The 105,173-nt window shown below is 38.0% G+C and overlaps 1 protein-coding gene and 1 non-coding gene across 5 annotated transcripts; one reads left to right on the plus strand and one right to left on the minus strand.

The window, feature by feature from the left end:
• Positions 1-556: 556 nt before the first annotated feature.
• CAMSAP2 (calmodulin regulated spectrin associated protein family member 2) lies at positions 557-101,565 on the minus strand. 4 transcript variants are annotated; one of them, XM_073217185.1, is made up of 18 exons: positions 100,677-101,565; positions 82,827-83,086; positions 44,535-44,696; positions 36,511-36,594; positions 28,762-28,794; positions 25,771-25,912; positions 25,308-25,447; positions 19,223-19,316; positions 17,437-17,530; positions 14,532-14,614; positions 14,182-14,251; positions 11,665-13,861; positions 8,725-8,861; positions 7,913-8,133; positions 6,230-6,329; positions 5,400-5,515; positions 3,856-3,974; positions 557-3,482 (listed from the first exon to the last, which is right to left on the minus strand). In XM_073217185.1, exons 1-18 carry the CDS (start codon positions 100,813-100,815, stop codon positions 3,177-3,179), a joined length of 4,497 nt encoding a protein of 1,498 aa, XP_073073286.1. In that variant the 5' UTR covers positions 100,816-101,565; the 3' UTR covers positions 557-3,176. The 4 variants fall into 4 exon arrangements, with proteins under 4 accessions (XP_073073286.1, XP_073073288.1, XP_073073289.1 ...); XM_073217187.1 differs by having other exon boundaries at positions 6,230-6,302; positions 100,677-101,564; XM_073217188.1 differs by lacking the exon at positions 28,762-28,794.
• LOC118969837 (U6 spliceosomal RNA) lies at positions 72,013-72,119 on the plus strand. The gene has a single exon (XR_005057681.1). It is a non-coding gene; the product is annotated as a U6 spliceosomal RNA (small nuclear RNA).
• Positions 101,566-105,173: the final 3,608 nt, after the last annotated feature.

Below are 105,173 nucleotides of genomic sequence, written 5' to 3' on the forward strand. Positions count from 1 at the left end.
TGATGTATCAGAAAATACTGCAGCAGAGCTCTGTTCTGCAGCCTGCCAGTCCACCACAGGATGCAGCGGTGGAGAACCGCCCTTCTGCTTAGCAACTGCACACAGCTCTTCAGGTGCAGAATTAGGAAGATTTTTGGGGTTCTTCTATTATACCTTTTTTTCTTAATTGCTCTGATCTGAATGAGTAGAATCAGCAAAATCCTAGTGAAACTTACAGAGTAACAGTCAGGAATGGGCTTCCCATGGCTTCAACTGCAAAAGTATAGGGTGTTAATTCTGGCAACTTATTCAACAAAAGAAAGTGAATTAATATGGACAAAGTTAATGTACGATGAACACATTCATACACCACTATGTAGATTGAGCTAAGCGCAGAAATTTACATTTTAACATTGCGTTAAGTCAGTATTCAGTGTCTAATATTATTAAAAGTTGCCTCTTATGATTATACAAATCATTGAATTTATAGGTTAAGAGATTGCAAAACTATAAGATAACTCTGCCCAAGTTTGAATAATATTACAAAACCCACATATTATTCAAGAAACAAAAGGAGTCACTTGGTGCCATGCTTTTATTCAAATGAAGGGGAAAAACTACACTGTACCAGGAAATAGCAGACGTGACAGCATTTTACAGCACGCGTCATAAAACCCGCAGCAACGCTCTTGGGTGGACAGGCAAACACACCACACGCCGTACGCCGCCCAACAGTGTCTGTGAAACCTTCATTACAAAGCTCACTTTGGCTTTAAACAGCCAGATACAAATGTAACAGTCATTCTGAAACAAAATCGAAAAGCCGAGAGGAATTGAAAGTTTTCCAAAGCTGTGTCAAACAGCGGAACCTGGCAGGCTGCACTGGAAGCCATGATGAGTGTTTGGCAAACTTAACTAAATAATTGTTGTAATGATTTGACCTCCAATGATGAAAAGCACCAGTGTCTTTCAATATGGTTGATGAAAATCTCGAGTTTATGAAATGGCATAATTTTCATTTGTATAATTGTTAAAACATAATTTTAAAAAAGCTGCACTGTAATAAAAAATCTGCAGACTTAAAGAAATAAATCCATATTCCTGCTGTGTTAATAAAGTAAATTATACTGAGGGCAGTGAATTTTTGTGGCAATATTCACATTCTACCTTTAGACATTACTGACATTCATTGTTGGACACACATAAATTTAAGAATAAAGGGTGGTCCTGTTTAAATAGTTCCCCCATTGTCTTCCATCCAATTTTTAAAAATCCAGTGGCCAAGTAATACTGTGAGAAAGATTGCTCAGATAAGGGGAATTTGACTGACTGAAAAGAACATATTTAGTAATGTAAAATGGTTATTAATTCTGTGACTATTATTTACCATGTTTTGATTACACCCATTTACTATTTTTTTAATTAGGCTTAATCTAAAATGTGTATTTGACAATCATTTCCTTCTAACCATAATAGAAACTGTTGCCTGAAAGGTAAAATGTGCAATTCCCCATTTTTAATACTCATATATTATATACACAATATGTATGCACTTAAAATAGAAGAGTTACATAATCTGGTCTCTTACATGCAAACAGTAGATCACAAATAGTTTTAAGCTACACATTTATCTTGCACAGGTATTGGAAAAAAATCTGTAAAATTTTTTTACAGTTTTAACAAATATACATAAATATAAGAACATAAATTACAGTAAAATATTGACAGCATTTGAGAAAATGTTGACAACCCAGATGCACTGATGCCTACAGGCCTTATAATATAGAAAAGTACAGTTCAGGGATATCTCATTCCTATTCTTTTTTTAAAATAAGTAAATACATCATATGAGATATTAGTTATTTCTCTAAACAACTCAATTAGAGAAATGTATATATTTTAGCCTCTACTTCCCATAATGAAAACAAACTACACATCTCATTTAGGATACGATACTGTCTCTCCCCCCTAGTTTACACACTTGTCACAACACTGAAACATAACAGGGTCACAGGATCATTCAAGTCTTTTCCTGAGAATGAAGTTTTTCCCCAGCTAACCCTCTGGTACACTGATAAAGGAACAAAGATCACGTGGAGGATTTCAAGTGTGTACTCACTCTAAGCTGTTCCACTTGAAAAGGGTAAAAAAGAAGAAAAACTCAATGTAAGTAAAATAATGTGAAGATATTTTAAAACTAAAATGTAGCCCTTTGTACATGTTTAAAAATTCTAAATATAATTTTTATATCAGTTATAAATATACTACTGTAAAGACCTCTTGAGAACTTGGGGCAGGAAGTCTAACATCTTCAGATGGAAAGACCCCTCGCAAAGTGTCGTTCACTTCTGCCAGCTTACAAAGTGACTTACTCTAAATGAGATAGAAAGCCTTTTTGTTAAAAGAACAATCTAAATCACTCTGAATTGGACAGAAGTGGTGTAAAAATAGCACTGATTTAATCAGCAACTTCTTGCAACATATTCTTGGTTAAGCTCGCGTGGTTTAAAGTGAACTTACTAGCAGCTCTTTACAAATCTCCTTTTACTTAACAGAGAAACGTTAATACTTGAGTGAATAATAAATACAGAACTGTAAATACTTAGCAGAATAATTCTTGCAAATGCTCTAACACCATTAAAACATGAGGGTTACTGTAAAACGAAACGCTAGTGTTTCTCTTAGCATCCTAAGAAAGGTGCAAGTTTCTGAAGGCAGACTTCCTGCTCTTGTGATCTCCACATGAAACAAAATACAAAAGGAATCTTAAAATAAACCCCAGGAGAAAAAAATAACAAAATAAACCATCTGAAGACAAGCACGCACATTAAAAAAACAACAACAACAACAACAACTAAAACACATAATTTGTAATCTCAGCCATGTTCAGCCATGAGCCCACCTCTGTCCAGAGAATTCAGTGCTTCCATGTACCAAGCACCAAGCAGCTGGACCCAATGACATGCTTCTCCGTCTGTGAATCAAAACATTTCCTCATCGCTTGGACTTACCAACTAAGTGCGAATCTTCTGCACTCCAAAATACTGTGGTTTACATTCAGTTGTCTATGACAACAGAGCTCAATGATCAGTTTCAATTAATGAAAGTCTTGTTGGCAATTAGAAACATTTTCTATAGGCAGGAAAGATGAAGTGCAAATTTACCACAGATATTCTGAAGCACATATTTCCCATCTCCTATGCTTTAGTGGGCAAAAGTTTCTTGGGTGTAACTGGTCTCTTGGTCTGCCATAAATGGCTATGAATGGTGATGGCGTCAACACTGGCAGATAAAGTTTTAGCAGGTATGTGGCTAAACTGTTTCCTGTCAGAATTATATTTGTAAAGTCCCTCAATCATTTTTTTAGTGATAGATTTAGGGCCTATCCCCGTCAGTTTATTAATTTCTTCAGTTTCTGGGCAATAAGTGTACAAAGACCTGAACTGGCAGCCTGAATCCCGGAACAAGATTAAGAAGTTGTTGGCATCTGACTTCTCCATTTCCTTTAGAATAGAAAACAAAACAAAACAGAAAGAATAAAAACCCTTAAACATTTTGATGAATAAAATTTATATAACTCTTACATTTCTTGGTCAAATTTTATGACAATTTAAAATATAAGTAAGATGCCTATTATAAAGAAGCAGCACTTTAATTAGAAATGTATGCAAACACCTCACTATGAGGTCCTGTTAGTTTCATGTGGCTGTTACCAGCCTGTAGGAAACTTCCAGAGCTATAAAATATTGGCTAAATCTTGATCTTACTCAAACTGTCTCTAGCATCAACAGCCAGGCACTGACTGTCTCCTTTGCAATATAGCTTCATTTAAAAAAAGGAAAATTATGTTCTCTACATTTATGAAACATGGCTCACCTCCAGTATTTTTTTCTTCTGACCTTCATTCACTTTTCCAGCCAAGCAGCAATGAGCTAAAGCATTTTGTATTATGTGCTTGTTGGATTTCGCGCTGGGTTCTTTGTAGAGCTTTGGTCCTATATTAAAAATTTAAAAAACAATAATATAATAAAAATAACATTCCTAAATCAGAAATACTGCTTTGCTGAAATGAGAGCATTGTTGCTTGAAGTACAGCCAGCTTCTGGCAGTACCCCACTCAGAACACTGTCTGACCCCCACAGGGACACGTCTTGAGGGTGCTCCTTGGGCCTCCTTAGGCGGCCCTGGGGGTGTAGTACTGGAAATCAGGTACTGCTCTCACCATGCTATTTCCTAAATCGGGAAGCACAGAGTACAACGTCCTGCCTACTTCCCAGTAACTAGACTGTCCTGGAAGGCAAGGACTGTGCCGGCTCAGCAGGTGCTAAGAAACTGGTTTTTTGGGAAGAAAAAACATTAGCCCTGATTTGCAGCATTTACCTATAGTGTGGTACAAATCACTCCTACCATGGCTGATTCTAAGCTACCAATGGTTCTACAAGGGCACAACTCCTGAGAATTCAGTCAAGGGCTGAAGAGCCAGTAGGGCTGGTCCAGCAGAACACTGCAGTTCCGTAGTTTAGGGCTGGAACAGTGCCTGGCAAAAGATTGTTAGACTGAGCGAACGCAGAGAAGCAGAGGGAGAGACAAGGAAGCACTGCCCAACCCCAGGCCCTGAAGGCTGTCAGACCGGCTGTATTAAAAGCCAGAGAACAGAGAGGGGAAAGCAAGCCAGTGCGGCACACACAGGGCAGCCACCAGCTCTGACCTTGCAGCTTTCTCGGGCTCCCTCTCCCAGGGGGTCAGCAGGGCAGGAGGCGGCAGCCGCCCGCCGCTCTTCCGGCTCCCTTCTTCCTGCGCTTTTCCACTCCCCTTTCAAGGCCGCTCGCACATCCCCTCCTGTCCCCTCCTGCACCTCCTTTTCACGTACATTCTGGTCTTCAGTTCGCTCTTATTCAAATTGCTGTGCCCACGCAAGGGCTAGAAGGGCCTGCAGGGCACGTGAGGCTAGAGGCCCTCCTAAAGTCACTGCATTCTTATCTTCTGAAGCCTCCTAATGCCTTTTAAAGACACAGCATTCTGGATGCCTGAAGCTCCGGGACCAGAGGGGCGACGTTGATCCCAGCTTTCCTCGGGCTCAGGACCTGTTCACTGCCGGCAGGGCCTCCCTAACACTCCTTCAAACCCAAACTAGAACAGAAATGGCCAGTGTTTTAAGAGAGAAGTAGAGGTGTGAGGTGTACCTGGTACTGCTCACGCGTTTAGAAATGCATCCCAGTTCATCTGGGCCGTCACCAAGTGCAACTGTGTCACCGAGACTGACCGCCTGGGAGAGACCACCTGACTCCCCTGTTTTTGATCACACTCTCCTGTGTTTAGACCAAGAGATGAGCCAGTGAAGCTTTCTTTAGCACAGCCTCTATCTATTCTCACTTTGGTGTTAAATTAAAATGTTTCCCTAAAAATGCAGAGACACCAACCTGTGTATTCTGTCCCAGAAGCCACTGAAGAAGTCGTGGATGCATTCTCCCAGTCTTTTTCTCCATTCCGACTGCCACATCGACTTGGAGATAAGAAGCCTTCTACAGACTCTGATCTAAAGAGTAAATAAAATATCTTTTTATGTCTCAAACAGAGAAGGAATATCTGGGAGTTGGGTATGTTTAAGAGTACCAACCAAGATCAACCTAGAGCTAGCTTAAAAATAAAAGGATGGCGCTGACTTTTCTTTCTCAGATGTATGAATTTAAATGTGAAATATGTGAAAGTTGGTAAGGTAGCAAGTGATAAAAAGATTAGAGCTCAGGGCTGATGACTGTCACTAGAAACATCTTTTTAATGCTGGTATTATACATAAGGTAATAAAATACTGACTCTTATTAGTTTCTAATCTCTATCTTAGACATAGAGTACAAAAGAGATCTTTCCTAAGTCATAGGCAACCTACCTAGGAATTATTCTAATGGGGAGAGAAACTTTACATTTTGGTGGGAAATAAGCTGGCGAGGATGGCAGTACACAGATGATATACTTTCTATTTCTACAGACTATGATTCTATCACAACTGTACTAGCAATTACTGTTAAATTTTATACTGTGTCATAATGTCAGTAATTCTAAAATTCTAAAAGATTAAAAACAGTGCAAGATGAATTGACCTCTTTATATATAAATTTCTTTTAACAGAAACCCAAACCATCCTAATTAGAAAACTTAGAAACAATTGTGATGATTCAATCATTATGAAATACAAAGTGACTGCAGGGACCAATATCCTTTTCTATGAAACATGTGCATATTACAGATTTACCTTGGGGTCCTCTTGCCTGAATGCACACTCTCGTTATCGCCTGTGTTCAGTGATGCCAAAGAAAGGCTAGAGACTGAAAAAACACGATAAATTCGTGATCCTGAATAAAAACAAAATTAGAAATTTAAAAGGAGCAACTAGAAGAGAGTCTGTTCATCAGGCAACACCAGCATATGAAGACCGAGCTGTCATCTCTCTTCTTTTTGTTTTCACTCTCAATCTACACACATGATATGCTTGCATGCATATATGCACAATTTATTTAAATGTAGCAATGAACCTACTGTTAAGAAATAATACTGTTAAGAATAAAATTAACTGCTGTTAGGATTTATTCCAAAATGAAAGTGGTAGTATGAGACATGATACTGAGATCATGAGAAAGTTAACAGAAATAAAATTAACAGGAGAAATTAAAGAAGAAAATATATTTAGGCATATCTAATTCCTAGGTGGAAAATTAATTTACTAATTTCAGCCAATGCTGGGTATCGAAAAATTTCACTGACTAAAAAGGCAGAGTTCTCTTGAAACATTCAGGGTTATCTTATTTTTCCTCAGTTTTAGAGTAACTATGGAATTCTCTAAAATGTATCCATGGTGTTAACTTTCAATAAAATAAAAATTTTTTTAAATGAGTTTGCGTTTTGAATTTTAAAAAATGGGGGATCTCTCACTGGGGATCAACAGAGGTGAGGCTTAGAACCTCACCCCCCCTGTTTTGAGAGAAATCTTCTGCATCCGTGGATGTTTTGCTGCCCTTGTCTAGCCTGGATTAGCACATAGTCTACAGGCTCACACCTGATCATCTACATCTGCCCTCTTACAGCACTAAATTATGTTCCCTACCTTTATCTTGCATCTACCTACCACTTCAGCATTTTATTAAAAATAATAATAATAATAAGGGAGAAATGTGGGATTCACATATAAATCAAGTATAAAAATCAAACGAATAATCATATCTGACTTGATTATTTATAGTTCATGGTGTGTGATCAAAACCGAAAGTTTCTGTGATGACTGCCCTTGCACTGTTCACCATGTAAGAACTTACTCACTATGTAAGAATTGTTCACCATCTAAGAACTTGTTCGTTATGCTTCAGAAGATTGGAGACTGACGAGAATTGGGCTTGGGGTTGATTAATGATTGTGCATTGAGTCCCCTATACAGAATTTTATTGTTGTTAACAACCATTTGATCAATAAATATGAGAGATGCCCTCTCAAAAAAAAAAAAAGTATTCTCTCAACTCCAAAAAATAATAAATTTGGATTTCTGAACATTTCGCCCTTAAAGGAGGGTCTCAAACTCTTGATCTTCACCAGTGTATTTCTTACACACTTCATATGTATGTTTATCTTTAAATTATGAATTTTCAAGTATGGAAAGGGTAGTTAATAATTCAGGGAGATGATATCTGAGGGCTGAATTCCCTAATAGGTTAGTACTTAAGTTGGATTTCTTAGCATTCACTTTTGTTCTACTGAATATATGCATGCACACATAACTCACTTCAGTCAAAAAAAACTACATTTGCTCATTTTGGTTTTCCAAATAAAAAGCATGCATAATCTCAAGTGGTGTATCCAATTTAGCATACCAGAGCACAGTCTGTTAGCATGACAAACCGGGCTGGTGTTTTTTTATGAACAGACTCTTCATAATAAGCTGTGTTACCTGGAGGACCTTTTACTGGAGTTTTGGGGGATTCAATATGATCTCTGTGAATAGATTTTGGGCGCTGTTTTTTCTGCTTTGCTATCTGAGGACGGGGTTTAATCACTGTATCCATGTCTTCCATTAGTTTCAGCTGTTTTCGCCTCATATATTCTTGCCTAATAAATTCTCTGCGTGCTCTCTCATCTTCTTTCTTCTGACGTTCTTCCTCAGTTTTACGCCTAGGAAACCAAATGGTTAAATGTCTCATTCTGCGTACTGAAGAAAACTGACATTTGGAGAGTATGCATTTGAAGTGAGAAGGCAGAATTATTGTATTTCAGCACCTTGGGAAAAAACAGTTCATTTAAAATATACCGGAGGTAATTTAGGTCATTAAAATGTATATAAATATACCATTAATAAATAGGTACGTTAAAAAATTATGTGTTAGTGCAAAACCCAGTGAGGTCATTTTAAATTAATACTGTTGGAGAACTTTCCTTTGAAATGCCTCAAACTTAGGATAAAAAAATAGAATCACAAAATATTTTGGGAACATAAATCAACTTCTAAAAAGAACCAAAGTCAGCCTTAATTCAGTTGTCTATTTATATACCACTAATGTCTGAAAAACCCATTAATAAAAAAGTTGTGATGGTGATGGGGGGAGTCTAGTAAACATAATGTTCCTCATGTAAGTGTAGATTAATGATACCAAAATAAAAAAAAATAAAAAAAATAAAGTTCTGAGAAACTGCCTCCTTGCTGAGTTTCCCACACACGCCTGCTCCTCATGAGTGGGGAGGCGGGGAGGCCTGGGGACCCTGTACCTCGTCTCCTCTTTCCTGTGCTCCATCTCTGCCTCCAGCTGCTGCTTCCGCAGTTGAGTCTCTTTTTCCCGCCTTAGCCGTTTCTCCAACAAAGCGGCCCGTTTCATCGCCATATCATTCTCTGCTTTTTGATCATCCTAAGAATGATTTCATTGAAAGAGATGAAATGTGTTAGATAACAATATTCTCATTTCCAGTTATTGTAGTCATGCTATATAGACTACCCTTACAACTGAAAATGTGAAGTATCTATTCAACCTTATTCCGACCCCATCACATATAGAAACTATAAAGGGAGAAATGAATTACAGTGGTAACAATTCCATCAAATAACAAAGGGCACTTAAATTTATTTGTTTTCAGCTCTTAGGAAATTAGCAAACAACAACCATAAAAAGGGGAAAAAAGCACAGCTTTTTTTTAGCTCTACTAAATACAATTTAGATATAATTTGAGAAATTGAAATTATTTAAAATATGTTAAGTACAATTTAGCATAGAAGAGACAGTATACATCTGTACCTTCATTTCCATTCCATTCCATACCTTCCCATACACTCATTCCCATTCCATTCTATATTAAATTGTATTTAACATAAATGATCAATGAAAACTCAAGTAAAGTCACCAAAAAATTTGTTCCCCAAAGTTATATCACATAAATGAAACCACTACTATAGTTTTCGTAAGTTGAGGTTCTGACACTTTGCTTGGTGGGCTCTGAACTACACCGAAATTTTTCCTTGGAAGAGACGTTGGCCGTAATATCTCCTAAAGTTCTTTCAATCTAACATGCAGTTCATGAACCTGCTTTAGTTTCTACCTGAACCCTTACGGACAGCCCTAGTTCTCAGAGAGCTTCCAAAATCCTTCAGAATTCAGGTACTTAACAAGCTGTAGAAGTGGTTCATTGTCTTAACGATTCCTTGCAATATACTTAATTCAAAAAGCATTTCCTGGTTGTCTAATATATTCATGACACAGTGCCAGGCATACAGACAGTAGAATATGAAAGATATAGCACCTTACATTAAGGAGCTTAAAGATCACATGGGGAAGAGGTACGAACAAGGTGCTTTACACAGAAACCTCAGAGAGATTAACTCTGAATGGAGAACGTCCAAAGATACCATTCAATCAGTCCAAACATGCACCTCTGGATCTGACCAACTACATACACTTTGCAATCTGCGGGCACTTTACTATGCTCTGGGGACAAAAAGGTGTAGTACCTCTAGGGCTTTATAGTCTAAGACAGAAATCACAACATAAGCAAATCATAACAAAACAGTTGAAAACTCTGGGTCACAGGTACTACTGTGAGTTTGCTTGGGATATGAGAGACACAAATGAGAAAATACTTAACTTCTACTAAAGAGATTACGGAAAGCTGGAGCAAACAGATGCAACTTGAAGTTATTCTTAAAGAACAGTCAAAAGTAGAAGTTATGGGAAAAAGGATAGACAAATAGGCTTGGGTTAGTCTGTGAAAGTCCCCAATATTATGCCAAGGGGTTTGAACTTTATTCAAAAGGCAACTCTAAGATTTCTGACTAGAAAAGGACCCAACTGGAATTAAGCTCTTGAAACACTGATCTCAAGTAGCAGAATGAAGGATGGAATGGCATGAGCAGAGGGAGGAAGCCCAGTTAAGAAGCTATAGCCACTATAAGGGTTATCCTTTATATAGCACTGGGGCAGGGAAGCTACGGAATGGATGGGAATGAAGATACAGATGTATACTGTCTGTTCTATGCTAAGGGATTTTTCTCCTGTTTTCCTTTCTCTGCGAGGTACAATGAGGTAACAAGGGTTTCTCAAATTAAACAGTAAACTATACTGTGTCCATAGTAGCATACTATTTCTTTTTTAATGGTAGTTTTACATGGTCAAGAGACAAAACATGACTCACATTCAAATTTCTAAACATTAGGAATGTCCTAAAGGGCAATCACCCTAAGATCAACTTCAAAATAAATTACAAATTTCCAATATTAAATGATCAAAAGTAAAACTAGCAGTTGCGATCACTTCAGTATTCTGGGTTCTTACTCCTGTAGGACTGCTGTGTATTTCAATTTAAAATCTTAAATTATAAATCGTTGCTCTTGAGGGTTGCCTTTTCTACCTTTATGCGAAACTGCGGAGCTATACAGATCCAAGATGATCTACTATAGTCCCGTAATTTAAAAAAGAAACATGAATAACACCTACATATGTTTCTGGTTATTAAAAAAACACATATTCTTCCCTATAGGTAATTTGGAAAATATAAATAGAAAGATTGAGAAAATGGGTGATAATTAGGAGAAAATTTAAAAAATACTACTAGGCTTTTCTTGTTTTCCTAGTATCTTCGTCATCAAGAGGTGATACTGTTCAATTTTTGTGTTTGTTGGCAACAGTATTGCTTAAATATTACAGCCACTACCAATACTGAGATTAGAAGACATGCGCTAGATGGAGACCTTCAGCCAGCACTTCTAAAGCTAATCCAGTGACAACGGTTCCAACTATGTATGTTTTTAAATGTTCTACCTTGTAAGATTCTGTCTGGCCAGGTATTAAAAAATATTTTAAAAAAACAAAGCATACAAGGGAAGGTGTTCAAGATTATTAAAAAAACTAAAATATAGTTACACACAATGCCAAGTATGAGCTCTTTACAAATGGGCAACTGAGTAACTCTGAAGAAGTCTGAACAGCTTAACTTTTACAAGGCTTTTGAGAAAGTGAGAGGTACAGGAGCAAAAACAGCATCTCTAAACATGTACCATGACTGTGATGGAAGGAGGACTGTTCTGGAAATCACAATGTGCCAAATATATACTTTAGGATTAACGGCAGACTTGTAACAAAAAAGACTGACCAGAAGCAGCCTATCACCTAAAAAGCAAACCCAACTAACAGAGATGCCTAAAACTATGCCAACGAGTGTTACCTTAAAAAAGAATCCACAGCATACTTTCTGGTCATCATCTAATTGTTCTTTATCACTTTCTCCATCATATTTTTCAGCAGATACATCAGCCTTTTCAGGGGGTTTCAAATCTGAGAGGGAAACTTCAATCAGATTCACGTTTTTAGGAGCAGTCGGTGGGAAAACAAGCTTAGGAGGTTCTGTGGGTTGGCTCAACTGGTCCTCATTTGGTGTCAGACATACAGTCTCTGTGACCGGCTGTGACAGGACTTCAGAAACTGTGGACTCGAGAGGCTTGACCCCCTTTTCTTCTGGATTATGTATATGCTGTTCCAAAGCCCCTTTGGGTTCTAATTCCTCCTTTCTAGCTTCCTCCTTCGGCTTGGGTTCCTTTGACTGAAGTTCCCCATCATCCCCAAAACATACAAATGACCTTGTCTGAATGGGAACCTGACTGGGTGAAAACCTCCGTAGCCGAGGAAGACTATCCACAGACCGAGGGGGTGTCAGTGTTCGATTCAACGGTGTTATTTTTAATTCATTTGGCCTGGGAGTCCTTTGATTTTTAACAGAAAAAGATGTGCTCTTCCTGTTCAAAGACTGTGGGGAAGGGTGAGCAGGACGAGGGGAGTCCGATGAGAAGGGTGCAAGGGCCGGTGACGGGCCCGCCTGCCTAGGCCTAAAATCTCGAATCTGCTTCTGGGGAGAGGGCTGGGGTGGTGAGATCACCCAGGACTGCTGCTCTCGCATCTGCATTAACATCTCCTGCTGAAGGGACAAGCGCTGCATTTCTTGCTGTAGGAAATGCAGAGACGAATTCAGCTTTTCAATGGATTTTGTGTACTCTAAAATCTCCCCTTCATTTAGAGTTTCTTCTGAGGGGCTTGTGAGGTGCCACTGCTTCTCAGGGTCAGCAGGCGCTGCTGGGGACTTCAGCCACCTGGCCTGAGGACTCTCCACGCTCTCTTTCAGATCTGCCAGAGACTGGCTCCTCTGTCCGTTAGCTTTCTGTGACTCCTTTTCTTTTGCCCGTTCAGTGTATACTTTCTCATCTTCTGCACCAGCTGCTTCCTCTCGAAGAGGGGAAATCCCATCCCCTTTCTTTTTCACGACAGTAAGGAATGCTGTCCTTCCCATCTTCTGCCTCTGCTTAGTAAAAGCAGCTTCCATTTTCTTTTTCTGGGCTTCAATAGCACGCCTCTTTTCTTCCAGTTTCATCCTAAGATGGACCATCTCTGAGGCCAACAGCTGGGTCGTGTCCCGTCCTTGTGGAAGGCCTGTTTCTTCTGGAATTTGGGCCCAGGACACCATGTGAGGAATATTAAGTTCAGAGCCCTCTGGTGTAGTTTTCTGAGAGCTGCTTCCACTGCTCTTTCCATCAGTATGATTCAGTTTCCTGAATTTCTGTTCGGCAAAGCTGGTCATCTTAACCCCAGAACTAGAGGACGCACTGCTACCCGGCTGAGACTTGGTGCTCACAGTGCTGGGACAGGGGCTCAAAGCCTCCCTGGGGTTGGTGCTATGCAGATCGTAATCCGGAAGAAACTTGGATGCATCGTCCATGTCAGAGTCCAAGCTTACAGTATAATCTCTCAAAGAAGAATCTTCATCCATAGTTTCAGGAATATCTTCTGAAGGAACGTGAATTCCAGTGTCTACTTCAGTGTTGTCAGTGATGGGACTCAAGGCACCTTTTGTATCAGTCATGTTATCAGGACTAGCTTGATTTAGCTTGATATTTGAATTCAGGATACTCATTTCCTGGCTATGAAGAAAGAAGCCATTAGCCATTGGGTCTAGCTGGGGTGTATGGGGAGATTTTTCGGTATCATGAATTATCTGCAATGCTTCTTCAATGCTGGGTGTCTCGATCTGATTGCCAAACTCATCCAGAAACACCCTGTTTTGTAAAGCTCCATTGGGAAGCTTGTAATGAGTATTCGCATTAGAGTTCAGTTCGTTCGTATTCAGGGGCACATAGGGTCTGAAGTCGCCGCGAGAGCCCACAGTCAGCTCCTCCTCGATGCCTTCTGCTTCCTCTTCTCCATTTACTGGTTTGAAGGACAGATTTTTCCGAATGTTTTTAGATACACAATTGTTGTTCAGAGTGAGTCCTTCATTGCTAATAGAACGAGTGATTCCTCGGTTTGGCATGGGTTTCTGTACAGTATTTTCTTTATCAAAAGAAATATCAAATGAAACTCCATGAACTGATGATCTAAAAAAAATTTAAAGAGAAAATCCTTAAATAATCCCAGAAAGGAAACTTTTTATATTACTGAACAATTCCAGTATATTTGAGATCATACTTCCTTGCTTCCTCCATTTCTCACGACCACGCTGCCCTCCAGGGACGGCCGGGCTCTCAGTCTGCCTTTTACATCTGGCTCCTTTGACCTGACATCTGCCTATGTTTCCCTATTCAAATCTAGGTACTACCTGAAAGTCTATTGTAAGCTGGCTGACAATTAAAATAAAGAAAGAGAAAATGAGCATTGTTTGATAATGTGAATATATTGAAAGTAACTCTCTGTTTACCTTTTCTCTTTGGGCCATGTCCCTATGAAGCCATCAACATAAGACATAGATGAAGACCGTCTAATTCCACCTTCAAATTCAAAAAAGAAGTCAATCCATGTAAAAAATTTAACATAGCAATTTAACAGATTTTACAGATTTGAGGATTCATTAACTACACTAAAGAGTAAGTAGGTACATATGGAGAAACAGATTATTTTAAGAAAAGCAAGCACAGAAAAACAGATTTAGTATGTATGTAACAATTTCAGAAAAAGGATTGGATAGTTTTCTTTACTTGTAATTATTCTCAATCATTTCCCAGTTAACCTATTTAAATAGCATTTCCTAAGCTTTTTCAAATATATTACCTGAGGCTGAAGAATGAACCTGGGGACGTGAATGTCTAGAAGGCAAATGATGATGAGTGTGTGTAAATATGGCTCCTTCCCCACTGCAATGTAAAAAAAATATATATATATATTGTTATGTTTTAGCTCTTTAATATAAATTTTACACAGAATGGCTGAAATCAGAAACAACACTATCACCTCTGATTTTCCATCTTAATAAAAAAAAAGAGAGCATAAAATATTGTTTAACCAAAGAGCAGCTATGATTATATAGATATCTATGTACTTGATGTCTTCTAGCCAAAAAGCCTGAAATACTTTCATATACGTCTCAATGTCCTTGCAAGAGCAAGATACGGCACATTTTTTCATTTTACAAAGAGAAAAACTGAGAAACAAAGAAGTTAAATGCAAGTTGTCAGTTTGACATATTTTGGTCAAACTGAAATCTCTAAAAACCACCGGTGTAATAAAAACCTTGTTAGAAGATGCTGGCAGCCTTGCTCTTTGTGGACATCTGTCTGTACATCTCTTAACAGTTGCACTAAGATTAATACAGTGAGCTATACCTGGGAGATGCCCGTGAGATATGAAACTTTCCTCTCATTTAACTCCACCCTATTCCAATTAATGCAGGAGATTAGATAGTCTGTTTTTCAAATTCTAATGACATTTGGCCAGAATTTGATTTCTCTGTGTGGGGTTGGGCCTCATGGCCTGCCGTGTAGCCAAGTGAAGAAGCTAAGCATCCCCGCCCGCGGTGGGCTGAGAGCAACTTGGGCAGCGGGATGCGCGTAGCAGCCCCTTCAGCTCTGTCAACGACAGTACCTTTCAGTCAATGTAAACTGAGACAATGAGCCAGTCAACCAAAGAATTCACAGTAAACACTGATGATGCATTCGATGGAACGAAAGCTTAATTAGTGAGCTTTTCTAAAAGCAACATCCCTGAAAAAACTGTGGCTGTGCTCTGTCCAAGAAAATGCTGTCTGCTTTTGCGTGCCCTTCCCCCTGAACTGCACATGGAACCTCCCCCCACTGCATCTGCGGTCATTTGTCAGAGGGCTCACACTGCTCCCCATCATGTGCGCTTCTATTATCCCTCCTTCTAAACCCATTTCCAGTCTTCACTTCCCTCACACCTGTGACAGGAGGGTAATCCTGAATACATGCAGGTTAGTCATTAAAATATATTCACATTCTTCTTCTTCCCAGATAATGGCTAGTGTTGTGAATTCCTCCTGATCGCTTTACTCCCATGTCTGCACAGAGGGCTGCGGCCTGGGGTGACGCCCGAGTAGGCCAGGAGGCTTGTGTCCGGAGGCTTTGCTTCTTCCCCTCATAAGGTCATTATTCAGGTGTAACATCACCGGTAGGTGTGACTGCGTTATTCTCAGGAGAAGCAGAAATTCCTGACTCCTACCTTAAAAGTCCTACAATGGGAGAACCACCATGCGCCACACAGATGCCTATGGGAATGAGAGGACCACTGGGGTCCCAGGACTGGTGGCTGCACAAGGAAAAGAGTTTAGAGATCCACCTGGGTTACAGAAATTGTTCTACTAGGAAAAATGGGAAAAGGTAGCCATTCAGGTGTCTGAGAGACAGAGAAGAGTCTCCCAAAGGACTTCACAACATTTTCCAGTGTCAGAAATGTGGAAGATTGTCCACTCAGGTTCCTAGAAGTAAGAATTACAGAATAATCTACATTTCAAGTAGACAGTTTCAGAGTTTTTAGTGGTTTGACAGTGTAAGAGTTACAGCCCAGAACACTGGGTGTTTCCTAAATTTTCAAGGAAGTAAATGTCATTATGTAGACAACTCAGGAAAGTGCTGAGGAAGTAAATAGAAAAAAGTTTCCCATGAGAGAAACAGAGAGAAGCTCCTAGATCAGTAATATTCTAAATTAATCTCTCTGTGCTTATGGAATAGAAAATTTACCAGAAGTAGTAAGAAAATGCATAGCAGCAAATCAGAGGGTAAGGAAAGGAAATGCTCCACAGACACCAGGAATTGCCAAGGGGAGCCGGATGGCAGTGAGAGCACCACCAGGCGTGTCACCCCCGGTTTCATGCTCCTTAGCAAGTGCTTGAAAGAGAAGCTTCCTAAATGTGAGGAGTGGGGGACACCTCAGCCCAAGTTCACATTTTCATGTAAAGTCAAGAACTCACAGCAAGTACTTTCAATTTCTTACTCATTTTTAATGGATCTGCTTGAACTTCTAAAAAAACCACAAAATACATCGATTTTAAACTTGAAGAAATCAGATTAGGGAGTCCAAAATCAATATAAATTTTAGATTCTAATAAATACACATGAAAAACTACAGGATCTGCTGGAAAACATTTTTAAACTAATGTCTCTATTGTATACTTGGGTCAGGGTTATCTTGATATTAAATTTTTACTTTGTTTTAAATTCAGTTCCTGATATTAAGAACTAAAGCCTTAGAGATTCAGTATCACCATAAATATCCTATTGAGATTACTCTATAGTTAAAGTAACCAACAAACAAAATAGCAGGGAAAATTGCCTCAAAGATTTAAAAAATCCTACGAAAAATTAAAAATCCAAGTAGAATTTAAATATCTCCCCCCTGAGGCCTAAGAGTTACCTATTACCTAAGCAGTTCTCAACTGTAAACAAGTTATGCAACAAGTTCGAGCTTAGGCTGGTTTTTTAGACCCTAGAATATTCTTCCACTTCTCAGTGTGATTCATAAAATCCTATTATGAAACATGAATTTCAGTATAAATTTCCATTATATTTAAGTTAAAATAGACTTTAACAGGGTAAGTTAGTTAAAACTTACTTAGTCCGAAGTCCAACTGAAATTTTAATAAGTCTAATACAATACAATTTTCTCTTGATTTCATTAGTAAACAGAAAGGACACAGTGAAAATGGAGCCACTCTGGAATCTACCTTGAAGTGAAGTCAGGACTACAGGAACTGTCAAGCACGTTTGTTGTGGCAGCATTCGAGACAGGAACTGAAGGCATATCGTCCACAGATTCAGCTACAATAAAAGATAAAAACCTAAGAATTACATATCTAGCATGTTTCCAACACTATTTCAAGAATTCTGGACTATAAACAGATGCTTAAATTTGATCCCAATTTCCTTTATTACTCATAGAAAAAAAAATCACAGCATATTTAAAGTTTTCTTTCGAAATGATTTTCAAAAGGTAAAATTTTCTTTACACTCTTCTTGAACAAGAATGTTCTGGTTTAAAAACTCGATTAAGGCTCACTGGAGGGGGCAGGGGGGAAGGCCTGACATAAACTAAATACAGATATTAAAAATAAATATGTCTAATTTCACCAAAGCTTTCATATAACTTATGTTACATATGGCTATCTTCACTTCTTTATGAAACAGTTAGTATTTTGGTAATCAAAGACAGAATTTAATTCATAACTAAAACCACTGCTTAGTTTACATATTTGTAAATAACGCTGGGGGAAGACTCAATTTACTTTGTGGCTCTGAGGCCTAATGTAACATCTGTTGAATAATTCTGGGTAGTGGCTTTCACAGATGAAATCACAGAAAATAGTACATGTGAAAATTTTATATTAATTGTAAAAGTTGTGCAAATATTGGTTATGATAATTACTAAAGACATATGCCTTTACTTAATGGTTTTAGGGAAAAATCTCAACTTCTTTATTGCTATTCTTTGTTATATAATGGCTCAATATTCAATATTTCAGAATATGCCTTAAGCACTTTAGAGATGGAACAGATTTAAATACTCATTACCGCATATTCTACGGAATTTTGCCTGAGATGCAGTGGGCCCAGGTAGGCTCATTCTACTCATGGAAGTGTATGCCTCCCTTCACTCTGTATTTTTTCTTCCTGTCTGATCTCTTTCTCTTCTTCAGTTTTTTTGGGGGGGGAAGAACAGTAGGGATGGAGAGAAATAAGGGTAATAGTGAGGAAACCAGCAAGATTTGGAACCAACAGGAGCAGCTAAGTAGTTGGGATGCACAATACTCCTGTTTCCACTGGGCAGGGTGGCCACAGGCAGCAGGAAGGACTGGTCCCACAGTTATGCAGGAAGAATATTCTTCAGTGGGACTAAGCTTAAAATTTAGGATCATTTTCCCTACAGAAATAAACCTCAGGATTTATAAAGGAAGCCAATGGAAATTTGTTTTGCTTTAGAGAAAATGCAGGAAAGTTTTTTGTTCTTTATTTCTAGGGCTCTTTTTAGTAACCTCTTTATTTCTTACTAGTTTTCTCATGTGCAATCAATAATATATCATGATATTGTAATATTATCACCAAGCCCACTAGGCTTAGAAATATATACAAACCTTTTTATGGCTAATTCAAATTACAGATTAAAGCTGTGTCACCATAATTTGAGTGGATTCTGGGTAACAGTGTTAGGAACTCAGAATCTAACAGGGAGTAACAGTAGGGACAGGGGAAAGGTGCAAAGAGAAGAGAGTGGGCAGTTAAAGCTCAAAGTTCCACAACATAAGGCTTCAAATACAGTTTTTCTCCATTTTCTTTTTCTCTACATCATCTGTCACACATAGAGAATTTAGTGGCTTTAAATATTAAAAAATTCAGAATTTATGAAGGCTAATATCTGGACACGAAACAATAGGCTTCCTTCCAAGAGAATAACCAGGTGAGGTTATACGGACTCGTTTTGTTTACAGAACACTCAAAATTAAAAAGACTGGTTACCGCCTTGTGGATGCACGACTCGAGGCTGTACAAATGATGGCTTTACAACTTCAAACCACCAGAACAGTTCTGCCATGAGGACCAAGTAATTACTCTACACAAGGGAGTGAAGAAAATTGAAAGAAAAATTAGGGAAGATTTGACCAGAAAATAATGATAAACAGAATGTTATTTATTTAACTACTAATATATAGGTTTCCATCTCATTCATTTATCACCGGAGTGCATCTACTATAGACTATTAGATCTGGAATAAAATATCAGCACTCGTAGGTACAATTATAACAACTGTTCAAAGCTTCCTCGCTGAATAGCTCTGCAGTCCCAGAATAGTAGTTCGATTTACTCTGTGCAGAACTGTGAGAATCATAAACTACTCTTCCTTCTTAAATCAATACAAACAACTCAAACTGCCTTCGACACTCTTAAGAGGGGTTATCATTTATAAAAAATTTTTATGCTATCTCTCGATCACTAAAAATTTCTCCAAAATCTAATTAGGCAGCTAATTAAAAAAATATCGCATGTGTGTGATTGATAATGCTGAATTCAACAATAATCCAGGTGGCTAAATAACACCAAGACTCCAGATTATTATTAAGGCTAATTCTTGATAATTTATAAAGGTACAAAACATGATTTATACAACTAATAGCACTACTTAATTTTTGTAATTATTAATATGGATAAATCAACAATGTCATTTGCCTTTTATTATTTTGAACTTTTAAATTCTTGTGACGTATTTTATAACTGGAAGTTTGTACCTCTTAATCCCTTGTTTTTTATTATTTTTATTTGAAAATGTAAATAATTTTTAAAATGGCTAAAAATTTAAAGTATTAAAGAGGGTCCTCAAAAGCACATTTCTGCTGCAAGCTTGTATTTTAAGATGCATATATCATAAAAGCTATAAACATGAATTATTTTAACTGGCATTTGTTAAGTTTTAAAAGAGAGCACTTCATAAAATCTGTTTTTATAATCATTTAAAATAAATCATGCCTTTTTAAATTCTGGTATTTGGCATTTAATAATGTTACTATCAAACTGATTAGTATTTGATGGCTCAGGTCTTATTTCATATTAAATTTCAGTTTTCAAAGTTACCACTGGAAATGTTTTCTAATGCCTTGCCTTCCTCCTGTTAATTATGAGTAATCATCAAGGCTCTATCTACACACCCTCTTAGAGTTCATCTACTCTCTTTGTTTTCTAATGCTTAAGCTGGTGACTTCCAAATACTCATCTCTTACTGGCGGTTCAGGAAGGCTGCCATATGTACAGGAAGTAAGGGAGAGACAAGAACCAAGGGTGACTCGGGTTCTGCCTCCATCGACCGACAGCGCCACGTAACGAAATGGGAATGATTGGGACAAGAGTGGAATGAACCGTGAGTCACCAGCTCTGAGTTGCTGATTAGACGAGTAAGTGGACTTAGTGTGTAGGGGGCTCAATGTACTGGGGTGCTACAGAGGACAATGCATGGCGGCGAGCAGAATTTGGTAGGTTTCCTACTTTCAGCATTTGCTTTTAACTATAAATTCACAGAATATTCAAACATTTACATATTAATATACATACTATTTTAAGTAGTCATTAAAATCTGAGATTTTTTTTTTAAAAAGAAATGAAAATGTTTACAATCTCTAAGACTGTGTGTTGGATCCCATCCCTGTACCTTCTCAGAAGCTTTACATTCTTAATTATATTTCTTTCTCCTATATATTTTTTCTTCCCTAACTTAATCCCTCCTCCTTGGCTTTTAAACATGCTCAAATCTCTCTATTAAATACAAAACGAAGCCTTCACTCAGTACCCATCACCTTCCCGTGTCTCCTCGCCCGCTCTCCTCTCCACAAGCCCCGCTGTGCACAGGCTGACTGACCACCTCCGTTCACCCCCTCCCGCTCTAACCCACTCCGGTCTCTGGCATACAGGTCGTCGTTCCTCTCGAACAGCATGTGCTCGAGTGACTTTACCTATGTTGTTACATCAAGAAGATTTTTCAGTCTTCATCTTACTGGCCTTTCAGCAGCATCTGATAGCATAGGGCCAAGAGAGCATTTTCTCGTGCATATATTTCAAAGGCACTTCAAACGTCCGGGATTCAACTAATTATCTTCCCTACCAATCCGATCTGCCTCCAGTGTTACCTCAGTGAGAGACACCATTACCCCAGTGTGCAAACCAGGAATCTCAGTCATCCCTGCTGTCTCCTTCTCCCTCCCTCCCGTATCCAATTTACCACCGAAGCCTGCAGGTTTTACACCCTATACATTTCTGGGATTCACTCACTTCTCTCCCTTCTGATGAAAACTACTCTGATTCAAACTGTTTTCATCTCTTGTTTAGATACATCTTTCTTTTTTTCTTTTTGGTTCATTAAGCCAAATTTTTCAAGATACCACACCCCTTCTCCCACTTGCCATTGCTCTTGGGAAACGACTTTGGGCTGCAAGAAGGCACTTGATCACATTTCTTTTTAATTTCTCCATCTAATCTCCATCTAAATGTAATACATTTAATTTCTCATCTAACACCACATTCTCCTTATCTTACCCATCAGAATGTAAGGTCTAGAAGGACAAAGCTTTGGTTCATCATTATATCTGTTTATAAAACAATACTTGGTATGTAATAGACGGTCAATAAATATTTATTGAATGAATGTATAAATGAATGAACATGTAACAAAAATGACCAGTTAGCAAAAGACCAAATTGCTGATGGGGAAAATCTCTGGTAATATGTTCGCTGTGATTTATAATTGTTTCTTTATACTTATCTCTATAGTACACTCTAAAGTTAAAGCATAAAACACTATTTAAGGTATTGGTGCTAGGTTCACTCCACTAGTATAGTTAAGTGAAGGTCATCTATAGCTTTTGGAAAAACACTGCTTAAGTGCTCAATTGTCTGTTGAAAGGAAACTATTTTAAAGACCTTTGTGCTCAACATCACTAATCATTAAAGAAATACAAATCAGTATCACAATGAGATACCACTGCACACCTGCTAGAATGGCTAGCATAAAAAACACAAGAATAACAAGTGTTGGTAAGGATGTGGAGAAAAGGGGACACTGTACATTGTCGGTGGGAATGTAAACTGGTGCAGCCACTATGGAGAACAGTTGGAGGATCTTTAAAAAATAAAAAATAGAAATACCATATGACCCAGCAATCCTATTTCTGGGTATATGTCCAAAGAAAATGAAGACAGGATTCAAAGAGATGTCTGCACTCCCATGCTCACTGCAGCATTATTCACAATAGCCAAGCTATGGAGACAACCTAAGGGTGTGTCAACAGATGAATGGATGAACACATGGTATATACATAAAATGCAGAATTTTACAGTCATGAGAAAGAGGGAAACCCTGCCATTTGCGACAGTATGGATGGACCTTGAGGACATTGTTCTAAGTGCAATAAGTCAAACAGAGAAAGACAATTTGGGTATGAAATAATCCACTATGTGGGGTCTAAGCCAAACTCTCATAAATAGTAGGGTGGTGGCTACCAGGGACTGGGCAACAGGGGAAATACAGAGATGTGGGTGATAAGATGAGTAAGTTCTGGGAATCTAATGTTTACAGTTATTGACACTTGAAAGTTGCTCTAAGCGTTAGGTCTTAAATGTTCTCACCACAAAAAAGAAATAATAATTATGTGGCATGGTTGAGTTATTAGCTAATGCTATGATGGTAATCACTGTGCAGACCTTAAACTTACACAATGTTATATGTCACTTAATCTCAAAAAATATTTTAAGCACCTTGGTAAGGTAAACTGTCCTAATAACATAACTGTATTGTGTTTGGCCACAAGATGTCAGCATAATAAGAAATAATTTTTCCAGTTACTAAAGCTTATGAAGATAATTTCTTTCTGAATGTGTGATGATTAACCAACAATAAATCTGTTACCATATTCCAGGAATGATACCAAATCAGTTTCACTTAAAAGCTTTTCTTTCCTTTTTTTTGTTAAGATAGTCATGGAGCTATATATTAACATTCTTAAACAATGCAAACAATATAGAAGAACAGAGACCCATAGAACACAGAATAAAAAGGAAAAGTATGTTTTAACCCCTGGCCCCCAAATCCTACTACCACCCTCAGAAGAAACCACTGCTAACAGTTTTCTGTGTATCTTCCTACACATCTTTTCCCATGCATCTATGTATGTGTACAGATTCGCATATAAATAGAAAAAGTTTTTTAAAAAGTATGTTACATCATGCTACCTATGTTTGCTATGTACTTTTTTCACTTAATAATGTCTTGGAGTGCTTTCTGAATCAGTAAAATACCTCTACCTTCTTCCTTTAAATAGCTCAGCTATACTACAAAACATTTTAATTGCGTCCCTAAGATAAATTGTTTCCAACTATTCACCACCATGAACAATCCTTATACATACCTTCTATGCATTCTGAATTTGATTACATAGTATCAAATTACCCTCTAAAAAGACCATAACAGTTAATACTTCTACCAAGAGGGGAAGAAAGCCTTCATTCCCTACATCCTTATAAACACTTGTTATTAACAGTGACAATGAGGGTGCCTAGCACCAGGCACCACCCAACCTCTCAAAGAATGGAAGTCTTAAAATATTTAATGGATGTTAGAACTGTGGTTCTAATAGTTTGGCAGAGAATACAGAAGGTGACCAATTCTCAGTAGACAATTATTTTTAATATATATGCCTCATTTAAGAAAACATCTATCTGGATCATGCCAAGACTAAGAAGATCTAAATAAACAACAAGGTTATATATTATTTATTGGAAGTCCAAGGTACACTTAAACAAATGCAACTGATCTTACATCTCAATGTATTTTATTGAGATGATTTTTTCTTTGAGATTTCAGGAACAATATTTAAATTTTTTAACAGGAAAGTGCCGAAAAGGCATTAACAAGATAGATATGGAAATAATATTTTCTAACTTCCATTTTGATGAAAATGGCAGGTATCAACCTTCAAAATTAATCAAGGTGGAAAGCAGGCACTATTTTGAGTCAGTAGGAGTAGTGGCTTATTTCAGAAAGGCTCTATCTTCCGCCTTGTAGTAATCCAGAAAGAGCTGAAGGAAAATGGTTTGGAGAATAAGGATGTAAAGAGTCACAAGAATTACTCTGAGAGGGGTTTGTTAGCAATCTGTTTTCAGGCTGGCACTGGAATCATGATTTGGACCAATATAAAGCTGTTCCTCTCAGTAAGACTTTTCAAAAACCTATTATAAGATTATTTTTTCCTAACATGACACGAAGAGGTAAACTTTAGGCAGGTATGTAAGAGACATACAGGAATTTTGTAGTGATGGGCTGCTGGGAATAACAAGCTATTGCTTTGTATCATGAAATTCTGGGACATGCAGCTGCTTTTAACTTGCACCTCAATAACAGCTTTGCCTGGGACATGTCACCACTAGAAAGCTGGTTCAAAGGACAGGGATATTTGTTTTCTTCAGTTACGTATCACCACCACCCAGAACAATATGAGGAGCTCGATAAATATTTCTTTAAAGAATGCTAGTAAGTTGTGGCCTAAAGCTAACAGACCTGACAGTTTGAAGTAAGGGACAAATGGAATGGCTAATAAAATTCTATTAATTTTTAAAAGATTCATTTCCAGACTATTTTAATATTTCCTTTCTTTCACTAGGTTTTGTCTCAAGTTCTGAGACCCGAGGACTGCTTTCTTGCCAGACATTTCACAGTTCTGTTCAATGCTGACAGTGGTCAGTACTTCCTTCACGCTCCCACTATACTGTTAGCATCTAGCTAAGTAAAATTCAGAAACATTTACTAGCCTTGTATATTTTGCTAGTATTAGGCCAACAGATCAATTTTGTACTATGACTTTAAGTTTAGCTTTGTTCTGTGAAAGAAACCTGTAGCTAATAGTGTATTAAAAAAAATACAAAAGGGAAATCAAACAAAAAATATTTTTCAAAAACACTTTTGACTGATATTATAACTAATATGTAAACTTAAAGTGGCAAAGCCATTTAGATGTATATATGTTTCCAACAAACTTAGAGTAAAGGAAAGAGTTATTTAATTTACCTTTATGGATGAAGCAGCATAGAGCATATCTTCCAGGGTGAAATGGCAACACTGGTTCAAATATTCTTGGCAAAATTCCTGAATCAGCTGCAGATTATACAGGCTATCAGCCAAAGACATAGTTTCTTTCAAACAAATATCTTCGAATGGGAAAAAGCAAGGTGATACTTTGGGTTAATTTGATAATGTATGTTTCATATCTATTTCAGAATCAGTGACTTAATACAAACACACAATTATGTGGAATCTGTTTAACACATATGAACACATATACATACAGGGTCATTACACAGAAAGACCTAGAAACCAAGCACTGCTTTGCTCAACTATCTTCCTCAGGATTCTACATAAATTTTCCTTGTAAAAGGAACTTACTACTATTGCTTGTTACTTATCAAATACTGTTACTTGAATATTCGTTGCATTTATTGGTAGTCCAGAACCGTCCCCCTGGAACGCTTACCCTCTAATCTGACAACACCGGGGCAGTAGAAGTGAATAAGAGCAGCTAAAGCACAGCCATCTGCACCATCTTTCAACAAATTTTCTACCAATGGAATGCAAGGCAGTTGCTTAAGCAACGTTTGCTCCTTCCTGTAACGAGCCTACAATATAAGAAAGAGATGAGAATAAGTACTAAAACAACATACAGGAAAAAACCAGTATTACAGATTCCAATGTATCAACAAATTGGATACAGCATGAGTCAAGGGAAATGAGAGCCACTCACCAACATCCTTTTCTAAATAATACTAGAGATTACTTCACCAAAGTTACAGAGCAACAGCACTATAGTTTCAAAGCTAAGAACTTCATATAACATTATATTGCTAATTTACATGAAATGACATTTAGCCAAAGTATTTAAATATAAAAGGATTACAAAATGGATTTTGAATACTTTATATCCAAATCATCAGTTCTGCTCTTTTGTAGATATAAATTTCATTTACTTTAATGTTAGACTTAATTAGACCACAAGTTCTTATATGGGAAGAGAAACAGGAGTCCTGGAGCAGAAAGAACTGTAAGAGCCACCCAAATCAGGGACTGGTAGATTATGACACTATTCTCAAAGGAAATACGGCAATAAGAACTATCACTTTGAAGCACTGGAATCTTATCACCAAGATAGCCTGGCTTGTCATTTGAATGCTCAGGTACTACAAATAAAGTGTAACAACTCTGAAACTGAAAAAATCCCTCCCAATTGAGCTTCCATTACCCAATAACAGCAAGTTTAAGGGTTTCTATTCCTCCTTAGAAAAAAAAGAAGAAACCCTTGTTTTTTAAAGATTACTTGGTGTGCCTGGATAAAATTTGTAAGACAGTTCCCTAAAAGTGAGACTTATTGAAAAATTCAGTATTACGAGAACAAGTTCTGGGTCAGATTACCTAGGGTCGAATCCTGGTTCTGCCGCTTATTAGCTCTGTGAACTTGGACAAGTTGACTTAAACTCTCATTTCTCAGTTTCCCCATCTGTAAAACGGGGATAATGAAAGTATCTGTTTCACAGGACCACTGGAGGACTAAATAAGATGATGGCCATTAAGTGTTATGCACACTGCTGGGCACACAGGCAACAGTAATTAAAGGTTCCTGTTAGCTATTAGCACTCCTAAGGCCAAGAAAAATAATGCTGAAGACTTAATGAAGATGCATACTATTTTATCAGCAAAATTTATAATTATATTGGTTACTGATACAGAGCTTTTTTAAGTAATCAAAACTAATTTTTCTTCTAAGTCCATCTAAACTGGTGATCTCTAATTTTATCATTAAGATCTAATTATGAAATAAAATGCTTTTGTGAGGAAAAAAAAATAGAAAAATAATTTACCAAAAAGAAAATGTTCACTGTTTTAGTGGTGAAGTTAGCTTTCCTTTAGATGATATCCCTCAGAAAAGTATATGCATTAATGAAGAGGGAAATAGTTACTTTTTTTCTCTCTCACTGGCTATGTAAGAAAAAGATTCATGAAACTTTTTCCTCTTGAAGATTTTCAGAGGAGCTTGTTCTCGGCAATCCGTGCAGGCCAGACCTGTGTGTTTAAGGGTGTGCTCCGAACTCAGGGAGTACCTATATTCAGAGAAAAAGCTACACACATGCACTACATGAATTCTTTAATTGATGACTGAATTTTACCTAATCCTCAGAAAACTTCCTTATATTGCTGCCAGCAGTTTAAAAATCAACCATGAAAAAAGAGGAGAGGTGAAGGGAGTTCTCTAGAAAGAACAGAAAGGAGAAAAGGACAGAAAGAAAAGAAAATCAGCCAGTAGCGTCTTTTGGCCGCCAGCCCCCTTCGGCACATTCGGCAGGCACAGGTCCGGATTCTCATACCCCTTTCTTTGGCCAGCTGAAAACCAAAGAGTCTCCCTCTTGGAAATCCTTTAACTTGGCCGGGCTTAGTCCCAAACTTCCCGGATCTCTAGGACTAGCTTGTTTTCAGCCTACAGTCTGAACTGGACTGAGCTGAGCACGAGGGTCATGGAACAAAGCACTGAATCGTGTGATCTGTCCTACTGCTTTCTGCCAAGTAGCACTTCTGTGCAAGGCGCATGCACACAACACATACCCAAGGAGCTCTGCAACGCTTCAGCAATAAATGTCTATGTTTTAGAATAGACAATCAGAGATTTATGAGTGGCATGCCAAAACATTTTCCTGAAGATTATATCCCAGAAAATGTATCAGGTAAACCAGCTTTTAATCTTGAAGTTATGTACAACTCCCAGAAAGTTCATTTGCAGTTCATGAAAGTTACAGAATCTTTTATACTTTAACATGCCACATGCTTTACAAACACTGCATGACAACATTCCCTGTTCTTTCTACAAATGGAGAAGCTTGGCATTTAAAAGAGGCATCATATTTTCTTTCAATATTACTGTGTGTTTCTGTTATATTTTTATTTCTGTAGGTGTAAAAAACTACTTCTTCAGTAGTCCAACCCCCAAATTTAATCCTGAAAGATCAACCTTTCAAGTCAAATCTGAATGAATACAGAATAGGTCCGGTACTGGAAAGGACACAGAGAATCTGTCATTTTTTGATCACATAAAAAATGTCCCCTATAATTCAGGCTGAAAAGGAAATGATTCTTTCAAAAAGATGATTTATATATGCAATTCATGTTCACTTTTCCTAAACTTATTAAAACTAATGGGAATCTATATCCATATATTTTTTAAACCTAATTAGGGATGGTCTGTGAACATGCCCAAGATCAGCAAAAGGATGCTTACACTTGAAATTATAAAAGCTTCGAATCCAACTTTAGGCTAGATTAAAAAAATTTTTTTTATACATTATGATCAAATACCTTAAGATCCAATCTCTATGCAGTGACTAACAGAATTATATGAAACAACTATGCTAGCAAGACATAAACAATACCATTCTACAATTACAATTCTGGAGAGCAAATTGAAGTAGCTAAGCAAACTTACTGGAACCAGTTTCCAAAACCATTTGGAAGGAGACTTCAGAGGAAGCAGCAGAAAAAAAGGAAAGTGAAAGGTAAAGGGAAAATTCATCAGAATTATTTTCAATTAACAAGTTACATTAAAGCTGCTGATACTGGAGTTCTAAGTTTATAGCTCTCATAACATTTTTTAAAATGTTAATACTTTAGTCTAAACTATATAGATAGAGACAACCACCTTCTCTTTTCCTCATCTCCTCTCTCAATACAGAAATTCATTTTTAGGATACTCAGGATATGCTGCATATTTTGGTAGCAAAGAATCTTATTTCCAAGTTCTGGAACCGCACGTATTACACAATAAATCTGTACCACAAAAAGGAAGTAGAAAGATTCCAGGGCTGGATCTGCAATCATTACAACTGTTAGCTATCACTTCCCAAAGGGGAAAGAAGAAAGGCTGTGCATGGACAAAGAAAGCAATGAGCGAGGCGGGCCCGAGCAAGAGGGTCACTCCTTCGACTATGCTGACCCGTGGACGGTGCGGGTGTTAGGGGGCTGACCGTTCACGCAGCTGAGAATATGCTTCTGACTCCCCCAAGACTTAACTACTAATAACCTGCTATTGAAGAGAAGCCTTAGTGATAACATAAACAACACATATTTTTTATATTATATACTGTATTCTTACAATAAAGCTAGACAAGTTTCCCAACTTGTCACAAATCTCCCAAAAATTTTCCAATGTATTTATTTTAAAAATCTGCCTATAAGTGGACACATATATTTCTTTTTTTTCCTGTTTTTAATTCTGTTGTTTCCATTCAGTTTTTCTTTTTTTTTTAAATTTTTTTATTTTGGTATCATTAATTTACAATTACATGAAGAACATTGTGTTTACTAGGCTCCCCCCTTCACCAAGTCCCCCACACATACCCCTTCACAGTCACTGTCCATCAGTGTAGTAAGATGCTGTAAAATCACTACTTGTCTGCTTGGACACATATATTTCAAAGTCATGTTGTACAAGGGTCAACTGGATATAAAGAATTTCTTTTAATTAATGGGGTTGAGAAAAAAGCTAGTTGGCAAAGTTAAACTTTATATAGAGTCTCTAAAGCAAACATCTACTTATTCACGTAAGAGAATACAAATATTTTTGATTTTACTATCTGGGGTGTCCCAAAGAATAAAACTTTACTTTTTTAAAAAGTTGAATACGATAAACCCATAATTTCAAATAATATGAATTAATAATTTGTGATTGTTTAGCTCGGTATTTCCTAGCACAATTTCTGGCAGCCCTGAATAAATATTTGTTCAATTGAATCAAACTAAATGGGGTCTGAGTTAAAATTCATATTCAACTTTTCTCCTATATAAATTATCAGCAAAAATAAGAATTAGAAAAATAATAGAAGGTATCAAGAATCAGAAAAATGTCATCTCAAGAATCAGAAAAATACCAGCTTCCCATAAAGAGAGAACATTCCCAATACATTTTTTTTCCTTAGTGCATCAGGAAAAATAATTGTAATGATTTTGTTGCATGAATTTTAATCTCTCACTTGAGCAGAAGCTTTGGGCAGCTGCAGTTAGAGGGGCATACAAAGTGTGAGAGCAGGGCCAAAGAGCAGGAAGCCGCTGAGAACGCGGTAGGGGTTCTAATGAGCAGAAATGTCAAAAACAGGGGTTTTCTTGTTTTTGACACAAGAAAAACCCATTATATATAAACTGATGATAATAAATTATTGTGGACTGGTCAAAACAGGGTGTGCAAAGGGGTCTCTACTTGTTCGGTCACTCCGTATCCCCTACAGAACACTCAACAGGACTCCCGCCAACCGGCCGCTCACGCTGGCTCTCCCGCCCTCCCACTGACCTCGATCAGCGAGCGCGATCCTATTAGAGGTGAAGAACCACCATAAAGACTGGCTCGTTAAAGGAAATACGACCTTAAGAAAGGAAATACATTAAAAGAACGAATATTTACAGTGTACATGCTTTATAAACTCATGCCTCAAAAAGTTCAAATATGTAGCACGAGTTCCTGGCTGAAGGATAACTGTATTTCTGAAGTGAAGGGGAACTGCCCCTCCTCTGGTTTCTAGAGAAGAATTGGGAAAATTTTAAATCCTGTTTTAAGGTAAGACCAAAGATTGTTTTTAAAGCCTATAGACGGTAAGTAAGAAAATTTTTATTAAGTTCTTCATGATGGCAGGGCCAGCCTGAGCAGTTCAGATTTTTTGCAATGGCTCTAATTTCAAGTATTCCTTCCCATTGTTTTTATCATACATTTTTGGCTCACTCTAAATTTTGGTTAACTGTTTTAGGATTTTCCAGGTAATTCTATGTCTCCTCCGGGTAGCTACAATCACTCTGGGGTTTTGGATAATTCCTGAATTTCTAGGTGCTCCTGAGCCATTCTAGGAGGACACTCATCTGACCTGCCTTCATCGGACCTCACGACATTAAGATTCTTTAAGGAGTCATTCACAGCTGTGATCTGTTACCTTACTGACACTTAGACCTAAGAATCTCTTCACTGTTGTAGGTCCAGAAGTGCTGAACTGCCAACAGGAATGTCGGATGGTACAAACTCTTCTGGGGGAGATTACGGCAGTAGCTACCACTACATACGCATTTTACTCTTCAACCTAGCAATCTAATTTCTAGGGAATTTACCTTGGAAATCCAAAAATACAAAAGTATATAAACAATTTATTCTTTGTAGCATTACCTGTAAGTATAAGATACTATAAATTACTTAAATGGCATAGGAAAGTGGTTGAACCATTATGTCTCAGTAACAATGGGGAAAAAACATAAAAAGGGTGAAAAAAAAAAGAAAAAGCAATTACAAACCAATCTTAAACTCCTTGGTAGGTTTATTTTTTCATATTCTGAAACTATTTTATATGTAGTGTAGGATTAAGCAAATAAGTACATATCAAAGTAGCTCCTCTCAATTACTCAAAAAAAATTGGTATTTTCCAAGAAACCAGACAATGTCTTAACCAACTAGTCAAGATGAACTTCATCTAGTAGGGGCAAATGGGTATCACGTACCTCTGGATATAATACTGTGAGAAGGACACAATTTACATACTATTCCGTCTAAAAAGCACAACCTTGGTCTATGAGTAAATATCAGAAAAACTCAAGTTGAGAGATATTCTATGAAAATGACCTATATTCTTCAAAAATGGCAAGGTGATGAATGAAAAAGAAAAGCTAAGGAAATGCTCCAGTTTAAAGACAGCTAGGATAGGACAACTCAACACATTACGTGATCTTGGACTGGATCTTACACTGGAAGACAAATATTATATAATTGGGACAATTGGCAAAATTGGAATAAAGGCTATTAAGTTTATTCAGAATGTTAGATTAACTTTAAATTAATTATACTATAGTTATATAAACAACCTTGTTCTTAGGAAATATCCATTTAAGCATTAACAAGTAAGGGGTATGAAGTATGCAACCCTCTTGAAAGTTTCAGAAAAATTTACATGTGTGTATGCAATATATACATTTGTGTATAATTATAGATGAGAGAGAGAGAGAGAGAGAGAGAGAGAGAGAGGAAATGTAGCGAAATGTTAAACTGACGAATCTGGGGAAAGATCATATAGAGTTGTTTCAAAACTAATCTACAACTTTTTAAAAGTTTGAAATTATTTCAAAGTAAGTGGTCTTAAAAAGTTATATTGAGTCTATACCCATCCAAATAGTTGTAGAGTCTTTTGTCCAAATGCACAAGACTCTACAAAGCTGTTGGAGAAATCTCATTTTTATAATACTCTTAGGCAAGGATTAAAATCATGGTATTAAGACATCTAACTAATATATAAGTCTCTTCAGGCCAATAAAATATTGCTTGGAGAAAAAAAAGTCAAGGTCCCATCTTGGAACTGAAAAAAATGTTTAAAATGCCAAGTTTCTCATTTAAATACTAAATGAGTTGACAATACAACAGGGACATATTCTAGATTGGGAAGCTATGTCACCAGCAAGGGCGAGCAAATCATTATGGAAGAGAAAAGGTATGTTGGCAATAGGCGTAAAGAAAGAAAGAGCATCACCACAAAAATCTACACAATTATACAGCAAAATCTTGGGTGAAATAAATTTTTTTAATGATCTAATTTAGGCAGTTCAAGTCTTCACAGTTATTTAACTGAAATAATAGTATGAAAAAGAAAACAAGAGAAATCTGAATGAGTCAAACCAAGCGATGCATCTGAGAATGAGCAACTATACCGAAACACTATACGCTTGTTCTATATATTTATGTATGTACAGAATAGACAGCTTAATCACAAAGTTACAGGTTACAAATCGATGTTTCCCAAAGTACGCTCCAAAGAGCACTCATTCTGTGAGATGTTAGTTGATATCAGTTATAAAAGAGTTCAAAGATCAAACATGTTTGGTAAACTTATGGACAGGCTCCGTTACTGAGCAAGATTCTTAAAGCAGAGTAGGCAGCATTTCCCGAACGTATTTGACTTCAGAACGCTTTTCTCAAATAGCATTTTAGGTACTGTGTGAAGAAATGGAGTTTTTTTTTAAAGTAAGTTATAGTTTTTAATTGCTAAGGAACTCTGGCTAAAGCGGAAGTTCACGTGGGCCGAGGTCATCAAGCGAAGATGTGCAGGCCTTCACCGCCTGCCTCGCGGGGCAAGGGCGGTCTATTCGACAGCATGCCTTTAAAAGAAAAGCAATCAGCGCTCAGTGTCTTTTCTCCAAAGGCAGCTCCTTCATCTCATCTCACCCCTCTGCTGTAAAATAACTCACCAATATTTCTCTTTCAAAAGTGACAAATGTTAGACTGAATAGACATGTATCTTTAATATTGAGAGAAACAAACTTTATATGCTTAGTACTGTAAACTTAAGAATACAACTCATGAATTCAAAGCTCTTTTAAAAACGATCGAAATGGTCTACTCACTAATTCCCAAAAGTGCCTTTTACTTGCAACTTCATGTCACCATTCATGTATTCCTCATGACCTAGTGCCCTCCTCTGCAAATACCATAAAATCCACTAAGGCCCTGTTCAAGTCCCACATCCTCTAGAAGGCCTTCTTAGATTTCTAACTCCCAGTTACCATATATACATACATATATGAAACTTTACATTAAACTTTCACATTACCGACTACTTACTATTTTCATTAGCTTTTCGTTTTGAGTCCCTTACAGTTATTAATATATTAAGAAGGCGAAATTTAAGACCCATTTTAGTTACAGAATTTAGGAGTCATTAATCCTTTCAACTTTTACAGATAAAACAAGGCCCAGAGTGGTCAAGTGCCTTTGTGAAAGTCCTGAAGCTAGTTGGTGGCAGAGCTATTCTGCCTTTAAGCTCACTGTTCATTTTCTACAGCACTGCGCACAAACTCTTTAAAGGGTGAATGCTGGACTTAATGTCCCTGGCTATAAACTTTAGAGATCTTTAAAGTAGGGCTGCCAGATTCAGCAAATAAAAATACAAGATACTCATGCAACTTATGCCAAAAAATTATTTGTTGCTTATCTGAAATTCAAAGTTAACTAGGCATTCTACTTTAAAATCAAAATAAGTATTAGAAGCAAAAAGAACTTGAAAAAAAAAGAAAGAAAATAATAGTAAACTATTTAAAACAAAACATTTTCCTAGGACCCTGCACTATTGAAATGCCCTCCTCTTAAGACACCAACTGATACAACAAGCAGAAATACATCATCAGAAGATCCAACAATCTAAAGAAATACCTTCGGAATTTTAATTTTGGTCCATCACTAGTAATATACAGTGCAAGTATCCTTCAACATGAGCACTGATTTTACGAAGAAGATGGCTGTAAAAAGAAGTTTCATAAAATAAATTCTACTGGACATCTGAATTGAGAATAGCTGGCAAGGACAAAAGGTTAAGATGTTATAATCCAACACCACGGGCTCTACCTAGAGCGGCCAGGTCACAGACAGCAGGGCTAGGCAGCTGGGCTCAACTCACTGGACAAGCCAGCTTAGTGGGTGCACTGCGTGGTGACCCCTGAGCAACTGCACAGTCATAAGAAAGAGTGAGTTATTCTCTCTTACATCCTGAAAAGGATCAAGAATCTTAACTTTATAGGAATAAAAATCAAGAATGATTATATTTCTAGCCAAATCAAGTAGTTCAAAATGTGAAAACTCCCATAGTTATGCTAACAGTGGAAATTTCTTTCCCTTGTTTATGCTGTGACAGTGTTTCTTCATAATGACGACATTTGTATTTTGCAGTAAGACTATGTGAAATTAATACTTATTTTCAGAAAGAGATTCTAATGGGAAAAAACTGCATTTGAAAATGAAGGTGTAAATGTTGTTTGTGTTAACATAAAAATGTATATTAATCCAAATATTTAAAAGTGAATCACATTCATTTATTCATTTATTCAATCACTCAAGAGAAATACTGGTTGTGAGGTTAATATGTGCAATTGCATGGGGCTAAGTGCTATGAAAAATCAAAGTGATGTAACAGTATCTGGACTCTATATAGTTTGTTTTTCCTAAAGGTCACTTTATCTGGTTGCTTGGAATAACAAATGGCATTTTTTTCACAGAAATAATGTTTACTGGGTCCTATGTCAGCATATATAATCAATCCCCATTGTGTTCATGATGTATATGCAATACTACACAATTTAATCATTATATACAATAAACAATGTCTACGGAAAAAGGCCATTAGTGTTGTAACTTAGAATGATTCTAATACCTAACAGGTAAGGGCTGGGGGAGTGAGAAGGAAAAGACAGGGAAAGAAACTGGTTGAAGGCAGGGAAATGGAACACAATCTGGGATGACAGGAAGAGATTCCCATTCTGATTTATCTTCAGGGGAAAGGATGGGATGTCAACAAAGTTAGAAGAATGAAGCACACTTCGTATTTTCAAGAGCAGCCAGTAAACTAAGTGAGGGAAATCACTGTGATCCAAAAACATCAAATTCAGACAAAATTTTAGGTGGTCTTCCACAAAACATTCCCATTGATGTTGATAACACACAAAATAGCTTTCTCTTTCCTTCCTTTTTTCTCTTTCTCTTATAAATGTATCAATGACTAGTAGCATTAGCCCCAAATGAATAGAAGTACTGTATAATAATAAAGAGACTTAAAATAATCCAAGTAGAAAATAAGGTCTCTGAATAATTATAATTTCTCTTACATTCAAATGCTATACAAGATATAATACATTTTTAAAAATTCAGATATATTGTAGAAAATATACTTCTGGTCTTAGTATATGACAAATACAAATTTTCAAAGAAAAAGTCTAAAAGCCTATTGAATAATTTTTAAAGAATGAATCCATGTAATGTTTCTTCTTTCTTTAGAGAATAACCATAAGTATAACATACAGTTCCTGGAATATATTTTAAAGGTTAGTCTCATTACAAGTCATTATAAGGCTAATACACTGAAAACTGTTTTCTTTTTTGATACATTTTATCACAGGAAAAAACATTATTTTTGCCAAAAGAACCTAAGAAATTGAGCTCTTCTCATTAATTTTTCCTAAAAAACTTTCATTCAATTGACCTTTACTTTGTACTTCTACTTACTTGGTGTTTATGGCATGCTTTCTAGAGTACAGTTAACAGCACCAAAAAAAAAATTAATGAACACAATTATTAACATTTCCCAAAGCAATATGTATATATATATATATATATACACATGAGCATATACCGAGTCTCGTAAAGGCACCTCTTTTCCTTTGAAATATGTACCTTTTGACCTCCTGGAGCTTCAACTGTGTGATGTTCTTTCAATTTCTGTTCTTGTTCCATTATGTCTTTCAAGTGTTCATTGACCTTAAGATACAAAAATATACATTTGAACTTACATTCAAATATAACAATAAAATAACATGCACCTTAAAATCAAATGCCTGTGGTCAGATCTCTGATGTCAAATATCAGTGCCACTCACATGAAGAAAACTTCCAACCAGAAAAGAGTACTTTACACGTGCTTTAGCTTTACTTGATATTCTAAAATGAATACATAATTTATCAAACATCTGTTGAGCCTCTTATTATATGTTTGGAGTTGGAGTGCTAGAGATAAAAGGTACTCAGTAACTTTAGTTTTAATGGTTAGGAAGCAGTAAAACTTTTTGTAAAAATTTCACAATCTCTTTTAGGACTAGTAAATGAAAATTATTTTCCCTAAAATAAATGTTTTCATTAATATTGATAGAAAACACTTTGAATCAAGTTGTTAAGTTATGATTTCATAGACGTGCTCCTGGATCATGAGTGGGTTTTAGTGTGGTTCTTAACCACAATAAAATACATGAAAAATGTTTGCATATGGGAATTTTTTTGATGGGTCTAATTTATTTGCTTTCAAATAGATTATTCAAATAGCCCACAATCCAAAAAGGTTTAGGACTCAGTCTATCTAATACAAAAAATACTTCCTGAGAATAGTTTAGGCAAGTCTGGATTTTTGAGTTAAAATTATTTTTAGTTTTTTAAGGCCACTCTAGTAATAATAAAAGTTCAAATTTATTAATAATGGCACTCTAGAAAATATTAATGACATTATCAACCACTATTACTCTAAACTAAATCAAGAATTTTCTGAATTCTTCTACTGCCAAAAATTCTATTCAATGGCTGAAAGAAAAATCATTGGAGAATTTTATGATAGACTTAATAAGTTACTAGGAGTCTTCTCTATTTGTGACATTTACAAGGCATTTTATTTGATTCTATATCTCTGACTTTTTATTCTAATTTTCATTCTAAATTTTTTCTAAATTTGATTTTGCATATTTATTTATAGTGCTATAGCACTTTAAGATACCTTAATCTCTGAGACGGTCAATTTGACTGGATAAGATACTCTAAGAGACAGCAGAATTAGAAAAGACCTGGGTCTGCCTCAAAACTTGCACTTACAGGCTGTTTTATATAATTTGTTGATATCATTGAGCCATAATTGCTAGTTTGCACAAAACTTACTTCACAAAGTACTCTAGGGTATTATGGCTCTAAAATGGTCCCCAGTGATCTCTGGCAAGTGTGGGCAGGACACACAGTTTGCTTCCAACAGAACATAACTGAGGTGATGCGACATCACTTCTGTGGCTATGTCATGGAACACTGTAATTTGCATCTCTGCTAGCTGATTTTCCCTATGGCTTTCTTGTCATCTTTCTGAGGAAGCAAGCTGCTCTGCTGTGAGCTGCCTTGTGGAGGGGCCACATGGCAGGAGCGGAGGGTTGCCTCCAGCTGCCAGCCAGTAAGAAACTGAACACTGCCAACCACATGAACTTGGAAGCGGATCCTTCCATTGTCAGACCCTCACATGTGACTCCAGACCTGGCCACCACCTTCACTGCAGCCTTGTAAGAGACTTTAGAGACAGAGGATGAAGCTAAGCAACCCTGGATTCCTGACCCACAGAAACTGCTAATATTGAGATATTAAAGATAAGTAAATAAATCACTGACAAAGTAAAAAGTGTCAGCTAAGTTTGTAATAATTATCATACTATACTAGCTACTAATACAGAGAATAAAAGAGATAATGTATAATACGTACCAAGTAAAGTACATGATACAAAGCACATACGTCATAAATAGAAACTATTGCTGGTATTTATAAACAATATAATAGTAGTATCAGAAAGTTAAATATCTATAAGGGCTTTAACAAATCCAAATCAAAACATTTTAAGCTGATATAATGATATAAATCATTCTTAAAATACCAACATCATGATTATAAGAAAATTATATTTGTTGATAATTCATTAGCTTTCATACTAGGGAGAATACAAGAAAACTACAAGACAGGGTCACTTCAAGTTATTTAATCACCTGGGTACAGAGGACAGATAAGTGAAATAATTAGCTTAGTGGTTCTCAAACAATTATGATGGTCTCATTCTTGCTGCTGGAAGGTGGTTTAGGTATAGGTATGGAACTGCTGGCCAGAAAGTTCTACCACTAAAGTTGAATCACTTCATTCTTTGTTCATCTCAAGGATAAAAGTTAAAGGAATGTATCAGAGAGTTCACCATGGCTCAGAGTTAGTTCACCACTTGAACAAGCATTGAGGACTAACAACTTAAGAGAAAAATATAACAAACAGTTGGCTCTAGCAATGTGAATTAGTTAAAAATGAACTGGCTAAAATGACACATAAAATTTTAAATATCTATTAATTTTAAATTATATATTACCTTTTACTTCTTGAAATTTTTTTCAATTATAATACATTTTAGTAATGTATGTCCTTCCTTAATACAAGTCTAAAATTCATCAATACTTTTATTTTCCTCTGAGCAATATAAAAACCTCAGAAAGGCTTTATTTGAAATATGCTCCTCTCATCTTCCATGTTGTTTTACCTAGAATTATAGTTCTTTCTTCTTATGGCTGCAAAATTAGACACTATGATGATTTTTTATAACACTTACCTAGATTTAACCCTATGCATACCAATTTCTTTTTTTATCATTGCTTCCTATATCCTACTTTTCTTCTAGGATCAATTTGTTTCTTCCTGAAGTAACTTTTAATAGTTCTTCCTGCAAAGGTCTGAGTAATAAACCACTTTTCTTTATCTGAACAACTCTTGATTTTTACCTTTAATCCTGAATGACTAGGTTCATAGTCATTTTTCTTCAGCACTTGGAAGATTTTGCTGCACTGCCTTCTGGCTTCAAGCATTACTGCTGAGAAGTCTACTTCAGTCTGCCGTTCCTTTAAGAGACTCTGTCTTTGATCTTTGGAGTCTGCATTTTCATTACTATATGTATAGAGGTGGATTTATTTTCATTTATCCTGGTCGGAACTCATTGTGGTTCCTGAATTTGAAAGTTATCTTTCACCAAAACCAGAAAATTTCACCCATTATCTCTTCAAATATAGTCTCTAGCCCCCCTTCTCTTTATTAATCCCTTTTTGGAATTCCAATTAGGCCCAAGGGCATGTCTATTAATCTAAATTTCATATATGCCATTTCATTTCTCTTGGCTTCATTCTGGGTAATTTCCTCTCAGTAAACTAATTCCTTCTTCAACTGTGTCTAATCTTCTGTTTAAACTTTTGGTTTTCAGTGAGTAAAATTTTCCATTTCTAAACTTATATTTGTTTTTTTTCCCATTATGCCTTCAATGGTGCCTTATTCTTTCCTATGATTTTTATTCTATGTTTTATTTTCAGTCATTTAAACATTTATTTTTCTAGTCTTTTTCAGATTATTCTCATGTCTGAAGCTATTAGAGTTTAACTCTTATTTGTTATGGTCACTGACTCTTTTATGTGCCAGATTACTTCTCTGTGCATTTCATCATTTTTGTCAGTTTTTGCATCTGCAGAGAAGATTCTCCCTCCCCTAACCACCTGGAAGACCCCTGGCTTTGGTGTGGAAGCAAACTTTCAGAGCCAATTAACATTTACTTCCCTGCCAGGTGCCAGAAAGGCATCACTGGCCTGGCATTAGTCTTTTTGTTAATTTGCTGCTCTCTCCCCCTTTATTTCCTGCTGTCAGAACCACAGCTGGGCACTCATCTTCCTGTGGTCAGTTAGGAGGCCTCTTCCCCACACTGAGCGGGGACCACTGGCAGCCTAAAACAATTATGATGGTCTCATTCTTGCTGCTGGAAGGTGGTTTAGGTATAGGTATGAGTACCAGTCTAAGGCAAAGGAACTTTCTGGGGTTGGCGTGGGCCACCTTTTTGGGGAAGGTTTTCCTGGCTAACATCAGTGTCCAGAAACCACATATCTTTGCTGGACATCGTTGTACTGCGTCTGACACTTGGAACCACTGCCACCATTTTACAACATGAATGTAGATTATATTTGTGAATGTAATATCCAGAAAAAAAGGCAACTAGGTGAGGATGAGCAAAAGGCACATATATACTAATCTGAGAGGCCAGGGTGTAGTCGTTATTAAAGAATAAATAATGAAGCTTGTGTTGGTAGAATGGAGCAATAAAAAAACACTGAGGTTTAGACTGAGCTGAAAGGTTATAAACTTCATCTAAAAATTGAATAGGGATGGCTGCATTAAACATTTCTAAGTAAGTGATTTCCTATCTTCTGTCAATTTCCCAAGTGCTAAAGTGCCTCACTTAATTCTGTAGCCTTAACTACCTCTTTACTTATTAAGCAACAAGCCTTTGTCAAACACTGCCCTGGTGCAGGCATTAGAACTAAAAGCTCTCACACAGATTATTCTCATTTGTTCAAACGATTAAGCAAAATAATCACAAACTCTGATAAGTGCTATAAAGGCAAGAAAGAGTATTATAGTGGAAAACAAGAGCTGATAGTGTCTGCTTTAGACAAAGTTGTAAGGGGAAAGTGCTGTCTAAACGGAGAAATGATGGGTCAGGAGCCATGCAAAATGCTGGCAGACAAGCTGCCCAGAAGCCAGAGGCATCCGTCTGAAAGCTGAGGGTGAGCTGCATGGCTGGGATGCAGGGGGAGACGTGAGGAGGAGGAACCCTGGCCATGAGCCTAGATGGAGAAGTACACAGGGGTCAGTTAGAGCGTACTTCGTAGGCCATGACAAATTCTACATTTCATTTTAAAATAAAGCCACAGAAGCGTTTCAGCAAAGGAAGGACAAGATGCAAGTAGTTAACAGTAAAAAGATACTCTGAAAGTTTTGGTTCTGATAATAGTGGAACTGCATGTTATCAACCTCAGTTTCCCAGAGGCGACAAGTATAAACTCTGGACAAAACACAGAAGGCAACTGTTGAAGGTGCTGGAGAGCAACGGAAAGCAGGCAGAAAAGGGAATGGATGCAACCTTTGAAAGAAAGGCACACACTGAGTGAAATCTGTGTTTGCATGGTTTCCCCTCAACCCACACAAAGCAGAAACTACTTTTGTTCGTTTGAGGAACCAGGAGAGAAAGGAGGCTGTCAGAATGGCCGGATGTTGTGGAGGAGAATCATAGTAGGAAGGAAACATTAGCGGGGAGCCCCCAAATGTGCATATAAACTGTCCTCAAACCCTTGGCTGAGCCCTGAACTGGGCGTGTGTAAGAGAGACTCCTGAGTCCAGGGGGAAAACGACTCCTGGGAAGCTGAAGAAGCTGCCCACTGCAGGGGACAGTGTGGCACTCAAGTCCCACTGAGGTGGAGGAGGCAGCGTCTGGTAACCGTCTTGGGTTTTCCGCTGAAACTTCAGAGGGTCACATGTGCTTCAGAAGTAGAGACCGGATATAAGATGAGCGCAGAAGAGCAGTTGCTGGATTTGTCAAAATGGAAGCCTGCAATGACTGACCCGGGCAACTTCAGGGAAGGAACGGGGATGGGAAACAGAGCAGGGAAGGCTCGTGAATGAGTGAATGACTCTGTGGGGAAGTTCTGTGTACACAGAAATGGGGTTGAATCTGGAAGGGGAAGTTTTGTTTACCAGGGTGGGAGACGCTAGAGCAAGTCTGTATTCTTACGGAGACTGACCCAGCCGGAGGAGAATCGGGGTTGCAGGAGAGGGACGGAGGAGGCATGTGATCCACACATCACTGCATTGGCATCACCTGGGGTTGCTTAGCAACGCAGCCTATCAGTCAGATCCTGTATTTTAGCAAGTTTCCAGACGATTCTTATGTATATTAAAGTTCAAGAAGAACCGAAACAGAGGACCAACACCCGTGAAAAGGGAAGAGGTGATCTAGAGCAGTGAGTAGTGCCTTTGGCAGGGAGGGAAGAACATTCTCCCTCGTAACAGCAGGAGAGACAGACAGCAGGTGCTGAAGCAAAAGGTGTGCAGAGCTGGTAGAAAGAAGAAATAATTGCCACCCGATGGCTTCCCATTCCTGGTCTCAGAAAAGGATGTGGCAAGGTCCTCAGCTGACAGTTACAGCAGAAGGGTTAGGGAAGGCCTGAGGATTCGAGAAGGGATGACTCCATTATGTGTGGGAAAGTGAACTTCTTAGAGACACTAGTCACACTGGCAGTTGAGTTTTGAGGGTCCATCTGAAGTCTGTGCTTACGAATTTGAAGTGAAACTAGATTCCTTGTGTAAATTCCAGCAACATTCACCTTCACAGGAAGCACCTTAGAGATAAGGTGGGTAACTGAGCTCAACCAGCATTTATCAGGCGAGTAAGAGAGAAAGAGAAGGAGGCTGAAGAACTAATGGTGCAAGAATCTGAATTCGAAAAGGAGATGTAAAGTCAAGTGAGGTTGTAAGAATGAAAAGGGCTCGTCAATGGACTGGCAGTCATGATTAAAATTTTTAATAGCAGGGGGTATTAGAGTAAGTGAAAGAATTATTCAAGAATGAGATGAAATTCAAGATGATATGCAATGGGACAAAGAAGTCACATAGTTTCTGATGATAAATAGGGCTAGGATGTGACCAAAATTCTCTATACCTAAGGAGGTGTGTAAAAAAGATGACTAAAGATGAAGAAATAAAGGAACTGCAGCGCAGTGTTAAATGAGTCTTCTACATTAATGTTGATATTTCTGATAACGATGACAGATGTAGGAGTTTTTACACTTAGCTTCTTGTTACCAGCTTCAGGGAAGCATCCACACAAAGATAACTGAAGATGTAACTTCTTTTAAATCTGTTCAGAGACTGCTTACAGAAAAAGTTTACTTTTCTCTGGGAAGACAGTTGTAAATAAAGGGATTCGAGAGGTATTAACTACTCAAATTGGCAAAGGGAGTGATAAGACAATTTAAGCATCTTCAGAGCTTAAATAACCAATCACAACCCCATAAAAATTTCCAAGAGGAATCTATAATCTATATAAGCTTATGCAACTCAGTCAAGCAAAGCTAAGAATCATCACATTGGGAAATTGAGAAAATCATTTCATTCTTGGATTCAAAAATTACTGACCATCCCGCAGTGTATCATGCCCTACTCAGAGTGCTCTGAATTTTGTAATTATCTGATATGAACTAGATTAATCATTATTAAATTACAACTGACCCTTGAACAACCTGGGAAATAAGGGTGCTGACCCTTGTGCAGTTGAACACCTTACTCCCCCCAGGACTGAACTACTACTGGAAACCTTACCGAAACAGTTCAGCAACACATATTTTGTATATGTATTATATACTCTATCTTACCATAAAGCAAGCAGGGGAAAAGAAAACGTTTTTTCAAATTGTCACAGATCTCCAAATAATTTTTCAATACATTTATTAAACAAAATCCGTATCTAAGTGGACCCATGCAGTTCAAACCTGTGCTGTTCAAGGGTCAACTGCATAAATATTGAGGAATATATATAGAAATCTATTTTCATCATTTTACCAGTATTTTGTTTTTAACCAAAAGAGAATTGGAAATTTTAAGATTGCACTTTAGCTTTCACTTTGATTTAGAACAGAAAGAGTAATGGAAGGTGTCTTAGTCCATTCAGACTGCTGTAACAAAAAATAACTATGTACTGGGTGGCTTATAAACAACAGAAATGTATTTCTCACAGTTCTGGAATCTGGAAGTTTAGGATCAGAACACAGGCAAGTGTGGTGTCTGGTGAGGGCCTGCTCTGTGGCCACCTTCTTGCTGTGACCTCACATGGTGGAAGCAGCAAAGGAGATCTGGGGTGTCTTTTTTATGGGTGCTAATCCCATTCCTAATCACCTCCCAGAAGCCCCATCTCCTAATACCATCACACTAGAGGTTAAGATTTCAACACATATGAATTTGGGGGACACACAAACATTCCGTCTATAGCAGAGTGGCAATGTACAATGGAGGACGTCACTTCAGTCATGACACCCATTTTCACTCAAGCGCATATGTTCCTACCTTATTTATCCAGTACATGACAGCATCCTCAATATCATAGGGCAGATCCGTGGCTTGGAAAAAAGCTGAATACTGTTGAGCGCACGCAATTACTTTCTCTATACTGACCATTTCCACAGTGTAAGCCATCATTAGGGTATCTATCATGGCCAAATGAGCACTCTGAAAATAGAAAACAACAGCAGTTTAAAAGTTATACTTAGAAATTGCTCTTCACATATTTTAAAATATTAACATTTCCTAGCACACAGTAGAACTAAAGGCTATAGAAGATGAGCCTTAATAAGGAAGCATAAGTGGTACATGCTAAAGATGAGCAACTGAACCAAATTAATTTCTCATTCAAATATTTATTGAGGACCTACAGTTAATACATTCATTTTATGCCACTCTGAGGACACGGACATTATCTTAGTTATCACCCTATTTCCGACACCTAACATGGGACCTCGCAACTAGCAAGGGCTGAAGAAAGTGAAGGGGGGCGGGAAAAGCTAGTCTATGGCCAAATGAAGAATGAAGGGCTGGCTTTACAATGGAGGCTTGAGGACGAGGGTTTTGATTGGGGTGGCAGACCAGCTTGTCTTAATAATGGCAATCATAAAAGCAATGGTGACTCCTACTTAGTAAATCTAACTTATAGGCCAAATACTGTGCTAAGTACTTTCTTAATATATTAGCTCTTTTATTTTAAATCTTTTCTGAAATAAGGCTGAAGATAATACATACTTTCCATAACAATCACAACTTTCTGAAGGAAGTATCATTTACATTTTATATGTGAAGAAGATGAAGTTCAGAAAACTGAATAGTTTGTCCAAACCTATGTGCTCTTTCTAGTGTATCATGCAGTTGGCAGAAACTAAGTCATTTAGTTAGGCAAGAAATATGTTTTGGAAATGATAGACATTCTATGCAAGAAAGAAAAATAAGCATCAATAAGTGTTTCAAATTCAAATGCTATTTCCATATTCCACCTCATCCAAGAAGTCTTCTCCAGACTGCAATTGCCTAGATTTCCCAGGGCTTCCTTCAGACTCATAGCAGCACTGTGGCAATTCTAGCATCTATCCACTCAAGTCACTTACTGCACGTGTCCTAGATATTAAACTCTAGCCCTTGGAAGCAAGTAGGCTGTCCTTTTCATCTTTGTTCCCAACACAGTGTTTTGTTTTAATGAGGAAAAGTGCTTCATAACTGGTATTTAAAGCATTAAGAAGGATAACTTTTTGAACAAAAATGTGGGAAAACATTTCAAGAGCTATAAAAATCATTCATGTACTCTTCATCAAGACTCTCTTCATAATTTACTCTACAGATAAAATCTGAGGACAAAAGAGCTAGACAAGTGAAAGTGACCACTATAATATTAGATGTAACAGCAAGAAAGGAAACAATGTTATAACCACAAGGAGCGATTTATGATATCTTAAATCATTTAACAATAGGGGAAAATGTGCATAATACAATACTGAATGGAAAAAAAACCCACCACCATACTATAATAAGGTTCAAGATACACACACGTATATATGTGTGTGTGTATATATATATACACATATAATATATATAAAATAGGAAGGGAAAGGAATAAGGTAAAACTTACTTAGAAACTACTTTGTTAAATATGCAAAAAACATATAAAACCTATAGTTTACTTCAAATATTAGGATAGTAAACACTAAATATAATTAGCAGTACATTTTCAGAACAAAGCTCATTTCATTGATTACCTTCTAAATGAAAAAAAATTTTAATTTCACTACTGACCTCAAAGTAATTTCCATATGACAGTCACCCACTTTTAAATTAAGAACCTTCATAGTTTAGCATTTTTCCCTTTACCTTTAACATGAGGTAGTGTTACTTTAAAAATCATGTATAACAAAGTATATACATAATGAATCTAGAACATTAAAAAATAAACTAGGCTACAACCAATATAGAATGATTTATGTCTCTAAATAAAATACTTACTTAATTTCTTACCTAAAAGCATTAAGCCAGAATAAAACAGTTAACACTGAGTATTTACGTGACAGGCAATGTTTTTAGCACTTGTATTAAACTCGATACAACTCTGCAGGATGCACTATTATTATAACTATTTCACAGACGAGAAAATTGTGAACCTGTTCATTAAACAGCAAGGATGCAGTGATGTGGGGATTCAGCGCCGGGAGTCTGCTCGAGAGTCCACGGCATCCAGCACCAGCCCTGCGGATGTACCCCACATTCCACACGCGGACTCTTGGCGGCGAAGGGGGCAACAGCCACAGGACAGAAGCAGCAGTTGTGACCTGAGGCCGCCAGGGGGCAGAGCGGAATGGATGTGTAAGGACAGCGGTATTAGGACTGGTGTGGAAGAAAAAGCAGTTGGAATGAAAAATAAAAGGACAGAGTCCCAGGGAACCTACTGAGCGCTTCAAGTATCATACAAAGACCAGTATTAGGCTCTATACATGTGTTACAAGGGTTCTATTTTTTTGTATCCAATATAGACAAGAAAAAGTTACATTTTATCAGAAATGAAAGTTAAAGCTACTAAATAAACAAGAGTAAGTGTTATAGGTAAGAAGTTTATTAACCTTATAAATGAATAAGAACTTCTAGTAGTGTATGGCTTTTATTCTTATACCAGATATTTTACATATCATTTATTTTTAAACACTTTTACCATAAGTCTATCTTTAATCTACATGGAAATAAAAGTAAATTGCACTTAAAACCCTACTGAGGTATCACTACACACCCACTAGCAAGGCTATAATTAAAAAAAATAACAACTCTTGGCAAGGATGTAGAGAACCCTGACCCCTTACACACTGTTAGTGGGAATGTAAAATAGTGCAGCCGCTGTGGAGAACAGTATGGCAGGGCCTCAAAAGGTGAAACAAAGAGTTACCACTTGACCCAGCAATTCTCTTTTTTGGGTGTATACCCAAGAAAAATGAAAACATATGTTCACAAGGTCTATCCACAAATACTCAGAGTAGCATTATTCATAATAGCCAAAAAGGTAGTAACAACCCAACTGCTATATGGTAAGCAAAATGTTATACAGCCATACAAAGGAACGCAATTCAGCAAGAAAATGGAATAAAGGCTGACATATGCTTAAATACAGACAAACCTTGAAAACATGCTAAGTGAAAGATGCCAGACACACATACATGAACTACTCCACTTACACAAAATGTCCAGAATGGGCAAATATACAGAGATAGAAAGTAAGTTTGCTTACAGTTGAGGATGGGAGATGGGGGACAGGAGGGTGACAGCTGCTAAGGGTATATGTAGGGTTTCCTTCTGAGTTCATAGAAATTTTCTAAAATTGATTGTGGTGATGCTCGCACAACTCAGACTATACTAAAAACCACTGCATTGTATACTTCAAGTGAGTGAATGGCATGGTATGCCAACTACATTTCAAAATGTTACCCCAAAATACCAATTTATGATGCTCCGCTCCCACTATTCCAGTGTAAATACTTCATATTTATCTCATAAATCATCTATGGCTTTAAGGAAGGTAGTTAGCCATTATCCTATGTATTTCCAAAGTATCTTTATAAGTATTTTAAGGTGAAGGGTCATTAATTTTTCTAGACAGTAGGATATTTTGGATATTATGAAAAATAAATTAACATTTGCTTATTTACATAAGTTTGTATTTCTGCAAGCAGGAAACATATACATATGGATTGACTATAAATTGGAAAATAGGTAAATAGGAAAAATTATTTCTATTTTCCTCCCATAGATTTTCATTTAATTTCTTAAGATGCCAGCTAGTCTGGATAAAAGGCATATAATTTATTTTTAAAGATAATTTATGATCTTTCTTAGACATTCCTTAATTATTTTATCAGCTAGAATCTTACAGATACATTTCTATGGTTGGTATGAGAAACTTCCCAGAAAAAATTTGTTCCAATCACAATGCCTATGCTCTTAGATGATACGGAAATCTTAGCATTATGAAAAATGCAGCCTATCAAAAGCAGGTTTGTCTAAGGAGCAAAAAGCGCTGGCCTTAAAAACCAAGCCAGGGGTATACAGTGACCAGCAGGCTGTAACTGTAACCTACAAGAGGATTAGGGCACTTGTTCCAGACAAACTCATGTATCCAACCTGCCCTAAACAAAGTGAGGACCCAAGCACCCCGCGGCTGCCTCACCACGCTGGAATAAAATGGCAGGTGCAACAAGGGCGGTGACATCCACACGAGTCAAAATTCCTCTATCATGAGATTCAAAATCTTAGTATGACATATGCTGTGAACACACAGAACTGGTATGTTTGTTTTATTTAGACCTCCCTGGTTAGACAGGTGAAGAAAGAATAGAAAGTAAAAAATATGATCACTAGTGTGCAACTACCTGCATAATGATACATAGCTGTCACTTGTCTGCCTAAATTTAACAAATATAACACACAATGAAATGGTTGAGAGTTCTCTTTAATCTGTTTCTGTAAGGGTAGCACAAGCATCTGATTTATTTTGTCATTTACATTTGGTGAATTTGACAATCACACTACCCAAAGGAGAACTTTTTATAAGGTAACACTGAACCAAACTGGTATTGAACTTTATTGCAAATAGAATATAATTAAGAAATAGTACAGTCCAAATGTCTATTAAAATGCAAGTCCCAGACCAATGAAAGATACTATGTCTCCTGAGCAGTAGTTCCACCTCAAACGGCAAGTTAAATATGTTTAAATGAGGCTCTACTGGATGGACACACAGGTACTGAATACTAGTAGCCAAATAAATGAAGGAAATAGTTTACAGCAGTGGTTCTAAATCTGGCTCATCATCAAAAAATTAGATTCTCTGGCGCCAAACCTTAGACACTGTGCTTCAATAGACCCCTAGAGAGGGACCCACAGATCAACAGCATCCCAGTGAGAATCCCTCCTCCCATAGGAAGCACCCCCTCCCAGCAGTCCCTCCCAGCCACCAGAGACTAACCTTTCTACAGTGCACTCTACAACCTTCACACGGCTCTACAAGCTAAAGCCATCAGTGACTCCCCAGGGCCTACCAAACAAGTCAGATATATGAATGAAGTTCTGCAAGACCTTAAAATAATCGCTTTTCAGGTCTCATCTTCCACTACTTCTTTAAGTAAACCCCATGCGCAAGTGGTGCAGATAGACAGCAAGGATGGTTTAAGCAGAGCCTGGGTTCAACCTTGACTCTACCACCTACTATGTGATCTCGGGCAAAGGCCTCGATTTCTCTGTGCTTCAACATCCTCATCTGTAAAACAGGGTGATGATTGTAGTACAAGGTGTTTTGTGCACTAAAAATAACATGGTTTACACCAAGAACAGGGTTAGGATACACCACTGAAAAGCTACGCAACCTTTTAACCAGGAGGTAACCTGGACTGCCCAACAACTTAGCCTAGCCAGAAGCTGCCACAGTGTATAGTGCACAAAAATGCACACAAATATGTGTGAACATGCTGCTGGCACTCTTATCAGAGCATGGCTGGTGGAGGCTGAGATAGCGTGCTGGCTCTAGCCAGGAGATGCGTTAGACTGGAAGGAGTCCGGGGGGCCGATGCTCATTTAGGATTCAGATATGGAGGAATCCTGTGGTGTCAGTCTGCAACTGGAGGTTGTGGGTAACAACTCATGATCACACACACATTTCCCAGCCCTACCCTGGAGAAAGGGACTTGAAGCAGCACCACCAGAGCAGCAATATGTCAGGGCCCAGATCTTGGCTCCAGACAACATTTCCGCACTGAAACAAACCCATGGCTCTTTTGAAAATAAATGACTCCAAGTCAGAGACAGCATAAGTACAGAGTGGGTCTGGAATGTGTGGTTGTGCCGGAGAGAAAAAAACATTCAGACTGCTGAGGAGATATCAAAAGGATATAGGTGCCAGATGAAGGGGGCTCCCACTGACCAAATTTGGGCCCCCAAGAGTATAAAAAAGATTAATGACAATAATGAATTTAAAACAAAAAAGAATCCGTGAGTCCACAATGATAATTATTAGGGAAGAAAGGAAGAGAAAGCTCTTCTTTAGAGAACAATGCCAGGTAAGCAATGTAAAAGGAAAGATAGAACTTAAAATTATCATCATATTGCAACCCCTAAATGCAGTAACTAATTCGTTAACACAGATCATTAAGATACTAAAAGCACTAAGTGGAGTATCACTGGGAAACTGAATATGCAGTCAATGCCAAAGCATCCCTCCACATAATGCATGCTAAGTACAAAGGAAAAAGTGCTCAAACTTAGTATTACCAACAATGGGACCAACTGACATGATCCTGTTGAGAGTCAATCTCAACACAGATCATCTGTAAGCATTCATGCCCCCAAAATATTAATCCAATCGGAAGGAAACAATCAGACAAATCAGGACTAGGGTACATTCTACAAGCCAACTTGCTTGCATTCTTCAAAATGTCAATTTCATAAAGCTGTAACAAAATAAGGTGAGAGGAGGCAACTGTTCTAGGCTTAAAAAGAACAAAAAGACAGGACTACAAAAAATAATTAATGATCTTTGATTGATTCCTGGCTGGAAAAGGGCAAGGGGGGAACTAACAAGAACATTTTAGGCACAGTAATTGGGAAAATATGGACTATGGGTAACACGTAACAACATTTAATTTCTTGGTGTGATCATACTGCTACACACATAAAGAAAAGAGTCCTTTTCATAAGATTCTGAAATAGTGGGTGTGTGTGTGTGGGTGTGTGTGTATAGACAGAAATTCTAAATTCTAAATTATTATCCCAAACTTCTCATTCTAAAAAGTTAAAGAATATTTGACCCTAATATTTTGCCATATTTGCTTTTATTTTCTCCCTCTCCCTCCAGTCTTCCCTTTTTGTCTTATACATCCAAAGAATAAGTTGTTTGTTTACTTTTTTAAATTTTTTAATTTAATTGTTGGTGGCTTTCTTCCCAAGCCACACCTCATAAAGGATGCATTCCAAATGTTTATTTTTTAAAAAAGCATGTCATTAGATGGGTACAGGAAAGTTCTAAATAAGCAATACTTGCCAGTCCTACTGCTACTATCACATACAGAAACTGAGGTTTCAATAAGCAAAAAACAAAAACAAAGTTAAGAAAAATCAAGAAAAACAGCTTTAAGAATAAATGCCTTCAAATTTGGGTTTCAAAGCATATATAAGCCATTTTAATAATATTGTTAAGTATACAGAGCAAAAGGACACAAGTGCTTTTAAGTCAAAATACCAAAATCCTGTCATCAATAACACCCAAATGATGTAGGTTTCTTTGCAGCAACGCTTCCAAAAACAACTTCACTCTTGAGAAGTTTTAGGATCTGAAAATAAATTTTATTCCTATTAGTTATTATTTTGCTTTACCATATATAAGTAACCATTTTTACAGCAACATAGCTGAATACTAACATTCAGTTTAAAAAGAGGAGGACTAGTAAGTGGGGCAATAGAAACCATTCATAAGTGCTAAAGTTCACTGATCTCTTATTACAGCTCAGGTACCACATCAGATGCTTCACAGGCACTATTCTATTTAATCTGTAGAAGGTAGACAATATTACCATTTCTTAAGACTAATGAGAAAACTGAAGCTTAGAGAGTTTTAGAACTAGTCCAAAGTCAAACAGCTAATTGTTGCAAACCCAGGATTTCATTAGCTGTGACGCATTCACCAAAAGACACAAACCATTTCTGCTCCAAACTGCAGCATTTCCTTTTTTAAAAAAATCTATTCTTCATAAATATTTTTATAAATTAAACTTTCTGAGGTAACTACAGGTTCACATGTTATTGTAGGAAATAATACAGAAATCCCATGTATCCTTTACTCAGTTTCCCCCAATGGCAACACCTTGTAAAACTCTAGTAGGGTACCACAACCAGGTGTCACTGTCGCTACAACCAGAGAGCACTGTCATCACAAGGACCCTCCCGGTGCACTCCTACAGCCGCACCCACTTCCCTCCTGCCTTCGCTCTCCACTGGTAGCCACCAACACGCTCTCTGTTTCTATGATTTTGCCATTTCAAGAAAGTTACATAAATGGAATCAAACACTGGGGAACTTTTTGGGTGGCTTTTTTTACTCAGCATGATCCTATAGAGATTCATCTAAGCTGTCACATGTAGCGATATTTTGTTCCTTTTTATCACTGAGTAGTATCCCAACAAGCCTCTTAAGACACTGATTATCTGAGAGTAGGATAATCAATACTTATAAAACAAAAACACATCAGCTTGACCTACACACTGAACAGCCAACAGAAACTATCCCACTTATATTTTTAGGAGACTGCTAACTATATTAAATTGAATATTAAATTATTTAATATCATGGTGGCCAAATTTTCCCAATTTAACTTATCTTCCTTATGAATGTTTAAAATGGTAACTAAATTGCAGTTTGTACTCTTAAAAAGAAGAACCAGGTTGTATGGCACAATTAAAGTAAGAAAATTTATTTTTGCTCCGTATTTATTTAACTTTTAACCCAGTAAGTGCGCACAACAAGTAACTGGCTGTGAGGGTCTTTAAGGAAAGTAAATAATAATCATGAGGTAGCTACCCCAGAATAAAGGAAAAAGACCAGAAATGTAAGATTTTTCTGTTTTCAACTCCCAGTGATATTTCAAGCTATTAACAAGTGGAAATATGAGGCAGCCTGCTCAGAGACATTTGTATACAGGTTTTACTCCTCTCCTACCAAGTGGTCAGCATGACACACTCATTCATGAAGTATGCAAGCACATGCACGCAGGCATATGTACATGAGTGCATGTACACACACACAAACGCCAATGCGTAAAAGCCTTTGTTATTTGAAGATTTCACAACTATTTATCTGGCAGTGAAAAAAGTGCACATTTTCTTTTCTCCGCTTTTGTGTGTAATCCATCAGTTGATTACTTCTTTTACCCATGAGAAAAATTTTAAGATGATTTTTATGCATTTCTGTAGTTCTTAGACTAACTATAACTTCACCCAAAAAGTTTTTCCTGACTGCCACTCCCTACCTCTGACTCGATTACCACGATGTAACTGTCACTTTTTTTCTCTCCTTTTACTCTTTTTTTTTTCTCTCCTTTTACTCTTAAGTGTCCTGAAGGCAAAGCCTGTGTCCCCATAGGGTAGCTCAATATCTGACACATACTGTTATCAATAGGTAAGTATTTCCTGAGTAAATAAATGTGAATGAAACACACACATATCACTGATTGGAAGACCTAGAAACTAGTCCTTCCATGACACTATGTCCAGTGTCAATCAGAAAACTATCCTAAATCTTTGTCCATGGCACCCATTTTGACAGTGGCTATTATTTATTGTTTTCTAACTAGGCATCTTTGATACAATGCTTTTAAAAACAATTACCATCACATAAAGAGTATACCATCATTTTACCTAAATCCTCTAAAACCAAGTCATTTTTTAGCCTAATATCCCCTTACCATGTATACTAGCACTTTCAGAATTCTAGAGGACTTAAATATTTTAGAGTCACCTTGCTAAAAAAAAAGTTCTTCTAAGCTATGCCCATGAGTAGCTAAAGATAGTTCAGCTCAATATGTATCTGTAGTAAAGTAACAATGCTCTGTGATATGGTTGATTCCATCCATTTCATGTCATCTTCATTTCTGCTACCCTAGTACCAACTCTTGCTTAGACTTCTGTAATACCCTATTCTTTCAATTTTCTTACCATACAGCCTCTTTGGAGCAGCCCGAGTTATCTTCTTGTAACACAAATCATATCACATCATCCCCATTTTTTTTTTATTCAAACAAACAAACAACCACCTGCCAATGACTTCCCACTGCACTTGAAATAAAAATCTTACCACAATTCATTAGGTGCAACACAGTCTGGTTGGTCCCTGACTCTCTCTCAGATCTCATTCAGACAATCACCCAGTTTATTAGGGCCATGTTATTCTTTCTGTTCCCAGATTATGACAAGTCTGTTTAAACCCAGGAATTCTGTACCTGGCTGGTTCCTGATTGAATGGCTTCTGCCCTCACATATTTTCATGCCTAGCTTGTTTCTTTCTATTTTCTTCTGGTCCCAGCCAAAATATCATCTCCTCAGAGAGATCTTCCACATATACTGTGCCTGCCCCTCAATCCAATTCTTCTTTATGAAATCATGCTGGTTCATTTTGCTCATGGCAGTTAACACTACCTGATGTCATCTAACTCATTTGTATCTTTTTCCATCCACCATGTTGCTCCCTCTTCATCTACCTTTGCTACCCTCTGCTTCTCTGGAAGGCAGACTCAATGCCACATGGCCCAGTTTAGCTTACATACGGCTTAACACACAGCAGGGCTGAATGAAATAACACATATTCAGCCCCAAAGAAGCCAGTTCCCAACACTCGCACCTTGAACCATTCTGTCACCCTGACTTGTACTTGGAAGCAATCTTTGACCTTGCTTGTCTCCCACTAATAGCTTAATCCATATCCTCCCAAGCCTTGTATTTGATACTCCTCTGCTAGCATTTGGTGCCCCTCCTCATTCACAACTCACATCCACCTTGAAGATCATTTCTCTTTTGACCAGTTTCATCTAGACATCCCCTCTAATTCAGTTAGCCCCTGGAATTCTATTTCAAGACGGATGCTCCAGGACTAGAGCTCCAAGCACGGAGGCGACGCAAAGCTCCAGTTAAGTGAGTAGGCTCTGTAGTCCAGCTGCTTGCGACAACCTTGGCTCCACCAATGATGTGCTTTGTGACTCAGAAGAGTGCGCTTAACACCTCTGCACTTCTTTTCTTCATTTGTAACATAGGAAACAATCATATGACAGAACTCAAAGAAACTGTTAGGGAATTCCATAACTAGCAAAAATATCTTTCAAAAACAAAGGCAGAATAAAAATATCTTCAGAAAAACAAACACTGAGAAAAGTTGTCATCAGCAGATGTGCATTACAAAAAATATTAAAGAAAGTTCTTCAGGCTGAAAGTAATACCAGATGGACACTCACGTTTAGTTAAAGGACTGAAGAACACCCAGAAAAGTATGTATGTGCACAAATATGAACGACTTTGCTTCTCTCGTTTTTAAAACCTCTTTTTACAATAATTGAGTATTTAAAAGCAAATAAAAGTATTCTGGTATTTATAAAATATGCACAAGTAACATATAATGTGAGAAAAACACAGAAGAAAAAAGGGAGAAATATTGTTGATGGCATTTATATTACACATGAATTGATATGAAATATGATCTGAAGGTAGAATGTCATAAGATGTATACTGGAAATTCTACAGCTGCAGCATCTAATGCAATGGTTATTAACATGTGGCTTCATATAAATATGAAAAGCACAATGGAGGAAGTAAAATTCTAGTTTTTTAAATTTAAAACTGATGCTCTACAACAAAAACACAAACAACCCAATTAAAAAATGGGCAAATGACTTTAAGAGACATTTATCCAAAAAAGAGACACAAATGACCAACCAGCATGTGAAAAGATACACAAGTTCATTAGGAAAATTCACACCCACTATGATGTATATAATTTTTTAACAGGAAATATGCAGTGTTGTCAAGAATGTGGATAAATTAGGACCCTCAAACATTGCTGGTAGGAGTGGAAAATGGTTCAGCTCCTGTTGACAACTGTTTGGTGGTTCCTCAGTGAGGAACATTCTATGTTTAACTAAACATAGAATTATCATTACGGCCCAGTAATTCCACTCCTAGGTATATATCCAAAGGAACTAAAAACAGGTATTCAAACAAAAACTTGTAAATGAATGTTTATAGTAGCATTATTCATGGTAGCCAAAAAGTAAGAACAACCTAGCTGTCTATCAATTAATGAATGGATAAATAAAATGCGTTACATCCACATAATGGAATGCTATTTGGCAACAAAAAAGAATGAAGTATGGTTATGTGCTACAACATCGAAAAACCTTGAAAGCGGTATTATACAAAGTAAGGAGCCTATCCCAAAAGACCATATATTGTATGATAAGATTTATATAAAATATCCAGAATAGACAAACCCATAGAGGAAGAAGACTAATGGTTGCTGGCAAAGGGTGGGAGAGAGGCAGACAGGGAGCGATCGCTGATGGGCACAGGGTTTCAGTTTGGGGTGATAAAAATTCTCGAACTAAATAATGGTGATGATTAAAGAACACTGTGAATGTACTTAGTGCTACTGAATTGTACACTTTAAAATGGTAAATTTTACATGTATTTTGCCATGATAAATTAATAAATAGATAATAGATGAATAAATAAGTGAAACATACCATAAAACAACAACAAAAGGCTAGTGTTCAGTTCAATTACTGGAAAGCTTTTAGGTTTGGAACGACTTGGACATGCGACTAATTTTCAAGCTAAATTTTATAATATCTAAATACAGATACAGTGTTTCTGATGAAAATCAAGCATCTAAATTTCAATGTGCTGTAAGTATAAAATACACATTAGATTTTGAAGGCAATACAAAAATAAGAATACAAACTATTTTGTTAATTTTTAGATTAAATTTTGAAATCACATTTTTAATATCTTGGGTTTAAATAAAATATATTCTTATAATTGATTTCACCTGTTTTTACTTTTTTTATGTAGGTACTAGACAATTTAAAATTACATGAGTGACTCACATTATATTTCCATTGATCAGTGCTGGGCTAAAATACATGTAATGATAGTACCAGAAAGAGAACAGAGACAGAACACAACAGCAGAAATATCTATAAAGAGATAGTAGCCAAAACCAAGACTTCTCCAAAATTAGTAAAATAACCCATCAAGCCAAAAATTTCAGTGAATCATTAGTGTTATACATATTAAGAAAACCACCCATAGGCATCTCATATTAAAGTTTTTAAAAAATGTAGAAAAAAATCTTAAAAGCCAAAATGCAAGAAAAATGGACAATTAAAAAGAGTAATAGAGGACTCCACAATTGGTTGGAGTTTTCAATACTCCTTTTCAAGAATTATTAAAATAAGGGGACAGAAAATCAGAAGGGATACAAAAGACCTAAAAAGCATTATCAGGCAAAATGACCTGACATTTATAGAACACTACAAACAAGAACAGCGTACACATCCTTTTCAAGGGCACATAACTTCCATCAAGATAGACCCAATGCTGGGCCACAGAGCCTCAATATATTTTTTAAAACTGAAGTCATACAAAGTTATGTTCTGTAACTACCACAGTGTAAATTAGAAATCAAAAATTAAAACATACCTGGGAAATATCCAACTATTTAGAAGTTAAATAAGACATTTCTAAATAATCAATGAGTCAAAAAGAAATTGTCAGGGAATTTAAAAATAACTGAACTGAATGGTAGTGAAACACCATTTTTTTGGTGTTTGACACAATGTCAAAATTTGCAGGTTACAGCTGTAACAGATCTTATAGGGCAATTCACAGCTGTAAGTGTTTATATCAGAAAAGAATATTTTAAAATCAATTACCCAAGATTCCATCCTTAAGAAGCTATAAAAAGAGCAAATTAAATCAAAGTAAGAAGAAAGTAAATAATAAAGATAAGAGCAGAAATCAATGACCTAAAAAACAAGCAAAACAATAGTAAAAATGAAACAAAAAGACAGGTCTTATAAAAGATTAAAAGAACTGATAAAACTCTATACAAATTAACATAGGAAAGAAAGAAAGGACATCACTACAGGCTCTATAGATACTAAAAGAATAATAAGGGGATATTATGAACAACCTAGTCCAGTAAATTTGGTAAATTTAGACAAAGTAGACAAATTCCTTGAGAAAGACAAAAATAACCAAAATTGACACAAAGAAAAATTTTTACAGCCATAAAAAGCTATTTTTAAAAATGAATTTGTAATTTAAAAACTTTCCTACAAAGGAAACACGAACCTTGATGGCTTCACTGGTGAATTCTATCAAACATTTAAGGAAGAAATGATGCCAATCTTAAATAGTCTTTTAGAAAACAGAAAAGGAAAGATAACTGTACTTGGTTATATAAAGTCAGTATTACCTTGATACTGAAATGAGACAAAAAAATTAGAAGAAAAACACCTTTCATGAACATGGCTGTAAATACTCTTGAGAAAATATTAACAAAGTAAATCCATAAATATATAAAAGAAATAATACACCATGACCAAATGGATTTAATTCCAGGAATTATTGGCTTAGTATCTGAAAATCAATCAATGTAATTCACATAAACAGGTTAATTGAGAGAAGACATGTGATCATCTCAATAGAGGCCAAAAAAAGCATTTGACAAAATAAAACACCTAATCATGATTTAAAACACACACACACAATTTGTAGCAAACTAGGAACAGAACTTCCTAAACATTATAAAGGATGTCTTCAAAATTCCTAAAGTAATGACATCATGAACTAAAACAATGCCCATAAGATCAGGAATAAGGCAAGGATGTCTGGTCTGACCATGTTTAACTCTGGAAGTCATAGGCAGTGGTGTAAGAGAAGAAAAAAAGGCAGGAGTAAAACTATGTTTATTCACAAACAACATGACTGTTTATGTACAGAATTCTGACAAATACACCAAAACCTACTAGGAATAAATGTAGTTAGCAAGTTACAAGAAAGAAAAACAAACAAAAATCAAAGTTCAAAATTCAATGATACTTCTCCATATTAGCAATGAACTGGAAACTAAATTCAAAAATCAATTCTATTTACAATCAAAACCAAAATGATGAAATAAAGGTTAACAAAATATGTATATGACTCGCATACTAAAACACTGCTGAAATGAAGTTACCATGTTTACACTGAAGACTCAAATACAGCTAAACTATCAGTTCTTCCCAAAATGATGTATAGATTCAACACAACTCCAATCTAAATCCTAGCAACTTCTGTAGAAATTGACAGATCATTCTAAAATTTCTCCAGAAATGCAAAGAACCCAGAATAACTAAAACAACTTTGATAAAGAACAGCAAAGTTGGAGATGACTTACTCTACCACACTGTAGGACTTATAAAAACCACAATATTTGAGACTGTGTGGTGCTGGCCTGACAGACATACACATCAGGCACACAGACTCACACGTCAAAGTTAGCCAGCCAGTGGGGAAAGAAGAGCCTTCAACAAATGTAGCTTAGTACAACTAGACATCCTTACTAAGAAAAAGAATAAGACCTTGACTCTTCCCTCCCATTATATAAAAATCCAAAATGAATCATAGACCTAAACATAAAAGCTAAAACTATAAACCTCTCCTAGAAAAAATTCTGCACAACCATGACACAGGCAAAGATTTCTTAGGACATAAAAGCACCACCTATAAAAAAAAACTTATTGGCCTTCATCAAAAATTTTCAATTCCTTGAAAGACACTACTGAGAAGTGAAAACGCAAATGACAGACTAGTTGAAAATATTTGCAATACATATATTTCATGAAGGACTTATAGTCAGAATATATAAAGAACTTGGAGTAATAAGAAAACAAAAGGTCCAAAAAGAACATGAGAAAAAGATTTAAACAGATACTTACACAAAAGATGTATGTATGACCAATAAACACATGAAAAACACTAAATTACATTAGTCATGAAGGAAATGCCCATTCAAACCACAGGGAAATAGTAATGCCCACAAGAATGGCTAAAATTGAAAAGGCTGACAATACCAAAGATGCTGGTGAGGATGAGGGACACTCATACACTGTAGGTGGCAAAATAAAAAGTACAGCCTCTTCAGGAAACTGCTTGACAGCTACTTAAAAGTTAAACATATGCTTATGTATATAGAGTTTACCAATTCAATTCCTAGGTATTTACCCAAAATAAATAAAAATACATGCCTTCACAAAAGTGTACACAAATGTTCACGGCTGCTTCATTTGTAACAGCAGCCCAAAACCTGGGGACACCAATACCCATCCACATGTAAATGAATGAACTGTGGTATTCATATGATGGGATGATACTAAGCAAAGAACAAATTACACATATCAGTTGTGTGTGAATATGGATGAATCTCACAAATGTGAGCAAATAATCCATTTAAGACAGAGTTCATACATTTTGCTTCCATCTAAATGAAATTCTAGAACAGGCAAAACTAATATATAAGGACAGAAAGGATATAATGGATGCCTGATGGGGACTGAGACACAAGGGAATTTTGAGGGGTGATTAAAAATGTTTTATATGCAACTGGAGCAGTATTTACATGGGTGCATACATCTGCCAAAACTCAAACTACCTACTTTAAATAGGCATGGTTTATTTTAGTTAAATTATGCCATAACAAAATTGACTTCTAAAAAGAAAGATCTGACCTTAGGAAGTCACGCAGCCTTCACAGGGCTTTATCTTCTTCTGTTAAGTGGGTCTAATACTTGATTCTTACCTCATAAAGCATAATGAGATGTATATCAAAGTACTCAAAAAAGTTTTAAGTGATACAAAGACTTACAGTGGTTCTATTACTTGAGGCGTTATGTAGTCAGTGTGGGATTAGCCTATGGAATAGTTTATTATCTAAAGATAATCTTCAAACTTGATTGCAACCATTTATTTTTATATTTTTTCAAACAAATGCTGTATCAATTAATACTTTAGGGAATTAAAATTAACAAATTTCTCTACTGTCACTTTTCATGTGCCTGGCCTACAAATAATGGAATTGCTAATGAGCAAGCCGATCCATATTCACACACAACTGATATGTGTAATTTGTTCCTTTGCTTAGTATTATCCCATTGTCTGAACACCATAGTTGATTCATTGACCTGTGCATGGGTATTGGTGTTCCCGGATTTTGGCCTGCTGATACAAATGAAGCAGCCGTGAACGTCTGTGTGCACTTTTGGAAGGAGGAAAAAAACAATAACCACCAAGATAATAAAACACAGGCTTCACGAAAACCCACTAAAGTAGATGACTATATCCAACAAATCAAGATTTAGGTAAAAAATACATGTATTTTCCAAATGTCCTGACCACAGTGACCTGGGCAAGATGTATTTTTATGACAGTTTATATATGGCAGCTTGGGTTTGTCCACCATCCCTCCACCTAATTGCTGCTCCTCCAGGCCAACAATGTAAAACAACAGCTATGGTCTTTCATTTCTAACCAATATGACATTCCTAGTGTATTTTAACCAGTCACATATGGTATACTTCAAAGCATGTTTGTGTTTTATAGCTTTCCAGATTTGAAAGTTTCCCAGGCATATGCTGATGTTGAGCCAAAAATTATGCTTCAAATCTCAAAATCTAAAACAAGTTATATAAAATCCACTGAAATATGCCTTATCATATAAAAATAACCATTTGTAAAACCTCCACTTAACACTCAAAAAATTGCCTGAAAGGAAGTCAGCAAATTTCTTTCTGCTGGGTATGTATGAAAAATGGGCTGCACAGTACTTGCTTTATCAAAAAAAAAAAAAAGAAAGAAAGAAAAGAAAAGAAACAAGGTTATGACACAATCATAGCTGTTCTTTAACTTGCCCCCACTACCCATTCAGGCCCCATTTCCCAAGCACTACGTATGGGAAAGAGCAAAAGGACAGCGGCCATGTCTCCCTTGGTCACTGCTCATCCCAGGCTTTTAGAAAGCACGAAGACAATTTGAAATTGAACAAGAGCAGGGGAAGTTTCACAGGATTTAAACATAACTATGTCAGAAACTCAAAAGCATAGTAAGAAGTACAAACACATTCCCTCCAGCCTACCAAGAAGTATCTAAAGGCCACCCATTTCCTTCTACGAGAATGCCTGTTGGCAACATTAACATGCCACAGTGGTGGAACTAAGGGACCAACTTTACCTAAACTGGTTCATGGCCTTTACACATAGACACTGGCCAAAGCTAGAAATTAGGGTATTTTCATACCACAGAATATTGTGAAGCCTTCAAAAATAATGGTGTGGACCTATATTTGCTAATACGGAAAGATGGTTATGAAGCCTTTCTGGACAACTCTCCACAGTCAGTCGTGGCTCCTCCAGCCCTAACTCTACCCCATGACTCTCTGCTTAATTTCCCAATTTGCAAACATGCAAATTCCTTCCAGGATTTGTTCAGATCTCTGAGGCAAAACGTCTGACTGGCCTCATTCATCATTGGTGCAGGTCAACTGAGCACCAGCTACTCTTTGGATTTTTAACAAAAAATGGCTCTGGCCAAATGTAATAAAACTGTAACAACTTCTATAATTCAGCTACTTCCAGATCAATACAATGCAACTATATAATGAAAGAATTTGATCAACAACCCCAAATGACTGGATTTAGTTTCTAAAATATATCCAAACTACATCCATGGTTACCAGGCCTATTTATATCTCTAGCATGATCCATGAAATGAACTGGTAAAAATGCAGGTATACTATTAAAGCTAGACTGTTAATTTTTTTTAAATGTCAGCTTTACTGGGGTGTAACTGACATATTAAAGTGTAAGATATTTAAAGTATCCAGCATGGTGATTTGATGTACATATATTGTTAAATTTTAAGCAACACAGCTTGCCAAAAGCAAAGGTAGACAGGGAATCCGCAAGCAGCCACGAGCTATCTGAAGCCAAAGGCTGGCGCATTCTCCCGCATGGTTATCTGGGAGTAGACAGGCACTTACTCCCTTAACGTGATAAAGACGAGAGCTAACAAACTAATCACATAATTAGATTCTATTGTAAACCCCAGGAGTTCAGGCGCCTCCCACTGAACATCTAATACTGGAAGCTCAACAAATATGTATTTCATGAATAATTACAGCTCACTCTAATCTGTAGGAAAACAAAAACCAAAATCCAACCTCCACTTTCTTAGTAGAATTCTGAATGACTTCTCTTTCAAAATGTATTTAATTCTTAATTTAAATACTCACCAACATCTCTTATTCCTTCACCCTTTCTCTGGGACAGCTTGCTGGGAATATGGCAAACATGACCGACATGGCAGAGCTGATTCTGTACAAAAAGCATGCTGTCTATTACCTTGCCTGGGGAACAGCTAAGGCAGCACTTTTTCCCTACTAAGAACTTATAAATATAAGCTGAAATTTATAATGCAGCTTTTCTAAAAAATGATTTCTTTTAAAAATAGACAAAAGTTGTTTGATACTTGTATCAGTACCATTTTTTTTCTTCTCATGTATAAGAAATAAAAGATTAATAATAGAGATATAAGTAAACTTATTGTGGTAATCACTTCACAATGTATACATTTATTAAATCACTGTTGTACACCTGAAACTATTCAATGTTATATGGCATTTATATCTCAAAAAGAAAACACTAAAAGAAAAAGTGGAGATAAATGTGATATTCCATTTCCTTTGAGATTACTATTCAAGATGTTTTACCATGTCTCTTCCAATTAGTTATAAGTGTTTTTTCTGAAGTAGCTTAATTATATAGACAAGAAATCAAAAATCTAAATCCTTCTAATCATGAAGTTGGCTGAAGGGGAAAGAAATTCTTCTAAGCACCCCTATCCTTCCCTTTATTCCATATCCAGGGAAGAGAAATGTTGGTAAGAAACAGACTCTGAAACACTGACTGGGTCCACATGCTTTGCAAGGGTATTATATTCCGAGGAGTTCAAGGTCAGCACTGAGGCCTGACCTCTTCTCTGCCATCTGCCCATAGTGCGCAGGAGGCCAGGACCTGCTCCCTCCAGAGGAAAGGCAGGTTGTCCGGCTCTAGTTCTCTCTTCCTCAAGACCAGTAAGTAAGATATTAAGAGGATCTGTAAGAATTCGGAGTTTTCTCTCTCTCTCTCCTTTAAAGATTTTCCAAGTATTAGGGCTGGACGCAGTACCTGCCCCCAAACTGTCTTCTTCTTCCGGCTCCTTCCTCTCCTCACCCAACTGCTCCCACTTTTTTTCACGACTGACCACTTCTCCGCATTTTCTCCTGCCCTCCCTGCACCTGTGCCCAGGCTTCTCCCTCTTTTACTCTCAGGTTCTTCTTCCTCTCAGACAGGCAGGATGGCCACCGGCCCTACTGGAATAGTAAGTTCTATGTGTGGTTGTTACAGAAAATAAAGAACCTCTTACGACTACTTGGTTCTAGGCCAACCTAGCTTAGGACAAAAAGAGCCCTTTTACTTGACCCAGTGTAGTTCACCAGAATCCTGTACTCGGGGTTGGAACCGAACCTGCCCTAACACTAAAACCTGTTCTTTGTCTTACTTGCCTTTTCTAGGCATAGCTCCCTCTCCAGTGTTTCTCTACAGGGCAACCCGAGGGCTGAGTCACAGAACAGGAATGTTCCTGAGCTCCCGGACCAAGGACTAAGATGACAGTACACAACTCACACTGCATCTTCAACACCCAAGACAACTAATTTTTTCAGAATAAGCTTGACAGAACTTTCTGATATTCAGGAAGAAGCTTTAGAGTGTCATTATCAGGATTATAAATCATGTTAACTCTTGGCTTCACCGCGCAAGAGTGATTTTATACTGATACAGCACTGTACTTACTAACATTATCACATACATGCATCCAGTCTTTTCTCAAATTGTTCTGCCTTATTACAATGCTACTATATTAAAATACTGACATTTATGAGAAAGGAAGCTTTTCTCCCATGCTGTAATTACTATAATGGCTCTTAATAGTTTTCTATCCACATTTTGTTCCTAGATACTTTCATTCAGGCCCATGGGCTTTAAATGTTGATAACTCCCAATTTAAATCTCTACACAGGACTCCTAAACTTCACTCATACATTGTTTCTCAAAAGCTAGAAAGCACTTAACATGCCCAAGATACAATGCTTGATTCTCCAGCAGTCTCATCCCACCCCTCTTCTCATGCTCACCTCCTATACTACACCCACTGTCTAAAAAGCAACCTGAAGGCACATTTTGAAATGAAACCAGATCAAACTCATTGCCTTATTTAAAATCTCCAGTGATTTCCTTGTACTCAGAATAATTCAAACTTCTTATGGTCTACAAGGTTCTACCTGCTTTAGTCTACCTGCAGAGTAAGACAAAGAACATGTCTTAGTATTAGTGCAGGTTCAGCTCCAACCCTGAGTACTGGATTCTGGTGAACTACACTGGATCAAGTAAAAGGGCTCTTTTTGTACTAAGCTAGGCTGGCCTAGAACCAGTAGTCATCTCTTTAACCAGGTCTCACACCACTTTCCCCATCAGTCTGGCTCATGACCAGCCTCAGTGGCCTTCTTTCAGTCCCTGAAACATACCAAACTCACTCCTGCATCAAGGCCATTATGCTTGCTGTTCCCTCTTGCTTGTAATGTTCTTTTCCCAGATTGTCACATGCTACCTCTTGGTATTCAGATACCAACTCTCTATACAGGCCTCCCCCTAACTCCCTCCTGTGTCTACACGGGCCTTCCCTAACTGCCTCCTGTATCTATAAAGCCTTCCCTAACTCCCTCCTATGAAAATGGGGTCCCTTACCTGTAGCCCCTTTCTTTTGGGGATTTACTCAAGAGCATTTCCCACTGTCTGAAATTGTTATGATGTAACTCTTACTATTTGTCTTTGCTATTAAAATACTACCTCTGTGAAATAAGGGCTTGGTCTGTCACTACTGAATCCCATTAACTAGGGCCACAATAATTCTCAACAAATACTTGGAATGAATCAAGTACTTTATATTGTACAAATTATATGGTAAATAAATGCAACACTAAAATTGAAAATTGCTGAAAATGTTCCCTCCAGGAAACTCTTGGTAGAAATTTATCATCCAGATAGGAAATTTATTGATTTTGTGGATTATCTACCAATTCAGGGCCTTTGTATTTGTTCCCTGTTAGCAAGACTCTTTCTCCTTACCTTTGCCCAACTGGCTCCTTATCATGCTCAAATATATTCTCTTGTGTAAGGCTGCCCCTAACCATTCTAACTATAATAAAGTGGTGCACAATTCCCTCAGATCACTTTTATCCTTTTATGTTCTTTATGTTCCTTACCATTCTCTAAAATTATCTTTTATTTGTTTACTTATTTGACTGCTTACCACCAACTATAATTTTTAGAGTCAGGCAAACAATAATCAGCATTCTTACATCCTGCAAGTGTATCAAAAGAACTTCCTGAGAAGACAGGCCCCTGGAACAGCTTTGTAACATAGCTCATTAAACCCCCTTTCAGCCAAAAAGCAGTACAGGCTGAGAAGGAACCTAAGTATTATAAAGATCTTTTCTTCCTATTAGAGAAGCTCATTTATCCATGTATCTGAATATGGGCAAGCATCCAAATGGAACAATTTTTACAAAGTTTTTTTTATTATCTATTTTATTTCTTTAAATCACATCACTGACATTAATTAAAAACAATTTGTTAAACTGCAACCATCTACGAAGCTGCAGAAATGGGCTGGTATCATGGGGTGAGGAGAGGGGTCATCTGCTCAACAGACAACTGCTGTGACCGTCACTAGTCTATAGCACTGCACTATAACTGCAAATTAGAAAAATCTGCATTTCTATATCAAGCCTGCTAACATCTCAGTCATTTGCTCTACTTATATATATTTATATAATTACATATAAGTAACTGATATCACATATAAAGACATATAACCTGCTACTATAACATCTATTGAAGTTTAGTAACATACAATGAATATGTAATTTCTTTTGTCTCTTTTTAAGAGATGAAAAGTCCTAGCTAATATACATTTAATTCAACTTCAATAGCCATCAAAAATTACTGCTGGCAGGTCTTTAATATCAGACAATTTCCTAAGTATCTTAGCAGTTTTGCTATTTTAAATGAATTATGAAGATGAGATTACAAACAAAAGAATACTATATTTTCATTATTCAAAAGTGAATTATCAAAAACAAAAATTCAAAAAGATACATGCACCTCCATGTTCACTGCAGCACTATTTACAATAGCCAAGATACAGAAACAACCCAAGTGTTCACCAATGGATGAATGGAAAAATAAAATGTGGATGGATATATATACACACAGAGAGGAATATTATTCAGCCATTAAAAAGAATGAAATCTTGCCAATGGATGGATGGGTCAAGTAAGTCAGAAAGACAAATACCATATGCTCTCACTTATATGTGGGACTTAAAAAATAAATTTCTTTAAAAATAACCAAGCTCAACAAAGAACAGATTGGTGATTGCCACAGGAGAGGGGTAGGAATGCAGTGGACAGAATGGGTGAAGGGATCAAGGTACAAACTTACAGTTATAAAACAAGTCATGGGGATACAATATACAGCATAGTTACTCTGGTTAATACTACTGGTGTTGCATATTTGCAAGTTGCTGAAAGTAAACCTCATCACACACACAAAAATGTTGTAACTATGTATGGTGACAGCAGGAATTTATTGTTTTGGGTTTGCTACTTTCACAGCCTTTTCTGTAACAATGGCATCTTCAGTGGTGTAAACCTCCCAGGCTTTCATGTCATCTCTCTGTCCCCAGCACTGACAATCCTTTCCATAGTGCACTGCAAGTAATGAGCCTTAAAGGCCCTGAGGCCCCTCTGATCTAGAGGCTGAATTAGAGGCACTGTCTTCGGGAGCAAAAAGACCACTTGAACATCTTCAGTGTTCAACTCATGGGGTCCTGGGTGGCAAGGGGCGTTGTCCAATATCCAAAGAACTTTAAGAGGCAGTCCCTTACTGGCAAGGTACTTCCTGACTTCAGGGAAAAAGCATCTGAGGAACCAATCCAGAAAAAAGGCTCTTGTTGTGCACGCCTTCTCGCTGTGCAACCACAAGACTGGCTACTGGTGCTTATCTTTTCCCTTCAAGGGTCAGGGTTTAGCAGCTTGATAGATAAAGACAGTACTAATCACTAACCTGACTGCATTTGCACAAAATATTAGTTAGCCTATCCCTTCCTGCCTCAAATCCTGGTGCCTGCTTCTCTTCCTTACTGATAAACATGTCCTTTGTGGAATTTTTTCCCAGAATAGGGCACTCTCGTCTGCATTAATGACTTTGCTTTTTCTCGAATCATACTGGGTCTATAAGTGTGCCTTTTGTATAGTAATCCTGTACCCACATAAAAGCTGCATTTTCAACATGAAATAAAATATATTTCACACACAAAAAATGCAAGATTTTCATGCCCACTGACATAGCTGTTACAACAGATTCACATTCTTTTTTCTTTTTTTTCTACAATGGTCCTCACACTGGATTCATTTATCTTAAAATGGGCAACCACAGCTGCAAACCTCAATCTATGGTACTTATCAAGCAGTTCAACTTATTCTTGTAATTTCATGACTTTTCTCTGTTTCTTGGAAGCATTTCCAGCAACACTAGAAGCGCTTTGTACAGCCCCCTGGTGTTCTTCAATGTTTACGGCACTGTACTAAACACAAGGAAAAATATGTGAGAACCGCAGAGATCACTTTTTGCTGGGTACGTCGCTGACTGCAGAGATGCTGCACACGCAGAGACAAGCGTCACATGGCGTTTTAAGCAGAAACCAGCAACATGTGCGCTTGCCATGACAGCAGGAGGAGGCCCTGTGAAGTTACCACAGTGGCACCGGGTGCACGATAGCTAATCGGACACAGCTGATTTAATACTGCATTTTCACGTCTGTTTACATTTCTCTCGATTGTGAATGGAACCATGCATGGTCTGGAAGTTGATAAATTCTGACTTAAAAAAAATAGATTTGTGTGTATTTTATGATAGTAAATGATAAAATAGACTAGCATCTAACATATTTTATGCATACTTACCTTTTTCTTAATTTTTTAAAAATTTCTAGGCTATGTGGTTTATCTTTGAGTTTTTCAAATTGCCACAAATCTCAAAAAAATTTCCAATATATTTATTGAAAAAAAATTTGCATTTAAGTGGACCCATGCAGTTCAAACCCATGTTGCTCAAGGATCAACCATACATATAATGTTATATATTATACTCAATTAAAAAAATTTTTAAGCAAATTATCTATTTTATAGACAAAGCTTGAAGCAAATTCTTCCATCATATTTCAGATCCTAGCTCTGAAAAGTCAAACAAATTTTTTTAAAAAAGGAATATGCATCTGAAACTGTGTGTACAATGCATCTGAAGTCTAATAAAATGGTTAAAATTTCTGAATTGAGAAATAAGATATGAAAGTATAGTATTACTTTAGGAAATTTAATCTCGCACCAGTATACCCTAGAGAGTAGATAAAATAAGTCTTAAGGAGGCAAGTCCACAAACAAACTCTATTCCCATTGTTCTTTTCATTAAAACAGAAGGTATTGGCAATGCGTATATTAAAAAATATTTTTAAGAAAAACATGGGTATGGTAGTTTTCAGTACCAACACTGTTATTTGCTACTCTTCTCTATAAAATAAAGCAATTTAACCAAATCAGTTTAAATGTGGGTTTCTAATCCATTCATGAGTCATATATGGTCAGTTCAGCTAGTCACAACCCGTATTTTTTCCAAATAGAATAAAAAAAATCAAGTTACAGGAAAAATACTTTTGTTTCTGTAATATATTTTGTAACTAGGTAAGCTAGGTGTGGTAGATATGTTTGTAGTATATTTCTGTGAGTCACAGTCAAAGGAATTTTAAAACTCTAGAACAGATGATTGTTAGAGTCTCTTTCATTTCTAAAACTTTACTTCTACGGCTAAACCTGTCCTCAACTGGAAAAAAAAAAGGTCAATGGATGCCTTTTTCTTTAATGCTCAACTACAGTTCTTTTAATGGCAACAACAGAAAGAATCAGATAGATTAGATGTTCATTACATAATTATATCTAATAGTTATCTATTAGATGGATGTCTATTAGATATCTATATAACAGAGTGGACAGATAACTATGCTAATTCAAACAAAAACTAGGACTTACTGAGAGGACTCCAAAGTAGCTCACAGACTCTACAGAAGAGCTGAACCACCCAGCTTAGGAGGGACAGAAACTGAGCAGCTCCAGGGACCTCAGCCGCAGAAGCTCACGGGCTTCTGGCTAGGGCACTGCCTCAGCGAGGTGGCATGGTTCCAACCACCTTCCATCATTGTGGTGAATGCTCCGTCCATCAGGGTTTTCAGATTCCCAGTAAACAAACTACTAAGCCCACCATACATCAGGTATCTTAACTCTTAGATAAGTCAGCAATGGTCAGAAGCAGGGTATGCTTCTGGTCTCTGAGGAGTCTCTGTGGCCAGAAATTAATACTTTTTATGGAGCCCTGTGTTCCAGGCATAATACCTGGCATTTAGCAATATGGTAAGTATACACAATGTACATGTATATCAACATACGAAGTTGTACACCCTAAATATCTATACCTTTGTCAATAAAACCAGGGAAAAATATGAGACATATTAAAAGTTTTCAATAGCTAAAGGAGAAGGTGGATTATATTTAAGAATAAGACTTTTTAATATAATGAATGTTATATTAAATATTATAATGAACATATTTTTCATTTCACATGTTCTTGAAAACTAAGATTATTATAAGTCATTCTTTTCTATACCAATGTTGTGAAAATGAATCCTAAAGTAAAATGTTTTAAATTAAACTATTTTGCAATATGAATCATTGTTTTTTAAAATCTGTGTCTTTTATGTCAGTGGTCACTAAATGAGATACACCCCTTAGATAAGAGTATCTGCTATTGTCTAATTGTTTGTGCTCCCCTCAAATTTATCCTAAAGACCAACTTGATGATATTGGGATCTGGGGCTTTTGGTAGGTGATGCGGTCATGAAAGCAGAGCCCTCAGGAATGGGGTTAGTGCCTTTATAAAACAGGCCCCACAGAGATTCCTACCCTTTTCGCCACGTGAGGACACAGTGAAAGCTGGCTGCAACCTGGAAGAGGCCTTCACCAGAACCTGGCCACGCTGACCCTTGACCATGGACTTCCAAGTCTCTAGAACTGTGAGGAATACATTTCTGCTGACTGTAAGTCACTCAGTCTGTGGTGTTTGTCACAGCAGACTGAGCAGACTGAGACAGTCCCTTAGTCTGGTGATCGAAACCAATCCCTTTTCTCCCCACTAGTCCTATTCTTGGGATTCCCACTCTGCTCCCCTCTCACATATTCCCCTTCACTGCTACACACCCTCTCACTCTTTGACATCCTATTTCATGCTAGTAGTTTTCTGGGAGTCTCCCCAGAATCAATGCAGAACATAATCCACAAAGACAGGAAGAAGAAATGACAGTACAAGGTACTTGTAGAACAAGCACTGGGTCAGGAGTCAGAAGACCTGGGACCTAACTAGACCTGCTTTGTTACTAACCAGTTATATGATCATGTGTTCACTTCCTCCTTCTACACTTCTTTCAGTAGGAACCAAGTATTTATTAAATAATTCCATCTATAAACTTTTCTTACTTGTCAAAAGAAACAGCAGTAACTGCCCTATTTATCTTTTATGATTGTTACAAAAAAGGGGGGGTAAATGCTCATAAGCTATTAAGCACTACAGAAATAGTATGGTTTGGGGTTTTTTGTTTACACTGAGGTATAACTGACATAAAATATATCAGTTCCAGTGCTTGCTTTGGCAGCACATATACTAAAATTGGAAGGATACAGAGAAGATTAGTATGGTTCCCTGCACAAGGATGACATGCAATTTGTGAAGTGTTCCATATTAAAAAAAGAAAGAAAAAAGAAAAAAGATATCAGTTCCAGGTGAACAGCATGGTTCTGTATTTATATGTTGCAAAATGATCACTGAAATAGTTGCAAAATTTCTTTTGCAATGAGGACTTTTAAAATTTGCTTTCTTAGCAACTTTAAAATAAGCCACACAGTATTATCTACAGTCACCATGCTTACATTATATCCCTATGTCTTATTTTATATTATAACTTCAAATGTATACCTTTGACCCCCTTCTCCATTTTGCCTCCTTTCCGCCCCACCTCTGGCGATTACTGTCCTTGTATCTGTGAGCTTTATTTATTTTATATTTTATATTCCCACGTATGATCTCACTTTTTTTTCACTTGTTTGTTGTGCTGGGGTTTTGGAAGGCCATGGTGTAAATGAAACAGGCACGTGCTCTGGAGTCAGCAGATACAAGCTAAATCCTCCTTTATTATCTGTTTGGCCCTGGCAAGTTAATTAACATTTTAGAGTGGCAGTTTTCTCATCTACAACGTAGTATCCAACCACCTGTATCACATATCACATTAACAACTTGTATTTGTAAAGTTCTTTCAATTCTCTTTATTCCTCAGTCCTACCCTGTTCCCACACTGCAGCTCTTTCAACCTCAAGCGACCCCCCAGTCTTCCAAGAGCATCATTAGAGCAGATTCCATCTACTTTCTCACCGATGCCTAGCCTAGAGTACACAATAGGAACTGATTATCTATTAAACAAATGAATCCCCATCTGTCTTTGCAGTAAACATGTAAGTGTAACATAAACTAAAAAAACCAACAAAATGCATTATCAATCTTATTTCATTTCTTTGTACAAAGACCCACTTTCACTTATACCAACTCTTTTTTAATAGGTACTAAAAAGAGAAATTTATACTCACCTTTATCCTTCTCATCAAAAATAAGATATTTAATAATATCAGCTCAAGATTTTTAAACTATAAAGCTGCAACTCTAACTTATTTCATCATTATTAGGTAAAAATATCAGCGTTCAAAAGTACCTTGATCAGCAGAGAATGGGGAGGCTAACATCTGGACCCTGAGGCTCCTAGAAGAATGGAGTGAAATCAATAACCTAGTTTTTTCTATGGTTATAACAGAGTGGACCACCTTGATGTAAGGGATAAAAGTTGTTTTGCTAGTCTTACTCCAGATTCTCCTCATTTCCCAACTCTGATGAGCCAAAAAATCACCTCAATTCTACCTCAAAAATGCCTCTCCCAATCAACCCCTTCTGCATCTCAACAGCCTCTGAGGTGCCTGGCTATTTCAACTGGCTCCTAAGCGTTATCGCTTTCACAATACCACCAAAGCGGCCTTCTGTGACACACATCTGATAACGACCCTTTGGCTTAAAACCCTATACTGGTAGTTCCCTATCATTTCTAGGATAAAGTACACACTTGGCCTGACATAAAAGGTCACTGATGCCCTGCCCCCATCTAACTCTCTGCTCTTCTTTTTCCGTCACCCCCTAGTGTGTCGGTGCTGAAGTCACGACCAAATCTCTTGCTTTTGCTGCATGTATTGCGCCCTCACACTTCCGACTTGCCCGATGCTCTCGATCACACGACTCACAACATGCCCTTCACCTGCCACCCGGGAAGCTCCTTTGCATCTTCCCAAACTCAGCATTTAAAAGTAGGATTGAGCAAAATACACCTGAAACATTCGTATTATAATTTGGTTATTTTCCTACAATCCCCAGCGGAGTGAGACGTCGAAGGATAGAAACTTTTTAATCACCAAAGATAATAACACAGTAGATGGCAGAAACTCCATAAATATACTGAATAAATTAATAAATGGCCTTATTTTGTTATAAATATAAAAAAGGTTTTTCCGGAAGATCATCTGGTAAAATAAGCACCATTCATCAAGTTATTTCTATGAGAATGTAAACTTGGAATTATAAATATATTATTATCCATAAACAGATTCAAACATAATAAACATGGTTGTAAGATATCAAAAGATAATGTAAATTTGTAACTGAAGTGTATGTAATATGTTACCTAGAAATAAGGAATCCAAATTAGGTAGTGATTAGTGGGAATAAGAAACTGAGATTCAGCACTATACATGAGGAAAAAACCCCTACTCAATAGTAACTATGAGAATGTAAAATTTTTTTACAAGTTCTTCTCTTAAATTTGCAAGGCATTATTATGCAAAGGCCACTAGAAATTATCTCCTCAACTGCTACTGTAATGTTACATTTATATATTCCTTTTCCTCTAAAGTACAATTTTTAATCTTCATAAACAGGTTAAAGATTTTTTTAAGCTTCTACATAAGTAAATTACATGGAATTCTAACAGATGGTGGCGCCATGGAAATCCCTAAGAATAGATGCCAAACTGGACCAACATGCTGGAAAGGAAGGAGGGAGGAAGAAAAAGAGAAAAGGGATACACAATGTTCCTGAGGTCAGCTTCTCTGTTCTCAACATCTTTCTCGTACCTAGAAAAGGTAATTGTAACTAGGGATTATCTTGCACATTCTCAAAAATCAAGAAACTCACATCTATCCAGAAAAACTCTATCACAATTCTGCTTCATCCACTATTAGCAGTCATTGAACTCAAAAGCTACAGTTACTCCCTAGTACAGGAAACTGATATAACCTTCAAGACAGGAACAGAATGAATAAATTACTTTGCAAAGAAGCCTGAACAAATTACAAGATTATCATCCGTTTTCACTTCTTTTGACCTCTCCACTCCCCACTTTCCTATTACCTAGAGTCCTATTATTTTCCTATTACACAGGCAGGCACAAAAAATATAATTCAGTGGTTAAGAACATGGGATTTACAGTTAAAGCAGAGAAGATTTGAATCCTGCCCTCAATATTTTCTGTGCTGGCTCTGTGACCTTAATTGTGGTCTCAAAGCCTCAGTTCCTCCTCAGGAGAACAGGGATGATACACTTTGCTGTTCAGATTGTCGTAAGACTTACATTATGCGAGGGTGTGTGTTTAAGTACACGGCCTGGCACATAGTAACCTCAACCAAAAGAGCCACCAGATAGTCTGATAAGTGAGCAAGTATACAGATAAATATAAGCAAATCAAGAAGACCTGATAATTAATAATCTGCATTAATTTACACATTTACAGTGTTTTGCAATGTTTTATTTGTTTAATGTAGGCAGGGAAAAAACAAACCAACAAACCACCACCAATAGCAACAAAACCCTGAGAAAACAATATAAGAACTTATTTCATGGCCTGTAACCCATAATATGATTAAAATTCCTTAACTTTACTTCATAGCCTCTTCGTAATCTAACCCCGACCTATATTTTAGCCTCATCTCACATTTATGCCTCCATGCAGTCAACACTGCAACTTGTAATACATAACCTACTTCCAAGTTCAAACTTGGGTCAAACAATCAAATTCTTCAGCCGGGTCACCATTCCCACCCCATAGCTTTTCCTACCCTCTGAAGCCCCATCAGTCATCCTGCACTGTGTCGCCTTCCCTGATCTTCCCTAGCAGAAATCAGCACCCCGCTTCTGCGTTCCCAATGTCTATTGCTTAAGCTTGCAATTAGAGCACTTCCTGCATGCTGTCTAATTAGTTTCTTCCCAGTCTTCACTAGATTCTAAGCTCAACATCATTCCAGTGGAGGTGTCAGTGGTCAGCTGAATTAACAGACCACAAAATATGATAAAATGAAACAACACTTCTTTATTTATATGACTATCCTCCTTGAGGTTAAAAAAAGTATTTCCATCATCTTTCTGTGTTATAACCACAGCTTCACTGGCCTTCCAATTATAAAGCAGTGTAATGGCTAGTAGCATAGATGCATAATAACTTTTTAGGTTATGTTTTCTGAATATCCAAAAACATCCATTATAACAATACTGATACAGTTCATGAAAGAACATTTGATGCCTTACTAATCAAATGACCTATCAATCCACTTTAGTTTCCATTAAGCAAACAGAATGTTCAATCTGTTTTTGAGACTCATTAAAAGAAAGCACTTTCAAACAAATATTTTGGTCATATAATCATGATTGTTCTAAAACAAGATTTGGCTAAGTAATTAACATAATTTTACAAGTCATATATGAAAATCAATCTTATAATTCCATATCATGTACTATATTCATATGTATACACATCTACTTAAATAATTGAGTCTTACAAATATCAACTCTTATTTCCTTTGTCTGCAAAAATGGTTGGAAAGCAGACTGACAATGAGGAGTCTGATCTGTAACCAGTCTGCAGTTTAGACAGCTGGGAAAACATGATTCTAAATAAATACTTAAGTGTGCAAGCTTGCTGCAGATTATAGCATTGTTACAATTCTAATTCATTCAGATTCTAACTAGTTTTGCTACGATACAGGGTTACCTCATGAAAATTATTTAACCTCTCTAAACTCTAAGTATCACATATATAAAATGACTGAAACTTCCTATACTCAAAACTTGACCAGAACACTTGTTTAAAAATACATGTCCCAACCCCTCTTCTAAAAGATCTAACTTGCAGCTCTGACTAGAGGGCCAGGGAATCTGTATTCAAAGTTCCCAGGAACACATGTTCATCAGATTCCTCATAACTAGGAAGTTTCATACTTCATAGTTTCTGATTTTTAAGGCTCTTTCTGGCTATAAAATTCTATGTATTTAAGATTTTATGATATTGATCAAATCCCTCAGCCCAACCTGAACACACTACAAACCCAACTTCATTTTGCTAGGGAAAGAAAGTTTAAAACCTTCTCAGTACTCTTAAGCAACCTTTTTTAGCAAATGGCTCCACTGACTACACATACCTCAGTTTTCACATCATCCTAGATACAAGTATTTATTTCAACAAAAAAATTGATAGATAACATGATTTGGGCTAGGACAAACTTTCAGTTGAAAGACGCTCCCCTATGATTTTATATATACAACTCTTCCTATGGTAATCATTTAGTCACCCTGAATGCTGACTCCAGCATACTTCATGTTAGCTCTCAGAATGGTGTGCATTTAACACTATAACTGTGTATTGTTTACATTTGCTCTTTACTCACATTCTTGTAATATTCATTATGCAGATCACGATTACAATGCCTTCTAGAAATCTTAATAGTGACTGCGCTGAATAAACTTTAGTCCATTATAATTAATACATAGCGTCTGAAAATACTTTTCCACTGATATAAATATAGATGAAAACATTTTAAAGGTTATACTTTTAAAATCTGTCTTTGAAAGCACTGTGATTTAAAAAAAAAAGCATATATTCTCCAATGTGTGTTCTCATTAAAAAAAAAGGCATTTCATTGCAATACAGGCCTACCTCAGGAAAGAAGAACAATCCCATATGAGTAGTCTAAACACACAATTAATGAAACTAGAAAAAGAAGAACAAATGAGGCCCAAAGTCAGTAGAAGGAGGGACATAATAAAGACTCGAGCAGAAATAAATGAAATCGAGAAGAATGAAACAGTAGAAAGAATCGATGAAAGCAAGAGCTAATTCTTTGAGAAGATAAACAAAACAGATAAACCCTTAGCCAGACTTACCAAGAAAAAAAGAGAGTCTACTCACATAAACAGAATCAGAAATGAGAAAGGAAAAACCACTACGGACACCACAGAAATACAAACAATTATTAGAGAATACTATGAAATATTATATGTTAACAAACTGGATAACCTAGAAGAAATGGACAACTTTCTAGAAAAATACAACCTTCCAAGGCTGACCCAGAAAGAAACAGAATATCTGAACAGACCAATTACCAGCAACGAAATGGAACTGGTAATCAAAAACCTACGTAAGAACAAAACCCCTGGACCAGATGGCTTCACCGCTGAACTTTATCAAACATTTAGTGAAGACCTAATACCTATCCTCCTTAAAGTTTTCCAAAGAGTAGAAGAAGAGGGAATACTTCCAAACTCATCCTATGAGGCCAGCATCACTCTAATACCAAAACCAGGCAAAGACACCACAAAAAAAGAAAATTACAGACCAATATCCCTGATGAACACAGATGCAAAAATACTAAACAAAATATTAGCAAACTCAATTCAAAAATACATCAAAAAGATCATCCATCATGATCAAGTAGGATTTATTCCAGGGATGCAAGAATGGTATAACATTTGAAAATCCATCAACATTGTCCACTACATCAACAAAATGAAGGGCAAAAACTACATGATCATCTACATAGATGCTGAAAAAGCATTTGACAAAATTCAACATCCATTCATGATTAAAACTCTCAACAAAATGGGTATAGAGGGCAAGCACCTCAACATAATAAAGGCCATATATGACAAACCCACAGCCAACATTATACTTAACAATGAGAAGCTGAAAGTTTTTCCTTTAAGATCAGGAAAAAGACAGGGATGCCCACTCTCCCCACTTCTATTCAACATAGTACTGGAGGTCCTCGCCACGGCAATCAGACAACACAAAGAAATAAAAGGCATCCAGATTGGCAAGGAAGAAGTTAAATTGTCCCTGTTTGCAGATGACGTGATACTGTACATAAAAAACCCTAAAGAATCCACTCCAAAACTACAAGATCTAATATCTGAATTCAGCAAAGCTGCAGGATACAAAATTAATACACAGAAATCTGTGGCATTCTTATACACTAACAATGAACTAGCAGAGACAGAAATCAGGAAAACAATTCCATTCAGTTGCATCAAAAAGAATAAAATACCTAGGAATAAACCTAACCAAGGAAGTGAAAGACCTATGCTCTGAAAACTATGACAATCATGAGAGAAATTAAAGAAGACACCAATAAATGGAAACACATCCCATGCTCATGGATAGGAAGAATTAATATTGTCAAAATGGCCATTCTGCCTAAAGCAACCTATAGATTCAATGCAATTCCTATCAAAATACCAACAGCATTCTTCAACGAACTAGAGATAATCGTCCTAAAATTCATATGGAACCACAAAAGACCTCGAATAGCCAAAGCAATCCTGAGAAGGAAGAATCAAGCCAGGAGGATTATGCTCCCCGACTTCAAGCTCTACTACAAAGCCACAGTAATCAAGACAATTTGGTACTGGCACAAGAACAGACCCATAGATACCAATGGAACAGACCAGAGAGCCCTGATATAAACCCAAGCATATATGGTCAATTAATATATGATAAAGGAGCCATGGACATACAATGGGGAAATGACAGCCTCTTCAACAGCTGGTGTTGGCAAAACTGGACAGCTACATGCAAGGGAATGAGAGAATGAAACTGGATTACTGTTTAACCCCATACACAAAAGTAAACTCGAAATGGATCAAAGACCTGAATGTAAGACATGAAATCATAAAACTCTTAGAAGACAACATAGGCAAAAAACTCCTGAATATAAGCATGAGCGACTTCTTCCTGAACCCATCTCCTCGAGCAAGGGAAACAAAAGCAAAAATGAACTCATGGGACTACATCAAACTAAAAAGTTTCTGTACGGCAAAGGACGCCATCAACAAAACAAAAAGGCATCCTACAGTATAGGAGAATATATTTGTAAATGACATATCTGACAAGGGGTTAACATCCAAAATATATAAAGAACTTAGACCACTCAACACCCAAAAAAGCAAATAACCTGATTAAAAAATGGGCAGAGGACCTGAACAGACACTTCTCCAAAGAAGAAATTCAGATGGCCAACAGACACATGAAAAGATGCTTCACATCACTAATCATCAGGGAAATGTAAATTAAAACCGCAATGAGATATCGCCTCACACCAGTAAGGATGGCTGCCATCCAAAAGACTAGGAAAAACAAATGCTGGCGAGGATGCGGAGAAAAGGGAACCCTCCTACACTGCTGGTGGGCATGTAAGCTAGTTCAACTACTGTGGAAAGCAATATGGAGGTTCCTCAAAAAACTAAAAATAGAAATACCATTTGACCCAGGCATCCCACTCCTTGGAATTTACCCAAAGAATACAACTTCTCAGATTCAAAAAGACATATGCACCCCTATGTTTATTGCAGCACTATTTACAATAGTCAAGATATGGAAGCAACCTAAGTGTCCATCAGCAGATGGATGGATAAAGAAGAGGTGGTACATATACACAATGGAATACTATTCAGCCATAAGAAAGAAACAAATCCTACTATTTGCAACAACATGAATGGAGCTGGAGGATATTATGCTCAGTAAAATAAGCCAGGTAGAGAAAGACAAGTGCCAAATGATTTCACTCATTTGTGGAGTATAACAAAGAAGCAAAACTGAAGGAATAAAATAGCAGCAGACTCAGAAACTCTAAGAATGACCTAGTGGTTACCAAAGGGGAGGGGTGTGGGAGGGCGGGTGGGGAGGGAGGGAGAAGGGGGTTGAGGGGTATTATGTTTAGTACACCTGGTGTGGGGGATCACCGGGAAAACACTGTATCACAGAGAAGGGACATAGTGGATCTCTGGCAACTTGCTGCACTGATGGACAGTGACTGCATTGGGGTGTGGGTGGGGACTTGATAATATGGGTAAATGTAGAAACCACATTGTTTTTTCATGTGAAACCTTCATAAGAGTGTACATCAATAATACCCACACAAAAAAAATTAAAACAAAACAAAAAAAACAGCACTTGAGAAACGTTAAAAAGAAAAAAAAAAAGGCATTTCTCTCAATCCTTACCCACCCCAAAAATAATAAAAATTGATTAGTCAAGTTTGCCTTGTTCTTTTAATACTTTTGCTACCACTACATAATTTTTTTCCCAAAAAGCTAAGAGGGAGCATACAGAAATAAAATATCCCCAAAGTAGTAAAATAATTTAGACGATCAAGATGAGGGATGGGAGGGAATCAATATAATCAGTACAGTTAAACACACTATTTTTCATTATACCTCCCAAATAGCAGGATAAAGAAGGAAACTGATACTCATTACTCTTATTACTCTAAAATCAAACAAAAGTTTCTTAAGGAACAAAGTTTTTACTCACATAGGTTTTAGAAAAATAGTATTATTACAATATCATCAAAAATTTCATAGCAATTGGAAAACATTAAATCAAACTGTGACAAAAACTGCAAGTATACAATTAAACAGGTCGATAAGTGACAGTGCAAAGCGTCAAGATGATGTAGTCAAATAGGCAGTGTTCTAACAATCCAAAGACAGTAGTCAGAACCAGAGAAACAGAAATTCCGTATCACTTAACTTACATTCCTTAAATATTGTTTTCTACAATCAGATTTAAATACATTCATGGTCATCAGCAGGATCAGTACTGTTGGAAAGAAACCTGACTGTGATGCAATTAGCAGCCTATCAATCCTCTCGTTCTTAAATACAAGTATCTTCATATTTTATCTTCACACACACATAAAATGCACCAGAAAAATAATGCGGAAAACACGTTGTTTCATTCTTATTGAGAAGGATATAAAATAGATAACCTATTCTAAGGACAACTCAGTTACGTAACATGTATCTGTATCTGAAAGAGCAGCTATTTAGCACACAGATTCACAAAGTCATTGATGTGGTTTGTAACTACCCACTTGGCCTTGAAATAATGGAAGCGGAAATACTCAAAGCAGGAGCATCCGACTAGTAGCTGAGACTCTAGAAAGGCTGGGCATCAGACTGCTGGAGCCCTAAGTAGAATTCTGCCCATCCCGGTATCAGCAAACTGTTCACATAGATGTATGACACGTACACAAAGCAGGTATACAAAAATCAGAGGGTAGCCATAAGGTAAACAGCCATCAGTGAAAGCTGAAAATCTCATAACTGATAATAAACATTGTTAGATCCTTAATAATTCTATTATAAATCTATAAATTCAGTCACTAAACTTTTCTTGAGACATTATCCTCCATTCCTTGAAAGTAATAAAGTAGGGTTTGTTCTTTTTTAAAGAAAGATAATGAGCAGAAAGCAGAGTAGGTCATCGCTTCACTCAGAACTAAATCTGGTAAATTTTGTTCACCCTTCTTCAATCTCATAATTTAGTAGGCATCTCAGAATATTTTCTACATACACCTCTCTGCTTCCTCTCGTGTTAAGACAGCTAGCCTCCTATGAGCGCATGATTTAACGCTGTGTGCAGACCTGGTTTCCTCGCGCCATTCTGGAGGATGCCCAGCATTTCGTGAATTTGAGCTAAACTAGTACAACTGGCTGAAGCAGCACACAGTGAGCGTGCATCCAGATTTGTCCCCAGAGACTATCACGACTGAGTTCCTGAATGCTTGCTCCAGGCCAGCCTTGAGTTCCTTATTGTGTATTTATCACAAAAATGAATTAATATTATTAAATAAACTAAAAAGATATGATATGCAGAAATTTACCAAGAGGTCACTCAAGCACACAGATGAACACTTACAAATCTCATCTCTTTCCTAATAAGAATAAGGTCAAGAATTTTATTTCCATCTCTTACTAGTCTGTATGGAAAAAATATAATTTTAAATTGAATAAAATCATTTTAAAGTAGTTGAAAATTATGTAATTGTTTTTTCCAGGTATTAGAGCGGCAACAAACATCCCAAAATACTTTATTAAAATCTTTCTTAATTTGGAAGTGAGGTTTCTAAGAAAAAGATAGTTTTTAAACTCTAGGCAGAGATGAAAATCCAGTTTCTAAATGTATATCCCTGTTTTACAATACAAGTCACACTCAAAAGCCACACCTCACAGTAATCTTGGGCCTATAGACTCACCATCTGTATGGGTTTCTTGTGCAGATCTCGTTCCGTTACCAACTTTTCTTGGTCAGTGACATAAAGACCTTTCTGTGCTAGTGCCTGGATCACAGCATCATGGCCCAAAAGGGGTTTTGCAGCATCACTCTTCAGGATGAGGCTCCCAGCACGACAGTACAGCTCAGCCGACAGCAGCAGATTAACCACAGGCGGTTTGATGTGTTCCTGGTCATACTGATCTGTGTAAAATGGCTCTCCGAGCTCCTCTGGCACATTTTCTACAAAAATTAAAGGAAAAGACAATCTTGTAAGATTTTATTAAAGAAACATAATTAACTTAACAATTATTATTTACATCATAGACGTTAAGATTTCTTCTAAAAATAATAATGACCCTTCAATTGAAAAGATGATTTATTAGTCCCTAGCAGATGATCTGGAATGAGAAAGAGAATTTTCCTTTACAGATGATACACTCTAAGTATATTATAAAAAGAAACTACAAAGCAAACAAGGAGAAAAATTCTCTGAGTCTAGTGAGTCTGGGGAAAGTATTCCCACACATGCATTCTTAAATACACAAAATGAGCTAAAAAATTCCTAAAAACTAGTCTCAGTGAATCCCCTGATGTTCAAGCAGTCAACCAAGAAATGCACCGTAAACACATTTCAGGGCATTGCTAGGCCTTGCCACCAGAGTATAAAAGTGTTAGCCCAAAGTTGTATGGCTAGTCACTTGCCAAACAGGAACTGCCTGACACATTCTATTCCCGAGCCCAAGCCCTTGGCCCTCCTTTCCTGCTCAGCCTGCTGAGCTTCCGGGGGGCAGTGAGAGCCAGTCTAGGAAAGGACTACTCTTCTATACTGGGAAACCAGTGTTATCCCCATCTTCCCACTGAACACTCCTCATCCTGCCTCAAAAAGCCCAACTGGTCCATTCAGGGGATACACAGAAAGAGCAAATGGGCCATGGGAAGGAAGCCAAACTATCCTCCCAAGTTTCCCCTCTAATAGCCACTTCCCCTGAAGAAGGTCTGCTTCCACATCAACCTCAGAGCTGATTTGCATCTGATGGCAGCAAGATTACTAAATCAAACAAAACACATCTCACTGTTTTACGGGTTCTCTGCCTTTTCTACTGCATCTCTTCCTCTCCCTCCCTACCCCTCACCTGGGCTCTCTGCTTTTCATCAATCCCAGGACAAGAATAAGGTCAGTCTCCCAAAAGGCAAGGCGGGACATCTAAGTCACAAGCTCACTAGAGCAGCGATCGCAGAAGCTGACAGTGCTGGCCTGAGCCAGCTCCTGAGTGCTCAGTACTCCTCAGTACTGAGCCAGCTCCTCACCTGCCTGCTCTTTGTAAAGTGAGGTTTCGAGGCCAGCCATCCTCCATCACAGATTTTAGGAGTCTGCTGAACAGGCAGCTTTAACATAAGCTCAAAGTAAGCCACCGTACTAATAAAAACCAGCATTTAAAAAATATAATCACTAAAGTATTGACATATTCCTTAGGAATTTTTACCTAAATGTTTTTGAAAAGCTCCTATTATTAGAAAAATATTCTCATCAAACAATATTATAGTGATTATTGCATGCTCATTTTTTATATACCAGCATGGTTCTGGGAAATTCAAGGAATCAGAAATAATCCTTATCTTCAAGGAGCCCTTAATCTAAAAAAAGACTAGGCAGACAAGTGAAGTTAAGCAAGTCAGAATTTGGAAACAATACTAAGCAGTAAATGATTAAGCGCCAAATTAAAGAAATGAAGTCCTTAAGTTCAGAGGAGGAAGCATCACAGTGGGTGACGCGACTTCATGCTAAAGAAACAGGAAGAATGGGCAGAATTTGTATAAGCAGGAAAAAAAGAGGCTTTCTAAACAAAGAGAGAAGGAGATCAAGGACAATATGAAGAGACACGACACTGAACCACTGGGTGGAGAAAAGGGTTAGCGAAGGAGAGATGTGAGAGGTAAAGCTGGGAGAGGAAGTCAGTGACAACATTTGAAAGAAAGCTCTCTCTTAAACATGAGGCCTATATATAATAGCTAAAAAGGAACTGCTTTATTTAATTGCTTTAAAAATACAGTTTTAAAGGAGAGTAACACATTAAGAATGATGTCTGAGGACCATTACTCTGGTACTCAATATGGTGATAAAAATCAGAGATGGAAGGGTACAGAGCGAAGGAAATGAAGTTGGAAGGCAGCAGAGAAAACAGGAAGTGAATGACAAAAGAGACTACTAAACAGAAGCCCAAAAGGACCCAGGAATAAACCAAAGAGAGGGGGTCAGAATGGCAATCAATCAAAGATGATCAAGCCCAACCCAGGAAATGATAGTATCATTAATAGTAAAAAGAAAATCAGAGAGGGCACTAATTCTGAAAGCAAGATCGTGAACTCAGTTTTAGAGATGTTGAGTTTGAAACAACAGCAAAAATATCCAAGCGGAAATATTCAAAAAGCAGCTGGGGATATAGGACTCTGGAAAGAGGTCAAGAGTAGATGTATTAATTTGTGAATTTAGGTGACGTTTAAAAATATCATCCTCACTTAGTAACTGAAAACACTTTCCTTCCTTCATAGCTGCATTGACCAGCAGTGAGCCAGCCTTAACAGCTGCCTCAGCATGATACATAACTTCAGCTGTAAACTACAGAAAACGATGTTGGTACTCATTTAAATTTTAGCATCACAGAAACTAAATAGAAGCTATTTAGTAGAACAACTCTAAAAGGGAAATTACTTGGTTTTAAGATAATTATTATAATATGTATACATAATAGAGTCTTATTTCCTCTAACAATAAAAAAGTGATTAAGATAGGTGACTTGGTATCTAAACATGAGCTGTGTAAAGAAAAGTGCTCATTATCAGGACTACGAAATTCTCTATAATCACGTACACTAAGTGCTTTCACATCTATTCTCACACATGATCTTTATAACAACTTGGTGAAACTGGCAAATCAGAAAATACAAAGATACTAGGAATACACTGATAATAAGGGCCTTTATGTGTTGGGCACAATTCCAAACATGCATTCTGCTATTCAATAGTAACAATCCTCTTGTCCCCATTTATTTTACCTTATTAGTAAGGAACCCCAGAAAGGTTCTTTCACCCATGGGTACAAAGTTGATAAAAGCAGAGCCCTAGCTCTTCACAATCTAGCTAAACAGATTAAAAAATAACAATGGTTTGCCAGGACCACAAGACTAGATAGAAAGAAGACATACAGCTCAGGGACTACCTTCCATCTCATTATGGCTTACTCACAAGCCTAAGTTATGGAAGCGTCAATTTTAAAAAGATCCCAGGGCAAGGAAAAGGGAAAGGATCCACAGCAAGTCAAAGAATGTTTCAAGAATATGATAAAAACAGATTTTTCCACCCCCAAAAGAATGCAAAACTGTATATGGAGTAATGTAAAATAGGTCACTTTTAAAAACAAGTCTTCAAGAACTAAATATGCTTAAGAGACTTTGCCAAAATACAAGACTATCAGTTTTTTAAGTTTGGAATTGTGTTACATTTTAAAACAAATGAACTGAAACAGCAATTTAGAATATAAGGCAAAAATTAAAGATAACAGGTCTTGTCCTCTCCTTTACCTTCAGAGCACAAAAGGTAAGAAAACAAATACACAAGCAATGGGTGAGTGAAACACGACTCCTAGAATTGCAAAGAGACAAGTTTTTCTTGTGCACCAAGACTTAAACAGAACCTACCTCAATCATGTTATTATAAATCCTGACTAGATCTAAGTTTTGAAATCAACAATCACCTGAAATGCTTGAGATACAAGTAGAGAGAGTAGAGACAGTATTGCTTCAAGGCAATTTTCTATAAAGCTGGGTTGGCTACTAGTTGCATCCATAGGCCAGCAAATGATACAAATTTCTTTAAAACAATGAAGGGTCATGAGATAAGAGAGGAATGCATTTTAGAAATATCACTACGCTCAATCATGGAAGCACTGCCTTATTTTCCAAACCTAAAAAATTATCTCTATAACAATTACTAAGACAGAATTCATGAGTTTCAGACACTCCCAAATGAAAGTAAGCCATAGACCTTGAACTCAAAATGAACCAAGAGACATAAAAATGGTCAAAACATGAAAAAAAAAACCCTAATATGAATAATCACAGAAAGTTACAATGAGAAAACATTCCTGCTTATCAGACTGGCAAATTTTTTTAAAACCTACTGTTGATGAGGATGTACTAAAATAAGCACCCTCACATATGACCAGAGGGCAAGGACCATGTCTCTTTTTCAGTGATATAAATCCCCAGCACCTTAGTGCCTAGTACACAGTAAGCACTCAATAAGTATCTGATAAATGAAAATGTTACTGAAAATTTTTTTTAGTCATTAGCCTTGCTCTGAGAGGACTCCCAGATTTCAAACTTCCACTCAACTCACAGATTCTGAGCAAGTAATCATATAGTCCTTGTACATGTTTTGAAAAACATTTAGCATTTTCTCCTAGGCCACTCTTTACTTCTGCAAAAAAGTAAAACCCTCACTATCAAACAGTTTTTCAGTTAACTTACATTCAAAACCATTAGGAAGCAGCATCATATATAGAAAACTAGGGCTTTGGATTTTAAAAGATGAATTTAATTCTACCACTTATTTATTGCAGGATCTGAGGAGTCATATTCTCCGAGTTCAAGTTTCCCCCCACTCTGCGATGTGCTTACCCGCCGGCCACCACCACCCCCCTTCGCCTATATGCTCTAAATGCCCTAGTCTTTTCTGCTGCTACAATATGCCAGGTTCACGCCTTTTAGCCTGTGCATTAGCTGTTCCTTTCGCCACTAATATTCCGCCTTTTAACCCTCACGTGGGTGGTTCATTCCATTCAGATCTCAGTTAAATGTCGTCTCCTCAGACATACCTTCCCTAACCACCTAAACAGCTCTCCTAGTTTAATTCTCTATATAACTGTCATTACTTTCTCTTAATATTTATGTCTGCTTATTTCTGCCTCCTCCCACTGTAACAGAACTTCAAGAAGAGCCGGATACTTCCCCATCCTGTGTCACTAGCACCTAGAACAGTGCCTGGAGCACAGCAGGCACTCAAATATTTACTAAGAAGAACATAAAGTATCTCCATACAAAGCTTTGCCTTCAAAGAAGATGCCAAATGCAAGTTAGCTCCCTCTTGCCCCCACTTACCAAATGACAGGTCACGTGCTGCACAGCATTCCTGGGCTACTGCCTCCCCCACTCCTCCCACTCCACTGAAACTAACGCGCCTCTCCTGAGGTCCAGATCTACTCGTCACCTGATGTCACAAACTTCAAAGTGGGAGCCAAGTTTCTCAGTGACTAGCGGCGTTACAAACACGGAAAGAAGAAAAACCAGAAGGAACACTGTGGTGCTGGACTGAAATGGGAAGTGTCAGCACGAACACACGCACTTTCTGTCTTTGTCTCTCTCTCTCTCTCTCTCTCTATATATATATATAGTTGCTGCTGTATGTCATATATATGCATGTCTCCATGTCCTAGCTGTCTGCTAAACCCGGCAGCAAGAAGCCTAGAGAGCCCTGGACCTATATCTTGGTTTCTAATACCCTCCCCACTAAAAGGAACCAAGGGTCTTGAAGAGATAGCTGTTTCCAGGGCTGGAGCAGGAAAAGGACAAGATGAGCTAAGAACGTATTTGTATGTATTTACGCATGTGTATGTGCACACCAGAGAGTAAGGAAACGCTAACAGATGACAGAGCCGTGTCAAAAGGACACAGGATCCGGAAAGGAGATCCACTGGCCAAATCTGGGACGATTTGAAAATCAAACTAAATAACAGTAATAAAGGATTATAACCCATTGAATAAAACAAGAATCAACAAGTCCATCATTATTATTATAAATAAATAAATGAAAAAATAAGTAACAGAAAAAGAAGGAAAAGTTCTTCCTTGTGGGAGAATACCAACTAATAAATGGGGGAAGTGACACTAATAATCCACAGGAAAGCTGACTCAAAGAAGAATCGCCACTGGACACTCAAATTGTGAAAACAAGTGTGAGGAAAAGGATATTTCAAATTACCTCCCTGTAGGTTATTTATTAATTAAAAGTGGGGTAATACTAATTTTATAATGGAGAAAAGTGACATATATCACTTTAGCCAAGTGAAAAAGTTAACATCACCGACACTGGAATAAAGATTACGGGCCTCCTGGTGCAGTTTACTAAAGAGGATACAGCATCTCTTCTGTGGCAGTTCTGACAGATTTGCACAGCTTGAATCTAACCATAAGACACTGGACAAATGCAAACTGAGGAACATTCAACAAAATAACTTGGCTTATTGCTTTTATAAGATAAACATACATCTTAATAAGGGAAAAAATTAACACTATAGGCTCAGGCATTTTTTGGGTACTGAGAAGTGGCATGCCAAATTGCCCCATCATGGGAGGAACAGAGGGAAAGGAAACTCTCTTCTATCCGAATGTCTCTCCTCTGGGGCTGCCTGGCCTGCCTCTGGGTGCCTCCAGGGCGTTCCTGTCAAGTGCCTGTGGAACGCAGGGATGGTGCTGTGCAGGGGGACAGCATGGTACTTGTGTTGGTGGTGAAGCCAGGTGGTGGTAGTGGCAGTAGTGGTGGGGAGGGAGTATGGGTGGTGTGGCCAGAGAACAGGGAGGGAAGGAAGGAGGGGAGGAAGAGAAGGGAAAAGGACAGAAAAGAAGAAAGCTGAAGAAGATGGAGTGGCCCCAGAGGGCAGGGGGAGGAGTTGGGAAATGGTCTCCAGTTCCTGAATCCCCACCAGCTCTTGTCTCTGGCAAGTGTCTGTGCGCTTTCTTCACACTGTCCAGGTACTCCTGCTGGGGCACTGCCAGCCCCCATGCCAGGATCGCACCAGCATCCTGGACTAGCTGCCAAAAGAGACATCTGCCGACCGAGGGCCCACTCAGGGCAGGCAGAGGAACACAGGAGGGAGGTGGCCCTGCTGGGTCCTGCAGAGAGCTGCCTGCTTGTCCCGGACACACAGACAGATTCGGAAAAGGCCAAGACAGTGCAAGGCAGGACGCCTGATGCCCCACTCAGCACGCAGCTCCAGTGCTCAGTCTTCCAAAGTGTCAAAATCATGAAAGACAAAGACAGACACAGAAGAATTATTCCACGTTAAAGGAGACTAAAGAAACAAGTCAATTAAATGCAATGCATGATTCTGACTTGGGTCTTGGAATGGCGGGGGTGGGGGGAAAGAGGGGGTAATAATGGACATTAAGACAACTGGCAAATTTGATTATGGACTGTGGATTAGATAATAATATTGTATCGAAGTTAAATTTCTTGATTTTTATAATTTTACTGAGATTACATAAGAGATTTATCCTTCATTTTAGCAGACAGACCTAAGCATTTAGAGGTAGGGGGCACAATGTCTCTAATGCATTCTCAAACAGTTCAGAAAATGTTATATATATGTATGCCACAAGTATTTGTGGGGAGGGAGGTAAAGGGAGAGAGAATGATAAAACAAATGGGACACAAAGGGTGTTGGGGAGTTCTTTGTACTATTATTGTATCTTTGAAACTATGCTGAACAAGTTAAAAAACCTCTAAACGCCCCAAATCAATCTTTTCCCCTAAATTTAATCATCTTCCAATGTTCCCTACATCAATGAACTATATCACCATCCATCTAGTTGCACAAGCCAGAAACCTAGGAGTCATCATCAATGCCTCCCTCTCCCTTAACCCCCAAATCCACACCCTTCTCACAATTTCAACTCTCATCTCTTTTGTCCAGGCTATCAGCACTTTTCATCTGAATTACTGCATTTGCCCCTAATTTTGTCTTCACACCTCCACTCTTATCCCTAGTCTACCCCATTCTCTACTCTAGCCAGAATCCATTTATCTCCCACAAGCAAATTTGATCTTGTCACACACGCTACCATCGAACCCTAGGGTTTTCAATGACTTCCAACTTCTTTAAGGAGTAAAACCTCTCCTCTGACCTAGAGGAAAGTGGTGCCCCTGGCCATGCCTGTCTCCTGGCAGTGGGTGTTCCTGCCAACCACATTCGGTTTCTGGAACCCATACCCGCTTCAACAGCCCTGCCTTGGCACATTCTGGTCACTCTACTCAGAATGCTTTCTCACTACTCTTCACACCTTTTCAGATTTTGGGGGGCTGGTGATCCATTTTGTTTGGTCCAATTTCCCCCCAGTGAAGGGCAAGAACATAGCATTTATCCCACCTTGCCTTTACCTCAGTGTAATGTGCTTTGACTTTCTAGATTATTAACTTCTATTCTAAAAGAAGCGTAAGTTTATAGTTTATAAAACACAGGTGAAACCTTTTTAAGATATTTTAAGTATAAATAAATACTATAAGCCTAAAGTTTCATACACAGAATTGATAGAATGTGTTAAATAAAGGGAAGAACTTACTAGCTTAGTTGTGTTCAACATAAAAAGGGAAAGAAAAAACAAAAGATACCTCATATTCATGATACCTCAGCACAAAATATTCATGATATGTTAAATATATAATTAAATACGCATGAGACTAAACAAATAAGAGGAACACAGGCTATACATAACACTTAATATTCATGAGTCCTTAAATAGGGTACCCACTGATGACACCCATTTTGGTCTACAAGTTCTCTGACCAAGTCCTCTTCCCGTTCATAACTCTAGGTCTCCCTCCGACACATTTTCTATGGTTTCCAAGAGATCTATTTTTATTATTATTGTGGTAAAATATGCATGACATAAAATTTACCATTTTAACCATTTTTAAGTATACTCCAAGAGATTTTTTTGAAAAACACACTACTGATGATGTCAACTGGCTTATAACAGAAACTGAGTGGCTCTGTGTTCAGATGAATGAGACTTTTCACTAGATCTATCTTTATAGTTTGAGTTTTGAATCTGTGTCTTTCTCACCTACTCAAAAAATATTTTTAAGTGTCAAAAAGTAAATTTTCAAGAACTTACAATCAAGACCTCTAGCATCCATGTAAAAAAAATGGAGGTAGCTAAAAAAATGTTTCAAAATCTATTTTTGGAACAAAGTGCAGAAGTCTATAAAACATACAAATAAGAGAAAAATTTACAAGGTCAGCAACCTCTTTATACAAATGTCATCAAAAAAACAGGAGGGAAAACAAGATAGTTGAAAAAAGGGAATCTAACAGTAATGGAAAATACCAGCAGAAAAAAATGAAACCATCTATTCTGAAACTTTCCTTTGTTAAGGTGTGGATAAAGTGAAGGTTCCTGTGGCCAGGACTCTCACCTGGCCCTGGTCAGCACGCTCACTACATACGTGTGGGCAATGCGCTGCTATTGACTCTATATAAAGAGCTCTGCACAGTGCTCTGGGTGACATGGTGGCACAGCTGCAGGAGAGCAGAGACTGGAGTGGTGGCAGCGCCAGGAACAGAGACTGAGACGGCTGTGGGCAGAGAGGCCCTGAGGCAGAGACCGGCTTGCTGCACGCAGACTTGCTCTGAGTGGACGGGATTCTAGTAACTGACCTGCCACCGTGGGAATAAAGTTAGGTATAAACCGCTTCACCCCCAAGAACATTCTACTATCATTTCTTTGGTCTCATTGAATCCACAGTGAACTTGCCCGGGGCTGAAACCCATTGACAAGACATAAGGACAAATGTCTTTTAAAATATTTCTAAATTTCCAATGTCCTTTATTACAAGAGCCTAAAGTCCTTAAAATCTGCATGCAATTCCCATTTTAGAGATAGAAAACGGTATGAAGGAGAAGGCTGGGAATAGGGGAACATGGCAGTTTCAGTATAACTTTTTAAGGTCATACACATACATTTTCAGGAAATTAGGTTTGTGAAATATGGAGTGGGGAGAACACTTAATTCAATTACCTGGAATTCCATTTTTTTTTTAATCTCAAGAAGATAAGATACAGGTACTTCATAAATATCACTAGGCATCACAGGAAGCGACTATGAGGGTAACAGAGGGGGTTCAGTTTCCTTCCTATTGCTGTTTTCCTAGCCTCTGTTTTCTTTTTCCCAGTTCGTAGTGAAAAATATTTTTAATATGAAGAATTATTTGAAATATTGTAAGAAATACAACCCCATTCCACAATGAAAAACAGAATATCCAAAAGTAGCTTACTTAAGTGTGACACTGATAAATTCTAATACTTTGCAATTTATGTTTTTCATCTAAAGAACTCAAAGCAGTATACAAATACTTTCATCGAGTAGGGAAACTAAGACAAAGAATACTTTAGGAAGTTCTCCTTGAGAAAAGGGAGTACGTGGTAACAGGAGAACTGGAAAGATACTATTGTGTACAATGTTACGCTGATAAAAAGAGTTAATGTTTATTAAAAAAAAAACAACTATGTAAGGCAGACGGTGGAAAGTGCTAAATGTGATAAATGAAAACACTGTTAGCTAAAGCGCAAAGCTTGTCACTACTAATATATGTGTGTAATATTCAATTTAAATATCATTATTTGTAATTTACCAATAGAAAAAGTCTGTAAGCTGGAACACATGGTAAACTAGATCTGAGGGGGAAGCTCTGGAACAACAGACCGATGCTGAATACATTTCCTATTTCTATACTAGCTTATCAAATCTAAGTAGGTCTGCTGCAGAGAAACATACTTTAAAATTTTGCATAAAAAAATTAAGACTTACATTTGAAAGGTCTTTATGCTGTCTTTATGCCTTCGCTTCTACTACTATAGGAAGTGTATGGCATGGAGGTTAAAATACAGATTTCAGTATCGCGAAGACCCAGACTCTGATTTTGGCTCCACCACTCAAAAGACGATGACCAAGGGCAAGTTATTTAACCCCTCTAAACCTGTTCTTTCTTTTATAAAAAGGGCAAACTATCATATTTACTAAATTCTTATTTTCCATTTGAATACATGTAAAAATCAGGATGTCTAATAATTAATTTGTACTCTAATGTACTAAAAGCCCTTTTAAGTTGAAGGTGTATTATTATAATCTTCATAGCAGTTCTCTTTTTCATCTAAAAAACTCAAAGCAGCATACAAATATTTATTCAGCAAGTTGGACTAAGACAAAGAGTATTTTAGGAAAATGCCCCATGAAAAACGGGAGTACATGGTAGCAGACCTGGAAAAATACTACTGTGTAAAATGTTATGCTGATAAAAACTGGACAGCTACATGTAAGAGAATGAAACTGGACTACTGTCTAAATTCATACATAAAAGTAAACTCAAAATGGATCAAAGACTTGAATGTAAGTCATGAAACCATAAAACTCCTAGAAGAAAACAGGCAAAACTCTCTTGAATATAAACATAAGCAACTTTTTCATGAACATATCTCCTCGGGTAAGGGAAACAAAAGCAAAAATGAACACATGGGACTACATCAAACTAAAAAGCTTCTGAACAGCAAAGGACACCATCAGTAGAACAAAAAGGCAACCCACAGTATGGGAGAATATATTCATAAATAACATATCCGGTAAGGGGTTGACATATAAAATATATAAAGAGCTCACACGCCTCAACACCCAAAAAGCAAATAACCAGATTAAAAAATAGACAGAGGATCTGAACAGACATTTCTCCAAAGAAGAAATTCAGATGGCCAACAGGCACATGAAAAGTGCTCCACATCACTAATTATCAGGGAAATGCAAATTAAAACCACAATGAGATATCACCTCACACCAGTTAGGATGGCCAACATCCAGAAGACAAACAACAACAAATGCTGGCGAGGATGTGGAGAAAGGGGAACCCTCCTACACTGCTGGTGGGAATGTAAATTAGTTCAACCATTGTGGAAAGCAATATGGAGGTTCCTCAAAAAACTAAAAATAGAAATACCATTTGACCCAAGAATTCCACTCCTAGGAACTCACCCTACGAAAACAGGATCACAGATTCAAAAAGACATATGCACCCCTATGTTTATCACAGCACTATTTACAATACCCAAGAAATGGAAGGAACCTAAGTGTCCATCAGCAGATGAACAGATGAATGGATAAAGAAGATGTGGTACATATACACAGTGGAATATTATTCAGCCATAAGAAGAAAATAAATCCTACCATTTGCAACAACATGGATGGAGCTAGAGGGGATTATGCTCAGTAAAATAAGCCAGGCAGAGAAAGACAAGTACCAAATGATTTCACTCATCTGTGGAGCATAACAACAAAGCAAAAACTGAAGGAACAAAATAGCAGCAGACTCACAGAACCCAAGAATGGACTAACAGTTACCAAAGGGAAAGGGGCTGGGGAAGGTAGGTGGGAAGGGAGGGAGAAGGGGATTAAGGGGTATTATGATTAGTGCACATAATATGGGGTGGGGGGTATGGGGAAGGAAGTATAGCACAGAGAAGACAAGTGGTGACTCTATAGCATCTTACTACACTGATGGACAGTGACTGTAATGGGCTATGTGGTGGGGACTTGATAATAGGGGGGAATGTAGTAACCACAATGTTGCTTATGTGAAACCTGAGCATAAGCTTGTATATCAATGATACCTTAATGGAAAAAAGTTACGCTGATAAAGAGTTAATGTTTATTAAAAAAAAAAAACACCTGTGTAAGGCAGAGGATGGAAAGTGCTAAATGTGATAAATGAAAACACTGTTAGCTATAGCACCAAGCTTGTCACTACTAATACAGACATTTGGCAAGGTCTGGAGATGTTTTTGGTTGTCACAACTGGGTGGAAGTCGGGGTGAGGACCACTACTATCAACTAGTGGGGAGAGGCCAGGGATTGTTGCTACATCCTGCAATGTTAGGACTGCCCCCCATAAGAAAGAATCATCTAGCCGATTTGCTCTGCAATTGGGAAACTGCTCTAGAACTGTAGAAGTAACATCTACTTAATAAGGTTGTTCTCAGAATTAAAAGAAAAAATGCATGAAAAAATGTTCAAAATTGTACTTAACACAAAGTACATGTTCAAACAAATTAGTCATAGCATTTTTCTAAAATCTGATGTGCTTAGGATTATTTATTTATTTATCTACTAAGTCAATATAAAATTTCTGACCTGGCTCTTAAAACAATTCCATCCCCATTTACATGTAACGTTAGATCTCCCACTACCTTATTACCTAAACCTCCTCCAATCCAACTGGTCATGGTTTCACTAACACTACCTAGGTTTCAAAACTCCACTCCTGCACCTGCACACAAACCACTTCCTCCATCCACAGCGCCTATTTCCCATCCAGGCTAACTCCCTTCAGGGCCTAGTCTAACTATGACCTCCACTGCAGAGGCCTTCCCTTCACAGATCACTAAGACTGAAAGTGTCCCCTTTCCTCCTCTCCTACCCCCAGCCCCTTCCACATATCACTGGTCTATTACATGGCCCTTACATACTTACTGAACTACAACAGTTACACAGTTATCCTATCTCCCTCCCCTACTAGAGCACAAACTCTTACATGAAAGGCATGGTTTAAAAACCTGTAGCATTTGACACTGTTAATAGGACACTCCCCTTGAAATTTTTCTTTCCAGGGCCTCAGTATCACTACACTGTCTTAATTTTCTTTCTAACTCTCTGCTCTAATTCTGCCTTCTTTTCCTCAGCATCTTCCCCCACCCCACCAAAACCACTCTAAATGTTCACTACCCCAGATTCCGTCTCCCTCGTCTCATTACACTTTATACAGAGAATTCCCAAATTGCCATTTCTAGCCTCACTTCTCTATCATACTCAATACCTACATTTATAGCAACCTACTGTGTTAGATTTCCCAGATATTTGGCCAAGACACAAGTTCAAGGTTTCCAAAAACAAAGCTGACTTCCCATTCCAGCTTGCTGCTCTCTCTCTCTGCCAATAACACCTCCATTTATCCTCCCAGTCACTAAATCTCAAAGCTCAGGTAACTTCATCCTCCTTAAAACCTCAGGTGACCTCATCCTTATACATTACCTTTGTATTTAAGCCACTCCCATGAACCCCAATTTCAGTCATTTAGAAATACTAGAGATTACATCTCTGCAACACTATCTTCTATCTTTTGCTTCTTTCCCATTAACTTGACTTCTCCCCAGGTTCAGACCCCACATTCCTGAGTTAGGTGGCTTTGGATGAGTCCCTAAACCTCTGGGCCTCATTTTCCTCATCAGTAAAATTGGAATGATTAACAGTTTCTACCTTGGAAGGCTGTCATGAGCATTAAAATGAGGTAATACATGTAAAGTGCATGACACACAGTTAAGTACTCAAATAAATACTAGCAGCTTTATCACCATTCCCACCCCATTTCAGGCTCTCATGATAGGGCAGCTGGACTCCTGCAAAACCTTTCCACCCACTGCCATCGCAACCTTCACACATGCCTAAGAGTCAGAACTTACATGGGATTCTGACAACAAACCCTGTTGGAATACACAAAGAAATGTAACAACATGTACTTATACTGGCAAATAATTTCCTACCACTACACTAAAGGGTATGAAAGGGAGAATGATAGTTGATAAAGTTGAAATGATAAATAGACACTAGAAGTGAGTCTTAAATTCCATGTTAAGAACTCCAAATTCAAGAATTCAGAAAGAGCATCATAGGAGGTTTTACACCCACCACTTTCCCCGAAAGATTTAAGGGAGCGGAATATTTAAAACAAACTCAGCAATATTATTGCTTAAATAGAGTAAGCTGTTCAAATGCAGTAGGAGAGACAGCACAGTTTAACTCCCTCTCTTCTGCAATTTGCTTAGAGTATTTATTGATTAAAATTCATCTAAACAAACTTACTCTGCATTCTTCCACAAAATAAATTATTAAGACTTGGGTTATTTGGAATATTTTGTAATGTAGAAAAGAATATGATTCAAAGCCTCTGACACAAGACCAAATTAAGTAAATATTCCATCTACTTTCTAGTTACTATAATGCTAGTGATTTTTTTACATTCAGTAACTTCATTCTATGCTCCTAATTCATTTCTATCATCTTAAATGACTTTTCCAACATATGGTTCTAAAAGTGACTACTTTTTAATATGTCAAAAGTTTAAAAGTTTCTCATGGAAAAAGAGTAAATCAGTGCCTGAACACTTCATAGGTCACTGCTAAAGTGGTTTTAGCAAATCATAACTTAAAGTTGGGCAAATTTTTTGAATGTTAACTGAGTGCCATTAGGTAATAGCTTTGGATATTACCATTAATTGCATAACAGTGTCTGCTGTAAATCAAGAATATTTACACCCCAAAAAAGAGAAACCTTACTTTTTTTCTATTCACTCCATATAAACTTATACTTTGAAAGACTGTTGATTAAACATAACATGTATGAACATATTAATAATGTATATTAATTTCTTGTTACTATGTCACTCTTACAATCTTCTAAATTTTTCATTCTACTTTAAATATGATCTTTTTATCCATTCCAACTGTTGCCAAGGCAAATGTAACTAAGTACCAACAATACTCATCTAAACCATCTGAGAGTGTGTTAAGATCTGCCCACTCTTTAAAGAAAAAAAATATATAAAGCCTTCTACATGTACTATGTGCACATTTTTCACACATGCAGATAAAAGGATTACTCTGCAGAGTGGTGTAAAGAGCAGACTTCAGAGTCAGCAAGACCTGAGTTGGCATGCAGAAGCCACCACTTGCCAGATGTTTAATCTCAAGCAAATTATTATCTCTGAAACTGTTCCCTCATCTGCAAAATGAGAACAATATCTATCTAGAGGGTTGCCATAGGACTAAATGAAGCAATGTGTTTGAAGTACTGGGTACATAACAGGGATGCCCTGCCCCCACCAATGCCATACCCTTTGGAGTTAGGCAGCAAATTAAAACTCATCTCTGCCCTTACTGAAGGGGCTAGAGTAGGAAAATTGTTTAGGTTCTCTATGCACTGGCCTCTCCATTTTTTTTTAATGAGGAACACACTACCTAGATCACAGAGTTGCTATGAATTCCAAATATACAACTTAATGCAAAGCATCTAGCACAGTGCCTGGCACACAATAGATTCCACTGATAATAGATTCCATTCATTTATTTTCTTCAATTTCTCCCTTTCCCTTTTCTTCAAGTGTGTTCAAATGTGTTCCTCAAGTGGTACAGAATCTAGCAAACCTGCCTGACATATATCCAGAAAGTAGGCCATTTTCTGATTAGTACCTTTGTGAATCCAGGGCAACATTTTGACGTCTGTACTCTAAGTATGCCCTCAGTCTCAGAAGGAAAGAAAATATTTTTGTTAGTCCTGCTGTCTTCCATTTTGCACACATTGCTTTTCCACACTGGTCACACTATAATTTCCCTCTTTCCATCTTTTTTGAATACTTAAAATAGCTTTCATTTCTCCTCCAAATGGATATTAATTTCAGTATGTTGCTTATGTTAAAACAAAACACAGCTATATTTCTCACTGCTCATCAGTAGTGCCAGAAAATAAAAATACACTAACACGTTGTGCTTCCTATGTTACTCTACACATTTTAGTTCCAAAGTAATCTTCAAAATTTAAATTGTTTCAAAATGACTTTAAGTTATATTTATTCCTGATGGCAGTTTTCAAACCTTTAACCCCTTTTTACTTCCATATCAAAGCATGAGAATTTAAATAAAGTGAATTGTCATAAACATAAAATCATGTTAATATGAAGTTTCCCTCAAAACTAACTCAGTTTTTCAAACACAGAGATCCATTTGCTAGTTAACTAAAATGTGCAGCCCTGAAAACATTCAGCTGTGTATTTTTAAGCATTAAGAATGAATTAAGCCCTTAACCCACATATTTTCACAGTTCTAAAAGTGGAAATAAGCCATCCTCCCTCCAACAAAACACCAAACAAAACAAAACAAAACAAAATTTTAAAAAACCTTATATTTAGCAGCTGGAGAAAAGTCTGTAAATACCAAGTAAGTTTTCAACAATATCTTACATATCCAGCATTTGTTAGCTAGGGCACAGAAATCTATCAAAATGATTCTTAAAGTTAGATGACATTACCCCAGCAGGACCTTCAGATGAAAAGCTCTCTGATTTTTCCGGTGTTCCACAACATGGGCTTCTAAAGCAACAGCTAAGGAATTACAACAGGAGGCCCTTTTCCTGTTATTTTGCAAAGACTGGGTAACAGGAGAGAGTTTAATTGCTACTGCACTATACAAATTATGTCAACAGCACATGCCCTCAAAAACTCTTCTTTTAAAAAAAAAATCCCACAGTAGGGTGTGTTTGTTTCTCTTACTTTAAGAAGCCAAAACACGTTTGGAAAAAGAGGAGTATGTCTCACTGACAATATGAAATGAAAATAACACCCTACCATCAGCAAGCAAAATATACAACTGGTTTAACAGAGCCTGAAAGGTGTATGGGAATGATACCGGCCTGAAGAATAACAACAACAACATGGGCCGCCTTATATTCTATGGAGCCTGAACAGCAGCCATCGTTACAAATGTCAAGATCAATACAGTGCTATGTGCCGCCCACCTTCTTCTAATAATACAGAAACCAAGTCAAACCTCTTGGTGGTGAAATCACAGTCGGGACTGAGGGGGAAAACGTATGCGGCACACCGAGGGGACCACCACAAATCAAAATCACCCTACGCAAAAACATGACAAAAGAGCTCACCGAAAAAACAAAACAAAACACTTTTGCTCTCCTTAATGAAAGAAGGCTGGCCAAACCCCACCTGACCATTCGAGGGCCCTTGATTCGAGACCGACAAACCTGCTTTACTTGCCCTCCCCGGCGTCCCTCCCTGCTCTCCCGCCACCTCCCTGGACCCCCTCGGGAAGCCACGCACGGAGGGGGATCCGAGGACCGGGACGCGTACATCCCACGGGGCGGGGCACGGGGGGAGGGAAGCGGCCACCTACCCGTCCCAAAGGCTTTGGCCACCAGCCAGGCCAGATTGCAGGCGATCTTGGCCCTGGAGAAATCATAGTGGTCGAAGGGCTTGATGGCTGGAACAATGAACGTCTTCCTCGCCTCCCTGGGGTCGGCTGCATCCCCCATCGTTCCCGGCGGCGCCTCGGACGGACGGCCCTGCCCTTCACATGGTGCGGCCTCGCCGCCGCGGGGCCTGGGAGGGCCGGGGCGAGGCCCGCCGGGGCGGCGGCGCGGGAGCAGCTCAGCTGCGCGCGCCGCGGGCCGCCCGCCTCCCGCCGGGGCCGCCGCCTCCCCCGGGCATAGGAATGCGGCGGCGCCGCGGCCGCCCGGCCGTCCGCCCCTCGCCGGCGCCCTCCGAGCCGCCCGCCCCGCGAGCGCGCGTGCGAGCGCGGCCGCCTCCCCTTTGTCTGCGTTCAGTCAGCCGGGCCCGGGAGGGTGGGGGCTGAAGGGCCCGGAATTGCAGGGGGGGCAACAATCACGTTGTGGAAAATGTCCCCGCCATCGGGAGGCCGCCTCCCCCGCCCGGCCCCGGCGCGGGCGCCCCTCAGGCCCCGGTGGGTGGAGGGACGCGCGGGGCGCGGGGCCTCCCCCCGGCGCGGCGCCGCCCGGGGCCGCCGAGCTCGGAGCCCAGGAAAACGTCAGAATCACTGCGGCTCCCAGGCCGCCGCCGCCGCCGCCCGGGCTTCCTCCCTGCGGACAGCCGGAGCGGTGGTCGGCGAGAGCCGTGAATCCGGGCTCCCGGCTCGCGCCGTATCACTTCTGCCCTCGTATTTCCTCCCCTTTCGCCGCCGGCTCGGTCGCTCCCCGTCAGCCGCCGCCGCTGCGGTTTTCCGGCTGCGGCACTGGATGGAGACAGCCGATGCGGGCACTGAGCATGCGCCCCGGCGCCCTCCGGCCCCGCCCCCGCCCCCCGCCGCCGGGCCGCCGCCGTGGGCCCACTGCACATGCGCGGCTCGCGCCCTCCGCGCCGGGCCGCAGCGGCCGCCCTTCAGCCGTGGTGGACTGGGCGCGCACGGCAGAGTGGGCGTCCTCCGCCCCGCCGGCGTCGGGCGGCAGCGGCTCACGCAACTGACGGAGCAAAGCGAAGGACGGGGCAGAGGCCTGCAGTAGCTTTCACGAGCTGGCCACGCCGTGGTTGAGAGGACCGGTGTTGACAGAAATGCTTGCGATGCGACACGCACACTACTGCGAACTCGACGTGCACAACCCTCTTCACAACTCGCAGTAACCCGAAGGTTTGGATAATAGTTTGCAAAGCACATTCATGTGACAACTACCACAACTCTCACATCCATTCTGTGAAATAGGCATTACTATTATTTTCCAAATCTAAATGCAGTACTGAAGGTCATAGATTTAAGTTGCATTGCCGAGATTTCATTGTTATTTCATGTCTGAGTCTGATTTCAAAAACAAGATCCTCAGGTTATCGCAGGATACGCCTGAAATTACAGGGGTGAAATGCGTTAAGTCGTACATGGGCTTAATCAGCGTTAAGGCACAGCTCCAAGCTGTGTTTATTTCCCAATATCAAGATGCTTTTGCGTTGGCTGCATGCTGTCCACCTAAACGTCCCCTCTAGGCGAGAAGCGCATCCACCAGTGCCTCCCCGTCCCATCCAAATGAAGCGTAAGTTCTTCCACAAAGCAAGCTGACACCCGCCATCATCATGGGGCATCTGCAAACCTCTGGCTTCATTCTGTCAGGGCCGCTGTCCGCTCTTCCCAGGGTCCTGCGTTCCCCGAGCTCAGCACCCTTACCCACTGTACTCCCCCTGTCCTCCTGGCTACTCGGCCGTCGGCCGCTTCACAGTTCCCACTTCCTCCAGGAAGCCTTCCCTGACAGCTCTGACACCCTCCCAGTCGGGGCTGTCGCATGGGTGCCTCCCTACTGTTTGCAGAGCGTCCTGTCCTTATTTCTGTCAAGGCACTTGCCACACTGTATCATCAGTCACTCGTCTGTCTTTCCCACTGACTACAGGGTGTGTCCCCGACACCTGTGAACTGCTCCCCTCCTAACAGTTGCTCAATAATGTTGAGGGACTAAGGATGGATATTATCATACTTAATGCTTATTGAGCTCATTTAACTCACTAGCTCCTCACAATATCTCATCTTAATATGTGAGCTCATTATAATCATTGTAAAATCCTGTGTTATCTTCGTTTTACAGATGAGAAAACTAAAGCTCAGAAAACTTTAAGAATTACCCCATATCACACAACTAGTAAACTGGCAGACCGAAGATTTGAACCCAGGACTGTCTAAATCAGAAGCCTATGTTTTAACTACTAGGGCCCCCCACCCCCACCCCGCCGGTATCACTTGCCCCTAAATAGAAACAAGGCATATGAAGCATGAGCAAGAGGCTTAGGACTGCCTGAAAGGTAACTCCACCCGCATAAGGTTCCTTTGATCCTGTTTAATCCCTACAAATACTTCACCCTGAACATAGTGGGCCACTCAGATAAGCCTTACTAACAGTGTGGGCAGGAAAAGAATGTGAGAAGAATAATATACGACAGGGTGGTTGACGTCATCCTTCAATAGTTTAATGAATATTAATAAAGTGTTTCTCATGGACAAGGAAGGCCCTTTGCTAGATCACACAGAGGATAATAAAATAACATATGGATAATAGTTTGCAAAGCACATTCATGTGATAACTACCACAACTCTCACATCCATTCTGTGAAATAGGCATTACTATTATTTTCCAAATCTAAATGCAGTACTGAAGGTCATAGATTTAAGATGCATTGCCGAGATTTCATTGTTGATTCATATCTGACTCTGGTTTCAAAAACAAGCACAAGCTTCTGGCCCTACTCTTTTCCCTGTGCCTGTTCCCTCTCCAAATTATAGAGGTGGACATGCACAATAATATCATACAGTGTGGAAGAAGCGAGCGTTATAAGAGGTATGATGTGGAGAGAAAAGATCCAGCGGAGAGAGCGGGAAAGTTTCTTAGAGACTTCCGGTGTACTCAAATCCACCTTCAACTGAATTCTAGAGCAACAAGTCAGATTAAGGGAAATGTACAGCCTGGAAAGGTGGGAGAGAGATACTGAAACATCTCACCCATCAGTACAATAATCTGTAAGCCAATACAAGATTCTCGAGGCCAGGGATGGCACGGAACCTTGACGCTCTGTTACGGGGTCTAGCGTGGTGCTTTGCGCACAAGGAGTGCTGAGCAAATGCTCGTTGACTTTCATTGAAAGCTATTTCAACCTAAAACATGATGAAGAGAAGGCAACAAAGAGAGTTGCTCTGACTTGGCCTTTAATTCAGTGGTGATGCATTTAGTGGCAACAGCATTACCATGATCTGGGTTGGGGAGGAGTGTGTTTAGGAACGGGGAAAAGTGCCTACACAAAGAGCAGCTTTTACTTTCAGAGAGGCGATAAAACTTGGGGTCACAGTAGGAGGGTATTAGTACCAGAGAAATGCCCTGAGGACAAAGAGGAAGGATTCATTTTCAGGGAGACAGACACTCTAATAGGGTATTCTTTGTGACACCTTTAAAATGCTCCCTTTTAAAAAGTGGAAATCTCTGCAGAATACCACTGTACAAAAGAAATGCCCTTCATTGCCTTCTTAAGATACCTGACTTTGTTAAAAAACAAAACAAAGCCCGGTGATTCTTTGGGCCAGCTCGTCCCACTACAAAGCCATCACTATCTTCTGTCTCTCCGGGCTTAGAATCTATCCATCAAGGAACAGTTACACTATGTCTACATATATAATCCTTCTTCTACTTTAAAGGTTTCTCTCCTTTTCCTAGAAAATCCACAGTATCAGCCAGACTTCCTTCCTTGCGGCCATCCTCTATTTCTCTGTCTTTGCATACATTCATAAATGTATTCATTCATTCATTATTGAGTTATTCAACATTGATTCATTCAATATTGATTGAGCACCTGGGTGCTGGGGACGCATTGTTGAACAAGACAGCTGCGGAAGCAAATCTGTAATGCGGATTTAGAGATCCTGGGGCCCGACCGCCCAGCTCTCCACTGCCATGCCCCTGCCTCCACAGGCTGGGGGCCTTGTTACTTCACCTGTAGAAATCCTCAGCTTCCCCTCAGAAACAAAGAAACACTAAATCATTGAGTACTACCATAAGATCTCAAGTTATTTTGTTTTATTTTATTAATTATTATTATTTTTAATTAAGGTATCATTGATATACAATCTTATGAAGGTTTCACACGAGCAGCATTGTGGTACAACATTCACCCATATTACCAAGTCCCCCCCACACACACCCCATTGTAATCATTGTCCATCAGTGTAGTAGATGCTATGGAGTGACTGTAATGGGGTATGTGGTGGGGACTTGATGATGGGGGAAGCCTAGTAAGCATAATGTTGCTCATGTAATTGCAGGTTAATGATACCAAAATTTAAAAAAAGATGCTATGGAGTTACTACTTGTCTTCATATTTTTTTAAATTGAATGTGTATGTGTGTGTGTGTGTG

The sequence above is a fragment of the Manis javanica genome, chromosome 11, assembly GCF_040802235.1.
Source record: "Manis javanica isolate MJ-LG chromosome 11, MJ_LKY, whole genome shotgun sequence".
Classification (NCBI taxonomy): Eukaryota; Metazoa; Chordata; class Mammalia; order Pholidota; family Manidae; genus Manis; species Manis javanica.

Coding starts and splice junctions, on each gene's coding strand:
- CAMSAP2 (XM_073217185.1), bottom strand. CDS start 100,815: ATGGGGGATGCAGCCGACCCCAGGGAGGCGAGGAAGACGTTCATTGTT. Junction 17,531..19,222: donor AGTCGTGCATCCACAAGGCG/GTAACCAGTCTT, acceptor CTTTTATTGTAG/CTGAATCTGTGGACGATATG. Junction 8,862..11,664: donor GCTGTGGATTCTTTTTTAAG/GTAACACTCGTT, acceptor AATCATTCTTAG/GATGATCAAAAAGCAGAGAA.